The sequence below is a fragment of the Lithobates pipiens genome, unplaced genomic scaffold, assembly GCF_037356315.1.
Source record: "Lithobates pipiens isolate NorthernLeopardFrog02 unplaced genomic scaffold, aLitPip1_a1.2 Scaffold_1, whole genome shotgun sequence".
In the NCBI taxonomy this organism is placed as follows: Eukaryota; Metazoa; Chordata; class Amphibia; order Anura; family Ranidae; genus Lithobates; species Lithobates pipiens.
In genome coordinates this window covers 202,527,686-202,671,864 of record NW_027507685.1, presented here as the reverse complement: position 1 = coordinate 202,671,864, position 144,179 = coordinate 202,527,686, and the positions used below count along the sequence as shown (strand labels likewise).

Here is a 144,179-nt window from a genome sequence, read left to right as displayed (position 1 = left end):
TTAACAGGGGCGTTTAAGTACAATTTTTGATGCAATGCTTTGCAGCAGGGCTAATTCCTGCAATAAAACTAGAGTGTATGGCAGAGGTTGCAGTGTGATGGCACCAGTGCCTAAGGCCCAATTTTTCTGCCCCTGTTTAACAGGGGCGTTTAAGTACAATTTTTGATGCAATGCTTTGCAGCAGGGCTAATTCCTGCAATAAAACTAGAGTATATGGCAGAGGTTGCAGTGTGATGGCACCAGTGCCTAAGGCCCAATTTTTCTGCCCCTGTTTAACAGGGGCGTTTAAGTACAATTTTTGATGCAATGCTTTGCAGCAGGGCTAATTCCTGCAATAAAACTAGAGTGTATGGCAGAGGTTGCAGTGTGATGGCACCAGTGCCTAAGGCCCAATTTTTCTGCCCCTGTTTAACAGGGGCGTTTAAGTACAATTTTTGATGCAATGCTTTGCAGCAGGGCTAATTCCTGCAATAAAACTAGAGTGTATGGCAGAGGTTGCAGTGTGATGGCACCAGTGCCTAAGGCCCAATTTTTCTGCCCCTGTTTAACAGGGGCGTTTAAGTACAATTTTTGATGCAATGCTTTGCAGCAGGGCTAATTCCTGCAATAAAACTAGAGTATATGGCAGAGGTTGCAGTGTGATGGCACCAGTGCCTAAGGCCCAATTTTTCTGCCCCTGTTTAACAGGGGCGTTTAAGTACAATTTTTGATGCAATGCTTTGCAGCAGGGCTAATTCCTGCAATAAAACTAGAGTGTATGGCAGAGGTTGCAGTGTGATGGCACCAGTGCCTAAGGCCCAATTTTTCTGCCCCTGTTTAACAGGGGCGTTTAAGTACAATTTTTGATGCAATGCTTTGCAGCAGGGCTAATTCCTGCAATAAAACTAGAGTATATGGCAGAGGTTGCAGTGTGATGGCACCAGTGCCTAAGGCCCAATTTTTCTGCCCCTGTTTAACAGGGGCGTTTAAGTACAATTTTTGATGCAATGCTTTGCAGCAGGGCTAATTCCTGCAATAAAACTAGAGTGTATGGCAGAGGTTGCAGTGTGATGGCACCAGTGCCTAAGGCCCAATTTTTCTGCCCCTGTTTAACAGGGGCGTTTAAGTACAATTTTTGATGCAATGCTTTGCAGCAGGGCTAATTCCTGCAATAAAACTAGAGTGTATGGCAGAGGTTGCAGTGTGATGGCACCAGTGCCTAAGGCCCAATTTTTCTGCCCCTGTTTAACAGGGGCGTTTAAGTACAATTTTTGATGCAATGCTTTGCAGCAGGGCTAATTCCTGCAATAAAACTAGAGTATATGGCAGAGGTTGCAGTGTGATGGCACCAGTGCCTAAGGCCCAATTTTTCTGCCCCTGTTTAACAGGGGCGTTTAAGTACAATTTTTGATGCAATGCTTTGCAGCAGGGCTAATTCCTGCAATAAAACTAGAGTGTATGGCAGAGGTTGCAGTGTGATGGCACCAGTGCCTAAGGCCCAATTTTTCTGCCCCTGTTTAACAGGAGCGTTTAAGTACAATTTTTGATGCAATGCTTTGCAGCAGGGCTAATTCCTGCAATAAAACTAGAGTGTATGGCAGAGGTTGCAGTGTGATGGCACCAGTGCCTAAGGCCCAATTTTTCTGCCCCTGTTTAACAGGGGCGTTTAAGTACAATTTTTGATGCAATGCTTTGCAGCAGGGCTAATTCCTGCAATAAAACTAGAGTATATGGCAGAGGTTGCAGTGTGATGGCACCAGTGCCTAAGGCCCAATTTTTCTGCCCCTGTTTAACAGGGGCGTTTAAGTACAATTTTTGATGCAATGCTTTGCAGCAGGGCTAATTCCTGCAATAAAACTAGAGTGTATGGCAGAGGTTGCAGTGTGATGGCACCAGTGCCTAAGGCCCAATTTTTCTGCCCCTGTATAACAGGGGCGTTTAAGTACAATTTTTGATGCAATGCTTTGCAGCAGGGCTAATTCCTGCAATAAAACTAGAGTGTATGGCAGAGGTTGCAGTGTGATGGCACCAGTGCCTAAGGCCCAATTTTTCTGCCCCTGTTTAACAGGGACATGTAATTACAATTCTTGATATAATATTTCACAGGAGGGCCCCTTCCTGTGCCCACCCAGAGTAACTGTGAGGACTTATAGTGTTGTGGCACCAGCACCACAACCACCAAAGGTCAATTTTTCTACCACTGTTCAACAATGGCATGTAATTACAATTCTTGATATAATCGTTCACAGCAGGGCGCTCCAGCGCCCACCAAGAGTCACTTTGAGGGCTTACAATGTTGTTGCAAAACCAACACCTTGTTCTGCCATTTCTGCAGAGCATATAGGGCAGGCCCCTACTTTCAAACATCCAATTTACAAACATCTCCTACTTGCAAACGGAAGGAGACAACAGCAAGTGAGATGAAAAAAGATGGACGACAAAACAAATTATACAGGGGTGATAACCCTTCCCTATGTTTTCCAAAAAGCTTAAAAATATTTTTTTTGACTGGAGCTACACTTTAAAAATGTACCAGTTGAAAATTACAAACAGATTCAACTTAACACAACAAACCTACACAGTCCCTGTCTTGTTTGCACCGCCTGTATACTTCTGTTCTGAGTATATAGGGCCTGGGGGCCACACGCATTTCCTTTTTTTAATATGGGTACAGGGTTCCCCTTAATATGCGTACAAGACCCAAATAGGCTGGTAATGGGCAGGGAGGGCTACCCATGCCATTTTTCTGAATGATTTTCAACCATATTGCAGGAACCAGATATAACATTAAAACCGCAAGCAGTTTTAAATGGTGTTATTTCCGCTTAATGTCATTTTGTGCAGGGACTGTTCTAAACACGGGAAACACATGGCACTTCACAGGCATACTACAGACACCCACCAGGCACCATATTTAAAGGAATATTTCACTTTTTTTTTTCACTTTAATCGTCATTAAAATCAGTGCTCCCACCAAAACGGTAGTTTTTAAAACTTTTTTTTGCAGTGACCCATGTCCCCTGAGGCAGGAGGCAGGTCGCCAAACCCTTTTTAGGACACTATCTTGCATATTAGCCGTTAAAATTAGCACTTTCCAATTCGAACGTTCGAGTCCCATAGACTTCAATGGGGTTCTAACGTTCGTACCGAACGCGGGGGTCGTTCGCAAGTTCTGGTGCGAACCGAACCGGGGGGTGTTCGGCTCATCCCTACTGGTAAGGGTGTCTTTAATATAAGTTTCCAGACTTTGACTAATGATGAGAAAGCCATTTTGGATAAAGCTTTGAAATTTGCTCCACCTAAGGGTCTGGATAAGTGCCAGACTTTTATAGATAGTCATAAATATATTAGAAAAGTGAACATCAAGAGATACTTTTTTATCCAATCCAATTAAAGAAGGAAGATTGATATCATTGGATATCCAAACTTCTCATCTGTCTAATGCTTCCTTATTCAACCCTCCAGGTGGGATAGCATCTTCATTGAGAGTATTTAGATATGTTTTACTTCGAGACCTGGATAGGGTCCAAGTGAAACATGTCAAAATGCAGGCTAACCTTGATCAGGGATTAAAACAATTGAGGGGGAATTGTTGTGCTGGATAAAAGTGCTTATCTGACAGAAATTAGAAAAATCTTAAGTGATCAGGACACCGAAGTGCCTTTGGGAAGGGACCCTGGGGGTTCGTACAAAAATGAATTAGAAAAATTGGTTTCTAGAGCTCACACCCAGGGAATTGTAAATAAAAAAAAGTATTTTTTTCTTGTTCCTGCTGTTCCAAGGATACCAATTATGTATTACTTACCTAAAGTTCATAAGGATCCAATTTGCCCCCCTGGATGTCCCATCAGTGGCATTGATTCTGTGATGTCCCGGGTGGGCAAATATATTGATACCTATCTTCAACCACTAGTTAAGAAAATCCCCTCATGCATTAAGGACACCACAGCAGTTATCAATCTTATCAAGGATAGCCCTTTTCAGGAAGGATGTTGACAGAGGATGTCGCTTCACTATACACCAATTCCCCATGATTTGGGTATAGCCGAAGTGTCATATTCTTTGGACAAAGATTCTGAATTGGTCTCCATTCACAAGGGGTTCATTTTAGAGCTTCTTAAATTTGCAGCATCCCATAATTATTTTTGGTTGGGGGTGAGTTCTTACTCCAGAATAAGGGTGTTGCAATGGGAGCCAAGCATGCCCCAAGTGTGGCTAATTTATTTATGGCCAAGCGGGAGGAGGATGTCATCTATGCCCAAAAAGAGACCAATTTGGCCCTCTGGGCAAGGTATATAGATGACATCCTCCTCCTATGGAATGGAGACTCCTCCTCCCTTGTTGAATTTTTAAGTACTTTTAATCAGAACAATAGAGGCATTCAACTTATCTATGAGATGAGTCAGAAAGAGATCCATTTTTTAGATCTCCCGGTTAAAGTGGAGGAGGGTCGGCTGACCACCTTTACTTTTTTCAAATTTACGGATCGTAAGGCGTATATATCGAGGGACAGTTGCCACCACAGGCCATGGCTCAAAGGGATTCCTAAGGGACAATACCTTTGTATCAAACACAATTGTACTTCCCTTAACCACTTCCCGACCAGCGCACGACGATGTACGTCAACAGAATGGCACGGGCAGGCATATTGGCGTACAGATATGTCCAATACTCAATGCCGCCCTGCCATCGGGAGCGCGCCGCCAGCGGCGCGCTCCCGCGCTGGTCGGGACCCCCGTGCGTCCGGTTGCGGGACCCGCGGACTCGATCGCCGCGGGCATCCCCGCGATCATCTCACGGAGCGGCCGAATGGAGGAAATGCCAAGTAAACAGCATTTCTCCATTCTGCCTAGCAACTAGTGACGCTGATCTCTGCTCTATGTGATTGGAGCAGAGATCAGTGTTCACTAAATGAAAGCCCAACCCCCCCACAGTTAGTAACACACCCCTAGGAACACTTAACCCCTACACTGCCACCCACTGGTTAACCCCTTCACTGCCAGTGTCATTTACACAGGAATCACTGCATTTATATAGCAGTGATTACTGTATAAATGACAATGGTCCCAAAAATGTGTCAAAAATGTCCGAAGGGTCCCCCACAATGTCGCAGTCACAATAAAAATCGCTGATCGCCGCCATTACTAGTAAAAAAAAAAAAAAAAAATATTAATAAAAATGCTATAAAACTATCCCTATTTTGTAAACGCTATAACTTTTGCGTAAACCAATCAATAATCGCTTATTGCGATTTTTTTTACCAAAAATATGTAGAAGAATACGTATCGGCCTAAACTGAGGGAAAAAAATGTTTTTTTATATATTTTTGGGGGATATTTATTATAACAAAAAGTAAAAAATAATGCGTTTTTTTCAAAATTGTTGCTCTATTTTTGTTTATAGCGCAAAAAATAAAAACCGCAGGGGTGATCAAATACCACCAAAAGAAAGCTCTATTTGTGGGAAAAAAAGGACGTCAATTTTGTTTGGGACCCACGTTGCACGACCGCGCAATTGTCAGTTAAAGCGACGCAGTGCCGAATCGCAAAAAGTGGTCTGGTCTTTGACCAGCAAATTGGTCCGGTCTGAAAGTGGTTAAGGATTTTGAACATCAGGCAGGAATTTTGACACAAAGATTTTTAAAAAAAGATTACGTCCGTGTTTCTTTGGAAACTACCTTAAACCAAGTTAGAAACATTGATAGAGATGCATTGCTTATAGACAGGACCAATGAACCCGGGTGAAAGTGGATATTTAACCAATTTCTCTTTAATTACCTTCCTTTTTTTAACATATATGCTGAACTTGCCTTATTTATTGTGTCCATTGTGATCATTCTCTTAAGGACACTGTATATGCAGAACTGTGGAGATTCTCCATGTACTGAGTTGCAGTCAAAGTGGCTACCCCAGTTAGTCCCCAACCTCTTTAGGATCCCAGTTCCTTCTTGGAGAATACACCTAAACCATTCCTCATATTGTGCAGCCACTCCTAGAGTCCCAGACTCCTAGGCCTGGTACACACTAATACAATCCCTGGCAAAAAGTATGGAATTATCTTGGTAAAACAAATATCTGCATCAGATTACATCCTGAAAAATGCTGTCATCACCAAACATCCTTTCAATTGATGGAATAAGAAAAGTGTCCAAAATCTCAATATAAACTTGTACATTTATTGAAGATTTAATGACTGTCATCTCCACTGTGCCTTTAACTGACATGCAACCCCATATCATCAATGGTTGTGGAAATGTGCATGTTTTCTTTAGGCAGTCGTCTTCATACATTTCATTGTAACGGCACCAAAAAAATGTTACAGCATCATCACTCTGCCTAATGCAGATTGGTGATCCATCATTGAATATCACTTTCATCTACTCATCCACAGTCCATGATTTTCTTTAGCCCACTGTAACCTTGTTTTTTTCTGTTTAGGTGTTAATGAGGATATTAAAGGGGTTGTAAATCTTCGTATTTTTTCACCTTAATGCATCCTATGCATTAAGGTGAAAAAAAAACACCTGGCAGTGACCGGGTTCTGACAGGGGAACTGGACCTACCACAATCACTCCACTCATAAGTGTACCATGCATTCACAATACAATCAACAATACATATGAACAAATAAAGACACAGAAAATGCTAAAGAACAAGTAGGTTCAACAGTGGAGCACGTATTATCCATCAGCTCAACTCACAGACTGATAAGGAAGGTAAAATTTTACATAAGCAAGAAAAGGTTGCTTACCTGCTGGTAGTTTTTATTCTGCATTTCTAAAAAGTGCCTGAACATGTTCAGATGCTCGGGAAAATCCTTCGTCCACTCCTGTCAGGCTTGCCAAGCTGTTGTAGGTGTTTTAAAGTCCTGATGTTCTTAGCGAAAGAAGCCCCTGAATGCAATTGCATGAGAAATATTTTACACCGACATCAACTATCAGTGAATAAAATATTTCTGGTTTTATAACAAGTGTGGCTGGTGTTTTATTCTTTATCAATAGATCACCCATTCATCTAAATAACAGATAAGGTCATGGAAGTATCTACAGTAGCACTTGCCTGGTAAACAACATTCAGTTTTGATTACTGTATTTCTTAAACAAATTACTTTTTTTAATCAAAGTACTGTTTGCAAGAGACCCCATGCAGACAATATTTCAAGTGTAAAGTATTAGCTAGATCAGCAGTCCCCAACCAAAACTCATCCATGAACCGAGGGTGGAATGGGTGGGGGGGGGGGGGGCTGGAGTGGTGTATGTGTTGCTTGTCCCCCTGCGGGAGGGGCTGGGGTGGTGTGTGTGCTGCCTGTCACCTCCCTTTTGTGAGTGACGCATGTCAACTAACGGGGGGCTGGGGGGTTTAGGGGGCTTGGGTGGTGTGTATTGCCTGTCACCTCCCTTGTGTGAGAGCTACCTGTCACCTCATGAGGGGGCTGGGGTGTATGTGTGTGCTGCCTGTCACCTCATGAGGGGGGCTGGGGTGTATGTGTGTGCTGCCTGTCACCTCCGGGGGGGTTTAGGGGGCTTGGGTTGTGTGTGTACTGCCTGTCACCTCCCTTGTGTGAAATCTGCCTGTTACTGGGGGGGGGGGGGGGGGGTGATGGTGTTGGTGCAGACTGTGCACCTCTTTTGTATGTGTGCCACCCCTGTCACCTGGGGGGGGGGGGTGTAGCCACAACCTGACACCTCTGGGAGTGGGGGCATATGCAGCCTGTCACCTCTGGGCCAGCATGGCTTCTTCTGCCTTTTCCTTTCCATAAAGTGACCACAGAGAGGGTAGGGAGTATTGGTGCTGGGAGAAAGGGAATGGGTGCCCTCTGGTGGTGGGCCTCCAACAAGCCACAGACCGGAGCTGGACCACAGCCTACATATGCCAATAACTTACACTACATACCGTATATTAATAGTTATATTATGTTATGTTAGTAAGAAAACATTAGATAAAACATTGATAGAAGTCTGATCTTGCTTCCAGACAAGAGCACATAGGGACTGAAATAGCAAATAACAGTACAGAAACTATGTTCTGAAATCAGTGCATTGCCGCAGATGCGGCGTTGCACCGATTAAGATGGCACCATTGACGCCAATTGCTGCCAATTTGACATGCGATTTGTCAAATCACATGCCAAATGCTCCAGTGTTAACCAGTGCTAAGAGAGGAGACATTTTTTTCAGTTGGTACACTTGTTCCTGTGAATACAGTGGGGATTTACCGCACTTTGGAGATACTACCTCTCACTTCCCTGTGTCTTCAATGCAAGAAGAAAAAAGAATATCTCCAAAGGAACAAAGATAACAAAAAAATAAATAAATATAAAGCTAGACAGGCAATTTAACCATTGTCTACTGACTCTACTCTATTTGAAACCGGAAAAAGTTTTGGCTTTATACAGTATGTACAGGTGCATCTCAAAAAAATTGAATATCATCAAAAAGATAGATTCAGTCATTTTATTCAAAAAGTGAAACTCATATTATATAGATGCGTACAGAGTGATATATTTCAAGCATTTTTTTCTTTTAATTTTGATGATTATGGCTTACAGTTAGTGAAAACCCAAAATTCAGTATCTCAGGAAATTAGAATAGTGTGAAAAAGTTCAATATTATAGACTCATGGTGTCACACTATAATCATCTTATTAACGGTTTCCTGGGCCTTTATATGGTCCGGTTCAGTAGGCTACACAATCATGGGGGGAGGGGGGGGGGGGAGACTGCTGACTTAAAAGTTGTCCAGAAGACAGTCATTGACACCTTCCACAAGAAGAGTGAGGCCGCGTACACACGCGCGGACTGTTTGCCCAACCTTGTTCGTCAAACAGTTTCGGCAAACAGTCCGCTCAAAATTTGCATGAGCGGACTTGCCCACACACGAGCGGACTGTTTCAGCGAACTGTTTGCCAAACAGTTCGCTCAACTTTTGAAATGAACGGACTCGCCCACGTAAGGAGGCAAATCCGCCCATTTCGAGCGCGTGTACAGGTAGGCGGGGCCCGCGAAGGAGACGTCGCGGGCTCCGCCGCCTGGAATGGGCTTAAAGGGGAACCCCAACGCCGAAAAAAATCGGCGTGGGGGTTCCCCCAAAGTCCACACCAGACCCTTGTCCGAGCACGCTACCCGGCCGGCCAGGAAAGGGGGGCGAGCGCGCCCCCCCTCCTGAGCCGTACCAGGCCGCGTGCCCTCAACATGGGGGGTGCCTTGGGGAAGGGGGGGCCGCGCGGCCCCCCCACCCCAAAGCACCTTGTCCCCATGTTGATGAGGACAAGGGCCTCTTCCCGACAACCCTGGCCGTTGGTTGTCGGGGTCTGCGGGCGGGGGGCTTATCGGAATCCAGGAGCCCCCTTTAAGAAGGGGGCCCTCGGATACCGGCCCCCCACCCTATGTGAATGAGTATGGGGTACAATGTACCCCTACCCATTCACCTGTGAAATAAAGTACAAAAAAAACACAACACAGGGAAAAAATATTTTATTGCACAGCTCCGGGGGTCTTCCGTCTTCGGGGGTCTTCTCGCCGGACTCCTCCGCTATCTGTGTGTAGCTCTTTTGCTAGCGGAGGAGTCCGGCTTTCTTCCTCCCCGCCGCCGGCCTCTTCTCCCGACTTCGGGGGTCTTGTCCCCCTCTTCGGTTCTTCTGCCGGGCCACCGCGCCTTCTTGTAGCTCTTTTGCAGGCGGTGGCCCGGTCTTCTGTCGCCGCTGCCTTCCGTTCTTCTGTCGCCGCCTTCGGTTCTTCTGCCGGGCCACCGCGCCTTCTTGTAGCTCTTTTACAGGCGGTGGCCCGGTCTTCTGTCGCCGCTGTCGTCGCCGCCTTCCGTTCTTGTTCTTCTTCTTCTTCTCCTGGAGATGTTGACTCGACGAGCTCTCCGGCCGGAATGCCAGGGACACGCTCCGCTGCCACTTATATAGTGACAATGGGGCGGTGTCACATGGTATATGTCACATGGGTTGGTCACATGGGTTGATGTCACATGGGGACTATGACATCGTAAGGGGGCGGGGTCACCATGTGACCAACCCATGTGACATATACCATGTGACACCGCCCCATTGTCACTATATAAGTGGCAGCGGAGCGTGTCCCTGGCATTCCGGCCGGAGAGCTCGTCGAGTCAACATCTCCAGGAGAAGAAGAAGAAGAACAAGAAGAAGAACAAGAACGGAAGGCGGCGGCGGCGGCGACGACAGCGGCGACAGAAGACCGGGCCACCGCCTGTAAAAGAGCTACAAGAAGGCGCGGTGGCCCGGCAGAAGAACCGAAGGCGGCGACAGAAGAACGGAAGGCAGCGGCGACAGAAGACCAGGCCACCGCCTGCAAAAGAGCTACAAGAAGGCGCGGTGGCCCGGCAGAAGAACCGAAGAGGGGGACAAGACCCCCGAAGTCGGGAGAAGAGGCCGGCGGCGGGGAGGAAGAAAGCCGGACTCCTCCGCTAGCAAAAGAGCTACACACAGATAGCGGAGGAGTCCGGCGAGAAGACCCCCGAAGACGGAAGACCCCCGGAGCTGTGCAATAAAATATTTTTTCCCTGTGTTGTGTTTTTTTTTGTACTTTATTTCACAGGTGAATGGGTAGGGGTACATTGTACCCCATACTCATTCACATAGGGTGGGGGGGCCGGTATCCGAGGGCCCCCTTCTTAAAGGGGGCTCCCGGATTCCGATAAGCCCCCCGCCCGCAGACCCCGACAACCAACGGCCAGGGTTGTCGGGAAGAGGCCCTTGTCCTCATCAACATGGGGACAAGGTGCTTTGGGGTGGGGGGGCCGCGCGGCCCCCCCTTCCCCAAGGCACCCCCCATGTTGAGGGCACGCGGCCTGGTACGGCTCAGGAGGGGGGGCGCGCTCGCTCGCCCCCCTTTCCTGGCCGGCCGGGTAGCGTGCTCGGACAAGGGTCTGGTGTGGACTTTGGGGGAACCCCCACGCCGATTTTTTTCGGCGTAGGGGTTCCCCTTTAAGCCCATTCCAGGCGGCGGAGCCCGCGACGTCTCCTTCGCGGGCCCCGCCTACCTGTACACGCGCTCGAAATGGGCGGACTTTCCGAGCGGGAACAGTTTGCTCATTTCGAAAGTAGCCTACACACGGGCGGACTGTTCGCTCAAACACAGTTTCAGCGGACAGTTTTTCGGAATTTCCGAAAGACTTTGTCCGTCCAACTGTCCGCTGAAACTGTCCGCTGAAAGCCCACACACGGGCGGACTGTCCGCCCAAACACTGTTCAGCGGACAAGGTTGGGCGAACAGTCCGCCCGTGTGTACGCGGCCTGAGTCACAAAAGGTCATTGCTAAGGAGCTGGCTGTTCACAGAGTGCTGTATCCAAACATATTAATGTGTGGTAGAAAAAGGTGCACAAGCAACAGGAATAACCGCAGACTTGAGAGGATTGTTAAGCAAAGGCCTTTCAAGAATTTGGGGGAGATTCACAAGGAGTTGACTACGGCTGGTGTCAGTGTTTGAAGAGTCACCACACACAGACGTATCCAGGACATGGGCTACAACTGTCGCATTCCTTGTGTCAAGCCACTCCTGAACCAGAGACAATGTCAGAAGCATATTACCTGGGCTACAGAGAAAAAGGAATGGACTGTTGCTCGGTGGTCCAAAGTCCTCTTTTTGGATTAAAGTAATTTTGCATTTCATTTGGAAATCAAGGTCCCAGAGTCTGGAGTAAGAGCGGAGGTCCAGTATGAAGTTTCCACAGTCAGTGATGGTTTGGGGAGCCATGTCATCTGCTGGTGTTGGTCCACTGTGTTTTATCAAGTCCTAATGTGGTAGCAGCCCAAGATGGCTGCTCTGACAAGATGCCGTAACAAAATGGTTGTTTCTGATTAAAAAATGTTTTTTACTTGCAAAGATTCAATAGATATTTGACATCTAAGAGTTTTAACTAACACCTGCATCTGCATGGTCAATGATGAGGAGTCCTAGATCAGAGGAGAGACTGTGGGGAGTTGTGTCAAAACATGGCCTGAGGGTACAGGATTTGCAAGCAGGGCTAGCTGGCAACAGTAGTCCACCATTCAGTATGTGCTTTTAAACTACTAGGCTTCCGGTGAGAGGTACTGCAGGCCTCTGGCCTAGTAGCAGCGAGCAACTAGAGTCTGCATGAGGAACTATTCAGAGTGGGTCCTTTTTGCTTAAAGAAGAAGAAGTGATAACACACTAATAACTACAGTATAAGTTTGTGCAGGAGGAGGAAAGGATTTCTGGGAACATCACCCTTACACGGTCAAGAGTGATGTCCTCAACCTTACATGAGTGAGGATGTTCTGGAAGCAATAGTCTGTGGGAGTTAAGCAGAGGAGGAGCAATAGTCTGCATGGTGATGCAGGGAAATGACTGTAGCTGTTAAACATGCACATCATTCCGTCAGAATCAAACTATCTGCTAATTTGTAAAATCTACAAATATGATGGCAAAATGAACTATTCAATGGGCATCCCATATACCCCTTTCCCCAACCAAATTGTACCCCCCAATAAACAAAAAACAAAACCAGGAAAGGACTGTTCATTGTCTCTGCAAGTGATATATGGGAGTCTGGCAGCGGGGTGATATGGTGGGTGTTTGTTACTAGTGGCAACTACATTGCTACATGTGTATCTCTGTGATTGGTTAAATAAACCAGGAGTCTTCTCCTTAGAGGGAATATGTATTTGTGATGCAATTGTTGATATATATATGCTGTAAACACCCATAAGAGAGCACATAGCATCCAGATGTGAGCCGATGCTGGTTCCTTTAGCTAGCAAAATAAAAGGTTTGTTTTACTGGAGTCTGTGTGCGGAGTCCATTACTGGTTTCCCAGAACTCATAGAGTGGTTTGCTGCTGCACCAAGTCAGCGCAGTCCTCTACCAAGAAATTCTAGAGCACTTCATGCTTCCCTCTGCTGACCAACTTTATGGAGATGCTGATTTCATTTTTCAGCAGGACTTGGCACCTGCCCACACTGCCAAAAGTACCAATACCTGGTTTAATGATAATGGTATCACTGTTGTGCGATTGGCCAGCAAACTTGCCTAACCTAAACTCCATAGAGAATATGTGGGGTATTGTCAAGAGGAAGATGGTGGGACACCAAACCCAATAATGCAGACGAGCTGAAAGCTATTATCTAAGCAACCTGGGCTTCCATAACACCTCAGCAGTGCCACAGGCTGATTGCCTCCATGCCACACCGCATGAAATAGATCACTCTGTGTATAATGACTCTATATAATATAGGATTTTCACTTTTTTAATTGAGTTACTGAAATAAAATTACATTTTTGATGATATTCAAATTTTTTGAGATGCACCTGTATGTTAAGCCCCTATCCTGCATACTCATCTCATTCTGAGCGGAGAGCCCCTCTAAGAGGAGAGCCTCTGTGCAGAAAGCACACAGCACCAACATTCCAGCGCAAAAAAAAAAAAAAAATCTGTAATAATTTTGTTTTATTTCGCCACCTCCCTTTATAATCCACAAGGATTTGGACACAATTTAATCTTATTAGAGTATTTCATATGAGGGCCTGGGAAGTTCCTAAAGAGTGTTGTAGACACTCTTTAGAATTCCGTCACTCCTTCACAAGACCAATGTTAATGAAGGTGAGGCGATTCATGCACCTGTTGGGACCAGTTACATGAATCTGTTGCATGGATGGGGCAGCACTGAGGCTGGAGTGTCCACACTGCAGTCACCCCATCCTCAGTGCCTATTCCTGTCCAGCCATTCTGTGCAGCTGGGGCTGTGTCCTCAATCTCCTTTCTCTGTCTCAAAGGTGAAACATTAGAGGTCTGTTTAGATCCCTGATATCTCACCAAAGGCACCATACGGGGCTCCTTAAAAATTTCAAAAAATATTAAAACAAAAAATGTTAAAAATAAATACATGGTAGAAAAATAAAATAAAAATAAAAAACCACTGACACCAGTGGCAAAACTGACAGGGTCACAAACGGCACACTTGTGACAAGGCCCTGCCATTCCACCACCAGGCTCGGAGGGAAGGGCCCCGGCGGGGGGTTAGGGGGGCCCTTCATGGTTTCTTGCACCGGACCCTGAAGGTTCTAGTTACACCACTGTGTCACATCATTGATAGCTTCCCAGCACATATGCCTAACTACTGGGCACTGGCCTCTTTGTACATCAACTCGGCCCACAGTAAAAATACGTTGTCGTCTCAGCAGGTACGGCACAGAGGGGGATGATCTCGGATATTTATAAAATAATTAACGCCTTTCCTATGGGTCTTAACGGCAAACATGCATATATGCTTAAATGGGAGGATGCTCTGGGTGAAGTGTTCACGGAGGAGCAATGGCGGGTGATTTGGTCACAGGCATCCAAGAGCTCCATGTGTACGCTCTACCGGGAGAATGCATACAAAATATTGTTCTTCTGGTACATGACCCCGGATGTCCTGCACGCTATTTATCCTTCTACAACAGACCGGTGCTGGCGCTGTGTGGGGCATAAGGGCACCCTCTTGCATATATACTGGCAATGCCCTCGTATAGTCCCTTTCTGGACAGAAGTCCGTACGCTCTTGGCCAGTGTCCTGGACCAACCCCTGGACTTGAACCCAAAGCACTTTTTACTGGGAGTCCCTTTCCCCAAAATGTCCAAATCCCTACAGAAATTATCCCGCCATATCTTGACCGCAGCGAGGTGTCTTGTTGCACTCCATTGGAAAAAAACGCACCCCCCTACCCCGGACGCATTATACGCTCGCATTAGAGACGTGGAGCTTATGGAGAGGATGACCGCCAGGATACAGGACCGGCTGGAAGCGCATGACGTAGTCTGGAATCCCTGGAATCTTAAGGGCGATCGACCCTGACAGGCAAGCGGAAGTTTTCGGATGACTACCCACCCCTACTCCCTCCTTTTCCTCTCTACCTTTCTTTCTACCCTTTGGTATCCCTTTCTTCTCTTTTTTTCTCTTTTTCCCTTCTTCCTTTCTCTTATTCCTATCTTTCTTCCAAACCCCCCCGAGGGGGGGGGGTGTTTGATTGGGTTAATGTGTACTACAAGTATCTTACACTATTAGTCGACACCTGTATCCTCGGATTGCCACTCTTGACTGGCTGTTGAGTTTTGAGGACTGGTTTATTATTGGTTGGACTTTATCCCTGACTTACATGTGTTGCAGAACATGCTGTCTGTGAATAGCTCTACCTGGCCTGGCTTGTACCTGCTCCAGGTGGCTATATTATGTAGGCCAATATGCTCTTATGGTATGTTCTCCCCTGTAATTTTTCTGTTCTCTTTCTTTCGCTCCCCCAATGCTGTACTGAAGTGTCTGACGTGTAATGTTTCACTTTATACTAATAAAAAGTTATTTGACAAAAAAAAAAAATACGTTGTCACTTTGACATTAAATAGCAGTGTTATGGCAGCAGTTAGCTGCCATAACCCCAGTATTGTTTTTTACTATGGCCGATTCTCTGTAGGATAAAAGTTGTTCTGCAAGCAGATTCACCACAGGATCACTTTTAGAAGCAGAAGCAATTCAATGTGGCAGTTAGTTGGGCATGGAGAAAAGTGAGGCCAAAGTTAAAAAAAAAAATGTTTTTCTTTTGTTTTTAGTAGGTAAATGTCCTCCTTATTTCTATTAGAAGGGATGTTTACATTCCTTGTAATTGGAATAAAAAAAGAAATAAAATAAAAAGAAAAAAAAAGAAAAAATGAAGGCACAGTGTAAAAATAAAGAGTGAAATAAAAAAATTAAAAAATTTAAAGAGCCCCATCCCTCAGTGCTTGCACGCAGAAGCAAATGCATACGCAAGTCGCGCAAGAATATGTAAACAGTGTTCAAACCACATGTGAGTTGGGTGATTTGTTGGGGCAATGGCAGGTGTTAGCGCTTCAATCATCAGCACAACATGGTTGATATGGTGTTAGGATGATTGAAGTGCATTATTTATATTATTACATTGTACTATAAAATAGCTCCTCACAATGCAAAATCTGTGGGATCCCTGAGCGTCACACTTGCCACCGTTGCCTGTCACCAGATGCAGCACGTCACTTAGCAACCGTCGCCTGATGCAGTGTGTCTCTTGCCACCTGTTGCCTGTCACCAGATGCAGCTTCCCAGTATCATGCCACCAGAGGTAGAATGTCACTGCAGCCTGCCACCAAAAATACAAATTTAAGGCCAATTTTTAAGTTTTTTTTTCTGCAGTGAAAAAGAACTTACTCACTCATACCCTCTTCTTGCAACCTTGCAGCCTCTCCGCAGTTCTACAACGTCTAACAGAGCGGGGAACCCGACACATGCGCAGTTGCTACTGTGTTCCATCCTAACTTAGAGTGAGAGTGCGGAAAAGCAGTGATGCGGAGTGGGAGGTGAGAGAAAATGTAATCTCTCTGCTCAACCACTGCACTGTGATCAGAGTAGCCTTCGCGGCACGGCTGCAAGTAGAGCATGGACTGGCAGTGGTCCGCGGATCAGGGGTTGGGGACCCCCCTTCTAGTGGTTACAGATTCCTTATCTGTGATGAACTAGAGGTAATAGTTTTTTAATCTGTCTGAATCACAAGAGATTCTAAAAGTGGCAGCAGTAAGGCCCCTTTCACACAAGAAGTTTGATCAGGTCTGGCTATTCGTTTTTTCCACCGGACGTGATGAAACCCTCCATTCTCCTCTATGGGTAGTCGGAAACCTGACTACCTCCAATCTGATTCAGCAAAAGCAAACGGACACAGAATCCATTCCCTCCATCTTGCTGGATCAGATCGGGGGCATTTGGGTGTAAATGGACAGCAGGTCCGTTTACACCTGACTACCCACAGAGCAGAGCGGGCTGTATCCGTGTCTGCTCTGCATAAGTGGAGAGAACATGGACCTGTCATCCACCCATTCTGCTCAGCAGAGGATCAGAAGACAGATCCCCTGCAGAGAAAAATTGGATCTGGCCCATGTGAAAAGGGCCCTAAGAACTATCTGAATCTGGTGCAGGTATCGGTACTGGTACAACTGGCGCAAAGTTTTCATAAATTAGGCGCAGGCAGGACCATTTTTAAGGCAGGGCAAAAGGGGCAGCTGCCCTGGGCCCTATCATGGGGCCCAAAGCAGCTGCCTAATACTTGCCAACTATCCCAGTTTAAATTCCCTTATCCCTTGAAGTTTTAGTCCCATGCTGTGTCCCGATATCTCAGTGTAAACTTCTGCTGCTGCTGCTGCTGCTGCCCAGCTCTGCCCTATTGCCATGTACAGATGACTCACCTGCAGACCCTGTGTTTACATGTAAATAACCTGCATTGATATGTAAATAGTGGCTGCATTAATATGTAAATAGTCATGGACCATGGCATTGATATTTAAATAGAGGCGGTATTCATATGTATATGATGTCCTCCTGAGGTCACATCCACCATCACTTCTGCTGAATGCTGCCCACTGGGGAGGTAAAGGGGCATGCTTGAAAGTCCTGCCTACAATTGTGGTAATTAAGCTTAACATCATGTTTTGCAAAAGTAAGCAAATTGGAGGTGTATTCTTCAAAGTAACATGGTGCCACAGCACCCTGAATTTTGGTGCATGTGAATATGCAGCCAGGTAGTGAGGAGATGATGTGCTGTAACCTTTAGCAACCAATCAGCGAGCAATAATGCTATGCACCAACCTCTTGCAACAAATTAGTGAGAAGTAATAATGTGCAGTAACCTCTAACAACCAATTAGTGAGTGGTATAGATGTTCAGTAACCTCTAGCATTCAATCAGTGAGCAGTATTGATGTACAGTAATCTCTAGCAACCAATCAACAAGAAGTCATGTGCTGCAACCTCTAGAAAATAACAGTGAGCCTTAATGTGTGCTGTAATCTCTAGCAGCCAGTCAGTGAGTGGTAATGATACACTGTAACCTCTGGCAACCAATTGCTTTCGCTGCCTGATCTGACTCAGTAAACCGATTTTGAGTCTAGCTGTTATTTATTGTATGTCTCAACGCATGCGGAGAGAGAAATTGCATGGAAGAGGGGGCCCAAGAAAATGTTTGCCCCGGGTCCAGTCAATATTAAAGGCGGCCCTGGGCGCAGGCCATGTTAAAGAGGCCATACTGAGAAAAGTGTTGTTATTGTTTTATAGAATTCCCCTCTGTGTACATAATGACATCTAGTCCAAACTCCTAGTTAGATAAAGAAAAATGCAGTCTAAACACCCGGCAGAACAGTAAAAATTGCTGGTTGAGATATGACACTAATCTTACCTCCAAGATAAAAATGATAAGCATAGACAGCCGTACCTGCCTGCTTCTCTCTCGGATCCTTGACTGCAAAGGGTAAAAAAAAAAAAAAAAAAAAAGTACATTTTATGGAGTGCTGTTTTATTGGGTGATAACAGTCGTATGACAATGATTACCAACCTGCAGTTCAATTTTATTAGTCTGAAGATTGGTAGAAAGAATACTGCGATCATAATCAAAGATCCAGTTGTCTGCAAGAAAATATTTTTTTTCTTCTGCCTTCCAGCCCATTACCTTTGACCATAGCCATTAGTAGCAACATTGTCAGAGCATATACACAGCATACTACAGTATATGGCCAAACGTTTGATTTGAAACATTGCTTCCAAGAACGTATAGGCAGCTAGAAAAAAAATTGGACTGAACAGAATATATCAAAAAAAGTTCTTGGGCTTTTCTGTAAACAATAGCATTTAGTGTTAAGAAACTCTTTTTTGCTATTTGCAATATTGACATCTCATGTTTGGATACCATGCATACCAGAGCTCATGCAGTTTTTAATTCATTTGTTTTTTTCATATATTTGTACATAATAAAGAACTTTTTTTCTATATTCTATTCAGTCCATTTTTTTTCTAGCTGCCTATAGGCCCTTGGGAGCATTTTTTCAAATGAATCATATTTTGAGTTAGCAGTGGACACTTGACCATCCCAACCATATGATATTGTTGGGCATCCCATTCCAAAACCAGATGAGTAAATTCAAGCTCAAAGCTATAAAAAGCTCCAATGAAAAATATTCTAGACTACTATGTGCTTCCAACCTTACTGCAACAGTTCAGGGAAGGCCCTTAGGGCTCATACACACAGATTCCATCACTTCCTGTAAGTCATCTCCCAGAAGCCTTCACTTCCTTGTTGCATCACAGAAGAGAGTGTGATGGGGTGTGTTCAACACTCTGAACCACACCAATCTGATTGTACAATCTCCTTGAGATCTCCCATAAGCTTTGTAGTACAAGGGTCTGCCTGATTGGATACACATTGAATGGATTGTTCAGGTGGGTCCACCTATTCCATAGTTGTGGTAAATGAGATTGTACAATCAGATTGCATAGTGTATGGCCATCTTTATACAAGTACATAGGAAGGAGTGGACAAAGACACTCAGTTGTCAGGCCTCGGTCACATCTCCACGTAGAAAAACTCAAATTCCTACATGCATTTTTGGGGTGTTTTGGAGCCTTTTTAATCGTCACACATAGGGCAACTCATTTACATAAATGGGCTGCCCTATGTACAACAATCCCTCCAGGGGCATGGTGTGTTACTGCAGGTTTTGGTGCATTTGCTGCACTTGGGGAGCCTTTAACATGTACAGTGCCTTGCAAAAATATTTTACCTATTTTGTTACATTACAGCCTTTAGTTCAATGTTTTTTTTAATCTGAATTATATGTGATGGAGCAGAACACAATAGTCTAAGTTGGTGAAGTAAAATTAGAAAAATATATACATAAAAATTTTTTTCAGAAATAAAAACCGATAATTGCCATGTGCGTATGTATTCACCCCCTTTGTTATGAAGCCCATAAAAAGCTCTGATGCAACTAATTACCTTCAGAAGTCACATAATTAGTGAAATGATGACCACCTGTGTGCAATCTAAGTGTCACATGATCTGTCATTACATATACACACCTTTCTGAAAGGCCCCAGAGGCTGCAACACCTAAGCAAGAGGCACCACTAACCAAACACTGCCATGAAGACCAAGAAACTCTTCAAACAAGTAACGGACAATGTTGTTGAGAAGTAAAAGTCTGGGTTAGGTTATAAAAAAATATCCAAATCTTTGATGATCCCTAGGAGCACCATCCAATTTATCATAACCAAATGGAAATAACATGGGACCACAGCAAACCTGCCAAGAGACGGCCGCACAACAAAACTCACGGACTGGGTAAGGGGGGCATTAATTCAGGGAGGCAGCACCGAGACCTAAGGTAACCCTGGAAGAGCTGCAGAGTTCCACAGCAGAGATTGGAGCGGGGGGATCGGCGTATAACACGCACCCATGATTTTCCTCAGATTTTAAGGGGAAAAAAGTGTGTGTTATATGCCGATAAATACGGTATATAAAATTCACTTTTTATCTATCAAAAAGTGTTTTCCAGTGCTAAACCTTTCATCTGATTTCTAAATTGCTGCATTTGCAAATAGGAATAGTAGTGGTAAAAAAAGCACTTGTGGGTTTAACCAATCTTATTTTTTATTTTTGTACAATTCTCCTTAAAGGGGGCATGGCAAGGGGTGTGCCTGCATACTTTTGCTGATAGGTGTCTCTCATTTCCATCTCAAAAAGTTGGGATGTATGGTGTCCTATTATATCGTTTTGATAACGCTCAAAGGTAGATTGTACAATCAGATTGTATAGTGTATGGCCACATTTATACACCTAAAATTGCGCTTTTCGTGTCATGAATTGTAATGGCACATCAAACACAGAAGCAAACACACAGTTTGCCACATGAAAAACATGCAGTAAAAAACCTGCAACTCGCACCACATCAAAATGTCCCATGAGCTACTTTTTGATGTGTAGATCAACTTTGAAATCAATGGGCTTCTCTATGTTTATCACTGGAAAAACGAGCAAAAAATATGGATTCCCACTACTCCTAGGTGTGAATGGGGTCTGAAAGTGAAATTAGTGGTTTACACAAGAACAATGAGGCTCCATTCACATCTGGGTGTTTCAAAATGCATGGCAAACCACAAAGAAAATGCACACTTTGCCATTTATCCATTTATTTCAGAAATGTGTTTGTGTTGTCATTACAGTGCCTTGCAAAAGTATTCTCCCCCATTGCCGTTTTTTGTGTCTTGTTACCACATAACCTGGAATTAACATGGATTGTTTGAGGATTTGTATAATTTAATTTACAGAACATGTGCACAACTTTGAAGATTTTTTTTTTTTGTGTGAAACAGAACAACAAATAGGACAAAATAACAGATGCATAACTATTCACCCCCCTAAAGTCAATACTTTGTAGAGCCACCTTTTGCTGCTATCACAGCTCCAAGTCGCTTTGAATAAGTCTCTATGAGCTGCCACATCTTACCACTGGGATTTTTGCCCATTTCTTATTGCAAGACTGCTCCAGCTTCTTCAAGTTGGATGGTTTGTGCTTGTGAACAGCAATCTTTAAGTCTGACCACAGATTTTCTATTGGATTGAGGTCTGGGCTGTGACTAGGCCATTCCAACACATTTACATGTTTCCCCTTAAACCACTCAAGTGTTGCTTTAGCAGTGTGTTTGGGGTCATTGTCCTGCTGGAAGGTGAACCTCCGTCCTAGCCTCAAATCACACACAGAGTGGTACAGGTTTTGCTCTAGAATATCCCTGTATTTAGCACCATCCATCTTTCCCTCAACTCTGACCAGTTCCCCAGTCCCGACTGCTGAAAATCATCCCCATAGCATGATGCTGCCACCACCATGTTTCATGGGGATGGTGTTCTTTGGGTGGTGTGATGTGTTGGGTTTGCACCAGACATAGCGTTTTCTTTGATGGCCAAAAAGTTCAATTTTAGTCTCATCAGACCAGAGCACCTTCCTCCATACATTTTGGGAGTCTCCCACATGCCTTTTCGCAAACTCAAAACATGCCATTCTGTTTTTTGCTGAAAGTAATGGCTTTCTTCTGGCCACTCTTCCATAAAACCCAACTCTATGGAGAATACTGCTTATTGTCATCTTATGTACAGATCTGCGCTCTGTGGAGCGCTGCCGACATTTACCGAGCTGAGCCGAGTGTACGGTGTACTCAGCTCCACTCTCAGTCACACCCAGTCCTGCCTCCTAGCCTTTACGTCCCGCCATTGGCCCGGTGTTGTGTCCATCACAGGAGCCAGGACAAGGGGCGTTACTGCGAGCAGAGCCGAGTAGCCGAGTACCCTCGGCTCGGTCTATGTCGGCGGCAGGAGGAGCCGAAGATCTCGACTGTGGCGGTGGGAGGAGCCGAAGATCTCGGCGGCGGTGGCGGGAGGAGCCGAAGATCTCGACGGCGGCGGGAGGAGCCGAAGATCGTGGCGGGAGGAGCCGAAGATGGCGGCGGCGGTAAATTTAAAACTAACCATACTGCAATTTTGTGGAAGGCTGCAGGGGGACAGTGTAGGGCTGCAGGGGGACAGTGTAGGGCTGCAGGGGGACAGTGTAGGGCTGCAGGAGAACAGTGTAGGGCTGCAGGAGAACAGTGTAGGGCTGCAGGAGAACAGTGTAGGGCTGCAGGGGGACAGTGTAGGGCTGCAGGGGGACAGTGTAGGGCTGCAGGGGGACAGTGGAAGGCTGCAGGAGAACAGTGTATGGCTGCAGGGGGACAGTGTAGGGCTGCAGGGGGACAGTGGAAGGCTACATTGATGGGCATTTAAAATGTAAGGTTTTTTCCTTAAACTTGCCTCCTAAAAGTTTTTTTCCTTAAACTTCCCTCCTAAACTTTGGGTGCGTGTTATACGTCGGCGCGTGTTATACGCCGATAAATACGGTACATCTATATAGATCAGACCAAAATGAGGGACAAATGAAGGATAGAGGGACATTGCTCCAAATCAGGGACAGTTCCTCAAAATCAGGGGACAGTTGGGAGCTATGGGACACACCATCTATCCAATCACCCTGTATTTAATCAGGTAGGCCTTTGCACTACATCAGGGGTATCCTGTGGGCTGCATGTGGCATTACGATAAAAAAACCTTCTGTATGCAGCAGCCCCCCTCATACTTACCTCAGCCCATCTGGATCCAGCGATGTTGCATAAGAGACTCAGCTGTCTGGGACTCTCCTTCCTCATTGGCTGAGACAGCAGAGAAGTGCCATTGGCTCCTGCTGCTGTCAATCAAGTCAGTGCGCCAATGAGGAGAGAGATGCTCCATGTCTGAATGGACAGAGGAAGCTGCGGCTCTGCTCGTGTGCCCCCATAGCATAGCTTCAACTGCCAATTGCGCTGTCGTTTGACATTATATCCAAACAAAATTTATGTCCTTTTTTCCCCACAAATCGAGCTTTCTTTTGGTGGTATTTGTTTTTATTTTTTGCGCTATAAACAAAAAAAAGAGCCCCAATTTTGAAAAAAAGCTATATTAATTGGTTTGCACAAAAGTGTGTTTACGTGTACAGATCCCCGTTCTGGCTCTCTGTGGAGCGATCGCAGGTGGCCAACATACATCGCGGCTGCCGGTCACGTGCATCGGCCCCGGTGCCGCGCACCCACTGTATTTATTGTACGAACCGATGTACAGCTATGGCGAATGACAGCGGCTGGTCAGCATGTGGTTTACAAAAAAAATAATAGACTTTAGTATCACTTTAAAATGGTTCTAAAGGCTGAAGGTTTTTTCCCTTCATGCATTCTGTGCATGAAGGTAAATAACCTTCTTGGTTCAGCAGCCCCCCGCTAATACTTACTGAGCCCGATCTTCCTCCAACGCTGTGCACGAGAACCTCGGCTCTCCGGGGGAATTTCCCTCCTCATTGGCTGAGACAGAAGCAGGAGCCATTGGCTCTCACTGCTGTCAATCACCACCGGTGAGTCAATGAGCAAAAAGAGGGGCAGGGCTGAGCTGCGATTCTGTGTGTGAATAGACATACAGTGCAGCGGCTCGGGAATGAGCCTGCCTGGGTGCCCACATAGCAAGCTGCTTGTTGTGTAGGCACTTGGTAGGAAGGAAGGGCCAGGAGCAACAGCGAGAGGACCCTAGAAGAAGAGGATTGGGGCTGCTCTGTGCAAAACCATTGCAGAGCACGTAAGTATAACATGGTTGTTATTTTAAGGCATAAAACAAATCCAAAGCTTTAATATCACTTTAAATATCAGTTCTGATAAATGACCTGCTCTCTTTGTTGACCATCGGATGACAGAGTCAATAATTACACTTTGGAAATTACTTAAAGTTTTTCTAATATGACTCAGACATGGCTGGACAATCAACACGTCATCTCTAACAGTAAGATGTATGGTGTGTAATCGAAGGAGACAAGAGATAAGGAGCAGTTCCCTTTGACCACAGAGTTATTAAATCTACTTAGGTGTGTTCCATAGGGCAGGGCTGATATACAAGTTAAAATTAACCAGTCTTATCAGCAGGGAGAGGCCAGAAAATCCCAGCAATAAATGGTCCCAGTATTGAGCTACAGCAGGAAAAAATTAATGAATGACATTTACGGTGTGACAACAGAACTTTACCACAATGTACCATCTTCATAGTGAACTTGATGACTACACGCTAGCTGTCACCTTCCAGTGGAGTTTTCTATTTGCCATGTCACACTTGAGATCCCGTCACTGGTGACAACTGAAGAAAAAAATAAAACGCGCAACCAGCGCATTTAGTAAAGGAGCTTTTGGGCAGAGAAAAAAAAAAACACGTGATGCACGCAAATGTGTCTTAACACTAATGCCGCGTACACACGGTCGGACCTTCCAACGGGAAATGTTCGTTGTGAGCTTGTTTTCGGAAAGTCCGACCGCGTGTATGCTCCATCGAACATTTGCTGTCGGAATTTCCGACCACAAATGTTTGAGAGCAGGTTCTTTCTTTTCTTACATCAGGGGACACAGAGCCAAAGTAATAACTATATGGGATGTCCCATAGCAATGGCAAATGAAGGGGGGAAGACAGAACAAAAAACAGGAGGCCAGAGGACTCATACTGCAGCCTGCAGTATATGCTGTGCCCAAAGGCAATATCCTCCTGACTTTTAATATCAATTTGATAAAATCGTATAAACGTATGAACCGAAGACCAAGTCGCGGCCTTACAGATCTGAGCCATGGAGTCCTGATGATGCACCACCCAAGAGGCACTAATCGCCTTGGATGAGTGTGCTCTTAATATGGGAAGGAAGAATTTTCTTCTTTAACCACTTACAGACGGACCATTTTGCTGGTCAAAGACCAGACCACTTTTTGCGATTCGGCACTGCGTCACTTTACCTGACAATTGTGCGGTCGTGCGACATAGCTCCCAAACAAAATTGATGTTCTTTTTTCCCACAAATAGAGCTTTCTTTTGGTGGTGTTTGATCACCTCTGCGTTTTTTCTTTTTTGCGCTATAAACAAAAAAAGACCGACAATTTTGAAAAAAACGCATTATTTTTTACTTTTTGTTAGAATAAATATCCCCCAAAAATATATAAAAAAACATTTTTTTCCCCTCAGTTTAGGCCGATACGTATTCTTCTACATATTTTTGGTAAAAAAAAATCGCAATAAGCGATTATTGATTGGTTTGCGCAAAAGTTATAGCGTTTACAAAATAGGGATAGTTGTATGGCATTTTTATTATAAATTTTTTATTATTTTTTTTTTACTAGTAATGGCGACGATCAGCGATTTTTATTGTGACTGCGGCATTGTGGCGGACACATCGGACATTTTTGACACATTTTTGGGACCATTGTCATTTATACAGTAATCACTGCTATATAAATGCAGTGATTCCTGTGTAAATGACACTGGCAGTGAAGGGGTTAACCAGTGGGTGGCACTGTAGGGGTTAAGTGTTCCTAGGGGTGTGTTACTAACTGTGGGGGGTTGGGCTTTCATTTAGTGAACACTGATCTCTGCTCCAATCACATGGAGCAGAGATCAGCGTCACTAGTTGCTAGACAGAATGGAGAAATGCTGTTTACACGGCATTTCCTCCATTCAGCCGTCCCGTGAGACGATCGTGGGTATGCCCGCGGCGATCGAGTCCGCGGGACCTGCGACCGGACTCACGGGGGTCCGGCGGCGTGCTTGCGATGGCAGGGCGGCATTGAAGATTGGACGTACCTGTACGCCAATATGCCTGCCCGTGCCATTCTGCCAACGTACATCGGCGTGCGCTGGTCAGGAACCAGTTAAGCTGAAGCTTGAACAATCACTTTGACAAATCCATTTGGAAAATAGTGGATCTTGACGCTGCTTGTCCACATCTTGGACCCTCTGGCAGTACAAATAAAACCTGTGTTTTGCAAACCTGAGCGGTCACCTTTAAATAGACTCTGTTCGCTCTTACTACATCAAGAGAATGTAGTGTTTTCTCTTCCCCAGATTAAGGTTCTGGGAGAAAAGAATAATATCTTTGTTTAAATGAAAACCTGTTACCACTTTTGGTAAGAATTTAGGATGAGGACATAAAACCACCTCATCCTTATGCATGATGAAATATGGCTCTTACAAGACAGAGCCGTTATTTCCGATACTCTTCTAGCAGAAGAAATGGTAAGCAGAAAAGATTACCGTATTTTTCGGACTATAAGGCGCACCGGATTATAAGGCGCACTAGCAACGACCGGCTGATAAAATGGATATTTCCATATATAAGGCGCATCGGACTATAAGGCGCACCGGATTATAAGGCGCACTAGCAACGACCGGCTGATAAAATGGATATTTCCATATATATAAGGCGCATCGGACTATAAGGCGCACGGTCGATTTTGTGTGAAAATTTAGGCTTTTACGTGCGCCTTATAGTCCGAAGGTTAACGTCAAGAGACTTGATCTGTGACTCCATGCGCGCCCATCTGACAGATACTGTTAACAAAGAACTCCAGCGATGTCAACAGGTCATATATAAGGCGCACCGGATTATAAGGCGCACGGTCGTTTTTGGGAGAAAATTTAGGCTTTTACGTGCGCCTTATAGTCCGAAAAATACGGTATCTTTCCTGTCAAAGAACCAAGGGCACTTCTCGTAAGGTTCAAAAGGCTGATTCAGCAAAGCCGATAAGACCAATTTTAAATCCCAAGGATTTAGAGGTGCCTTGATAGGGGGAATAAACCATGTTACCCTCTGAATAAGCTACGCACCAAGAGTAGGAAGCAAGAGGCCATAGAAACAAACACTGACAAGGCCTGGATCTGGCTCTTTATAGAAGTCAAGGCCAGCTTAATTTCAGATCCCATATGCAGGAATGAGGAATCCTGCCTATTGATATACTTCCTGGGGTGCCAACCCCCGGATCCACACCAAGAAACATATGCCTTCCAGAGTCTAAAGTAAGTGACTCTGGAAGCCGGCTTCCTGGCATTAGTCAAAGTAGACACTAACGAAGGAGATCACCCACAATCTTTTATCGAGTGGGATTCAACAGTCAAACCTATTAAACTCTTTCTATGCCCTCCCCAAGGTGCATAAATCGCTCGAGGACCCTCCTGGTCGCCCGATTGTTTCGAGCTGTGAAAGCTTAACCAAAAATGCCAGCTGTCTCGTTGATAACTATTTAACCCCACATGTCCTTTCTCTGTTCTCCTATGTCAAGGACACAATCGATCTTCTAAAAATACTTGAAGGTATTTCGTTACCTCAACATTGTTGGCTGGTGACCATTGATGTGGAGTGCTTATATAATGCGATTCCACACCACAAAGGTCTACATACTGTGCGTACCTACTTGGAAGAAAGAGGTTCAGAGGCATCGGCCTACAATGCTTTTGTCCTTGAACTGTTGGACTATATTCTCAAACATAATGTCTTCCAGTTCAATCAATCCCACTACCTCCAGGTGCAGGGGGTTGCGATGGGGACCAAATGTGCCCCATCGTATGCCAACCTGTACCTGGGGGGGTGGGAGAAAGACATTTTTTCACACGAAGACCTTACTGCACTGTTGGACAATATTTTAACCTGGCACAGGTATATCGATGATGTTTTGTTTTTCTGGTCAGGCTCTGAACTCGAGTTAAAACATTTTTTTGATTTAATTTCCCAAAATTCCTTCAATCTCAAATTTAAACTTAAATATAGCCAAGAATCAATTGAATTTTTGGACTTAACTATTAAAATTGACTCGCAAGGTAATCTTCAATCTGCTCTGTATAGGAAACCTACTGCAGGCAATACTATATTGCACGCCACTAGCTTTCACCCTGAACCTCTATTAAAAAGTATCCCTTACAGTCAGTATCTAAGAATCAAACGTAATTGTAGTAATAATGAAGATTTCCGCGTGGCAGCTAAGGACCTTTACAGACGACTCAGGGCACATGGATACAGCCACGTTTCCCTGAAAAAAATCGTACAATAGAGTGAAAGACAATGATAGAGCCACGTTGCTTTTTTCCACCAAAAACCAAACTAAAACTGATACTGTTCGGCTCGTCACCAAATTTTCTAACCAACATAAACGGTTTAGGGCCATTCTTCAACAATACTGGCCTCTATTACAGGCAGATTCCATCGTGAATCAATACATACATGATTCACCCAAAAGTACCTTCAAAATAGCACAATCTTTAAAAGACTATCTTGTCAAAAGCCATTTTACTGACAACTTAGTACCTAATCCAGTGACACAACTTGGTACATACTCTTGCGGTCATTGCGAGATGTGTCCATACATTAATAATTTGTGTAAGGTTAAACTACCCAATGGGAGATGGTTTTTTCCTAAGTCCCGCGTAACTTGCGTCACACCAGGCGTTGTGTATTTGGCACAGTGCAGGTGTGGCGGTTTTTACGTAGGTAAGACCAAACGACTTTTTGCAATTCGTATTAAAGACCACATAAAACCTATATTAAATAAAAAAATTGTAACAGCTATTAGTAGGCATGTTGGTATTTATCATTCATTTAACCCTGATTGGATCCGTTTCCTAGCATTGGATCATATACCTCTTAATTCACAAGGAGGGTCTGTCGATAAATTATTATTGCAGACCGAAGCAAAATGGATTTACACTCTAAAGGCCACTCAATATCCTGGCTTTAATGAAAACATGAGTTTTAGGTCTTTCTTATAATATAATTTTTCATTTTTCTTTTTTCCTTACCCCTAATTTGTTTGAGGATACATTCCTTCTTTATAGCTTTCCCCCACTTCCCTTTGATGGCTCCCGTGAATAACATCCCCCCCCCCCTTTTTTTTTTTTCATTATTAATTAATAAAAAAAAAAATTTCTTTTTATACCCATATATTATATCATTATTGTCTGTAAATACACTATATGTACTTGTAATTTTTCTTCAATTTTGTACACTATATATGTATATTCCGCAGTGTGATCTTTGGGGGTGACTGATAATCCGTGTACACGGACCCTCCGCCACTCCTAATAATTTTTATCTACTTATGGCGCCCCACTTTTTGCCGGTATCCCTTTCTGCTCATTACAACTATCTTTAGGTTTCCCTGGCTGATGATCGCTATACCGCCTCGTCCACTGTTGGGGGGCATATGGGCACTCTGTGAGCCCTTAATAATCATCTGCGTGAGCAACTTTTTAATGGATAATTGCACCAGCTTTATTATTAAGTTTACCATTAATTAGTAAGTTCTTTTTGATTGATCATTCACTTTGGGCATAATGTACCTTAATTCCTCTACCAAGCTCCTTTTCCTCTCAATCCATTTTTTCTTTTTATTTTATTTTCCTTCATTACTACCATTTTTTAAATTTTTTCATTATCTCTGTTTTTTTTTTTTTGTTGTGTTTTTCTCTAATCATTGAGGCTGTTGCCCGCTCTCCTCAGAATACTGAGGTTGTCATATAATTATATTAGAATCCTTCCTTTTTTATCTCATTTATTCATTGTTTTGTTCTTATTTCTTGCTCTCATTACTTTTCTCCTTTACCTTAGCATTGCTCTTACCCCCATCTATGTCCTCCTTTAGGATGAGGCGGTTGGTGATGTGATTAGGTCAGGTGCATACCCTGCTTTACATCTATGTTGTCTTTCTGCGGCAGGCGGTTTTCTGGCGAACAGTGGGTAAGCGCCATTCCATTTAGATCACACCTTTTTGAAGTTTTTGTTACCTTATAGGGTTTTTTCTTTGTGGAGTTGCTCTTTGAAATTATCATTGATATGTTAATTATTTAGTGAATGTCATTTTCTGTTCAAATATTAATTATTATTATTGTTTATTGCTAGCTGCATAATTCCCCTGACGAAGCATTCTGCGAAACATATTGGGAATAAGTGCTGACAGCCTGTTAACCAGTATCCTTGGGCTCTCATCCGCTCAGTAAACATTGTGTATAGTGTTTTTATTAATTTCACACACTGTATGTGCTGATGTTATGCTTTTTTAATGTATACCAATAAATATTTTTCTATGAATTTTTATTATATCGTGATAGGATCCTTTGTTACATCTAGCACCGCATAAAAATCCCCAGTTCTTCCCTTCTTTTCCCTTGCCCTTTATGTGTATCATATAACTTCTTTTGGGGATGAGGTGCCTATTGTTGTAGGTGTCACTAGGTAGTTTGGACCATACCTTTATTATTAAACTCTTTGTCCGTAAGGTAGGATGAAATACCGGAACTTGTGCAAGAAGGGCTGGCTATAATGGCAGAGTCCAAAGGACTACTACTGCCCTCTTTATGATCTTCTGGGACCCGCTGGGGCCGCCAGAATCACCTCCTTTTGTTCCTGCTTGATCCTGCGGAGAAGGCACGGAAGTAGCAGAAATGGAGGAAATGCATAGATCAGAGAAAACTGATCCCCTGGGAAGACTAATGCGTCTGTTCCGCCTGCTAGTGGACCCCCTTTTCGACAAAGTTGTCGACCTTGTTAATGAATCTGGACACGAATAGGTCCATGTCCGGAATAACCCATCTTCTGACATATTGCTAGGAAGATGTCAGAGTGAAGAGATAATTTTCCCGGCAAGGAGTGTTATGTTCTGCCAAAACTAGAACATTATTCACCTCTTTTTGGGCTGCACGACTTCTCGTGCCTCCCCTGGTGATCGATGAAAGCCTCTACCGTGGCCCTGTCAGACTGAATCCTGTCAGGTCAGTCCTGTAGTCTGACCACCAAGATTGTAGGGCCAGATGTACTGCCTGAAACTTCCAAAAAAGTTTATAGGCAAGGTCCTCTAACCTGGACCATCTCCCCTGGACATAATCTTCTTCCTGGGCTGCTCCCCAGCCTAGAAGGATTGCATATGTTGTTAACACCTTCCAGGATAAAGCTTTTCCCTCTTGCTGAATAACAACCACCAATTTAGGCTCTGACCTATGTCGGGAGCCAAGCGTATTGGAAACAAACAAGGCCTGAATCAGTCCTTGAGTAAAACTGCGCGTAAGGATGGTCTTGAAGGAGGCCACCATTTCCCCTAAAAATCTCCTGGAGCCGAAAGAAGGAATTTTCCTTTGTCCTGATAAGTTGAATTAGTCCTACAATGGAACTGATTCTTGTCTGGGGTAAGAATACCTTCTTCTGTATGGTATCTATAACCAGCCCCCGAGTACCGTAATCTCCTTGATGGTTTTAAGGAGAATCTTCCTAGGTAGAGATTCCAGAGATTTCAGATATTTACGGCTGAGATCAGACTCTGGTTTTAGACCTGAGACTGAATGATCTATTAAAAGTAGATCTTCTAACAGGCTAGGACCACTATGCCTTGAGCACTTAACCTGGCTAAAGGAGGTCCCAGAATCTTTCAGAACACTCGTGGTGCTGTGGCTAAGCCGAATGGCAGGGCCACAACTGAAAGAATAATTTTATATTTCAAACCGCAGAAATTTCTGGTAAGCGGGAAACTTTGGCACATGGAGATATGCAACTCCCCTCCTTGCAGGATGGACACAGCCGATCGAATTATGAAAGGATCGGATGTTTAAGTGCCGATTCAGATCTCCAAGATCTAGAATGGGTCTTGCCTCTCTGTTTGGATTTGGCACCCTAAAAGATTTGAGCCAAAACCCCCTGTTAGGGAATCTCTGATATCCCCGACTGGGATAACAGCTGATCCAGAGGCCAGAACGAGAGACTTCTTTTTCTCTGGATCCTTAGGAACACTCTCTGAGGAGATGGAACTCGACTTGCATAAAGACTGCCACATCAGCAGCCCAAGGACTCCACAGGCAGCACCCAAACAGGGACCGAATCCCAGATCCTCAGATCAAAAGCCGACTGAGCCATCCGGGCTCTTGGAACTCTAGTCGTAACCTAGAGAAAAAATTGCAGAAATCCCTCTGCTCTTGACATTGTTCCTGTCAGATCTTGAGAATCGCAGGACCTTTCCCCTCACCCAAACGAGTGGGGGTGCTCCTTCCTAAGAAGTCTTTGAGTCCTTAAAAGGAAACCTTCAGGAACTGGGGGAACACTTAGGTTGAACCACAATCCTGGACCTGCGACAGCACCCTGTCAGTAAACTTTTATTGGCCTTACTACCAAAAAGTACTGAATCCCAGGGCCCAGCTTTCAAAGCATTTGCAAAGCAAAACCTTGTGTCTTTGGATTACGAGGCCCGGGTACCATTCATTTAGTCCATTACGGAGACATCCGAACAGATCCAGTCAGGATGGCTGACTCTCAGCAAGGATTGCTCAGTACATCCTTACTCGTGCTCAACACCTTAGACACTGGCGAAAAAACTGAGGACTCCTAGTAGTGGGAGGGGTTATATGGGGGATGTTCACGCCTTAAGGGGCGTGCCAGTGTCCAGCACCTGATACGCCGATATAACCCATATAGTTATTACTATGGCTCTGTGTCCCCTTATGTAAGAAAAGAAAGTTCACACATGCTTGGATCCAAGCAGAAGGAACCGCACTGGCTATTGAGCTTCCTTTTTCTCGGCCCGTCGTACATCTTGTACGTCACCGCGTAACATTATGTGTGACCGTGTGTATGCAAGACAAGTTTGAGTCAACAACCTTTGGAAAAAAAAATCCATGGTTTTGTTGGCGGAAAGTCCAATCATGTGTATGCAGCATTACACTTAACTTGAACATTCATTCCAATGGCCAGAATAAATTAAAGTGGAAGTTCAGGCAAGACCTAACACTGGGGCGTTGAAAAGCCCCTGTAAACTGTCTCTTCTGCAGCCCCAGTGTGAAAGCCCCCGTGCTTTCACACTGGGGTGGTGCGCTTGCAGGATAGGAAAAAAAAAAGTTGTGCAAGCAGCATCTTTGTGGTGCCCCCCCCGCCCATTGAAATAATTGGGCACCGCTGCTGAAGCGCCTGAATGTCCCACAACGTGCAGACTGCTGGATTCTGTAGAAATCTTCACTGCATGGCTGTCCTGTCCTCTTCCTGCTGCTGAAATTCCAGTGCTTTGGGCTGACATATTCAGGTGTTTGGGCTCAGCTGCAATAGAGATGATCTAACTGGGACACACCCTCTGCTGCTCTCTCCTCCAGTGAGAAAAGTTATTGTACTGATTACACTGCCTGTAAGGGCTCTTTCACACTCACTGTGGAGTGCAGCACTCTCACAAAAGTGATCTGCATTCAGAGAGTATTTGACAGGCGGTGAGGAGGGTTTATAATGCTATGATTTAATTCGGCACTATCGCCCAGCAATTGTCTGCATTGCAAATGGTTGTGGCTTGGCCTCATTAAAATCAATGGGTGAGTTTGACGGGCAGTACCACCTGTAAAACTTTGCACCCCAAGTGGCATCTGTACAGCCTTGTCCAGCTTTATTGGACCAGTTGGGGTGAGTAGTTGGGGAGCGGCAAAACTGTGGTTCAGCCAACTGTTTTTACCAACACTGGCTGCCTGTAGACATGTGCAGAATGAAAAAAATTGTTTAGTTATTTACATAAATTAGTTTACTTTGTTTTTGGAATTCATTTAGTTTATTTTGTATTCAAATCAATTCAAATTTTTCTAATTCCATTCAAAATCAAATTAATTCTATTAGAATTTTGGAAGATGGTTATTTTTTTCTATTCTATTTTTTTTTTCTATTTTGTTCTTTTCTATTCAAATTTGGAATTTATTCTATTCGAACTTCGAACAATGGTTATGTTGTTATATTCTATTTTATTCTATTATTTTCTATTATATTCAAATTTATTTTATTTGATATTGAAATATTCTATTTTTTTATTCTGTTCTTTTATTTATATTCTATTTTGTTCTGTTTTACTCTTTTTTTTATTTTGTATTCTGTCCCTTTTTTTTCTATTCTATTCTATTTTTTCTATTCTTTTATTTTGTTCTGTTTTACTCTATTATATTATTAGTATAAAGGTTTATTATAGCGCCAACTGTTTGTGCAGCGCTTTACAACATGAGGACAGTACAATTACAATACAATTCAATACAGGAGGAATCAGAGGGCCCTGCTCATTAGAGCTTACAATCTAGAAGGGAGGGTCAAGTGATACAAAAGGTAATAACTGTGGGGGATGAACTGATGGAGAAAATGAAAATGCAGTTGTTAGGTGTGGGTAGGATAGGATTCTCTGAAGAGGAGGGTTTTCAGGGAGCGTCTAAAAGCTAATAGAGTAGGAGATAAATCAGACAGGTTGGGGTAAGGAGTTCTATAGGATTGGAGAGGCTCTGGAGAAGTCCTGGAGGCGAGCAAAGCAGGAGGTGATGAGGGAGCTAGAGAGCAGTAGGTCTTGAAAGGAACAGAAAGAACGATTAGGTTGGTATTTTGAGACTAGGCTAGTGTTGTAGCTGGGGGCTAAATTGTGGATGGCTTGGTAAGTTGTTAGTATTTTGAATTTAATTTGTTGGGTAAGCGGAAGCCAGTAGAGGGATTGACAGAGGGGAGTCTATTCTATGCTTTTATTTTCTATTCTATTCCTTTATTTTATATTCTATTTCATTCTCTTTGGAAATTCAAATTTGATTAAAAAAATATTTGAATTTGATTTGAAAACTATTCTAATTCAAATTTTGAGCGAAATTTTGATTCGTTATTTCGGATATGTTTAAATTTGTTACTATTGTAATTCGGAAAGTCGGACACATTCAACTTTCCGAATAACGAAAAATTTGTCTGAATTTCAATACTGAATGAACCGAACCGCACCAGCTGCCTGTCTGAAAGAGCATCATCATGATCTGTGAATGGGGGAGAGAATCATGTGGCTGATCAGACTGCTCTCCATTCACAGTAACAGGCAGCATAATCATTGAAAGAATGTTTCTCGCAGACCCTTACATTATATAGTTGTTAAATCTAAAAGTGCTTGTGCAATCAGATTGTATAGTGTGTGTGATCAGCTTAAGATTATAAAGGCTTACTTATCAACAAAAGGGGGTTGTCACCAAAAGTTTGAGTGAAAGCGGTCAGGGTGGTTAAACACACATTGAGTGGCTCCCAGAGCTGTTGATCCATGATCGATTACAATGTTAATGTTTTACTTATACTTTGTTAACTCTCCTCACTATTGTACTGTATATCCAGGAGGACACTATTGCTAAGGTGAGAGAGGTGTCTGGTGATGTTGTACAATGTTCTAAATAGCATATTGAGGTTCAGAATTACATTTTTCTTTACTTTTTGGATATACAGTGCCTTTCGAAAGTAATCGGGCCCCTTGAACTTTTCAACCTTTTCACATTTCAGGCTTCAAACATAAAGATATAACATTTTTATTTTTTGTGAAGAATCACCAACAAGTGGGACACAATTGTGAAGTGGAACGAAATCTATTGGATTTTTGAAACTTTTTTAACTAATAAAAAAATGAAAAGTGGGGCGTGCAAAATTATTCGGCCCCCTTGCGTTAATACTTTGTAGAGCCACCTTTTGCTGCGATTACAGCTGCAAGTCGCTTGGGGTATGTCTCTATCAGTTTTGCACATCGAGAGACTGAAATTCTTGCCCATTCTTCCTTGCAAAACAGATCGAACTCAGTGAGGTTGGATGGAGAGCGTTTGTGAACAGCAGTTTTCAGCTCTTTCCACAGATTCTCGATTGGATTCAGGTCTGGACTTTGACTTGGCCATTCTAACACCCGGATACGTTTATTTGTGAATCATTCCTTTGTAGATTTTGCTGTATGTTTGGGATCATTGTCTTGTTGGAAGATAAATCTCCGTCCCAGTTTCAGGTCTTTTGCAGACTCCAACAGGTTTTCATCCAGAATGGTCCTGTATTTGGCTGCATCCATCTTCCCCTCAATTTTAATCATCTTCCCTGTCCCTGCTGAAGAAAAGCAGGCACAAACCATGATGCTGCCACCACCATGTTTGACAGTGGGGATGGTGTGTTGAGGGTGATGAGCTGTGTTGCTTTTACGCCAAACATATCGTTTTGCATTGTGGGCAAAAAGTTCGATTTTGGTTTCATCTGACCAGAGCACCTTCTTCCACATGTTTGGTGTGTCTCCCAGGTGGCTTGTGGCAAACTTTAGATGAGACTTTTTATGGATATCTTTGAGAAATGGCTTTCTTCTTGCCACTCTTCCATAAAGGCCAGATTTGTGCAGTGCACGACTGATTGTTGTCCTATGGACAGACTCTCCCACCTCAGCTGTAGTTCTCTGCAGTTCATCCAGAGTGATCATGGGCCTCTTGGCTGCATCTCTGATCAGTCTTCTCCTTGTCTGAGCTGAAAGTTTAGAGGGACGGCCAGGCCTTGGTAGATTTGCAGTGGTCTGATACTCCTTCCATTTCAAAATGATCGCTTGCACAGTGCTCCTTGGGATGTTTAAAGCTTGGGAAATCTTTTTGTATCCAAATCTGGCTTTAAACTTCTCCACAACAGTATTACGGACCTGCCTGGTGTGTTCCTTGGTCTTCATGATGCTCTCTACGCTTTCAACAGAACCCTGAGACTATCACAGAGCAGGTGCATTTATACAGAGACTTGATTACACACAGGTGGATTCTATTTATCACCATCAGTCATTTAGGACAACATTGGATCATTCAGAGATCCTCGCTGAACTTCAGGAGTGAATTTGCTGCACTGAAAGTAAAGGGGCCGAATAATTTTGCACTTTCAGTTTTTTATTTGCTAAAAAAGTTTAAATTATCCAATAGATTTCGTTCCACTTCACAATTGTGTCCCACTTGTTGGTGATTCTTCACAAAAAATTAAAAATTTATATCTTTATGTTTGAAGCCTTAAATGTGGCAAAAGGTTGAAAAGTTCAAGGGGGCCGAATACTTTCGCAAGGCACTGTACTGTACAGTCAGAGCTTTTAGCAGTGGCTGCCAGGGGAAATTTTTTTGGGGAGGGGGGGGCAGCAAACAGTATGCCACCCCCCCCCCCCCCGAGTTGGTCGGTAGCCCGTACCCCATCATTATCATTGGCAGTTTCCCCTGCTCGGTGGCCTCCTCCCGTTCTCTGGGCCATCACGGCGGCGGCAGCTTCCGTTTCCTCCCTCTTCCTCGGCGGCCAAACGAGAGTCTCTTTTTGGCCAGTCTGAAAACGGGTCTCATAACTGTTTCTGATTGGCCGGATTGAGGTTCAGTGTTTCAACAGCTAATATTCATTCCATTCGCTGTTATAACACACCTGGGTGGGATCGGAGCGCATCCTCTGAGACCTAAGCCCACCCTATTTTGAAGCCTATTAAAGCCTCTGGCTCTAATAAGGGGCTTCTAAAACAAACAAAAAAACCTTGCCACTGTAATTCGTGCACAGGGTGCCCTGAAAGGGGCTGGATGCATAAATAGGGGGTGGCCGTAGATAGATTCATGCTATGCATGAATCTATCCATAGCATATAGGGGGTGGAGTGGAGAGAGGAGGGTGGCGCCCAGGCACCCCTAATGGATGGGCCGCCACTGGCTTTTATGTGCTTAAAGGGTCAAAGAGTTGAAACTCAAGTACCACACTGAACAGTTCATCTTAATCAACATTACTATCAATAGTGGAAACAAAGTAATATTTTGTTTGTTTGCCCCCCCCCCCCCCATTTTTTTTCCCTGTCCCCCTTCTTCTGAATTTGTGTCTCCTTGATAAGCATATGTATCTGTGCTTGTCAAAAAGCATAGCATAAAAACTGCCCGATTATAGCAGAAATAGACTGTATCCGTGCCCCACAAACTGAAAACGCTATTTAAAGGGGTTGTAAAGCTTTGTTTTTTATTTTCTAACTAGGTTCCTTTAAGCTAGTGCATTGTTGGTTCACTTACCTTTTCCTTCGATTTCCCTTCTAAATGTTTTTCTTTGTCTGAATTTCTCACTTCCTGTTTCTCCTCAGTAAACTTCTCACCATCATCCGAGTGGTGTTTAGTCAGCCAGAACAGCTTACTGAACAGTTTACGGAGGAGGAACAGGAAGTGAGAAATTCAGACAAAGAAAAAAAAAACATTTAGAAGGGAAATCGAAGGAAAAGGTAAGTGAACCAACAATGCACTAGCTTAAAGGAACCTATTTAGAAAATAAAAAACGAACCTTTAAAGCGGAGTTCCACCTTCCCTTCAAAAAATTAAAAGTCCGCAGCTACACATACTGCAGATGATGTTTTCATCGGCTGCCAGGTGCTCCCGCTGCCATTGCCGGCAAGGGAACCTGGCCCTGAAGTCTTTCGGCTTCACAGCCGGGTCCCTATTGCGCATGCGTGAAGTGCGGCTGTGCTCTCCTATTGGCCCGACAGGAGGGGGAGGAGGGAGCCGGACTTCTGACGTACCTCGTCGTGGTGAGGTCCGGTGAAAGTGGGGCCAGGATACCTGTCAAAAACAGGGACCCAAATGTGGCACCAAAAGGGGGGGGGAGACAGATAAGTTCAACTTTTGGGTGAAACTCCGCTTGAATTCATTTTTAATATTCAAAGCAAATGCGCCCATCCAGCCATGTCTTCATGCTTTATTTTTGTGAGAATAACACCCCTAGCATGGAGATCGGCAATCCAGCGATTAGAATCTACCCATTGATCATGCTCCTTCCTTGCCGACTCCTGGGACCTGGGGGGGTGGGGGCGGGTAATTTCTGGAACCAATCAGTATTTTCTTCCTGCAGCAGGTAAAATCCTACTCCTCCTCTCCCGCTTTCCTGTAAATGCTGCCCTTCTGTCCAAGTCCCCCTTCTTTCTGCTGCCATAGTGAGTGGTCAGTACTGATCACGCACTGCATTCATTCATAACTGAAGTATAGTAAACTGTGTTTATTATACTTCGGTTTGTGGATGAACAGGGAGACTGTGCAGAGCTCTTTCTGTTCATTCATTCCATGTAGCTGAGGCAACAGAGATGGAAACTGAGAAAACCATCCTAAATCTCATTTCTCGGTCTCAAAAGTGAGACATAAGGGATCTTCTGTTTAGACCCCTGATAGTTCACCAAACCCACCAACAGGGCTGCTAAAAAACAAAACAAAACAAAAAACACACACTACTGACAACAACCTCTGCCCTACTGACACCGTCCACTGCCCTATTTCCACTGTCCACACACCATCTACTGCACTACTGACTGACTGTCCACTTTTAAGGTAGGCTAAGTTTATATTTTTACAGTGACATTTGTTTTATTTTTCCCAAGGTCTCCCTACTGTTTAGTTAGGATTTACTAGTTAAAAAAAGGGATGCCAAACCCCTCTAATCTTTGATCACTCACGTTGTTCAGCTAGACCTCCCACTCTGAAAGGTTGCCTACCCCTGCCCTTGCATTTCTGGCCATGGTCATCTTGAGTAAGGGCAGATGATTCATGAAGAATTTAGTTAATGGAATCCATCTGCCCTTAGCTCAGGCATGCAGGCAGGAGGGTGTGCTTAGCTGAGAAAACCCCCTCCTCCAGATTGTTACCTTGTGTTAGGGAATGCCTGAACGATAAATTATGTTGAGTTCCTTTTTAGCCAAGAAGAATTATTTGAAATAGCACAACAGATCAATGTGAATATTGACTGGAGATGAAAATAAATTATTTATTTAAAAAAAAAAAAAGATACTTTACAAACACCATTAACAGTTAGATTAATAAGCGGACACAGACACAGGAGGAGGATAGAAAAATAACGGTTTACCGTAAGGTAAATACTAGGGATGCGCATTTGCACGAGTATCGGTACTTGTGTAAATGCTCCAGATACTGATACTTTATGGTGCGATTTGCGCCAATACAAAACAAATGGGCGCAAATCGCACTGCAAAGAATCATATGTGATTTGAACAGGAATGTGGTGCGATTCCTGTCCAAATTGCATGCGATTTTCCCCACCGTGTGTGTGTGTGTGTGTGTAGAAAGGGAAAAGTGCCATCTAGTGGGCAGTTTATTAAATGTGTTAGAACTCACAGTACATATCTGGTCAAATGCTAAATCTGCATGTGTCCTGGTCCCGCAGATGATAGCAAATTATGGCCGCTGGAGGTGCTCACAGGACTGGAGGAGATGTAGAGGCAGTACGCGCCCAAGCGGACATCACTTCCGCACTATACCCACGGGGTCCCAGAACTTCCCCTCCAGCCCTGTGAGCACCCCAGCAGCCCTGATTTGCTATCATCGGTGGGACGGGACATGTCTGCATGTAGATTTCCACATACATAATTTTCCACACTATAACTTGAATACGGCAACTTATAACACGCACATAGATTCCTAACAATATTGAATACCATTAAACACGATGGTTAGAGATGGTCCAAACACCCCCCAGGTTCAGTTCATGCCAAAACTCAAGAACAACGCAAAAGTTCAGACCCAAATGCCGAACACCATTAAAGTCTATGGGACCGAATGTGAAAAATCTAAAGTCTCCATGTTAAAGGCTTATATATGAAAGTTATTGGCCATAAAAAGGGTATGGGGGCCTGGCTTCTGTATAAATAACTTTTAAAGAGACCTTTTTAAAGGAGCAGTGATTTTAATGATGCTTAACGTGAAACAATAAAAATGAAAAATTCCTGTAAAGTGGTGCTTCTCTACCTGCTGCAGCAAAACTGACATTTATAAATAAAATAAAATGTAATTGAAATTGCCAGTAATACAAAAATGTAAAAAAAAAAAGCGTGGATTATTATTATTTTTTTTTTACATTTTTGTATTTCTTCCAAATTCAATTAACCCCCCCCAATCCATACCAGGCTCTTTGATGGATCGAAATAAGTGGGCACTGTTTTTTTTTTTTAATAAAGGAAACGGTCAAAAACTGTATGTGTGTTTTTAGTTCTTTTTTTGGTGAATAGGCAGGGTTATTATGTACCTCATACTTATGCACATGAGGGGGAGGGGGGCAGGATCTGGGGGCCCTTGTTAAAAGGAGCTTCCAGATTCCGATAAGCCCCCTTCCCACAGACTCCCCACAACCACAGCCCAAGATTGTGGAGAAAAGGCCTTTGTCCCCATCAAAAGGGAGACAAGGTGCTTTAGGGAGTGCTTGGCATGTGGCCTGGTATGGTTCAGGAGGAGGGGGGATGCTCGCTCATCCCCCCTTTCCTGACCTGTTGGGCTGCATGGCCAGATAAAGGTTTGGTATGGATTTTGGGAGGGACCCCACGCCATTTTTTTTTCAAATTTTTCTATTGCTGGCATTTTTTTTTTTTTTTTCATAACGCCAAGCCCATTGGCAGCTGATGGCTCATTTGGTGTTAAGGATGCTGGGGCCAGCTTTTCAGCCCACTCTTTAACAACCAGCTATTCACTATGCTCTGACTGGACAAAGCTTTACCTAATCGGGGCTTAGAATGCACTGTGCATTGTGAGGCACTCGGCGGGTGAACATCTCATGGAGCGCCCTGCAAATTCGAGTGTATGCTGAATGGGAGATGTTACGGGCCAAACTTTTGCTAGGTCTGAACCGTTCAACCAACACTATTTTTTTTTAAATACGATTACGGTAACATAGATACATTGCAACATCAAGTTACCCTCTAAAGTCCTTTATTTATATATAGGTCCACAATTTGAGTATTTGGTCTGGTAAAGGAATTCATAAGCCATTGATATACAGTGCAATGTAGCTTGTAGCACAGCTGCTTAGCAAAAAGATGAGGACTATGCCTGGGCTTGGGGATCGAATTTAGAAAAGTATTCATCTCCCCAGGAGTCCAGGGCACATGGTGAACTATAATACCTGGTAATTCACTGTCACCATTATAAGCTCTCTGCTCTCTCACTGATAATACTCTTACTGTCCCCCCTTGTTTAGAAGTTATTACCTCTTCGTCACAGTCATCTGAGTCAGGGGGAAGAGGGGGGGTAAACTCTTCCCTGCTGCATACTCACCCTTTGTATTGGTGTCATCCCATCAGGTGTTCTTAGGAAACTTTTATCCTGCCAGCTTACCTCTGGCGAATCTCCTGTACTCATCAACCTGGACGGAGGCATGCTACTCCATCCTGGTGATTGATACCAATGTTTACCCTTAGGTGTGTCTGGTACATATCCTTGCATCATCTCCTCTCTCATTGGTGCAGATGCTTCTATAGCACCTGCTTAAGAGGGGTAGTTCATGTGACATATGGTGGTGGGGACCCACTACCAGACACCAGCTGGTCAGAGACAGGCCTACTCGGGTTTCTGATGAGTGTGTGTATATATATATATATATATATATATATATATATATATATATATATATATATAATCTCAGCATTGATCATAAATTATCCCTATACAACAGAAAATCTGTACGGTGAACTTACACTGGACTGCTTCCCCATACCCCTACATCCCACTGTACCCGAGGCCGGAGATCAAACACTAGGAGACATTGGTTCGCAGCTTCACCTGTCCGGGGATTTGAAAGCCCCATGGCTTAATTTCCTAAATATACCTTGTAAAGGTACATATAGGAGGCATTCTAATTGGTCGGTGCCACCCATGTTCGATCAGAAACCGCGTAACCCATCCTGTCAGTGGGGGAGAAGGAGAGAGAAAGCTGCAGGGATTTCAAATCCTCTGATTAGTGAAGCAGTGACTCGAGGTCTCCTTGCGGGTGATCGCCAGCCTCAGGTATAGCGGGACCCGGGGGGGATGGGGAGGGGGTCCAGTATTAGTACACCTTACAGATTTTCTGTAAAAGGTGAACTTGCACTTTAATCTTTTTTGGAATAAGACCGTAACATAACAAAATGTGGAAAAAGTGAAGCGCTGTGAAACTTTTCCGAATGCACTGTATATATGAACGCAGTGTTATGAAAGTCTTAACCAGTATGACTTGCAATATAAAGCTTATGAACGGACTTATATAACTATTTGAGTTAGTGCAATATTTATGACCAGTACATTTCTATGAGTGATGGCAACCAGGTGAGGAGTACAAAGACAAGTGTGTCTTGCCTACAGTCAAGCATGGTGGTGGAAGTGTCATGGTCTGGGGCTGCATGAGTGCTGCTGGCACTGGGGAGCTACAGTTCATTGAGGGAACAATGAATGCCAACATGTATTGTGATATACTGAAGCAGAGCATGATCCCCTCCCTTCGGAGACTGGGCCAGCAAACATACCTCCAAGATGACCACTGCCTTGCTAAAGAACCTAAGGGTAAAGGTGGTAGACTGGCTAAGTCTGTCTCCAGACCTAAACCCAATTGAGCATCTGTGGGGCATCTTCGAACAGAAGGTGGAGAAGTGCAAGATCTCTAACATCCACCAGCTCTGCAATGTCATCATGGAGAAGTGTAAGAGGACTCCAGTGGCAACCTGTGAAGCTCTGGTGAACTCCATGCCCAAGAAAGTTAAGGCAGTGCTGGAAAATAATGGTGGCGACACAAAGTATTGATACTTTGGGCCCAATTTAAACATTTTCACTTAGAGGTGTACTCACATTTGTTTCCAGTGATTTCGATGGCTGTCTGTTGAGTTATTTTGAGGGGACAGCAAATTTACACTGTTATACAAGCTGTACACTCACTACTTTACATTGTAGCAAAGTGTCATTTCTTCAGTGTTGTCACATGAAAAGATATAATAAAATATTTACAAAAATGTGAGGGGTGTACTCACTTTTGGGATACTCTATATTATACCTTCTTATCTATTTACTAATGCTAGCAGGATAAGGAACTAAAAATAGTTAATGCTGATCTCGAGAGCGTTAAAAAAAAAAAAATTAGATTACTGGAAATCTTTTAAGTCAACCCGTGCATGCCAATGAAATGCAGAACAGATTCATTGTAATTCAGGCCCTGGGAGCAACGTTTACCTATCCTTCATTCACACATTCATTCCACAACTCCATTCGCTGTCAGGAGTGAAGAGAAATATCTTGTATTTTTGAATATAGGGGAGCGTGCAACTCACTCCCCTTCAACAAATACGACAGCACTGGTGTTGGTTACTGGCTGATCAAACACACAGCACTTTTACATTGACTCGAGGTTCCCTGTGTAAGCTCTAATGTAGGATCAGCTTTGATCTTACACAGAGGATCCTCTCATCGCTCCTGACAGCAAATGCAGTGGTGAAGGTATGAAGAGAAGGTATGTATAAAGTGCTGCAGGCGTTGGTTTAAAAACAAAACCTTCCTACTTTACAGTGCACAGATAAAACACGGGTTCATTTAAGGTGTTACAGCTATAAGCCAGCTAAATCGCCCTTGTCTATAATCCCTAAACATACCAAGGTGTTGCCACAGTACAATGAAATACCGAGCTATGACAGCCAACAGCTTTGGTATTAAAAGTAAACCTATCAAGGTGGCGACACCAATGTCCATCTCCTAAAAATGCTAGTTGCCTGGCCACTGGAATCAATCGTTTTTGAGTCACTTACCTGGGACTCTCAAAGATCCTTGTCCTAATTATTGTTCTATTTTACTACCTTAAAGTACTGAAGTCAGTGGCCAGCCAAGCCAACTTATATTTTGAGCGGGAGAGGTCAGCCTTGGCTTCCTCTCTTTTCTTCCACGACTATTCAATATAAACTGCTAGTCCTGCAAAAATTCATAGTCAAGGAAGGAGCTAGCTATACAAATATATGGTATTGATGCACAAAGGTTAAACTTGATTCAATAAATTCTAAGTTTTGTTATTTGCCAAAAAACATTATTTTCAGCAAAGAGAGCTGAAAATAATGGTCACTTGGCTGGAAATAATGATTGTTATGCCAATCAACACGCTCAGTAATTTTATCCTATACATCAACCTCTCTCAACCAGTTTACCCCAGAGGGATCCGTGAAATCATTTTCAGGTCTAGTTGACCCCCTTCCCTAAAACCACTTAATTGAAGGTCGTGGGAAAAATACCCCTTACACTGGCGGTCAGAGGGAAGAATAACTCCCTTACATTGGTAGTCAGTGAGAAGAATGCTCCTTACATTGGTAGTCAGTGAGAAGAATGCTCCTTACATTGATGGTCAGTGGTAACAATGCCACTTATATTAGAGTAGTTACCCCTCCCCCCTTTTCTCTGGTTAGAGTACCTATAGGGGTGTTGTTTTGTAACCCCTGAGGGAGTTTTTTAAGGTATGATTTAACATACATGTGTACATTTTAGGTAGCGCCATGGACCCCAATTGTCATATAATAATCAATATTGAGTTGGCCCACCCTTTGAAGCTATAACACCTTCAAGGTGTTCTATCGGGTTGAGGTCAAGACTGTGTGCAGGACAGCCAAGTTCCTCCACCCTAAACTTGCTCAACCATGTCTTTATGGACCTTGCTTTATGCACTGGTGCGCAGACATGTTGGGGCCATCCCCAAACTGTTTCCACAAAGTTGGGAGCATGAAATTGTCCAAAATGTCTTAGTATGCTTATGCCTTAAGAGTTCCCTTAACTGGAACTAAGGGGCAAAGCCCAAACCCTGAAAAACAACCCCACACCATAACCCCCTCCATAAAATGACTTGGACCAGTGCACAAACAAAGACATGTCCATAAAAGACATGGATGATCAAGTTTGGGATGGAAGAACTTGACTGGCCTACACAGAGTCCTGACCTCAACCGATAGAACACCTCTGGGATGAATTGGAGTGGAGACTGCTAGCCAGGCCTTCTCGTCCAACATTAGTGCCTGAGCTCCCAAATGCGCTTCTGGAAGAATGGTCAATCATTCCCATAGACACCCTCCTAAACCTTGTCAGCAGCCTTCCCAAAAGAGTTGAAGCTGTTATAGCTGCAAAGGGTGGGCCATCTCAATATTGAACCCTACGGGATAATACTGGGATTTGATTCAAATTAATATGCGTTTAAAGACAGGTGCCCCAATACTTTTGACAATATAGTGTGTGTGTGTGTGTGTGTGTGTGTTTGTGTGTGTGTGTTTGTGTGTGTGTGTTTGTGTGTGTGTGTGTTTGTGTGTGTGTGTGTTTGTGTGTGTGTGTGTTTGTGTGTGTGTGTGTTTGTGTGTGTGTGTTTGTGTGTGTGTGTTTGTGTGTGTGTGTTTGTGTGTGTGTTTGTTTGTGTGTGTGTGTTTGTGTGTGTGTGTTTGTGTGTGTGTGTTTGTGTGTGTGTGTTTGTGTGTGTGTGTTTGTGTGTGTTTTTTTTACATGTTCAAATAATTTTTATATAGTTTTCCTTGTGTCACAAAGAATTTGAGTTTTTCAAGCAACTTACACGGGCATAAAAACAGATAAGGCCTCTAATCTGGAGAATTCACAAAAGTTTTTATATATATCTCTCCTTGACAAAGGACATTTAGTTCCTCATAGACAGGGCCAACAAATGTCACTGTATAAATTGTAGAAGGAAGTTTGCCAGCAGAAAACTCATTAGGGTGAGGTTGACAAGGTGGTGAAAGAAGGCAACAAAAGAGTGAGAAAAAGAGGAGGAAAATAGTGAACAAAAGAGAAGAAAATCTGTGGCAGTGCAGATATAAGGGAGGGAGAGGTAGGCGAGGGAGATCCTGTGAGGCCCAAACAATAACAGGCCGTCTAGCTTCATGTGGTCAATCACATCGAAAAGGAGGGAACAACCCAAATGTGGAATATGGGCGAGTGTTATAGTCCAACCTTGGACTTCAAACCTTCAACTATTTTGTATGGGTATTGGGGAGTATGAAGGTTAGCTTCACAAGTATTATTGTCCCCATGAGCCTCTGCTTGACCTTGGCAAAGTTTATTAATGGTTGTCTCCAGAAATCCTAGCAGCTTTCTCTGATGTTAACCAAGGTGCAGTACAAGCCTATGTAATAAGGTTTCACATGGGTCATGGGTGAGGTTAGTATGTAAAACCAGCTGAAGTATATTATAAACTTCTATCCAAAAGTAGGAAGCCTTGAGGCAGGACCACCAGGTTTGCAGTGTCACAGTGGTCATTACAACCCTGAAATCAGATCGGGGAGGCATTAGGGACAAATCTGGATATGTGGACAGGGATCATGTACCAAAGTGAAATTTATAAGCATTTTCTTGGACTAGAATTATTGAACGTGCATTTGGAGACAGTCAGCCATATGTCATTCCATTTCGTATGGTCAAGAGTGGTGCCCAGATCCTTTTCCACTTGTCCATATAAGGGAGTCTACTGGTGCCAAAAGAGACCAAAATTGATGTACATTATAAAAAAGTGACACCAAACAAACAACCTTTTTTCCATTTAACCTCCTTTCTTGTATTAGACAGTGGACTTGTTCAATCCAAGTAATTTGAGTAAAAAAAAAAAAAAAAATCATCAGAATTTGAATCAAAGTTTTCAAGAGACCTTTGAAAATTACGCATTATCTGAGACATATCAAATCTGAATAAGAGTTCTGTTATTCATAACAAGAAAATTAATTCAGTCTATTATACAACATTGAACCTCAGGTAAAAAGATGTCTGTCTAAATGGTCAATTGTTTGTTTCTTTACCAACAGAGCCTTCCATATAATGCAACAGAAACAGATGGTTGATCACTGAATTACTACATTCAGTTTTGAATAGAAAAGGCAGAAGAGACATTTTTGAAGGCCAAAGAACGTGTCTGGGTTGCACACATAAATCACTCATATTACTTCTCATTCACTCACCTGCACTACATGAAAATTGATTACTTAGCTCATGTTTTTTTAATTATCTGTCCATCCAGGTGCTTTTTGAAAGGACTTTATATTTAAACTTAGGCAGGCCATACATGGGTTGAATTTCGAAAGAATTTTCTTTAGAAAATGTTATCTAAGAATTTTCCCTCATATTTCACACCATTAGTGGGCTGCAGCAACAGTTGATTTTCATGCGGTCATCGGATGTAGCAACATGATGTGAAATTGAAGGCTTGGTTGATCGAATTTCAAACTCAATGGTGGCACCATCGGATCACAAAATGCACAAATTTTCTGATTTTCAAAAGAAAATTCTTTCGAAATTCGTCCATGTATGGCCAGCCTTAGGCTTTTCACGTGCTTTTTATGTGCAGATACACTTAATCATTATCATGACTGTTGTTCTAATAATGCGGGTCTATCAGACGATTATTACAATTTTAGTCGGCAGTACAGGGCTACTATTACAGTTTGGAAAAAGTAACGTCTTTTGGGCTCTTCTTTTGTAAGACAGCCTGCGCAGACTTCATGATGTCCTCCGTCTGCAGCATGCTCATGTTCCAGGTAGCCTATGATGGAGAGAAAAAAGTAACTTTGGTGGTCTGATAAAAGAATCTTTCCAGGGATTTTTATCCTGAGATTGGTACTCACCATGTAATCCAAACCCTCCTGCACTGAGTGATCTCGGGAATATATAAGGTTGATTTTGGTTCCCTGAACAGCTACGGGGCTCCTGCTGGCAATCTCAGAGGCCAGGTCAAAGGAAGCAAGCATGAGGGAAGATTTATCGGGAAACACACGGCTTGAGAAGAGGGAAAGAGAAAAGCAAAATTAGTTTCAACTTGTGGACTACGGGCTAAATGCAGCTCCTATAGAGCTTTACTGGCTGCCCTCAAAATGTAACACATTTTTGGGATAAAGTAAGGGAGAGTTATAACCCATGTCAGTTTTTTTTGCCATCTGTGTCCCATAGGAGAAATTTGAGAAAGTGAGAGAATCCTGGGATGTCACCAGGATCACCATATCTAGTGTCCCCATTGGAAAATTTCCCCTCTATTACTGTTGCTGATGTCAACTCAAAATATGGGATTTTCTTTTACTTTCAATTTCAATGATATGGTAAACAGGACAATTATAGAGCTTGAATCTCCCAAATGAGGGATGATGGCAATAAAAACTGACAGGGGTTGTAATCCTCCGCTCTCCAACTAAACTCCAACTAAAATATTGAAAATTCGTTCCTCCAGTGACTGCAATTTATGGCAGTGTTAAAAAGACCTGCGCTGAAAGAGGATTGGAAGTAGTCATTCCTGAGTTCTGAGAATTCTAGCTGGTTGTCTATAATCTTGATACTTTCTCAGCCACTGACCTGCTCTACACAGATTTTCCCAGTTACCGACTCAGGGAGTAATAGAAGGCCTGCTGAACTTACATATTCTAAAGATAAATCAGAAAAATCACAATTGTGCTTTTTAGGACTTTGAAGGCAACTTCTAACCAAAAAATAAGATTAAAGTGATGACATTTATTTTCTTGATTTAAAAGGCTTGAACCACATATCATACAGTGGATATAAAAAGTCTACACACCCCTGTTAAAATGTCAAAATGAGACAAAGATTAATCATTTGCGAACACAGACATCGCATGTGATTCACACACACCGCACTGCGGGGCCGATCATATGCAATGTCTGTGCAATGCGAGTTCAGCCACACAGTTGCATCTCTGAACTTGCATTGAATTCACACAAAACAGGTGCAGGGACTTTTTCCCCCACACTGAAATCGGATCGCATGGGTGTTCTCACCTATGTTATCCGATTCCTGAGCGAGTTCACAGTTCGCTCTAAAAATAAAAAATACTAAAATAATGTGGTTGCATAAGTGTGCACAACCTCTTATAAACTGGAGATGTAGCGGTGTTCAGAATTAAGCAATCACATTCAAACTCATGCTAAATAGCAGTCAGTACACACAAGCCATAATTTAAAGTTGCCTCTGATTAACTCCAAATAAAGTTCAGCTGTTCTAGTAGGTCTTTCCTGACATTTTCTTTTCGCATCCTACAGCAAAAGCCATGGTCTGCAGAGAGCTTCCAAAGCATCAGAGGGATCTCATTGTTAAAAGGTAGTCAGGAGAAGGGTGCAAAAGAATTTCCAAGGCATTAGCTATACCATGGAACACACAGTGAAGACATTCATCATCAAGTGGAGAAAATATGGCTCAACAGTGAAATTACCAAGAACTGGACATCCCTCCAAAATTGATGAAAAGACAAGAAGAAATCTGGTCAGGGAGGCCTACAGCAACATTAAAGGAGCTGCAAGAATATCTGGCAAGTACTGGTTGTGCAGTGCATATGACAACAATCTCCCGTATTCGTCATATGTCTTGGCTATTGGGTAGAGTGGCAAGGCCTTTTCTTATAAAGAAAAACATTCAAGCCCAGCTAAATTTTGCAAAAATACATCTGAAGTCTCCCAAATGCATGTGGGAAAATGTGTTACGGTCTGATGAAACCAAGGATGATTTTTTTGGCCATAATTCCAAAAGAGATGTTTGGCGCAAAAACAATACTGCACATCACCAAAAGAACACCATACCCACAGTGAAGCATGGTGGTGGCAAGCATCATGCTTTGGGGCCGTTTTTCTTCAGCTGGAAATACCAGTCAATATTGGCACAAAGCCTTCAGGCTTCTGCTAGAAAGCTGAACATGAAAAAGAACTTAATCTTTGAGCACGACAACAACCCAAAGCATACATTCAAATCAACAAAGGAATTGCTTCCCCAGAAGAAGATTAAAGTTTTGGAATGGCCCAGCCAGAATCCAAACCTGATTTAAATTGAAAATCTGTGGGGTGATCTGAAGAGGGCTATGCACAGGAGATGCCCTAGCAATCTGACACATTGGGAGTGTTTTGGTCAAATATTGGCAAGTCAAGATGTGCCGTGCTGATAGACTCATACCCCAAAAAGACTGAGTGCTGTAATAAAATTAAAAGGTGCTTGAACAAAGTATTAATTTAACCAATTAAGGACTGAGCCTCTCATTTTTTTTGCTAGAAAATTACTTAGAACCCCCAAACATTATAAATTTTTTTTCTAACAACCTAGAGAATAAAATGGTGGTCATTGCAATACTTTCTGTCACACCGTATTTGCGCAGTGGTCTTACAAGCGCACTTTTTTTGGAAAAAATCATTTTTTGAATAAAAAAAAAATATAAGACAACAGTAAAGTTAGCTCAATTTTTTTTATATTGTGAAAGATAATGTTACGCCAAGTAAATTGATAACCAACATGTCACGCTTCAAAAGTGCGCCCACTCGTGGAATGGCAACAAACTTTAACCCTTAAAAATCTCCATAGGCGACATTTAAAAAAATTCTACAGGTTGGATGTTTTGAGTTACAGAGGAGGTCTAGGGCTAGAATTATTGCTCTGGCTCTACCAATCGTGGCGATACCTCACATGTGTGGTTTGAACACTGTTTTTATATGTGGGCGCTACTCACGTATGCATTTGCTTCTGCAAGCGAGCTTGGAGGGACAGGGCATGTTTAAAAAAAAAAAATTTTCTTATTTATTTTACCTTTTATTTTTACACTGTTCTTAAAAAAATAATAATAATGTCCTTTTATTCCTATTACAAGTGGGGGGCCCATCTCCCACCGCCAATAAAAGTGATCTCACAGCGAATCCGTCGCAGAGACCACTATTACCGGAAACCGGACTGCCTGCTGAAAAGGTTACCAGGGTTATGGCAGCTAGCTGCTGCCATAATAAAGATATCCCTCTTCAAAGTTAGAACGTATATCGCGTGCGTTGCTATGGAAGTGGTAAAGGGTGTGCACACTTATGCAACCATCGTTTTTTTATTTTTACTTCATTTCACCTAAAAAATTTCAGTTTGTTGTTAAACTAAGTTGTATAGTTTATAGGTCACATTAAAAGGTGGAAAAAGTTCTGAAATTCTCTTTGTCTCATCACAGAAACCTGACATTTTAAAAGGGGTGTGTAGACTTTTTATATCCACTGTATATGACATAGTATAACATATTGAACAAAACTGGGTTAAAACATCAAGAAGTGTGATCCAAATGGTATCCCCCACAGCTGATGATTTAGCCACTCATATTGCAGGCTGTTAAGCCATATACAACAATAATAAATTAACAGCTTTTGGCACCAGTTCTCAAAAAGGATATCGGGGAACTGGAGAAAGTGCAGAGAATGGCAACCAAACTGATAAGAGGCATGGAGGAGCTCAGCTATGAGGAAAGATTAGAGCAGGGCTCGACAAACCCCGGGCGCCTGGTCGCATTTGCGCCTAGAATTCATGTCCTGGCGACTGGGGCAACGTTGCTGGGGTATCCCGTCTCCATTTGGACCCCGAACTCCGCAGCGCAATTGCATCGGGCCGCGCCGGCCAGTAATTGAGGCCGCGGCTTTGCGGCCTTCTAAAATCTTTCGGTAGTCTGGCGCCATCTTGTGGTGGATGTAGAAATTACACCCTATTCCAATAATGCTAATTCCTAATGGAGTGAAGCTCCCCTGCCTGTTTTTCACTGCCCGCCCATTTCCTTCCCAAAGTGAAGAGAAGGAAGTGATTGCGGGCGTCATCTGGCGCCTTTTGCCCAACGGTGAGTGTGGTGGCTGGTAAATGGCTTCTCATATATATATATATATATATATATATATATATATATATATAATTTTTTTTTTTTTTTGTAAAAAGTAAAAAAAAAAAAATTGTTTTAATTAAGGAAAAAAAAAGGGGGGGGGCTGCGGCGCTATCTTCCCCTCACTCGTCTCCATGTCAGGCCAGGGACAGGTCCGGATCGCCGTTACCGACCTGGCTCCTAACTTTTTAAGCTGGCTCCTAGATTACAAGCAAATTTGTCAAGCCCTGGATTAGAGGAAATAAATTCATTCACTCTTGATAAGAGGAGATTAAGGGGGGATATGATCAACATGTACAAATATATAAGGGGTCCATATAGTGAACTTGGTGTTGAGTTATTCACTTTACAGCCAACAAAGAGGACAAGGGGGCACTCTTTATGTCTAGAGGAAAAGAGATTTCATCTCCAAATACGGAAAGGTTTCTTCACAGTAAGAGCTTTGAAAATGTGGAATAGACTCCCTGCAGAGGTGGTTCTGGGCAGCTCAGTAGATTGCTTTAAGAAAGCCCTGGATTATTTCCTAAGTGTATATAATATAACTGGGTACAGGTAAAGTTGATACAGGGAAAATCAGATTGCCTCTCAGGGGATCAGGAAGGGATTTTTCCCCCTGCTTTAGCAATTGTGGTTTTTCAGATATAATTAATGAGGATGGTGGCAACTACACCCAGAGTGTCACACAATAATTGTAATAACATTTTCTAAAGAAAATGCTGTACAAGGATTCCACCTATGCCAGGCAATTGAAACCTAGGCATTGTGATGTTTGCTGAAGGGTAGAATGTGTCATTCTGAACTCTGACCAATGAATCTAGTGTTTGTGCCATGTGAAGGAACGAAGGAAGCCTGAAAAAAAAAAAAAAAATTAATAAAAATAAAAAAAGCTTTTCACCAGGGGTGGACTGACAACTCATGGGGCCCCCAAGCAGTAGAATATCATGGAGAACACGCACACACACAGGGGGACACTGGAGGGAGAGCGCACACACACAGGGGGGACACACATACACACACAGGGACACTGTAGGGTGGAGGGACCCGGGGCCCATACATCTGTAATCCCCCATCACGGACACACACACACACACTGTGGGGTGGGGGGACCCGGGGTCCATACAACTGTAACCCCCCCCCCATCACTTGTGGCGGCCCTGGTATCTCAGCTTCACTCACTGAGTCACCGGATGCCGATAATAATACTTCTAACGGCACGTTGCTCCCCGCTGGCCCATCCACTCTTCCCATCCACCCCAGGTGATGTCACGACGCATACAGTACAAGCACCTAGGACAGATGGGAGGGAAGGAGGGGCCGGCGGGGAGCAGTACGCCATTAGCAGTATTATTATTGGCATCCCGGCATGTGATACAGCCGCTTCAGTCCGGGCCCCTACTGGTCAGTCCGCCCCCTGCTTTTCACCTCTTATCACTGCTTAGTATCTATCCCATAAGACTCTTAACATTTGTTTGCAATCTAGTATCAGTCTACTATAAGAAAGTCCATTATAACTGCTGTGTTTAACAACTCACTGCCTAAAATAGGACTTTTCTTGGGAGTTCACTGAGGAACACAAGACTTTCACCTGCCACATACAGAAAAGATTGGACACTGGCAAACGAAAAAAACTGTAGGCCATCCCTGGATAACCCTTCCTACTACCAGCTTGCCTCAGTTTTGTAGCAGGCAGTATCAAGAGAATGATCATAAACACAGAGGGTCGGGGACTTGTGTCCCTCAATGGACTCCAAAAAACAGGATTTTATGGCAAATACAAAAATCCAGTTTTCTTTATAGTCTTTGACAGGTACAGGAAGGCTTTTTACCCATAGGATGTCTAGAAACAGTCCAACTGAGAGGTTGGCAACACAGGCCCAATAAAGACAACAAAGAACAAAAGGACTGCCTACAGCTCAAAGAGGCTTACGTCTGAAGCTGGCATCAGATAAGGCTGCAATTTCCACCTGGTAGAACTTGGAGAACAAAGGAACAAAAAATTGGATTTTTGGTACTCACCGTAAAATCCTTTTCTCTGTAATTCACCGACCGACAGAGCTCCTCTCCGTAACTAAATGGGTTGTTAGCCCTATCACTGGAGATTACTAGGCAAAGTTGTAATACAACACTTCAGAACTTTAGTTCCGCCCAGGGGGGTGGTCCCTTAGGCTACAATCCCCACACTCTGCCCTAGCAGCCTCAGTACGTCAACAAGTAGTATAACGTAAAGAGAAAAAAGGAGGGGCGGTTGCTGGGTCGGTCGGTGAATTACAGAGAAAAGGATTTTACGGTGAGTACAAAAAAATCCTATTTTCTCTTATATTCACCGACCGACACAGCTCCTCTCTGTAACAAAATGGGACCTCCCCAAGCAGTGCCAAACGAGGGGTGGGAAAAACAGCATAAAAACGTCATCCACCATGGCAAGTGGGAACTAGTGAAACTAAACCCACAAAAAAACAGCAGTGCGTGGAAAACCACCACAAAACAACAGGGTATCCTCAACAGGAGTGATCCCCAAGGCCGCAGCCAACTGCGGAATTAATGCAACAGTGCATTAACATAACAGTACTGCGTTTTTTCGAAAAACCAGGGAAAAATAAATATCGGTTGCATATTCAATTGCAACTACACGACCGCCTGCAAAACTTTGCGGCCAAAACAGGCAGCCGCCGATGCACTGATATCTACCTTGTAAAACTTGGTAAACGTATGGACTGACGACCAGGTCGCCACCTTACACACCTGAGCGATCGACGCTTGGTGTCTGAAGGCCCAAGACGTTCCGATTGCCCTTGTGGCCGTGTGGAGGCACCTGCCCCTTCAAGGCGTAGGCTTGTACTACAACCTGTCTGATCCACCTGGAAATGGTGGCCGACGAGACCGCCATGCCTTTCTTGGGACCAGCTACCGAAACAAACAATGAGTCTGACTTCCGAAAGGGAGCTGTGGCAGACAAATACACCTTCAAAGCCCTAAACACGTCCAAAGCGTGAATGGTCACCTCTTTAGGGTGCTTCGGCTTAGGACACAGCGATGGTAATACAATGTCATCATTGATATGAAAAGCCGAGACCACCTTTGGTAGAAAAGACGGTTGCAGACGCAACACCACCTTATCCCTGTGGATAACCAGATAGGGCGACTTGTAGGACAAGGCCCGCCAACTCTGAAACCCTCCTGGCCGAGGTGATGGCCACTAGAAAGACCACTTTCTGGGAGAGAGTCAAAAGGGGAATCTCCCTGATATTCTCAAACAGCGGTTTTTGAAGCGCTGACAACACCAGGTTAAAATCCCATGGGGGTAACGGTGGACGCACCGGAGGGACTACGTGTTGTACCCCCTGAACGAAGGTACTCACTAAGAAGTGCGATGCCAGGGGTCATTGAAAAAAAGACAGCTAATGCGGAGATTTGCCCTTTGATGGTGCTTAATGCCAATTTCTGGTCAACTCCTTGATGGAGAAACAGCAGGATTCTGAAAATGGAAAAGGAGAGCAGATGCCATCCTTTCTCCTCACACATGAAAATGTAGGCCTTCCAGGTACGATGGTATATCTTCCGAGAAGAAGATTTCCGTGCCTGCAACATAGTTGGAATCACTGAGTCCGACAGACCCCGGTACCTCAACACCTGGCTCTCAATAGCCATGCCGTTAAAGCCAGAGATGGTAAAGCAGGATGGAGAATTGGACCTCGAGATAGGATGTCCTCTCGCAACGGCAGTCGGCAGGGAGCGTCTGCCACTAGACGCACCAGGTCTGCGTACAAAGGACGCTGAGGCCAATCCGGGGCAACCAGTATTACTGGGATCCCCTCGGCTTCCACTCTGCGAAGCAGACGTGGCAACAGTTTCAGTGGAGGAAAGGGGTAGATCAGCTGGTACTGATCCCACAGGGCCACCAGCGCGTCTAGCGCATCTTCCCACGGATCTCTTGTCCTGGACACGAATCTTGGCACCTTCCGATTGAGACGGGAGGCCAGTAGATCCAAATCTGATGTGCCCCACCACTTCAGGCACAGCAGCCTGAATGCCTCCGGATGCAATGCCCATTCTCCTGGGTCCAGCATCTGGCGGCTTAGTCCACCTGCCAGTTCTCCACTCCCGGGATGCAAATGGCGGACAGGGGCCGGTACGTGTCACTGTGCCCACCGAAGTATGTGAGCGAACCTTACGTGCAGCAGCTGAGCTTCTAGTTCCCCCTTGGTGATTTACGTATGCCACAGCCGTGGCGTTGTCCGACTGTGTCCTGATCGGACGCCCTTGAAGACTCCTTGACCATGTGTGGAGACACAGCCTGATCGCTCTCAATTCAAGCAGATTGATCGGCAACTCGGATTCTTCCGTCGACCAGAGGCCCTGAGCCGACTGAACCCCCATCACTCCACCCCTGACGGATAGACTGGCATCCGTAGTGATCACCATTCATTTCAGAGGAAGGAAAGATTTTCCCGACTGAATCACCGGGGACCTCAACCACCAGATAAGCGAGTCCCTGACTGGCTGGCTCACCTGGATCTGCCGAGCTAGGGACAGCAGAGATTTGTCCCATTTTTACAAGATCTCCTTCTACAGAACTCTGGTGTGGAACTGGGTGTAAGGTACTGCCTCGAGGGAGGCTACCATGAGTCCCAGTACTCGCATGCAAAACCGGAGTGACGACCACTTACGGTTCATCAGTAGTTTGACCGCAGATCTGAGAGTCTGAAATTTTTCTGAAGGGAGAAAAACTATCGCTTCCCTGGAGTCAAACAGCAAACCTAGGTACTCCAGACGCTGGGTCGGCACAATCACTGACTTCTTTAGGTTCAAATTCCTTCAGGGTCTGCATGGTGATCGCCACATCCTCCTCTAAATCTGAGGCGGAAGATGCTCTCAGGAGGAGATCGTCTAGGTAGCCCACGATCGCAATCCCATGTTGTCGCAGCAACGCCAATACTGGAGCCAGTACCTTGGTAAAGACTCGGGGGGCTGATGCCAGGCCAAATTGAAGAGCCACAAATTTGTAATGGTCATCCCCGACTGCAAAACGCAGAAACTTTTGATGCCTAAGGCATATGGGTATGTGCAGGTACGCATCCTGGATGTCTAAGGACGCCAGGGAGTCCCCTTGATGGAGCGCAGTCACTACTGAGCAAACTGATTCCATTCTGAACCTCTGCACTTTCACAAAGTGATTGAGGGCTTTTAAGTCCAATATTGGACATACCCCTTCCTTCTTGGGAACCACAGATTTGAATAGAATCCCTGGAAGCGTTCCGAGTCCGGAACTGGTAGAACCACCCCGCGATTCAGCAAGTCCCTTACTGCCCCCAAGAGGGCCCCCCGGCAAGCTGGGGATACGGGTATGATGGAGGGGAAGAATCTGTTTGGTGGCCAAGAGAGAAACTCTATCTTGTAGCCTGTGGAAATCAGATCGCAGACCCATTTTGGTCGGATAACCGGGAGGACCACCGGGCTACAAACTCCCGAAGGCGACCCCCCACCCGAGACAAGGGTGGGGGCAAACCTTCATGCGGTAGCACCTTTATTCGCAGGCTTGTTGGGCTTGCAATTCCAGGGACCTTTCTGACCGTCCATGGGTGTCCTGTCGGGCTGGGGACGTTTAGTCGAAGCTCCGGGCGGATGAAAAGCCGCTTATGAGCGGAAAAAGAGGTCCCTTGCCTACGGCGTGGCTCCTTAGCTTTCCTGGCCTGTGGAAGTAGTGTACTCTTACCACCAGTGGCATTTTTAATAATGTCATCTAACGAGGCTCCAAAGAGCCGGTCGCCAAGGAAAGGAAGATCCAGCTGGGCTTTTTTGGATGCCTGGTCAGCAGACCAGCATTTTAGCCAAATTAGGCACCTCAGCACCACAGCTGACACTGAAGCTCTAGATAACAGAGTATCCAGGGCCGCGTCACAGACGTACTTAAGGCCTTGCACTAGTTGGTCTGCTACTTCCACGCAGACAGGGGAAGCCTGTTGCTCTGCCAATTCGCGGTGCAAAAGTTTTGCCCAGTCAGTGTCTGCGCTACACGTGCGGATGCCAGTACAACCGTAAACAAGGAACAAGCCACCGCCTCGGTCTTCCTGTCCGTGGGATCCTTTGAATGCAAGAGTCCCCTCAACCCAGATTGTGGATGCTTTATTTAACCTGGATACTGGGGGGTTCACGACCGGAGGAGCCGACCATTTCTTGAGAAGGCTTTCCTCATAGGGGTAACGCACCGCCATGTATATGGGGACTGAAAAGGTCCGTTGCGGGCGTCCCCATTCCTTGTAAATGAACTTGTCAAAATAAGTCAGATACGGGAACACCTTGGGTGAACATGCTGGCTTGCGGGACCCAAAAGGGACCGGTACATCAGCAGAGGGATCCGCTGGCTCCTGAATCTTCAGGGTATCACGCACAGCTGATACCCTGCTCCAGCAAGCGCTTTGTCAGGCACGGACCCGGATGGGGACTTATCCTCACTGTCTGAACGGTCCTGGTCAGCGTCATCTGACAAGACAGAGCAGGGGTCACCGGCCTCAGCAGGACCCGAGTCTGCGTCAGAGCTCTCTCCAGAGGACGGAGGGGGCAGGGGCCACTTTTTAGCATCTTTCTTCCCACGCACCGCCTCTATCTTGGCAACGAACGAATTGAGGAGCAGTCTGCAGGTGACCCGGTTGCAATTGCCTGGATTTCAGGGAAAAAAATAAGGGGTCTTAGTACAGCGACAGTTCCACCCTCCTTGCTGCCGCTGACTGAAGGGTTCTAACCCGCCGGACTCACCGCCCTGAGGAGTTCCGCACTGTATACAGCAGTGCCTGTAGCCCCCTCACACTCCCAGATGCAGAGGGACCAAAGCTGTGTCGGTCGCACGCAGCCCATCAGAACGGTCGGAGAACGATTGCTGAGCGATCTGAAAAACATGTCCAGATTACATAGAAAGCCTGCCAACGCTCTGATGACAAAACAGGAAGCTGAGGGCACAGGAATCTGCTGCTAGAGCACAAAAAACATGGTCGGCTTCAAGAAAATGGCCGCCAGTGTTCTGAATAGGGAATCACTGGAAAAATGGCCGCTTGAAGCCCAGAAGCATGCTGTCCCTTGCCCACACTGAAAATGGGCACCAGCCAGCACCATGAGAGGCAGAGAGAAACATGTAGCAGACACAGCGTTGCACCGACACAGGGGCAATCCTCACAGACACCTCCCGGGATTAAGCACTCAGGACCCAGGCACCCCAGTACAGCCAGAACCCAGGTGAGGGCCCAGGGGCACACACACACACCGCTCAGCATCCATGCACAGACCCTCCCGGGGGGGGGGGGGGGGAGTTAGGGACAGGGGAGAGAAGAGAGGGAGGTGAGGGGGCCCCCCGAATCGACCTCCCAGGAAATGCCCAGCTGCTCAACCCTGCCGTGACAGGGAGAGCTGTACTTACCAGTCTTGAAGAGCTTGTAGCCAACTCCTGATCAGTACAAGGAAGGTTACTGGGCCGGTCACATGTATGCCCTGGAGCATAAAAGCTCACGACCACCTCTGGAGCTGAGGTATGTCGTGGCCTGCCGAGCCGTAGCTGCGACCTGCACACGCTCGATGGCCGGATTGGGGAGACTACAAGGATAAGTGAATCAGCCTGTCACCCAGCCGGCTATTGATAGAAGATCACAGGATCATTCATCTTGCGCAAAAAGCCAAGCTTCTGCATCAAAAAAAATAATAATAATAAAAAACACGGACCTATGGGCCCGCAGGGTTCCTAGGTCTATCTCCTCACTAGGAGAAATAAAACTGAGGCTGCTAGGGCAGAGTGTGGGGATTGTAGCCTAAGGGACCGCCCCCTGGGCGGAACTAAAGTTCTGAAGTGTTGTATTACAACTTTGCCTAGTAATCTCCAGTGATAGGGCTAACAACCCATTTTGTTACAGAGAGGAGCTGTGTCGGTCGGTGAATATAAGAGAAAAACAGGTGGCAGCCTTGCAAATCTGGGAAAGTGTTGTTGGAGGCCAAAAAGCTGAAAAAGCACACACAGATCTAATAGAATGCTCATTGACAGGAAAGGTTAGTATCCGATCCTTGATGGTCTGTCTGTGTCACATAGAGATAGTAGATTGAGAAGCCAGTGTGTCCTTACGGGGAACATCCAGGAAGACAAAATATAAAATTAGCATTTCTGAAGGAAGGATTGGCTAAGAGATTGATCTCACAGCTTGCACTACATCCAGGCAATAGAGGGAAATTTCCTTTAGATGAACCTAACCACTTGCTGCCCACCATATAGCAGAATGACGTCGGCAAAGTGGTTTTAATACCCTGACTGGGCGTCATATGACCTCCTCAGGATATTAAGTCGCTGTGCTCCCCGGGAGGGTGTGCATTGCGCCGATCGCTGTTGCGGTGTGTCAGTCTGACACCCCGCAACACTGATCTAGATAAAGAGTCTCTGACAAAGACTCTTTACCATGTGATCAGCCGTGTCCAATCACGGCTGATCACAATGTAAATAAGAAGAGCTGACGATCGGCTTTTCCTCACTCGCGTCTGACAGACGTGAGTAGAGGAGAGTCGATTGGCGGCTCTCCTGACGGGGAGGGGTCTGTGCTGATTGTTTATCAGCGCAGCGCCCCCTCGAATCCCACCCAGGACCAGCAGGTATGGACCACCAGGTATGCCCCCCCCCAGACCCCCAGGGAAATGCACATCTGTGCCCAGGCAGCTGCCAATCAATGCCCAGGCAGCTGCCAGTGTCAACTGACAATGCCTACCACTGCTAGTGCCACCAGGGATGCTCATCAGTGCCACCTATCAGTGCCACCCATAAGTACCCATCTTTTCAGCCTTTCATTGCCCAGTGTCGCCTATCAGTGCCCACCAGTGCCACCCATGAGTGCCCACCAGTGCTGCCTATCAATGCCCATCAGTGCTGCATATCAGTGCCACCCATCAGTGCCGCCTACCAGTGCCCATTGCTCGTGTCAGTGCCCGCTCATTGGTGCCACCTTATCAGTGCCCGTCAGTGCAGCCTTATCAGTGCCCATCAGCGAAAGAGAAAATGTACTTATTTACAAAGTTTTATAACAGAAGCAAAAGCAAAACTTATTTTCTTCAAAAAATTTCGGTCTTTTTTGATTTGTTTAGCAAACAATTAAAACCGCAGAGGTGATCAAATACCACCTAGAAGAGTAATAGCAGTAGACTCCGACCCTTCAGGGGAAAACTGGAGCAACCCAGAATCAGATGGAATCTCAGTGGTTGAGGGCTCAGAAGCTGTCAAGGCCACGGGTAGATAAGCTACAAAAATCCTTGAGTGTTGCCATCCTCACATACAACTGGGAACAGAGGGGCGCCAGAAGGTTAAATTAGATGAGTTCAGTTTGTGGGGAAAATCCAGAGAATGCTGGGAACCAGGAGGCAGGAAACGAGAAGCACCTGGTTGTGACTTCACAGGAACAGGAAATGTGATTATTCACAGTGGCAAGGAATGGTAATGCATTTCGAAGCTACAGCTTCTTCATCAGAACATTTCCTGTTCCTGTTTTATGTATACCTATATTCCAGTTGCTATATAATTGTATGTTATCACCATATCTAGCGCCGCTGTTCACCCCTATCCTTACATACAACGCCTACATAACTAAATTTTGATAAACACTAAGAACACAGCTTGGGTCAGGATTTTACAGGCATTGCAACTATGCGATTATTAAAAAAAAAAAAAAAGATATACATTTTATAAACCACATACTGTATCCTAGAAGACATTCAAAATAGTATGAAAAACTCTGTGAACATATAGTAATCATAATATGATTTGGATGCGCATTTCTCATATTCCATTGTGCTTCAAGATATTCTCTTCAAGGAAATTGAGAAAGTACAGAAAACGTAAAATAGACAAAGAACATCATCACAACTAATCCTAAAGCCTAGTACACATGGGTCGAATGTTGTGTGGCATCGGCAAGTTCAATAAAAACTGTCTGACATTCAGCCAATTGTATTGCAGCCTGTCGCAGGGGCATGACCAATCGGCTCCCAATCAGCACTCTCAGCCAATGACTGAGAGTGCTGACCGGAATGTTCTGGCGGGGGCTTTCCCCCTGTCAGAATACAATAAAAATACAATAGAAAAGCAGGGGAGATCGCTGTACAAAAATCAGAGCGTTAGTACAGCGGCTTCCGACCTGAGCTGCCAGCTTTTATTTTCGCTCAGCCTGCTGGGTTGAACGGAAATAAAAAAAATAAAAAAAAAACTAGTAGCGTGTACGAGGCTTTATGTATAAAACACATCTAATCATTATATCAGCTACACTGTACACTTACAACCCAGTAGATCACATAACAGACAGCTGATAAAAACATATCACACTAGGGGGATGTATCACTGTCGGGCAGTAGTAAGCCAGAGATTTTTTTTTTGCTCCATTACAATTGTTGTGGTGGAGCTTTGTACCTAATATACATATTTATTATGTTTTACTTTTATAATTATCTCTGAGCGTGTTGCACACCCCTCTCACCCTACCCGAGTTCACATCTGATTTGTGTTGGCGTCATTTTTGAAAAATCCTATTTTTTGGCCAGGTTTATGCTGCCATAATAGAGTATATAATCTATGTAGATTATTACTGTCTACTTTAGATTATTGTGCAGCTCTTGTATTGCTTCTTTTTTTGTTATTTTTGTCCTCAAGTGGTGTCTGTGGATTCTGTTAAGTGAGATGACCTCTGGCTTACTACTGGATGACAATGGCACATCCCGCTAGTGTGATATGTTTTTATTAGCTGTCTGCTATGTGATCTACTGGGTTGTAAGTGTACAATGTAGCTGGTATAATGATTACATGTGTTTTATATATGAGGATTAGTTGTGATGATACTCTTTGCCTATTTTATAGTTTCTGTTCTGTACTTTCTCTGTTTCCTTGAAGAAAAAAAATATATATCTGTAAACGCTTGGAATACCAGAAATGTGCATCCAAACCATATTATGATCAATACATGTTTACACAATTTTTCAAACTATTTTGAATGTCTTATATGATGTGATAAATAAAATTATTATTATGCATTATATATATTTTTTTACATAATCACATAGTTGCAATGCCTGTAAAGTCCCGATCAGCAAATACTTAGCTGATCTAGGCCATAAAGTCTTGCAAGGCTGTAATAAAAAGAGCAGAGGAAGCGCCCACGCTCAACAGGAGGACTCAGATGACAAGAATTACTCTAGGAGCAGAGGGCAATGAGATTCCAGAATGCAGATGTCAGCACCATCAGGAGGCATGTTGCATCAACCCTGGAACTGTTTGTAGTGTGAACTGTGGGCACCAGTGGGACTGTCCAGCTCAGAGTCTAAATTCAGGCATGTGGCAACCTTAGGGCACAGGGTACAAAGAAAGGCCTCAGATACTAACAAAATCTACACAGCTGGTAGCAGTGACTGTAGGTGGGCAGCAGGAATGGATCGAAGATCTAGGTTCTACAAGCTTCTTTGCAAGCAACAAGAACAACGGGAAGATGCTTCTTTGATGCAGAATGAGAGAGCGACACTCCACCCAGCGGATGATGTCAGCACTAATTCGCACACTGAATACGCCCTCAGCTGTGGAAAATGGCAGGAAACAGTGAATTTTTAAAAGGCAATCAGCTTCCTATATTCCTGAGGTAGCTGCCAATGCTCAGCACAACTTGCTTTACAAAGTTAGTCTTTACAGACAGGGCAAACGCTGAGGCAATGCCAGTGGCTCTGGACTTGAAAAATGTTCCACAGTTAACTTTTTAATAGAAAGTAGTCTGGAAAGTGCCCTATACGGAACCTCGTGCCTGAAGTTCACTTCCAGGCTATCCCTGCAAAGTCCAGTTCAGCTGGGTCCTGACACAGCACTCCAAAAAAAAAAAAAAAAAACAGGCTGAAGACGGCAGCACCAGAAATCTGCGATGGAAGAGATAAAGCTCTAGCAGTGACTAATGCTTAGTGCACACGATGAGAAAATTGACGCAAAAATATCTGAAAGGACAAGCATGAACATTTTTCACATACGATAACAGACCGAAAGATTTTTGTTTAATTGGTATAGTATGTGTACGAAAAAAATTGTGTGACCAAGACCACGTATGCTCAGAAACGAAAGAATACAATACAAAACATCACTTCCGAAGTTGTATTCTGTTGTATGAGAATTTTTGTAACTTTAGTAACCTATTGGTTTTCAATATGAGACTAGCATGTAAAATAAAAATGGGCGATCATTCGACCGATATTCTTATCGTGTGTACTAGGCATTAGAAGAGAGTATTAATTGAAGAAGAAAATTCTGGAACAATAAAAAAGAAGAAGAAGAGTTAACCACTTAAAGCGGGAGTATGCGGTGCATACTAGCTCATTATGAACGAGGTGCCGGCATCTCACTCGGTCCATGCCAAGGGAGCTGACCTGTTCCCTTGGCGTGTTTTCCGGGTATCACGGCTCCGGCGCTGTGAGTGGGCGGAGCTGCAATGTCGTCATGCGCGCGTGAGTTTTTTTCCCGGCAGGGTCTGGCGTCTGCCAGACTTTCAGCCGAGAATCCCTGGTGCGCATGTGCCGCTGAAGTCAGTGGCTCGTTGGGAGGGGAATATCTCCTAAACCGTATGGTATTATTTTTACCTACAGGTAAGCTTTATTATAGGCTTACCTGTAGGTCAAAGTTAAAAAGTTAACTACTGTATTTATCGGCGTATAACACGCGCCGGCGTATAACATGCCTCCCAAGTTTAGGAGGGAAATTTAAGGGAAAAAAAAATGTAATTTAAATGCCCATCAATGCAGCCTTGTCAGTGTCCATCTGAAGCCTTGTGCGTCTGTCCGTCGTTGCAGCCTTGTGCGTCTGTCCGTCGTTGCAGCCTTGTGCGTCGTTGTCCCCTCAGCTTTTGTTTTTAAAAATGGCGCCGCCGAGATGTCCTTCGTATATATATATATATATATATATATATATATATATATATATATATATATCTTTTTTTTCAGACACCCTAGACAATAAAATTCAATATTTGCAATTCATTGCAATACTTTATGTCACACCATATTTGCGCAACAGTCTTACAAGCAACATTTTTGGGGAAAAAATACAACTTTTTCAGTTAAAAAAAAAATAAGACAACAGTAAAAGGTAGCCCATTTGTTTTATATATTGTGAAAGATAATGTTACGCCAAGTAAATTGATACCCAACATATCATGCTTCAAAACTGCTCCCGCTCATGGAATGGCAACAAAATTTGGCACTTAAAAATCTCTATTAGCGATGTTTAAAAAATTCTACAGGTTACCCGTTTTGGAGTTACAGAGGAGGTCTAAAGATAGAATTATTGCTCTCACTCAATTGTGTCGATACCTCACATGTGGTTTGAACACCGTTTTCATATGCGGGCTCGACTTACGTATGCGTTCGCTTCTGCACGCTTTTCATATTTATTTTACCTTTTATTTTTACACTGTCCTTTTAAAAAAAAAAAAAAAAATTTGGGCCCATTTTTTTACTATTACAAGGAATGTAAACATCCCTTGTAACAGAAACAAAAGAATGACAGGACCTCTTAAATGTGAGATCTGGGGTCAAAAAGACCTCAGATCTCAAATTTACACTAAAATGCAATAATAAAAAAAAAAAAAAAATGTATATTTTTTTAATGACATTTCATTTCCCCTTTAAGAGCATTAGGCAGAAGTGAAGTTTGATGTCGCTTCTGCCCCCCAATGCTATGGAGCCGAGCAGGCCCATCTTACCCTCACTCGGCATCCAGGCAGTGAGGGAAGCGAACGCGGTAGTCTCCGGGATGGCTCTGGGAAGTTGCGGAGACGACCGGAGCGCGGCAGGAGGCGCACTCTCCCACCACCAATAAAAGTGATCTTGCGGTGAATCTGTTGCAGAGACCACTTTTATCTCAAATAGAAACGCAAGCTGTTCCTGAAAATACCTGGGTAATGGCTGCTAGCTGCTGCCATAACAATGATATTTGGCTTCAAAGTACTGACATACAAGTATGGCGATTTTGCATGAAGCGGTTAAAGAGAAAACATCCATCCTCTTAGGACGTTAGCTAAAAACAGAGCCATGCTAGTAGTGGGAGTGGTTATTCTTCGCTGTGATACAGTTCTATTGTTTGCCAGTGTCAAACTGTCCTGTAGGTAGCAATATAAATCAGAAAGTGTTACTAAACCCAGGACCCTGCATTCACTATATCTGGTCTCCCACAGAACATGGAAATGCAATCATTTTAGTAAATATAAACTGATAAATGCCTTTTCTCATCATCAGTTTGGTTACTTATATGAGTGTCTGGTTAAAACTTGTTGAGGAGTTTTCATTCTCCCACGATTGTCCTATGAGAATGCAGGACCCCCGACCCTCTGTCCGGACAGTGCTGACTGACCCTGTGCTGATCGCATGCACTCTCTCAAGATAAAAAAACGCTCCAGCTATACACACCAAACTGAGCATGTGCAGCCTGTCCCCTGGCTCTGTAAATATCAGGGTTTTTTTTTTTTGGAGACAGTGGAAGAAGGAGAGGATCAGATAAGACAGGATCAAACAGCCTTTTTACACAATGCAGAGGATTAACCCCTTAGGTTCCACAGTGAGTATATCAAGCATGCTTTACTGCATATATGGACTGATTTTACTATTGGGGTTTAGGAACACTTTAAAGACTTCTTCTGTCCCTCAACGGACAATTAAGATCACAATATTCAGCAGTTGTAGATCACTGGAATCATACTTTATTTTAGCATATTGAATAAAAATACATACCTGACTAAGCCGCTGCTCAAGGCTTCATCTGACATCATTTTCCTAGCGGTTAAGGCCAGTTCACTGACCAGGCTGCAAGGAAAGCAGAAAATTACGTGTTTTCCTCTGTTATCAGTTCATGTGCAGACATCAGTTAGCCTCTCATTAATCTGCATGCATTCAGTTCATAAAAAAACAAATCCCCTGCTCTCTGAAATACTAAGCAGTGCTTGTAGAACAAGCAGGGAGCAACCCTTTTTCCAAGTTAAGGATACTGCCTCCATGTTTATTTAAAGCCTAAGCTCCCAGCACAAAAAAAAACAACAAAAAAACAGTATTACAGAAAATATACATTTCCCTGGCAGAAAAAGGACCCCCCCTTTACATGCAAGTGGGAACAGAAGTGGTATTTCCTCCCTATGTGTAAAAGAACAGATTGACAGCTGTAGAATAAGGCTAGCATGGCAGGCGGGGCGGGGGGTATTTTTTTCTGCTACTGGAATATATGTATAACAGGCAGCCAGCAGTGTCCTCACCAGGGGCGATTCTTGGCTACGGGAAACCAGTGTTCTGCCGAAAAACTCCAACTGGTCAACATCTCCAACCACATCACCTCCGGTGACTCTCCAGCATCAGTAATTGGAGATTTGGACAAGTTGGCTGTTTTCACAGAACACTGGCAGCGAATACCAAACGGTACACGATGAGTAGACATTGTTAGTTAGTCAGCCCACTAATAACCAACAACATGGCTAGTAACCAAGGCAGTGACAACTTTTTTCCTCCTGTTCTGTCAAATCAGCCAAACTCATCCTGTACCATAGTATATACACTGCCGGTGTTCTGTCAAAACAGCCAACTCGTACAAATCTCCAATTATTGTTGCTGGAGTGTCACCGGAAGCAACGTGGTTGGAGATTTTGGCGAGTTGGAGTTTTCGTCAGAACACCGATACTGAAGCCACGCGGCTTCCAGCAGGTTTTGTTATCCTAATGGGCCAGCTGCAAAGGGGGGGGGGGGACGAGGAGGAAGGGGCCGAACCAGGTCAAAACCAGGTACCAGCTCCTCCCCAAAAGGGTTTAAATGTGGCAGCGGAGGGGGGGAGGGGGGGGGGCGACAGACAAGCAGAACTTCCCCTTTTGGATGGAGCTCCACTTTAAGTTACGCTTTTTTTGTAGCACCAAAAAAATCTGCAGCACTTTACAGAGCACACAACCATTTACAGGTCCACACCTCTGTAAGAATTACAGTTCCACATTGTTACTACAGTAATGTGAACACTGTAAAGTCAGTTCAGGTAGCAACTAATGAAGCTTTCACTATTTTTCCAGACTAGGTACGGAAACCACAGAGTTAGAAAATACAAAATCCATACACAAGTCCTTGGTGGGAACCAAACCCACAATGAATATAGACCAACCATTGTATGTGTTATACTTCCCTATTCAGTCTGTATGTAAAGCAGGCAGAAACCTAATCTAGACCTGGGTTTCAGCTGAACTGTACTGCAACTTGATCCACGGCTCAATTCATATAACACGTGTCTGATATCAGCTATGCACTACAAATTCCCAAAATGTGCCAAGCCCACTGCAGGAGCTGGGAGTTGAATTACACAAGTGAAAGCAGGAAGTGGTGGTAATAGACAGAAAGATTCTTGGGTTCTATAATACACCAGAGATCAGCTAGGTCTCCTGTAAGATCTTGGTTTAAAAAAGTCATAAACTAAAACTACTGCCCACAAAAAATGGAATGAAGAAATAAACGTGAATGATTAACTAAATACAGGAACAGACATCATAAAATAAGATAGACAAGCCAAATACTAGTAAGAGGAACTCTGTAATATAACAGCCTAGGATGGAAACCTGGAAAGGAGGGGATAGGTACAGTGTCTAAAGTTCAGAGCTAATCTACAGAGCTGCCATCTGGGCAGCCTCTAATGTAGCTGGGTGTAATTATAGGTCTCGATCTACAAAACATCGATTAATAGGATCTGCTCACACCCATGACATTCAATCATAATTTAAATGCAAAAATGTATCAGATTTATTGCTTTGGGCAACTTCACTGTGCATGCTGTTTGTGCTACAAATTTCACAAAGCGACATGTGAAAGAAAAACTCCCTGGGTGTTATTTACAAAAGGCAAATCCACTTTGCACTGAAAGTACACTTGGAAGTGCAGTCGCTCTAAATCTAAGGGGTAGATCTGAAATGAGTGGAAGCTCTGCTGATTTTATCATCCAATCATGTGCAAGCTAAACTGCTGTTTTTTTTTTTTTTTTTCCTTGCATGTCTTTCTCGGATCTACAGCAACCGCACTTCCACTTTGCACTGCAAGTGCACTTGGATTTTCCTTTAGTAAACACAGCAAACTGACTTTTCCTTTCATTTTTAAATCTGGTCAACGTGATTTTTTTTTTCCCGACATTTAGCCTGGGTTCACACTTGTACTACAAATGCTCCAACACTGGGAGTACAAGTCGCATGACGTATATAAATGAATCGTTCCCTATGAGAGTTGTCTTAACTGGTCCGACACAAGTAGCTCCGACTTTGAAAAAGGTTCCCGCACTACTTTGGGCCAACTTTGATCCTACTTCAGCAAATTGAATATCATTGAAGTCAGATCGTGGTATTAACCGATCTGACTTTGGCATGCAAATTGTGCCCTGAGGCATAGGGGTCCCCCCCACCAAAATCCATACCAGATCCTTATCCGAGCAAGCAGCCCGGCAGGTCAGGAAAGGGGGTGGAAACGAGCGTCCCACCCCCCCTACTGAGAACCATACCAGGCCACATGCCCTCAACATGGGGGGTGCTTTGGGGCAAGGGGAGCCCTGCACCACCCTACCCAAAGCACCTTTTCCCATGTTGACGAGGACAAGGGCCTCTCCCAACAACCTTGGCCGGTGGTTGTTGGGGTCTGCAGGCGGGGGGCTTATAGGAATCTGGAAGCCTCCTTTAAAAATATCCCAGATCTGGCCCCCCACCCTATGTGAATGAGTATGGGGTACATTGTACCTCTACCCATTCATTTATAAAAAAAATTGTCAAAAGTAAAAACAATACACAGTACACAGGCCCCATCCCCTATGATGTCACTGCCTGTCAGTTCCCGGGTGGTGATGCCATAAGGGGTGGGGCCTCCAGATGACATCACCTGGTGGCCACGCCCCATGTTTATACAAGTTATGGCACGCAGCGGTGGACCCATCACATAGGGTGGGGGGGCTGGGATCTGGGGGCCCCTTGTCAAAGGGGGCTTCCAGATTCAGATAAGCCCCCTGTCTGCAGACCCTGACAACCAGCGGCCAGGGTTGTCAGGAAGAGGCCCTTGCTCCCATCAACATGGGGACAAGGTGCTCTGGGTAGGGGAGGCTCAGTGCCCCACCCCCTTTCCTGACCTGCCGGGCTGCATGCTTGGATAAGGGTCTGGTATGGATTTTGGGGGGAACCCACGCCGTTTTTTTTTCTTTCTTTATTTGGCGTGGGGTTCCCCTTCAAGATCCTCAGAGCACAAGTAGCATGCCAAAGTCGGATCAGTTAAGATCAGTTAAGACTCAGTTACATAGTAGGTGAGGTCGAAAAAAAGACCATCAAGTCCAACCAATGTTTGTGATTTTATGTCAGTATTGGATTGTATATCCCTGTATGTTGTAGTCGTTCAGGTGCTTATCTAATAGTTTTTTTTAATTATTGATGCTACCCACTGAAACCACTGCCCGTGGAAGAGAACTCCACATCCTAACTGCTCTTACAGTAAAGAACCCTCTACACAGTTTAAGGTTAAACCGCTTTTCTTCTCATTTTAGTGAATGTCCACGTGTCTTATTAAATTCCCTTTCATGGAAAAGCTTTATCCCTAGTGGGAGGTCACCAGTATGGTATTTGTACACTGAAATCATATCCCATCTCAAGAATCTCTTCTCCAGCGAGAATAAGTTCAGTGCTCGGAAGCTTTACTCTAAACTAAGGTCCTCCAGTCCCTTTATTAGTTTTGTTGCCCTTCTCTGTACTCTCTCCAGTTCCAACACATCCTTCCTGAGGACTGGTGCCCAGAACTGGACAGGATACTCCAGGTGCGGCTGGACCAGAGTTTTTTAGAGTGGGAGAATTATTGTTTTATGTCTGGAGTTAATCCCCTTTTTAATGCATGACAATATTTTGTTTGCTTTGCTTGCAGCAGCTTGGCATTGCATGCCATTGCTGAGCCTGTCATCTACTAGGACCCTCAGGCCCTTTTCCATCCTAGATTACCCCCAGAGGTTCTCCCCCTAGTGAGTAGATTGCATTCATATTTTTGCCACCCAAATGCATTAATTTACATTTTTCTACATTAAACCTAATTTGCCATGTAGTTGTCCACCCCATTAAATTGTTCAGACCTTTTTGCAAAGTTTCTACATCCTGCGGTGAAGTCATTGCCATGTTTAGCTTAGTGTTGTCCGCAAATACAGAGATTGAGCTGTTTATCCCATCCTCCAGGTCATTTATGAATAAATTAAATAGGATTGGTCCCAGTATAGAACCCTGGGGGACCCCAATTTCCACCCCGGACCATTCCAAGTACTCCCCACTTATCACTACCCTCTGAACTTGCCCCTGTTGGCAGTTTTCAATCCATGTACTCACCCTATGGTCCATGCCAACGGACCTTACTTTGTACAGTAAATGTTTATGGGGAACTGTATCAAATGCTTTTGCAAAATACAGATACACCACGTCTACTGGCCTTCCTTTATCTAGATTGTAGCTCACCTCCCCATAGAAGATTAATAGATTGGTTTGGCAGGAACAATTCTTCATGAATCTATGCCAAATACTGCTAATGATACCATTTCATTACTAAAATCTTGTATATAGTCCCTTATCGCTCCCTCCAAGAGCTTGCATACAATTGATGCTAGGCTAACTGGTCTGTAATTCACAGCAATCTATCTTGGCCCTTTTTTAAATATTGGTGCTAAATTGTCTTTTCTTGAATCAGCTGGTACAATTCCAGTCAGTAGACTGTTCGTAAAAATTAGGAATAATGGTCTGGCAATTACTTGACTGAGTTCCTTGAGGACCCTCGGGTGCAAGCCATCCGGTCCCAGTAACTTATTAATGTTAAGTTCTATTTCTAATCCTGTCCTCTGTTAGCCACGAGTGTGCTTCCTGTGACCTGTCATGAGGATAAACATTGCAGTTTTGGTTACTAACTCCCCCCCCGCCGATTCCCTTGCGATGACCGAGAAGAATAAATGTAATACCATAGCCATCTCTACATCCTTAGTAACCAGATTCCCTTCATCATTCTTTATGGGACCAATATGATCTGACCTCCCTTTCTTACTATTTATGCACTAAAATTATTATTTTTTTTTATTCTCCTCCACTATGTGCCTTTCCTGTTCTATCTTAGCCACCCAGATTGCACCATTATATTTCCTGTTGGATTCTTTGTAAAGTTGGAATGCTGATGATGATCCCTCAGCTTTGTATTTTTTGAAGGCCTCCTCCTTTGCTTTTATATGCATTTTTAGTTAAACCACCCAGGACTTTTATTCACTATTTTATATTTATTTTCCATTGGGATGCACTGGCTAATGCCCTTATTTAATATGCTCTTAAAGCACACCCATTTTTCCTCCGTGTTCTTTGATCCTAAGATTTTATCCCAATTATTATCTTCTAGCAAGGATCGTAGTTTAGGGAAGTTGGCGCTTTTGAAATTCAGTGTCTTTGTATTTCCCTTATGTTTCCCATTTGGTGTGATTTACACTAAAACTAATTGGCCTGTGATTTTCCTAAATTGCCCCATATTTCCACATCCATGATCAAGTCTGTATTGTTGGTAATCAGTAGATCTAGTAACGCTTTGTTTCTAGTTGGTGAATTTACCATCTGACCCATGAAATTGTTCTGGAAGCCATTTAGGAACTGGTGAGCCTTCGATGAATGCGCAGTTCCTTCCACCCAGTCTGTGTCTGGATATTTAAAACCCCCCATTATAATGACACTTCCCATTCTTTCCGCTAATCCTAATTGTAATAGGAGATCCACCTCTGTCTCCTCCCTATGGTTAGGGGGCCTATAGCATACTCCCAGTATTACTTTCCCCTTAGTTTGCTCTCTTTGCAGCTCTACCCAAAAGGATTCCACCTCCTCCCTTGCTCCCTTAGTGATGTCATCTCTCACATTCACTTGTACACCATTTTTGATATACAGGCATACCCCTCCCCTTTTATACCCTCTCTATCCCTGCAACATAGGGAATACTCTTGAATAGTTAGCCAATCATGACAGCTGTTGAACTAAGTCTCTGTAATTCCTACAAAATCTAAATCCTCCTCATACAACAGTAGCTCTAGTTCTCCCATCTTGACGACCAGACTCCTGGCATTGGTGAACATGCCACATAGTTTAGACCGGTCGCATACTATCTCCTTATTGGGTGCTCTGGTGTTGCAAATAGGACTTGTTACTATACTTACCTCAGGTTTAGGTGCTTTACTCAACCTACCACTAATGCTACCCTCTGGAATATGTTCAATGCTGACTGACTATCTCTACCTCTGGACCCACCCCCATCACCTAATTTAAAAGCCCCTCTAACTTTTCAGCCATCTTCACTCCCAGTAAATCTGCACCTTCCCCGTTTAGGTGCAGTCTATCCCTTTTATACAGCTGGTAAACGACTGTGAAGTTGCCCAAGTTCTCCAGGAACCCAAACACCTCCTTTCTCCACCAGCGCCTCAGCCATTTGTTTAATTCCCTAATCTCCCACTGCCTTTCCGGTGTTGCTCAAGGTACCGATAGTATTTCTGAGAATGCTACCTTGGAGGTCATTTTCCTTAATTTAGCTCCTAAGTCCCTAAAATAGTTTTTTAGGACACTCCATCTTCCTCTGACTTTGTCATTGGTGCCAGCGAGCACCACGACAGCCGAGTCTTCCCCAGCCCCTCCCAGTAATCTGTCCACCAGATCCATGATGTGCCAAACCTGAGCGCCCAGTAGACAACATATAGTTTGGCGTTTCAGGTCTTTGTGACAGATTGCCCTCTCTGTCCTTCTGAGAATTGAGTCCCCTACCACCAGAAGAAGAAGATGATCCGACTTTGATTCGACTTCAATGATATTCAATAGGCTGAAGTAAGATCAAAGTCAAAGATCAAAAACTAAAAATAGAGCAGGCTACAATACATCAAATTCATGTTTTTTTTTTTTTTTTAAAGCATGCTATACATGTTTTATTAGTTTGCAATGTTAATTAGCAAAATAACATACAGTAAAGGGACAGAAACCTATATCTAAAAAACTGTCTCAGAACTAAAAATGTGTTTACCAATTTCTAGCATATCGGAATACTAGAATCAGAATACTAGATCTTCTACTACTCAATCATTGCTGTTTCAAGTGCCAGAACTTTGAAATACTTAGGACATAATAAATGAAATAAAAGCTCAACAACAGCATTAGGATTTTGGTGTATAGATCGTTCTTACATTAAAGCACAGAAACTGCTAGGGTTTAAAGTGTATGGTATAGCATCAAGTCTCCCCCTAGTGGTGGCAACTGGAAATGTCCTCACTAGATGTAGAGAGATAAAATAGTCGCAGTAGGGTTGAGTTACTAAAACGAGCAATCAGCTTCCAGGTTATTTTGTCAAAGCTTAATTGAACTGAAGCTAGAAGCTGATCGGCCACTGTGCATATCTGCACCAGATTTTGCACTCTGCAGTTTTAGTAAATCAACCCCATTATACCTTCCATGTTGCAAGATAATACCACAGATTAGCAACCCTTTACATCCAGTGGCTTCTCAGCTAAAAGATATAGAATGTAATTTCAGAAATTATTTTAATATCTTCAAAAATGCAGCTGTCATTAAAAAAATACCTACCTGATCCATGAAAAGATAGCAATATTAACTGACAGGACCCATACATTTGAGAAGATATGGTCTCCCTGGGGGGACTATCACCTCCCGAAAGACCCAGACAGGTCCCTGCAGATTCTGTAACAGAGTTTCTTGTAAAACTCACCCAAGATCTCCCCCCCCCCCACCCCCTTTCTTTTCTTTCCATTTCTCCTTTGATACTCTGATATTACCTGCTTCTAGCCATTTCCTAAGTTAGTCATACAGGCTTCTCTTTCCTGCCTCACCATATTCCTTAACTGACACCACTTAAACTTGTGTTGACCTTCCATCATGACCAATCACATGGTACCCAGCCTCTAGGCTTAACTTGGTACAGTGTGGTACCATGTCATCTATTGATGGGTCACTACACAGACTACCGGTGCTGATTGGCCATCTTACTTCTACTTACCCAGTGTCGTTTATAAATGCCACTGGGTAAAATATGGGCCACCGATCTGCAGTTTAACCGTTTGCCGCCCGTCCACCGTCAAATGACGGTGGGGCGGTACAGCTCTTGCTTTGGGCCACCGTCGTAAGATGGCGGCACAGAACAGCCACTCTCGCATGCCCGCAGCACGGAGATCGCGGCCGTACCGTGTTGCTAGGACATGGTGCGACCCCGATCCACGGCTCTTTAACCATGTGATCGGCTGTGTCCAATCACAGCCAGTCACATGTAAACACGGAGATGACGGTAATCGGCTTTCACTGACAGAGTGTGAGGAGAGCCGATCAGTGGCATCTCCTCACAGGGGGACAGCTAAGGAAGTAATCAGGGCACTGATTACAATATATAAAGTGTAAAAATACCATGCCCACCAATGCCAGCATACAGTGCCCACCAATGCCAGTGATCAGAGCTCACCAGTGGCAGCAATCAGTGCTCACACGTGCCACAAATCAGTGCCCATTAGCCATGACAGTCAGTGCTGGCAATTAGTGCTGCCTATTAGTGTTGTCCATCAATGCCCATCCGTGTCGCCCATCAGTGCCCATCTGTACCGCCTATCCATTCCAACTATCCGTGCCTGCCACTGCTGCCTATCAGTGCCCGCAACTGCCACCTAACAGTGCCCACCAGTGCCACCTAACAGTGCCCACTAGTGCCACCTAACAGTGCCCACTAGTGCCACCTAACAGTGCGGGATATTAGTGCCACCTCATCAATGCCCATCAGTTCAGCCTATCAGTGCCCATCAGTGCCACCTCATCAGCGCACACCAGTGAAGGCGAAAAATTACTTTGTTACAAAATTTACTGACAGAACAAAAGAAAAAAAAAAAACAATTTTTTTCTTTTTTGGTCTTTTTTTTCCTGTAAAAAAATTAAAAACCCAGCAGTGATTACATACCAGAAAAAGAAAGCTCCATTTCTGTGAAGAAAATTATAAAAAAATGTGTTTGGGTACAGTGTAGTATGACCACGCAATTTTCATTCAACGTGCGACAGCGCTGAACGCTGAAAAATGGCTTAGGCAGGAAGGGGGTGTTCGTGCCTGGTAGGTAAGTGGTTAAAGACATACCTTGGTAGAAAAGGGGTTAAAAAAAAAAAGTTTAGTTCTCTTTCATATATTGAGAATACAGAATTGATCACAGTCTGATATAGGGAAGATATGTATAGGAGTTGCGAAAACGGACGTACATGGACTAGGAATTCTCTATTGACTGGTGGGGTTTAACCAGTTGCCGACCGCCGCACGCCGATGTACGTCGGCAGAATGGCACGGGCAGGCATAAGGGCTTACATGTACGTCCCTTGCCTCCCGCGGGTCGGGGGCCCGATCGGGCCCCCGCCCGGTGCCTGCGGCGGTCGGTTTTCGTCCGGGAGCGATCCGGGACGAGGGGGCGGCCATTCATTCATGGCCACCCCCTCGCGATCGCTCCCGACGAATAGAAATCCCCCGTGACATCACTTCCTCTCCTGTAATGTAAACACAGGAGAGGAAGTGATGTATTCTCTCCTCCGTGTCGGTATTTTTCGTTCCGACACGGAGGAGAGCGGATCGGTGAGTTGCACCAACACTCTACACACACAGTAGAACATGCCAGGCACACTCACACCCCCCCTTTACCCCCCGATCACCCCCCCAATTACCCCTGCCCCCCAGTCACAGTGACACCAATGTCATTTTTTTTTTTTTTTTTTTTTGCATTGGTGTCATTTGTGACTGTAATAACTGTTAGGGCAGTTAGAGTTAGCCCCCTTTAGTTCTAATGTACCCCCCTAACCCCCCCAATAAAGGTTTAACCCCGTGATCACCCCCCGTCGCCAGTGTCACTAAGGCTGGGTTCACATTGCAGCGGTTTATGAGAACGAATGTGATTCGCACTGCAGTGCAAATCACATCCGATCTCTGTGCGATTCGAGTTCAGCCATTCGCCGCACCCGCCGCACCCGCCACACCCGCCGCACCCGCCGCAAATTCGCACGGGACCCTTTTTTTGGCCCGCAGCAGAATCGGATCGCATGGGTGTTCACACCATGCGATCCGAGTTTGCAGATCGCACTGCGATATGCGAACTGATCTGGGGGTGTCAGTAACATTTCACTGACACTCCCAGCAGTTCGCATAGGGCAGTGTGAACTGCCGCCGGGAGGCATGCGATGCGGGAACCCGCCGCGGATTCGTGGCGTTTCCGCATCGCTCCAGTGTGAACCCAGCCTAATAAGCGATCATTTTTCTGATCGCCGTATTAGTGTCACAGGTGACGCTAGTTAGGCAGGTAGGTATTTAGGTTCGCCGCAGCTTTTTATAGCGCCAGGGACCCCCATATACTACCGCATAAAGCCCCCTGATTGCCCCCTAGTTAACCCTTTCACCAGTGATCACCATATAACTGTTACAGGTGACGCTGGTTGGTTAGTTATTTTTTTATAGTTTCAGGGCACCCGCCATTTATTACCTAATAAAGGTTTAACCCCCTGATCACCCGGCGGGTGTCATTTGTGACTAATAACTGTTAGGGCAGTTAGGGTTAGCCCCCTTTAGTTCTAAAGGTACCCCCCTAACCCCCCCAATAAAGGTTTAACCCCGTGATCACCCCCCGTCGCCAGTGTCACTAAGGCTGGGTTCACATTGCAGCGGTTTATGAGAACGGATGTGATTCGCACCGCACTGCAGTGCAAATCACATCCGATCTCTGTGCGATTCGAGTTCAGCTACTCGCCGCACCCGCCACACCCGCCGCAAATTCGCACGGGACCCTTTTTTTGGCCCGCAGCAGAATCGGATCGCATGGGTGTTCACACCATGCGATCCGAGTTTGCAGATCGCACTGCGATATGCGAACTGATCTGGGGGTGTCAGTAACATTTCACTGACACTCCCAGCAGTTCGCATAGGGCAGTGTGAACTGCCGCCGGGAGGCATGCGATGCGGGAACCCGCCGCGCATTCGTGGCGTTCCCGCATCGCTCCAGTGTGAACCCAGCCTAATAAGCGATCGTTTTTCTGATCGCTGTATTAGTGTCACAGGTGACGCTAGTTAGGCAGGTATTTAGGTTCGCTGCAGCTTTTTATAGCGCCAGGGACCCCCATATACTACCGCATAAAGCCCCCCCGATTGCCCCCTAGTTAACCCTTTCACCAGTGATCACCATATAACTGTTACAGGTGACGCTGGTTGGTTAGTTATTTTTTTATAGTTTCAGGGCACCCGCCATTTATTACCTAGTCTCACTAGTGTACCCCTAAATTTAGGGGTGTCTACTTTCCAAAATGGGGTCATTTGGGGGGGGTTTGTGCCATCTTGGCATTTTATGGCCTTCAAAACTGTAACGCCCTTAGAAAGCCTGAAGGCGGTGCTTGGTTTTCGGGGCCCCGTACACGGCTAGGCTCCCAAAAAGTCCCACATATGTGGTATCCCCGTACTCAGGAGAAGCAGCAGAATTTATTTTGGGGTGTCATTTCACATATGCCCATGGCATGCGTGAGCAATATATCATTTAGTGACAACTTTGTGAAAAAAAAAATAAAAATAAAAAAAAAGTTTGTAATTTTCCCGCAACTTGTGGCAAAATATAAAATATTCCATGAACTCAACATGCCTCTCAGCAAATAGCTTGGGGTGTCTACTTTCTAAAATGGGGTCATTTGTGGGGGTTTTGTGCCATCTTGGCATTTTATGGCCTTCAAAACTGTAATAGGTAGTGAGAAGTGAACTCAAAAATTTACGCCCTTAGAAAGCCTGAAGGCGGTGCTTGGTTTTCGGGGCCCCGTACGCGGCTAGGCTCCCAAAAAGTCCCACATATGTGGTATGCCCGTACTCAGGAGAAGCAGCAGAATTTATTTTGGGGTGTCATTTCACATACGCCCATAGCATGTGTGAGCAATATATCATTTAGTGACAACTTTGTGTAAAAAAAAAAAAAAAAATTTTTTTTTTTTGTCATTATTCAATCGCTTGAGGCAAAAAAATTAAATATTCAATGGGCTCAACATGCCTCTTATCAATTTCCTTAGGGGGTCTACTTTCCAAAATGGGGTCATTTGGGGGGGTTTTGTACTGCCCTGCCATTTTAGCACCTCAAGAAATGAGATAGGCAGTCGTAAACTAAAAGCTGCGTAAATTCCAGAAAACGTACCTTAGTTTGTAGATGTGACAACTTTTGCGCAAACCAATAAATATACAATTATTGACTTTTTTTTTACCAAAGACATGTGGCTGAATACATTTTGGCCTAAATGTATGACTAAAATTGAGTTTATTGGATTTTTCTAATAACAAAAAGTAGAAAATATCATTTTTTTTTCAAAATTTGCGGTCTTTTTACGTTTATATCGCAAAAAATAAAAATCGCAGAGGCAATCAAATACCATCAAAAGAAAGCTCTATTTGTGGGAAGAAAAGGACGCAAATTTTGTTTGGGTACAACATTGCATGACCGCGCAATTACCAGTTAAAGCAGCGCAGTGCCAAAGTGTAAAAAGACCTCTGGTCATTTACCAGCAAAATGGTCCGGTCTGAAAGTGGTTAAAAAGTGTGCGGTGATTGTATAACAAAGATAAAGAATTGTTAAAACAGTTTCCCACTATACTAGATTTAAGGCTAGTGTTACATGTCATGTACTGTAGCAGTCACATCATTATGGTCATGCGAAGAATTTGGATACTGGGAGGTGAATCGCCTTATACCCACAGCGCCTCTAATATGTTGCATATTAAAATTTGATAAAGCTATTAGATGTAAGCCCTTTTGGTGCCAGAAATTCATGTAAACCTTCTCATTAAAAGGCTTCAGAATATACCAGTGCTATTCAATGCTTAAAGAGGAGGGCCGGTTTTGGAAAAAAAATTTTTTTTAAAAAGTCAGCAGCTGCAAACACTGTAGTTGCTGACTTTTAATAAGCACACTTACCTGTCCAGGGCGCCCGCGATGTCGGCCGCCCGAGGCTGACCCGTCCCTCGGTCTCGGGTCCTGGCGCCGCAATTTTGGGTAAGGGAAGCAGGCAGTGGAGCCTTGCGGCTTCACTGCCCGTTTCCTACTGCGCATGCGCAAGTCGCGCAGCGCTTTGTGAATGGGAGGCGCTGTGTTCTGGGACACACAGTTCCCAGAACACAGCGCGACCCATTACCCAGAAGACACCGCACAGAGGAGAGAAGAAAGAAGATCTCCGCGGAGGAGGAAGAGGCAGATTAGGATGATGTGCCTAGCAACCGGCATTTCTGGTAAGTAAAAAAAAATTATTATTTTTTCTTTTTTTTTTTATGATTTTATTCTAATTTTTAATGTATTTTCTTTTTTCAGGGTGGCCCTCCACTTTAAAGGTGAATAAAATAAACTTGTTGAGGCTCTGAAGAAGGTGATTTGTCCTTCTAAATACGTCAGCCAGACGGGACCTGGGTTTAAATTCCCCTACCCCGGTTTGGAGTTGCATACATTCTGTGAGAGACCAGCCACGCATGTGACCTGTAGAGCTAATTGTAAATTTACGTTTGTGAGTAGACATTTTTAAACCATGTTATTGGTTATGTTGGATAATGCACTAGGCCAGTGCGCCCTCTTTTTTCTAATAAAATAAACTTGTCTGCCAATATTTGATGAATAAAAAGAATGTAAACAAAAACCTCAGGCCCGGTCCATTCCAGACAGAAGAACTAATATGCAGGGATAGTTCATAAATGATTTCAATATACCTTCTGCTCCCAATGACGCTTGGCAAACGTTGGAGGGCTCCTACATCAGCCGCTAGACCCACGTCCACTTCCTGTGAGAAACCGGGGAGATATTATAATGCAGCCCACTATACAATATACCAAAAAAAAAAAAAAAAAAAAAAAAACCTAGAACAGTAGGTAGGTTACTTGGCTCCTGTCTACACAAGCCCTAATATGTGTATGTATAAATAAGAGTTAGGGATGGATTCTAAGCACCGTGAGGGCGATTATATATACACACACACACACACACACACACACACACATACATATACACACACACACACACACACACACACACACACTGCTGTGTAAATTGCCGGCGCTAAATAAATACCTGTAATAAATAAATGAATCAGTGCATTTCTACTATCTGTATATTGTTCACATGGTGCACAGAACTTTACAGAGTACATACAGTAGATTTACCTCGGTCCTTGTCCCTAGAAGGACCTCACAATCTACTCCCCCAATCAGATTCATTATGTACGCTGAGTGCATTTAAGGCCCTTTTCACACTGCCGTGACTTAACCACTTGCTTACTGGGCACCTAAACCCCCCTCCCACCCAGACCAGTGTTCAGGAGGGGTCATGTGAAGGCCAGTAGAGGACACTGCTAGAGGGGGTGGCCCTTCCCAAAGCAGTGTCCTCTGCCCTTCACATCACCCCCCCCCCCCCCCCACACACACACACACACACACACACACAGTAGTGTCCTCTGCCGCCCCCCCCCCCCTTTCCCCTATAGCAGTGACCTCTTGCTTCCCTCCCATAGCACTGTCCTACCCGTGTATGTACACAGTGACTCCTCCACATGGTCAGGCTTTAGCACCCGAGTCCCTGCACAGGCAGCCGCTCTCCTATTGGCTCTCAAAGTTCAGGAAGGGAGGAGTCTCTTTTCCCAAACTCAGTTTCCAGAGGCATTGCGGCACAGCGGCAGACACTCTGTGAAAGTCCTAGATTTACATACATCAGCTGCCCCGCTGCCCAATCGCACTGATGCAAGGAAGAGAGCCGGCTCCTTTGTGCCTGCACCCCCCCCATCCTGGTGGCGCTGGCTCCGTAAGCTTCGTGGCAGACGGCTTGTAGTTCTCAATGAACTGCATGGGCGCTGATGAGCGCTCTTGTAGTTCATCGATCTTCCTGCTCTTTATTAACTGTCTGCCCACATGGGAGTTATGAGCAGACAGCTTTAATTAAGAGTTTACAGGAGCGGCATTGCACCTACTATCTGCTGATCTTAGGTGCAATGCTCTGCAGGTTCCTAAGAAAAGAAAAATGCTAATTTTTTGACCTGCAAAAAAATGTGCATTTATATTTTTTAATGAACGTATCCTTTAACAGCAGTAAATTGTGAGGCTTGATCTGGGTTGTGGATGTGGCTATCAGGAAATAAGGATCAGAGTCCAAGGGCTGCCCCCTCTGACTGCATGTACAGTATGCCACTGCATTGCAGCTGGGACGGAATTTCCCTCTGTCCTGTGTGCCAACGATGAAATCAGGTATAATTACAAGTGAAGGTGAAATAAAATTACACAATCTAATCACTTTACCTGTTCCGCACTAGGGCACACATACACTGCCATAAAATATGAAAGTAGAACTAAAGTCATAACTTTTTTTTTTTTTTTTTCATTTTGAATAGTCAGTGAAGCTCTATAACTCCTGTCAGCATTTTTTAACATCTGAAGGGATATTCCCCTTCACTTTCTGTCCCTCAGCCAAAACAAGAAATCCTTCCAAGTGAGGGAATCTCTGGTTGTCACCATAATGACTATATTCCTATTCTGGTCACATCTCAAAGTATAGGATCTTCATTGACTTTCTGTTTTGGTGATAATGGTCACTAGGACAAATAGAGAGGGTAAATCCACTAGGGGACGGTAATTTAAAAAAAAAAAAAAAAAAAAAAAAAAAAAAGTTTTGCCTTTAGTTATAATTTTAGGGGAAATATTTTAAAACACTAAAACTATAAACAAAAAAAGTGGATTTTTCTGTCATACTTACCTGTAAAATCGTTTCTTGGAGTACATCATGGGACACAGAGCAACCATAATAATGACTATATGAGTTATAAGCCACATACTGGTGGATGGACACTCTGGCAGACAGTCAAACACGAAGTCCACCCCTATATAGCCACTCCTACACAGGAAGGACCTCAGTTTTGTAGCAAAGCAATAAATATACCAAAAAAGATGGGAGTGACCTCTGTGTCCTTTCATGTACTCCAAGAAAAGGATTTTACAGGCAAGTATGACAGAAAAATCCTCATTTCTTTATCATACATCACGGGACACAGAGCAACCATAATAATGACTATATGGGATGTCCTAAAGCAATGCCATTGAGGGGAGGGAGACGCAATCACAGAAACTGCCACCTGAGAAGGACTCCTTCTGCCGCCCAAAACATACTGTGGCCAAAGCAGTATCCTCCGTGGCTTTGACATCTATCTGGTAAAATTCTGTGAATGTATGAACAAAAGACCATGTAATGGCCTTAAATCCTGAGCCACTGACACCCGATGGCCCAAGATGCCCCCACACACCTGGTAGCGAGCGCTTTTACCAAAAAAAGGAGGAGGTGGGGGACCTTACCCTTTCAACCCATAGCCTTGAATAATTACCTTGCAAAACCAAAGAAAATAGTTAACTTGGATGCCTCCTGCCCATCCCGGGCTCTACTGGCAGGAAAAAAACAGTATTCCTGACCTGTACCAACAAATCAAGTAATTCTGACCACCAGAACTACCACCAGAGTATGCAGTGATCCAACTCCTGCCAACTGAAGATCAGAAAAGAAGGCAAGACATTGTCTTGATTCAAGTGAAAACCAGACACCATACTAGGCAAAAAATGGATGAGGACGCAACATCACCTTAATATGATGCAAGACCAAAAACGGCTCCTTGCATGAAAGAGCCGCCAACTCTAACACTCCACTTAGTGAAGTGATAGCAACCAAAGAAGCCACCTTCCGAGATAAAGGACTAACAGAATCCCTCAATTGGTTCAAAAAGTGGCCTCTGCAAGAACAGTCAAGATCAAATTCAAGTCCCAAAGACACAAGAATGGCCTGACAGGCGACACTGTCTATGTTACAGGCTGTAGGAAGTATGAATCAAGGAGTGAGAAACAGCCCCTGGAAGAAAAAAAAATGTATAGGGACGAAACCTGACCCTTAACGGTACTTAAGGCCAATCTCCTTTCCCATACGGATTGGAGAAAGAAAAAGAAAATTTCCCACTCACATATTTCTGTGGGTGCCACTTCCTCACTGCACCCCAGGCAAAAAAATATTTCCGAGTCCTGTAATTGAAGTTTCCCAAAGCTGGCTTCCAGGGGCTCAACAGTGTGGAGATACAGGACTCACGACCATAAGGTCCCACTGAACTGGGAGTGTCCCAGGAGCGACCCCTGCAAAAAACTCGCCATGTCAGTGTACCAAGCCACCTGCAGAGTTCCTTTTGTCACTATTTTATACCTGGAATATGCACGGATGATAAAGAGAGTCCTTGTGCTGTCCCAGACAGAATGTGGTTCACCTTCCTGAGAAGCATGACTCCTGGTGCCGCCCTGGTGGTTGATATATATGCCCCTGCAGAGGCTTTCCCGAATAGAACCTACAACTGGTTTGTAGCATAATCCAGAGCAAGGCGTACTGGCCAAAAGCTCCAAGATATTTAAGTCCACTGAACTGTAACCACCCTCAAACCAGATGGAGAAACTGGCATCAGTGGTTATTATCTTATAATACCTGAAAGGAAGAATTCAACCTTCCTAGATTCCGAACCATCAACCACCAATCTTTAGCTGTGCAACACCCTGGGAATAGAGCCCTCAGGCAATCCAATGCCTGGATCTTAAAGTTCCAGACAGAGAGAATGATCCTCTCCAAGACCTGGAATAGAACTGTACATGTAGGAATGTGCTTCGACCTAGACAGATTTATTTAATTTTTTTTACTGCAAAATGTATCGAAGGAAAATCTGGACCAAGTGCTTCCTGAGCAAAGGTTATTGAAGTATACTGAGATTGACACCTCCCTTGCATTTTTACCAAGTCGGGCACCGGAGCTAGGAACTTTGTGAACCTCAGAAGCTGTGGCCAGCCTGAAGGATGGTCACAAAAAAGAAGAGAGGACTTTCCACCACAATTACAGAAATATTTGATGAGGCTGGAAACAACCCGCAACATGAAGCTGTGCGTTTCCTGATGGTCTGAGAGACTCTCAAACACAGCAACCTCAGATGCCTCCCTCACTTAGGAGGGAAACGTGGGCAGTCTCCCATCCAAGTACTAACCAGGCTTGATCCAAGATCAGGCACCACAGTGGCTCAGATCACCCTGATGCCATTGGTCCAAAAGGAGACATGAACATTGCCAGACCAAGGAACCTGAGGGCGGTGACACCCTTCTAGGTCACTTAGCTAGTCTAATGCCACGTACACACAACTGTTTTTTCCAACGGAGTCCCGATGGAGTTCTGCTGAAACGGACTTGCCTACACACGATCACACCAAAGTCCGATTGTTTAGAACGCGGTGACGTAAAGCACGTACAACGGGACTAGAAAGGTTCAATAGCCAGTAGCTGCCCTTGCGTCGTTTTTGGTCCATCGGAACAGCATACAAACAGTTTTCCAAACAGACACTGATTCCGTTGGAAAGAGTTAAAACATTCTATTTCTAGGTCCGTCAGAATTTTCGAAAAAAAAAAAAAAAAAAGTCTGCTGAAGTCCACACATGATCGGACTATCTGATGAAATGATTCCGTCTGCCTTTTTCTGCCGGAAAGTTTGACCGTCTGAAATTCTGGAGACCCAACACTTTAAAATGCACTGCTAGTGGTATATTGACTTACAGTTGTACGGGCCCCCCGAATTAATGAATGAATGAAATACTTATATAGCGCACAATGCGAACTGAATCGCCTCTAGGCGCTGTGGCGAGCTTTGATCATCTGCTAAAAGAGGAAGGTCTTGAGTTTTTTCCTAAAAGCCAGGTGATTTTCTTCCAGGCGGATGTTGATTGGTAGAGCATTCCATAGCAGAGGCCCTTGGACAGCGAATCTCCGATCACCCTTGGATTTATACCGGGCTTTGGGCACGAGGAGGAGGTTTTTATTGGCTGATCGAAGACTGCGGTTTGGTGTGTAATGATTTATTTTCTCCATTAGGTATTGCGGAGCTTCTCTATGCACGCATTTGTGGGTGAGGCAAAGGGTCTTGAACGTGATCCGATTTTTTACGGTTAGCCAATGTAAGCTCCTCAGTGAAGGAGAAATGGATTCCCAGGGTTTTTTTTCCTGTTATCAGCCTTGCCGCCGTGTTTTGGATCAGTTGTAATCGCGCAAGTTGATATTGTGGTAATCCTATGTAAAGCGAGTTTGCGTAGTCCAGTCCTGAATTAATGATTGTTCCAACTACCACTGCTTTGTCATTCTTTGGGATAAAAGGGATGAGTCTGCGAAGCATGCGCAGTAGATGGTGAGATCGACTGACTACAGATCCTATTTGTGCATCCATTGACATTTGTGCGTCTAAAATAACCCCGAGACTCTTCGCTTTGGTCTTTGGGGAGATAGTCTGCCCAAAGACGGTTGTTGGAGACCAGGAGGTTTTGGTTGCGGGCTTATGATTTGGGTGTAAGATAAGAAGCTCTGTCTTTGATTGGTTCAGCTGGAGGGAGTTGGTGGTCATCCAGTCCTCTATTGATTTGAGGCAGTTTTCAAGTTGTTGTTGGTGATCTTTTTTTCCATTGATCCGGAGATAAAGTTGCATGTCGTCAGCGTAAGAGTGGAAGCAGAGATCTGATGATTTGAAGGAGTGGGCGAATGTAAATGTTGAAGAGAACGGGTGACAATGGAGAGCCATTAAGCAGTAAGTATGCAGTGTGTATATATATATATATATATATATATATATATATATATATATATATATATATATATATATATATATATATATATATATTTTTTTTTTTTCTTTTTTTTTTTTTAAAGATAACATGCAAAAATGCAGATTTACCATTCCTGCTGCAGGACTCTGAACATAACAGAAGTCCAATCTTCACCCGGTAAGACTTGCCATAAAAGACCTTCAGGTACTGCTGCCCCCTTAATGTGGGGTCCACTCCCCTGGATCTGTATAGCACCCTGCGGGAAAGCACCTTGGTCAGAACAAACACTGCACAGGGTTCCATTATGCAGGGTCCAGCACCATAAGGACGCATTACAGGCAAACCTTGATGAATCTTCTCTCCTTCCAATGAGGCTCGGTATAATCCATTTTGGCTGATAGCTTTTTCAGATCCGAATGAAGTCCATGATTCTAAATAGAACCATCCAGACCTCCAAGAGCACATGTATCACATCAATGACCATTTCACCTTAGAGACCCTGTCGGAAAAAAACAGGAGGTCCTTCCTGTGTAGGAGGTGTTATATAGGGGTGAACGTCTTGTTTGTCTATCTCTCAGAGTCCATCCACCAGTAGGTGGCGTATAATCCATATAGTCATTATTATGGTTGCTCTGTGTTCCGTGATGTATGATAAAGAAAAGGTTATATATCTATTCAGCAAAAAAAGTTTGCTTCAACATACCTGCTTATCAATTTTACAAAAAATAAAATAAAAATTAATAGTATATGCCCCATATACAGTCAAACATAACTGCTTGGCTCTCGCTCAGTCTCACTCCTTTAGCCCCTGCAATATGATCATCTCACTTTGAGGCTGCTGTAAAAATGAAAAACAGTCTACCCAAAATGTATGTTTCAGTTTTTAGTTAATGCTGAAAAAACAAAAACAAAAAAAACCTGCAAAAGAAGAGAGTTATAATACTCTGTTGAAGAGCTATGTTGGCAATCTCTGGCATCCGACAATTCTGTGTTTGATCCTGACTTTCACCACCACTGCGCACTGAGATTTCACTCACCGGTCATTATGTTACTACAGCACTACAAAGACACAGTATTGCAGGGGTGTCAAACTCAATTTCATTGCAGACATTGCAGCATTATTGTTTTATCTGTAAAACAAGATGTCCAGAGCACCCCACCCTCGCGTACAATAGATGTCAAGAGCTTTCCACCCTCCCTTACATCACAGCAGGGCCATCTTCATAGCATCATGAGCTCCTGGGCAAAGTATTGCACTGGGGCCGCTACTAGGGAGATGGATTCCTGCAGCACGCTACACACGTCACAGCAATAAGTCAGTGTGGCTAAATTATGCTACGTATTGGGCATGGCTTTTTGTCCAATTAGAAACAAAAACACAACTAGAGAATTGCCCAAAGTTATATTCACAACCTGTACACACTGTACTGCTCTCTCTACACACTGCTCCTCTCTTTTTTTACTCTATCTCCCTCCCTAGCTGTGTCTCCTATCTCTGCACTGTACAAAGCCTGAATACAGGCATTAAGATCTCTTGTACCCCACCCAGTACACACTGGAGCTGAAATCTGATTCCCTTACATATACCAGTAGCCACTATCTGCATAGAGTGTATAGCTGGCTACTGTATTTAGTTCTGACCTGTACAGTTCCATGGTCAGAACAGCTCAGTTACAGTAGCCTGCTCTACACTGTGCACATCATAGCTGTGTGTAATGGAATCTGATGGGGGAAGAGGAGTTCTTAATATTACACTCAAACTGTGTACTGTGCAGTGTCGGCCCATCCATTAGGGGCGCAAAATAAAATTTCCTCCCTGCCAATCGGGAGGTGGGTTTGTGAGACCCAATTACCGATTGGCCAAAACGTCAGGCGATCCTATTGCATGCCTAGCACTTAGTAGGAAGAGAGTGAAGACGCATGGCGGAAGCCACTGGAGGAGCCTAGATGGGCTCCACCCGCCGTGCTGGAGGACCCCGGAGCCGCTGCCCACAGCCTGCCATCTAGATGTGGTAAGTTTCAGACCACCATGCCACCGGTGGGTGTTTGTTTGCTGCCCCCCCCTCAAAAAAAACAACACCGGCCGCCACTGCATCCCACCCCAGCAGCCCGCTGGATCCGGCCACAATCTTACCACTGCTGCTGCTTGTGTGGGTGGGATGTGTACTGCTACGATCCCCGATGTCCTCCTCTCTTGTTCCTCCCATGTGATTGGAGAAGTACACATCCCGCCCACACAAGAAGCTAATGCTCCGTTATGGGTTGTTTTTCCTTAACGCCTACAAAGTTTCAGGGGAGCGCTGGAGAGATTTCCAGGGGGAATTGAGGGGGACTGCAAGGCCCCCCCCCCCCCCATGTACCTGGTTGGCCCATGAGTTAAGACTGTCCAGCATTACAGTGAACCTTTCTTACCTAGTGCTGCTGCCAGGAAGAAGCTGGGGGCAGAGCTGGAAAGCAGAAAGTGCAGGGTCTGGAGGAAGACCAGTGGAGGGCTGGAGTCAGCTGCTGGAATCTTCTGAATGCTGAGACCAGAGGAGGCGGAAACAAGGGGGTGCTGCTGCTGCACAGAGAGAAGGAGGATTTGAGGTTCTGCCTCTGTGCGACTTTACAGAGAAGGGAATGATCTGGCAGAGGAGTCCAGTCCTCTCTGTGGACGACTGCTGAGACAAGGTGGGGGCTGAGACGAGAGGGGTGCAGCAGCTGCAATAGAGGTGCGAGGGCCACATGAAATGATCTGGCAGGCCAGATTGAAACAAGTGCAGTACTGAGCCAACAGCCAGTGGATGGAATCACAGAGCATAGGTGTTTAACGAACATGAAAGTGTGTCAAATGCTGAAGTTTCTTTGGTCAGTCTAATGTAGCTCTTCAACTTTTTATCTTTTATTTTTTGGTCAACAGCGTTCCTTTAAACTGCCTAAAGCCTAGTACACACAGGCCGAATGTCAGCCGGCGGTTTCTATTGACCGACTCCTGATCAGCACTCTCAGCCAATGGCTGAGGGCGCTGACTGGAGTGTTCTATGGCGGGGGGCCGCTCCCCTGTCAAAACACAATAGCACAGCACAATAGCACAGCATGGGAGACCGCTGTACTAATATCGGATTGTTAGTATAGTGTCTCTGACCTGAGCTGTCAGTTTTGCAGGTTGAACGAAAAAGAAACTGGTGGTGGGTACCAGGCTTAAAAAGAGAAGGGCCGTGTAAAAAAAAAAAAAAAAAAAAAAAAAAAAAAATTAAAAAAGTGTTTGCAGCTGCTGACTTAATAAGCACACTTACCTGTCCAGGGCGCCCGCGATGTCGGCCGCCCGAGGCCGACCCGTCCCTCGGGTCCCAGCGCCGCCATTCCTTCTAAGGGAAACAGGCAGTGGAGCCTTACGGCTTCACTGCCCGTTTCCTACTGCGCATGCGCGAGTCACGCAGCGCTTTGTGAATGGGACGCTCTGTGTTCTGAGACACACAGTTCCCAGAACACAGCGCGACCCATTACCCAGAAGACAACGCGACGAAGGAAGAGGAAGAGGAAGATTAGGATTATGTGCCTAGCAACAGGCATTTCTGGTAAGTAAAAAAAATAAAATAAAAAAAAATAAAAAATAAATTCTCTTTTTTTTTTTGATTTTTTTAAAATTTTTAATATTTATTTATTTATTTTTTTCGGGGTGGCCCTCCACTTTAAAGCGGTTCTTCACCCTAAAGGGGAAGTTCCGCTAGTATTATCCCTCCCCCCCTCCGGTGCCACAATCGGCACCTTTCGGGGGGGAGGGGGTGCAGTTACCTGGATAATCCAGGTAACTGCACCCACTTCCGGCCAGACCGCCGCAGACCCCCGCATCGCTCCGCCCCCCCCGTTGTGTTCTGGGAAACACACAGTTCCCAGAGACACAGCAGGGAACCAGCGCAGCGCGACTCGCGCATGCGCCGTAGGGGACCGGGCAGTGAAGCCCTCATGCTTCACTTCCCGATTCCCTGACATAGGATGGCGGCGGTGGCTGCAGCGAGACGAGCGATCGCTCGTCATCTGCCGCCGACATCGCTGGAACCTGGGACAGGTAAGTGTGATATTATTAAAAGTCAGCAGCTGCAATATTAGTAGCTGCTGGCTTTTAATATTTTTTTTTTTTTTTTTTTTTTTTTTTAGGTGCAGCTCCTCTTTAAGTTTCTTTTATCTTTTGGGGACTTTCTTAGTGAGATCTCCATGCTGAAATCCCAGGTCTGCAAACCTGCTGTGGTTATTACTAGGGCTTCCCACTCTCATTGTTAAAGCTTTATCATTTTACATTCTGCAGAATGCAGTACAAAGTGCTAAAACACCTAACACTCAGGGGGACAAAAACAGAGTTTAGGAATTATAGCAGGGAAACCTCGCTATAAGAACATGTAGTGACCTATAAAACATTACTCTGCATGGACGAACCATCCTGCATTGAGCAAATTGGGTCATATGCATGAATACAGAACCTTTACAATTGTGCATGATAAAAAAAAAAAAAAAAAAAAAAATACTTTGCAGGTAACTCGGTACAACATGGTGTTTCCCAGCTTCATATATATTTAGGAAAAGAAAGTTTGACTGAATGAATATACTAGCTCAGACTTTGAATATTGCCATTTCTTACAATGTGCTCTAGGTTTACAAATTCTCAAATTGTTCTATAGAAAATGTATAGGTGGTTATAACTTGCAAAGGATTAAAACAATTCAGCATAAAATTGCAAAGGTTTACTAAATTTCAAAGTAAAGTTCAGTTTGCAGTCCATACCACGGAAGTCATTCCTTCTATGTCTTTACCTTAACTTGAAACCAGGCATCCTGCGAGCAGTAACGGATGTCACAGGCAGTGATGAGATTCATCCCTGATGGAAGACAAAGTATTAATCATCAAGACACAAATCTCATCTAGTCAAATGGCAATGTGCACTGTCTCACCTCCTCCAATGCACCCATTGTGGATTGCAGCAATCACCGGCTTAGTACACTGCAATTTAAAACATACAGGTAATAAAATTAAGCACTATGTACAGTACAAACAACCATTAGGAATGCCTCTTTCAAATGTCAGAGCTCAGGAATTAAGCAGTTTTCTATGAGCTATTATGGTAAAATAGTTTAACAATGTAACATTTGGCTTTTCTCATTGTTACAAAGTTATACTTCATATTTTATGTACAGCACTGTATATGCCATGAATATCATAGTTAATATCAAGAGGTATTTAATACAGCTGCTGGATCAAGTTAGAGATTGATTGGCATGGACATATATTATATATTGATGCACTCCATATTTATGTGAACAACTTGAAGTATTAAAAGGAGTCATGGGTTCTATCGCTTTACTGACTGTAGATACAAAACTCTCAAGAAAAAAAAAAAAAAAAATCTATACTAATGCTTGCTACCACACTTCATCTACCCAGACCAAGGGGTATTTATGTGCACTCGAGAAGCCAGAGATAATACCACTCAGAAGCTCAATGCTGTCCAATTGGCCCTGCCGAGGGCCACCCCTTGTATTTTGTTTTCCACTGATTCAGAGAAAGGGGCTGACTGCTCTTGCTTACCGTATATACTCGAGTATAAGCCGAGATTTTCAGCCTCTTTTTTGAGGCTGAAAGTGCCCCCTCGGCTTATACTCGAGTCACCGCTGTCTGACTGCTCGATCAGCGTATCGAGCAGACAGACGGCGGACATTAAAATTCAAAAGCCGCGCCTCCTTCTCCACCTCCGCCTGTGATAGGCGGAACACTGAATTTCCCAGCAGTCAGTGTTCCGCCTATCACGGACATCCGCTCATTCTCATACTACGGACGACGATGAGAGGATGTCCGTGATAGGCGGAACACAGGCTGCTGGGAAATTGAGTGTTCCGCCTATCACAGGCGGAGGCGGAGGCGCGGCTTTTGAATTGTAGAATGGCCGCCGAGAAGAGCGGCGATCCATCGGCACGACACGGGACGGAGGAGGCACGGGACGGAGGAGGCACGGGACGGAGGAGGCTCGGGACACAGGTAGGCTGGACACACACACACACAAGGCTGCACGGACACACACACAGGGATGGATGTATTTTTAAATGCAACCAATGTGCAAGTACATGCATTGGTCATGATATTGGTATTTTGTGGTCCCCAGCACTGCAGACTGATACAGGAAAGGGTAGAACTAAGAGCCAATGAGTTGTGAGCAGTACATGTGCTGAAAAGAAATATGATGAGGAGAAAACAGGAGGAACCGTGAACTATTACAGCTTTTTGTACAATCCTTTTACAGGCTAAGGGCAGGAAGTTGACCTATCTGTATTTCTTAACTACAACACATATATGTCAGGTCACCAGTCTGTCTGCGCTATATGGTAAAACCGTGTAAAATCTCAGGAGTGGATGGACACACACACACACACACACACACAGGGATGGATGGATGGATGGACACACACACAGGGATGGATGGACGGACACACACACAGGGATGGATGGATGGATGGACACACATACAGGGATGGATGGACGGACACACACACAGGGATGGATGGACGGACACACACACAGGGATGGACAGCCATGTCTCACCCTCGGCTTATACACGAGTCAATAAGTTTTCCAGTTTTTTGGGGGTAAATTGGGGGCCTCGGCTTATATTCGGGTCGGCCTATATTCGAGTATATACGGTACACTTTATTCAGGAGTCCAAACTTGGGTCTTCACACTCTCTCATAGATACAGTCACTACGCTCATTCTCCTCTGCAAAGTGCAGATAAATGGAACCACCTTCTGTGGCGTTCTCCAAAGCTAAATTGTACACGCCAGGGCTGCCCCCTATCCCCAATTTTAATACTAACACAGGAACTATTTCACTGCATGATAGGGGCCAGCTATGATATTTCTGGTGTCCATATGCCCCCCCACCAACATAAAGTCATTGCTTATGCAGATAACCTTCTATTCTTACTAACCTTTCCAGGCGGGTTCATTCCTCACCAACTTTCAGCATGCAAGAAATACAGGGCTCTGTCGAATCTTTACATTAACCACCAGATGTTAGAAGCCTTGTACTTCTCCCAAAGATCACATTGGCCAGGGTTCTACACAACTTTCCCTTCAAGTGAGCCAATCAATCTAACTGGGAATCCACCTCCCCAAGGATATCACACCCAAGCCCTTATCCTTAACTTCCCCTTTCTCTCCTATTTTGTTACATTACAGCTTTTAGTTCAATGTTTTTTTTTTATCTGAATTATATATGATGGATCAGAACACAATAGTCTAAGTTCATGAAGTAAAATTTGAAAAATATATACATAAAACTATTTTTCAGAAAAAAAAAAAAAAAAAAAATTATAAATTGGCATGTGCGTATGTATTCACCCCCCTAGTTATGAAGCCCATAAAAAGCTCTGGTGCGATACGTCTGGAACAGGCCCAGACGCAGGTGCCACTACGGGGAGCTGCCTGGTGTTATAAGCATCTCCCAGCCCATATGAAGAGGCATCCCCTGATGGGGACGACCCTCCGGGTGGGATCACAGCTATACTCAAAAGAGTCACTGTCCACACCTACTTCTCCGCTATATCCTATTATAGGGAACCCGCAATTCTCTCCAGGGCTAGACACCCAACTTTTGCAGGCCATGTCCAGTAGACAGTGCACACAAGCACGACACTTCCGGGCGCATGGGGACTGGCCGTCCATAGAGACGCTCTGTAACACATCGGGACCCTATAAACTAGCCTTTTGGACCGCGGTCCAACTTAGACACTTTCTTAGGGCTCTCCAGAACCCCCTGCGATTTGACGAATCGTTGACCGACTTTGAGGAATACTGCTCTGGTACCGGGGTGCTTCCGCGAACACTGTCCACAATGTACAACCTTCTTATCACACCCATGGACGACGCCCATTTGACCTTCCTGACAAAATGGGAGGGGGAACTGAACTGTAAATTTACTCCGAGCCAGACTCAAAGTATTCTAACATTGGCCCTAAAGTCTACCATCTGCACGAACATACAGGAAAACTAACTATAAACTCCTAACGAGATGGTACTTAACCCCTCAGGCTCTACACTCCTTCTATCCGAGCGTCTCTGCGCTTTGTTGGAGATGTGGACAAGAGCAGGGCACGTTGTTACATATATTTTGGTCATGTTCGAAGTTGTCTCATTTTTGGTCCACGGTCAGGACCGTGATTCAAAAGTTTACGGAATACAATGTCCCCAATGACCCGGCTTTCTTCCTACTGCATGTAAATACCATGTCCGCTAAAAGATACAAAAAATCCATCCTATGTCACCTAGTAAATGCTGCTAGAGCATGTATACCACTCCAATGGAAAAGCCAGACCCCTCCATCGGTGGCGTCCTGGATTCGTAGGGTGGAGGACGTTAGTAAATTGGAAGACCTGGTGCTTACGGGGAGGCAACAGCAGGAAAAATTTAGGAAAACATGGGCACTCTGGCACCAGTTCATATTCTCATCCGAAGGAGTATCCTTAAGGACCGTGTAATATGGTCAGCGTTATAGACTACGTATGGGTCGGGGCAGTCCTGATTCAACCAGAATTCCCCCCCCCCCTCTCCCCCCCTTTTTTTTTTTCTCTTCCCCCCCCTCCCTCCCTTTCCCTCATCATCTCCCCTTCCATGTCCCTTTCCCCCATTCCCGATGGCCTCTCCCCTCTGGCACTGGGTTTTTGCCGGGGTACTGAGATTCTGACGAGGGCAAGAGATGAGGGAACTGAACGGACTTAGGCTCTTGGATACACTTCTGGCTTCTTAATGGAGATTTTATGCTTGGATAAGCGGTAATCACCAGATGGCAGATTGAATTCGGTCTTCCATAGAGCTATGATTAGTATGCCATGTAAGTGTGTACTGTATACCTACCTTCCTCTTGCTTTCGGTAATATATTTAATATGTATTTCCCTTTCCCTCCCTTCCCCTTTGTGTATCCCACTTCTATGTTATATGTTATGTCCATGCCCATGTTGGGCATTGTTTGAAAATTAATAAAAATTAATATTTGAAAAAAAAAAAAAAAGCTCTGGTGCAACCCATTACCTTCAGAAGTCAACAAATCAAATCAATCAACAAAAAGGTTATTGATGAGAACCTAAGGGCACTACAAGGTATAATTGCGCAGGTATACAATCAATGCACAACAGTATTTGGTACAGTCTAAGCAATCTATAGTTATCTGAAAATGCATAACCATCTTCCCAATTCCATATCATAGAAATCATTGTATGATACCCAGCGCTCTCTCAGCGAAGTCACATAATTAGTGAAATGATGTCCACCTGTGTGCAATCTAAGTGTCACATGATCTGTCATTACATATACACACCCTTTTGAAAGGCCCCAGAGGCTGCAACACCTAAGCAAGAGACACCACTAACCAAACACTGCCATGAAGACCAAGGGACTCTCCAAACAAGGGGCAATGTTGTTGAGAAATACAAGTCAGGGTTAGGTTATAAAAAAAAAAAATCCAAATCTTTGATGATCCTTATGAGCACCATCAAATATATCATAACCAAAAGGAAAGAACATGGCACAGCAAACATGCCAAGAGACGGCTGCACACCAAAATTCAAGGACCGGGCAAGGAGGGCATTAATCAGAGAGGCAGCACAGAGACCTAAAAGGTAACCCTGGAGGAGCTTCAGAGTTCCACAGCAGAGACTGGAGTATCTGTACATAGGACGACAATAAGCCGTACGCTCCATATGTTGGGCTTCATGGCAAAGTGGCCAGAAGAAAGACATTACTTTTAGCAAAAAACAAAATGGCACGTTTTGAGTTTCTGAAAAGGCATGTGGGAGACTCCCAAAATGTATGGAGGAAGGTGCTCTGGTCTGATGAGACTAAAATGTAACTTTTTGGCCAAAGAAAACACTATGTCTGGGGCAAACACATCACACAAAGAACACCATCCCCACAGTGAAACATGGTGGTGGCAGCATTGTGCTGTGGGGATTTTTTTCAGCAGTCAGGACTGGGAAAGAGGTCGGAGTTGAGGGAAAGATAGATGGTGCTAAATACAGGGATATTCTTGAGCAAAACCTATACCACTCTGTGTGACATTTGAGGCTAGGACGGAGGTTCACCTTCCAGCAGGACAATGACCCCAAACACACTGCTAAAGCAACACTTGAGTGGTTTAAGGAGAAAACATGTAAATGTGTTGGAATGGCCTATTTAAAGCCCAGACCTCATCCAATACAAAATATGTGGTCAAATTTAAAGATTGCTGTCCACAAGTGCAAACCATCCAACTTGAAGGACCTGGAGCAGTTTTGCATGGCGGAATGGGCAAAAATCCCAGTGGTAAGATGTGGCAAGCTCATAGAGACCTATCCAAAGTGACTTGGAGCTGTGATAGCCACAAAAAGGTGGCTCTACAAAGTATTGACTTTAGGGGGGTGAATAGTTATGCACATTGACTTTTTCTGTTATTTTGTCCTATTTGTTGTTCGTTTCACAATAAAAAAATTAAAATAAAAAAATCTTCAAAGTTGTGTGTATGTTCTGTAAATTAAATGATGCAAATCCTCAAACAATCCATGTTAATTCCAGGTTGTGAGGCAACAAAACACAAATGCCAATAGGGGTGAATACTTTTGCAGGGCACTGTAAAATTAATTTGAGCCAATAAACTGGTAAGGGTGTAACACAATATATTATGTCTCGCCAAATAGGAAGGAGGCATGTCCCTCTTGGACATTGATCTCTTTCATCTTACCATGATAAGGAACGATGTAGGGATGAAAAAAAAACCTCCTACGTTTCTATGGAATAAAATCTTCTCCTTTGCCCCACTCACTGTACTTCTTTGGTGAGAAACACTGTCTTCTCCCACCATCAAATGTCACTCAGAAATTTGGCCTACATGGACCATAGTTCAAATTACTTTTAGCAGATGAGGAGTGTCACTACACCCCTCACTAATCACCCCAAACTAATGGAAATAATCTCTCCTTTGGCCATTCGGGATTAAGTATTTGTAAGCAAATACAGGACTCTAAACTTCACGAAATGCACAGGCTGACCCCTGTATGCCAATCTATCCATGGACCCAGATCTGGCTCACTTGGGACAATGGTGGTTGAGACAACTTGCATATTTTATGCATTTGCTCCACATAGCCTCTGCCTTTGACTGACCAACTTTCTAACAGGAATGCATACAATCTGGCCCGGCTAAACACACTGCTTCATTCAGCTATAAACTCCTCTAAGCCGACAGGGACCTTCCTCTCCCTTTAATAATAAATAGTGACAAGACCCATGTATATAGTTTACTCTGGAGGGGCAATCTAAATTCCTCACATTATCTTTTAAGTCATCCATAAATTATAGATATCAGGATTCAGAAAATAACTCATGAACAGTCGGTACAGCACACCTCTAGTACTGCATTCCGCGTTTCCCAATTTTCCCGAGGAATGTTGGCACTGTGGCTTCTCTCCAGGACACCTCCTGCATATCTTCTGGTCCTGTCCCAAATTAAGTCACGTCTGGGATCAGATACATACTACCACCCAGAAATGTACAGACTTTCTAATATCCAAACAGACATTTTTGTGCTTTACCATAATGCCATTCCCTTAAAATCTTATCAAATTTCAGTCATAGTCCATATAGTTAATGCTGCCTGTACTTGTATACTAGCTATTTGGAAAGAACCCCTCACCCTGTCCCTCCATCCCCACCATACCCAAGTGTTAAAATACTGGCTGGATAGGGCGAAAATAAAACCATGGAAGAACTTTCTAGCTCCCTTACCAAGAGCATGAACATGAAAATCCAGCTTAGTTGATTAGAGTTCTCCTCCTCCCCAGAGTTCAGATTATTCTGAAACTCTGACAATACAGGGCCTTCCCCCATAGCTCTGAGCCCAACACCAACTCTTTTATTTTTGCCCCTACCTCCATTTCTTTCTACTCCCATCAAGGCCCCCTGTAACCCCCACTCTGGAGCCTCCTTTGTCAACCCCACCCACCCACCCTACCCCCTGGTACTTTATATATTCCCCTCCGCCTGCTACTGACACCCACTATCTCCTGCTGTTACCTCAGACGTTGGTGAGCCCAAATGGGCCTACTTCCGGCCTTCATATTTTTTTGTCATTTTATACAATCTCCTCTTCCCTTTTACCCATTCTGCTCACTGTTTGCTTCCTGCAAACCATTTCCCTCTACAAGTGCCCAAAAAATAAAAAATAAAAATAAAAAATAAAAATCAGCTTTTTTGGGAATACAGGTCCTTCTCAAAAAATTAGCATATTGTGATAAAGTTCATTATTTTCTGTAATGTACTGATAAACATTAGACTTTCATATATTTTAGATTCATTACACACAACTGAAGTAGTTCAAGCCTTTTCTTGTTTTAATATTGATGATTTTGGCATACAGCTCCTGAAAACCCAAAAATCCTATCTCAAAAAATTAGCATATTTCATCCGACCAATAAAAGAAAAGTGTTTTTAATACAAAAAAAGTCAACCTTCAAATAATTATGTTCAGATATGCACTCAATACTTGGTCGGGAATCCTTTTGCAGAAATGACTGCTTCAATGCGGCGTGGCATGGAGGCAACCAGCCTGTGGCACTGCTGAGGTGTTATGGAGGCCCAGGATGCTTCGATAGCGGCCTTAAGCTCATCCAGAGTGTTGGGCCTTGCGTCTCTCAACTTTCTCTTCCCAATATCCCACAGATTCTCTATGGGGTTCAGGTCAGGAGAGTTGGCAGGCCAATTGAGCACAGTAATACCATGGTCAGTAAACCATTTACCAGTGGTTTTGGCACTGTGAGCAGGTGCCAGGTCATGCTGAAAAATGAAATCTTCATCTCCATAAAGCTTTTCAGCAGATGGAAGCATGAAGTGCTCCAAAATCTCCTGATAGCTAGCTGCATTGACCCTGCCCTTGATAAAACACAGAGGACCAACACCAGCAGCTGACATGGCACCCCAGACCATCACTGACTGTGGGTACTTGACACTGGACCTCAGGCATTTTGGCATTTCCCTCTCCCCAGTCTTCCTCCAGACTCTGGCACCTTGATTTCCGAATGACATGCAAAATTTGCTTTCATCCGAAAAAAGTACTTTGGACCACTGAGCAACAGTCCAGTGCTGCTTCTCTGTAGCCCAGGTCAGGTGCTTCTGCTGCTGTTTCTGGTTCAAAAGTGGCTTGACCTGGGGAATGCGGCACCTGTAGCCCATTTTCTGCACACGCCTGTTCACGGTGGCTCTGGATGTTTCTACTCCAGACTCAGTCCACTGCTTCCGCAGGTCCTCCAAGGTCTGGAATCGGTCCTTCTCCACAATCTTCTTTAGGGTCCAGTCACCTCTTCTCGTTGTGCAGCGTTTTCTGCCACACTTTTTCCTTCCCACAGGCTTCCCACTGAGGTGCCTTGATACAGCACTCTGGGAACAGCCTATTCGTTCAGAAATTTCTTTCTGTGTCTTACCCTCTTGCTTGAGGGTGTCAATGATGGCCTTCTGGACAGCAGTCAGGTCGGCAGTCTTACCCATGATTGCGGTTTTGAGTAATGAACCAGGCTGGGAGTTTTTAAAAGCCTCAGGAATCTTTTGCAGGTGTTTAGAGTTAATTAGTTGATTCAGATGATTAGGTTAATAGCTTGTTTAGAGAACCTTTTCATTATATGCTAATTTTTTGAGATAGGAATTTTGGGTTTTCATGAGCTGTATGCCAAAATCATCAATATTAAAACAAGAAAAGGCTTGAACTACTTCAGTTGTGTGTAATGAATCTAAAATATATGAAAGTCTAATGTTTATCAGTACATTACAGAAAATAATGAACTTTATCACAATATGCTAATTTTTTGAGAAGGACCTGTATATACTCCAAAGCATTTAGGGCACTGTTTCCCATCTGAACACTAACCCCAGTTATAAAGTTTTGCAGTCTTAAGTTTGACTACCTCTGTTAAATAAGCAGCTGTACCTGCTGTGTACTCCATACTGTGTATCTTTAGCTGTCTGAGTGTACTTCTACTGTGCTTATCAGGCTGTATTTCAGTAGTCTTCAAACTGCAGCACTTTGCATGTCTTTATCCGTATCTGGTCCCCGAAACACTTTTCCTCCCACTGACGCAAGGCACTATTCCTCCCATATGACACCAACGAAGGGGCGATATTCCTCCCACTGACACCAACGAAGGGGCGATATTCCTCCCACTGACACCAACGAAGGGGCGATATTCCTCCCACTGACACCAACGAAGGGGCGATATTCCTCCCACTGACACCAACGAAGGGGCGATATTCCTCCCACTGACACCAACGAAGGGGCGATATTCCTCCCACTGACACCAACGAAGGGGCGATATTCCTCCCACTGAGACCAACGAAGGGGCGATATTCCTCCCACTGAGACCAACGAAGGGGCGATATTCCTCCCACTGACACCAACGAAGGGGCGATATTCCTCCCACTGACACCAACGAAGGGGCGATATTCCTCCCACTGACACCAACGAAGGGGCGATATTCCTCCCACTGACACCAACGAAGGGGCGATATTCCTCCCATTGACACCAACGAAGGGGCACTATTCCTCCCATTGACACCAACGAAGGGGCACTATTCCACCCATTGACACCAACGAAGGGGCACTATTTCTTCCACCTGACACCAACCATGGAACACTATTGCTCCCAATGACACCAAAGATGGGACGCTATTCCTCCCACTGACACCACGATGGGGCGCTATGCCTCCCACTGACACCAACGAAGGGGCGATATTCCTCCCACTGACACAAAGAACAGGGCATCATTTACTCCCATTGAAGCAAGAATATTGTCTACTCCCATTGGCCCTCTAAAGTCTGAGGAAAAGTAAATTGGCGCTTTGTTTAGAAAGTTTGGAAACCTCTGCTGTATTTGAAGCATTTTGGATACACTGTGCTTTTTTAAATCTGTATCACCATGTAGTGCTTCTATAAAAACCTTCAATAAAGAATGAATAAATATAAGTTCACAGACAGAGGCTGTATTATAAAGCTCATCATATGTCATCTTTACCGAGAAGATACAATCTGTTGAGTTAACATTCAACTGAAGACCCCCTTTCAATAAAGAATGCATTGTTCTTTTTCTAGAAAATGTCTGCGTGGAATTGGTCTATAGTGATATTACACTTCAAGCCTTCAATAAAGGCTGACAAGAATCGGTAAAGACTGGAATTATGCACTAATCTGAAAATGTAGTGTTATATTTACACAATCTTATTAATTAAAAATGTACATTTGCCTGGTAACTTAGCTTTATTTACCTTGCCTGTGCCAAAAGTCATCTGAAGTCTGAAGGTTGCCGTCTTACCTGACCCCAAACATATTTTCCCAAAACAATCTGCGATTTCTGGTTCTTTTCTGATCGCTTGACCACAATCTGCTCCCATTTTCATCTACTTCTGCTAAAATCTCTTTTAAACCTTCCCGCCTACAATCTAGTACTGCACATTGAATTCTCCATGTAGCCACTGCTTCTCATCCACAATTTAGTCCAGTTGATGCTCTCTCCATTACAAAGGCCCCATTCTCCACCACTCTTCATCTAATATGTCCCAATTTCATTCTCTAAACTCTCCACAAGGCAAACCCAGCTGTCCTCTGCTCTTCAGTCCCATCCCCTGCACATATCTTCATCCAAACTCCCATTAAAATCCACTCTTTGTACATCTTCCATTCACGGTTTCATCCCAGCCCTGATTACATGTACCCACTGTGTTGTATTGCCTCAAGAAGAAGTCTTTATGCATTCTTTGCTTATCTCAACCCCTTCACCATCAGTTCCCATCTTCTCCTCTATCATCAGCCAACGTACTACCCCGTTCCACATTACCACCATGAACTCCTACTTCCTCCCCCTGAATGAGTTGTATATACTACCATCCGTATGTATACCTTCTCAATAGCACTAAAGGATTCCTGATAATCTTTTATCTTCTTGCGCACGTTCCAGGCAATTCTTGCAGTGTCACTTTCCTCTTGTTGTAAAAAATCACTGGCAAGGTCTGAAAGGTCAATACCTATGTAAAGAATAAACATAGAAAATGTAACTTACAACTTACCAATAATTATATACTAAATTTAAAGTATATTTCTGCATTTAAAAAAGCTTACAGTATGCCTAGCACTGAAACACACACCATGTGGGGCCCTGGTGCGCATCCTACAGCCTCAATGCACCTTGGGTCCATCAATCAGCAGTCAGTGTTTTTTCTGACTAGGTGCTGACTCAAAAAATATGAATGGAAGGATCCAGCAGGGCTAAAAAGTATACAGACAATAACAAAACAAATAATCTAATGGTTTTTATAACACAATATTAGGGGTCTATTGTAAATGTTTTCACAAAAGAGTTATATAACTTACACCCAGAATTCACACATTGTTCAATAGAATTTTTTTTTTTTTTTTAATGTGACTCTTCGCAAAAGATTTGTGAATCTTGTGAAAAAAAAACAAAAAAAAAAAAAAAAAAACACCTTTTATAGATCGATCCAGAAATAATAGGAACAATATTTCTCACATTATGCATGGCAGTATAGCAATCTCCACCACACCGCGTATGCCCCGGGCAGTCTCCACCACATAGCACGTGCACCATGCCGCGTTATCAGGGGACCAGCTGCAAGAACCAGAAAGACAGCCAGGCACCTGATGACATAAGAAAATTAGATGGCAGCGCAGGACCCAGCATGTGACAAAGGAGCTCTAGATTTGAGGAATGTGTGAGTATGTTTTTTTGAGGACATCCCAGTGCACAAGGCACAAGGGGGAAGGTAAAATGTACAGAGGTAGTGAAGTTCCTCTAACCTTTAACTACCCTACTTATCCAAACCCCAAAACAAAACTGTGTCTAAACCATAAAAATACCAGTTGCTGCCATAATGGCAATGACTGCACATAAGTACCCTGAAAATATAGGTTCACTGTTCAAAATACTTTCCTCTCGAGAATCTGCATACGGATGTTACAGTGCCATGACTCCCTCTTGGTTTCCTTTGAGAGCCAGAGGTGCGTGACACATATAAATTAGCACCCACTCTCTCTCTAGATTGTGCCTGTACTTCTACTCTACCTCTGATTCCTCCTAAGCAAAGCACCTCCTGTGGGAGATATGACCTGCCACATTTGTCAGTGAACTTGCATGTTGGCCCATTGTAAGAAAACATGGCCAGTAAATACACAGTGGAGTTGCTTTACTAAAACTGGAGTGTGAAAAAAAAAATCTGGTGCAGCTGTGCATGGTAGCCAATCAGCTTCTAACTTCAGCTTGTTCGAGTAAGCTTTGACAATAAGCCCTTGTTCACGCCGGTGTGACTTGCACCCCTATTTGAAACTGGAACTGGAGTGTGAACAAATCTGGTGCACCTGTGCATGGTAGCCAATCAGCTTCTAACTTCAGCTTGTTCAAGTAAGCTTTGACAATAAGCCCTTGTTCACGCCGGTGTGACTTGCGCCCCCATTTGAAACTGTACATATCGCTGCGATTCATGTCACAGCGATTATGAAAAAGGTTCCTGTACTATTTTTTACCAATTTCATTGCAACTTGATTAGACTTCTGTTAAATGAAGTTGCAAACCACAATGAAATCAGTGCTGAAGTAGCGCGACTTCAAAGCTGCACCAGTGTGAACCAGTGCTAAAACCTGGAAGCTGGTTAGTTTCTATGCAGAGCTTCACCAGATTTTGCACTCTCCAGTTTAAGTACATCAACCTCAGTATGTTTTGTAACAAGTAACATTCACTTCCCATGGCCCACTAAGGAAATTGAAGGACATTATAAGAAAGCCGAGATGAGAAGGCTGCAGCATCACAGAAGGTAGGGGGAGTGAATAAGGTTAGCAGGTCACTCAGAGAGAGAGATGGTAATGCAGTTTGCTCCAAATGTGAAATTCCAGACTGAAAGGCTGCTCAGTGCCTGGTTTGGGAACAAGGAGAAAATGTTTTAAGTAGTATTTATTTAGATGTATTTAGTTTGATGTTCATGGCTTGTTTTGTTTTTAACCTAACCACCTAAGGCTATTCTCCCTGCTGAGCAGGCGGATGACAGGTCCGTGTCCACTTTGCTAGGCAGAGCAGACACAGACACAGCACGCTATTCTCTATAGGGCTTTCAGATAGAAACGGACCACCTGTCCGTTTCCATTCGCCTGTCATACGATCTGATCCACTGTTTTTGGTAGACGGGATCGGATCAGATGCCAGTAGGCAACAGCAGACACGTCTGCTGACACACGCCACTCCATAGGGAGCTATGGATGATCTGATGAGGTCCGCCTTGAAAACTGACAGGGGGACCTGATGTTTGGACAACCCGTGTAAAAAAAGCCTAACCTGTGATAATTTTTCCCCAGAATCCAGGACCCTTACCTGTGCCAGATAACCTCTTATGGTTTTGGTAAGAGAGTCAGAAAGGGGTTGATTTACCAAAACTGGAGAGTGCAATCTCTGGTGCAGCTCTGCATAGAAACCAATCAGCTTCCAGGTTGTTGTTGTTGCTGAAATTAGAAGCTGATTGGCTACTATGCAGAGCTGCACCAGATTTTGTGTTCTCTGGTTTTAGTAAATCAACCCCTTACTGTTATATAAATGATTGACTTACCTGACGTGAACATTTTACCAGCACCAGAAATAACGACTGCTCTACAATTAGTGTCGTCTGATAAGGCACGGAAGCAGAGGACCATCTCCCTGTGAGAAGAAAGAAAAGCACATATCCCTTAGAGATTATCTGGCATTTCAGGAATTATAATATTCATTGATCCGTTTCATCAGAGTTAGACCATTTTCTATTGTGCTACATTTGCCATAGCTTAAAAGTGACCGCAGACTTATTGAGTCCGCTTCACAACAAACCAGGGAATAAATGAAAGTAAATGTCTGGCTACCATGCTGACCCTATGATATTGCGTCACAAACCCAGAACCACTATGCATATAAGGGCTTCTGGCCTATACCAATTACAACCTTAACCGATTACCTTACCAACCACTACATCTGACATTCCTCTCTGCCAATCCCTCCACTGGCTTCCAATTGACCAACAAATAAAATCAAACATACTAGCAACTTACAAAGCCATCCACAGCTCTGCGCCCAGCTATATCACTAGACTCCTCTCAAAATATCAACCAAACTGTACTCCCAAGAACTGCTCCCTTCCCATCCCACGTATGTCTCCAGGATTTCTCCAGAGCCTCTCATATCCTCTGAAACTCCTTACCCCAATCTGTCTGGTTATCTCCTACTATGCTTTTTTAGGTGACCCCTGAAAACACATCTCTTCAGGAAATCCTATCCCACCTTCTAGCTAACAACTGAATTTTACTTTCTTGAACAACTTCTCCCGACATAGTTACAACTTTTTGTACCACTTCCCCTTCTTTAGGTTGTAAGCTCTCATAAGCAGAGGCTTTCTAACCCCCTTGTCTGATACTGAAACTGCCTTTATTTTGTAAAGCACTGTGCATACTGTTGGCACGATATAAATACTGTAGAATAATAATACAACGTTTATTCCATTTTCTGCAGGAGCTGATCAAGCAGAATCTGGACTTGATTTACTAAAACTGGAGTGCGCAAAATCTGATGCAGCTGTGCATGGTAGCCAATGAGCTACTAACTTCAGCTTGTTCAATTAAGCTCTGACAAAAAAGCTGGAAGCGGAGTGGTTTTTATGCAGAGCTACGCTAGATTTTGCACTCTCCAGTTTTAGTAAATCAATCCCATTGTTTTGTAAAATACAGAAAGCCAAGGAAGACAGAAGCATTAAATAGTTTGGAATGAAAACATGTCTTTATATGGTTATTGTAGCACAGACTCTCAGGTGAGAGTCAGACCTATTGTTTAAATGGAAAGAGGTATATCTGACAATAGACTGAAAAGTCAAAAAGGCTTCAGGGTACACCTGTTTTGAGAAAACAAAAATACGAGCCGCAATTACTGATCTCCTTTTAAAAATGCTAATTACCTGTCTCTGGCTTGACTCTAAACTAGAACTGATGTGCATACCTGTTTTGTCAAAGATGGGGGGGGGGGGTTAGGAAAGATGAAAATTTCTCCTAAAACAAGAACAATCCGCACAAGAGAAAAATAATCCCCTGAGAGAGTATAAAGCAAACAGTGTGACCAGGCCGTGGGAAAAAAACAAAAGAATTCTAGGATTCATCTCTAGAGGGATCACCAGCAGGAGAAAGGAGGTTCCGATTCCTCTATATAGATCTCTAGTGATACCCCATTTAGAATACTGTGTCTGTTTCTGTATACCTCACTTACAAAAAGATATTGATAAGCTAGAACAAGTCCAGAGATGGGTAACAAAAACGATGAAAGATGTGGGGAGCTTAATATGTTCAGTCTGGAGGAAAGAAGGGAAAGGGGAGACATGCTTGAAACCTTTAAATACATCCAGGGGGTGAATAAGGTTCAGGAAGGCAGTCTTTTCAATATGAAACCAAAATCAAGAACATAACCTCAAACTAACTGGAGGAAAGTTCAAAACTGATCTTAGAAAGTATTATTTTACTGAAACAGTGGTTGATGGTTAGAATAAACTACCAACAGAGGTAGTGAGACAGTCAACAATAAACTGCCTCAAACATGCTTGGGATAAACATAAATCTATAGTCAGACATGAAAAAAGGAGAAAAAAAAAAAAAAAAAAAAAAAAAAAACGGGCAGACTCAACGGTATACTCAGTTTTTTTTTTGTCCTCACTTTTCTATGTTTCTATCAGGTGAGGCCTGTCCATTAAGGGCGCCGAACCCCCCCCCCCATGCATGTGTCCGGCTCCTTTCAGGCCACCGGCGCACGGATTCCAATGTGGAGGAGCTGTTTTTTTGAAGCACCGATTAGAGCCAGACGCTCCAATAGACTTCCATATAGGGTGGGCTTGGGTCGCAGAGAGTGCGCCCCGAGCCCACCCAGGTGTGTTACAACAGCAAATCAATATTCGCTGTTGTAACACTGATCCTCTTCCCAGCCAATCAGGAAGTGGGTTTTGAGACCGGTCACCCGATTGGCTGAAAGGACAGGCGATCCAATTGGATGCATACGAGGAGGAGGGGAGGAGCTGGAAGCTGTCATGGAGGAGAGGACTCGCTGCCAACTACAGTGGGGTAAGTGTGCCGGACTGACTGGCAAACAGCGGGGGGGGGGGGGGGGGGGAGTGGCTGGTTGTTTGCCACTTGCCCCCCCCCCCCCCCCCCAAAAAAAAACACACCAGCCGCCACTGGTTTCGATCATGCTAACTGTAAGTTACGTCCCCTGTGCTGATCTGATTTTCCTTCTTTTTTTTTTTTTACTTTGGCTAAACTTAGGCTTAGGGGCAATGCTGATATTCTTCTCTTGGAAACCAAAATTTGAAATTCATCATCTTAGAACAAACAGCAAATCAAAAGAGGATTTCTGATTGGTTGTTATTGGTTGCAAATGCTCTTCTGCCATAAATAAACTTGTAGAAGTCTAAAAACAATGTATTGCAATGAGGCTTATCCTGGTTTTCTAGGGGTGCTACCAAGCAACCAGATCATATAATTTTGTAAGCGGTCCTTGCTTATTTATTTTCATGGCTACAGTAATCCTGCTAAAATAGCACAGCCTGCAGTGTGGCCTTGCTGAAGAGGATGTGTATATTATCTTGCCTCCAGAAAGCTTTGTTCATGGCATTTCTTTTCTCAGGACGGTTTAATTCCACGTGAAAGATGTTCTCTTTTGGTGTTGTGACTTTCAGTGTCTCATAGTCGTAGGATGCCAGTCCCGCCTCAGACGACATGTTCCGCAGTCCCAGAACCACCTTGTGCAAATCTGAGAATCCAAAACGGAACAATTTTTAGATCACATGAAAACTAACCCATCCCATGCATATTACAGTCCAACTGTATACCAAGGGCTACATAGTGCGATGGCCTACCTAGACACTCCATTTAATTTGTATCCAATTATGAAGATAGTCACACTACATAGTTGTGGACAAATCTAAAAGATTGTACAATCAGACTGTAATATGTCTGGTCAGCTTAATACCCCTTAGAAAGCAAGATTACCCCATATCGTAAAATCTGAGAATCCTTTCCATTGTCAGCCTGCCCCTTCCTATAAAACAACACTCCCCAAATTATGGCTGGTGAGCTGCTTAGGGCCAGCTGGTTGCTGTAAACCTGGCCCCTGCAATGAGAGCCCGTCTGCAGGATTTTCTCATTGCAAACTGGAGGGCAGGGAGCTACCGATTGCAGAGTGGGCAGCAGGTGTTGGAACATGCCAAGTGCTGGAATGCAATCTACCACAGGCACTATTGTGTGGAGCGATTGTCTGCCTTATAGCAACTGCACACTCTCAGCTGTGATGTCATCACAATGACATGGAGTCTGCACAATGGTAAGTGCATCTAAACACCAACGATGGTGCACTAGTCCTTCAACTGTACACCAATAATGTGGAACTATATTCTGCTGTATAAACACTGAACACAAGAGATGGGGAACTATATTCCTTCCACTGACCACTACTGATTGGACACCATTCCACCCATTGAACGCCAATGATGGGACAATATATTACTTCCACTGACCACCAATGATGGGACACCATAACACCTACCGATTACCAATACTGGCATACTACATTTCTCCCACTGACACCAATGATGGGGCACAAATCCTCCCACTGACATGATGGCATTTATAACTCCAACCAACCACTGACATCTGGGAATTTTTCACTACCACTGACCCTTGTGGCTGTAACATGTTTTACTTCCATTGACCTCCTACAGCTGGGGTATTTTTATTTATTTTTTTCCCCTACTGGTCACAGTCCAGCCTCTAACCAGCGTAACAGGCAAAAGCATTCCATGCTATGCCGCCTGGGACCATTTCTATTACAGGTACTTGTATAGCGTTGACAATTTACACAGAGCTTTACATATTTATTTATACATTCAAAATCGGTCCCACTCTCAAGGATCTTACAATCTAAGGTCCCTAACTCAAATTCATACATACACATACTAGGGCCAATTTAGACAGGAGCCAATTAACCTACCGGCATATCTTTAGAGTGTGGGAGCAAACCAGAATACCCGGAGGAAACCCACACAGGCAAAGGGAGAACATGCAAACTCTGTGCAGGTAGTGTCGTGGTTGGGATTCCAAACCAACAACCCTAGTGCTGCCAGGAGAAAGCGCTAACCACTAAGCCACTGTACTGCCCACATTTACATGCCAATATATCCTCTAAAGACCATTTTACATACTTTACAGTGACAATATACCGTATATACTCGAGTATAGGCCGACCCGAATATAAGCCGAGGCCCCCAATTTACCCCCAAAAAAACTGGCAAACTTATTGACTCGTGTATAAGCCGAGGGTGAGACATGCCTGTCCATCCCTGTGTGTGTGTCCGTCCATCCCTGTGTGTCCGTCCATCCCTGTGTGTCCGTCCATCCATCCATCCCTGTGTGTGTGTGTCTCCATCCATCCACCCATCCCTGTGTGTGTCTCCATCCATCCACCCATCCCTGTGTGTGTCTCCATCCATCCACCCATCCGTGTGTGTGTCTCCATCCATCCACCCATCCGTGTGTGTGTGTGTGTGTGTGTGTGTGTGTGTGTGTGTGTGTGTGTGTGTGTGTGTGTGTGTGTGTGTGTGTGTGTCCAGCCTACCTGTGTCCCGAGCCTTTGTCCCGAGCCTCCGTCCCGTGCCTTGCCTCCTTGCCTCCGTCCCGTGCCGTGCCGTGCCGTGCCGTGCCTTGCCTTGCCTCCGTCCCGTGCCCTCTTCGTCGGCGCCTCGGCGGCCATTGTAAAATTCAAAAGCCGCGCCTCCTCCTTCGCCTGTGATAGGCGGAACACTGAATTTCCCAGCAGCCTGTGTTCCGCCTATCACGGACATCGTATCATCCTCGTCCGTAGTACGAGGATGATACGATGTCCGTGATAGGCGGAACACAGGCTGCTGGGAAATTCAGTGTTCCGCCTATCACAGGCGAAGGCGGAGCCGGAGGCGCGGCTTTTGAATTATAGAATGGCCGCTGTCTGTCTGCTCGACACGCTGATCGAGCGGGCAGACAGCGATGACTCGAGTATAAGCCGAGGGGGGCACTTTCAGCCTCAAAAAAGAGGCTGAAAATCTCGGCTTATACTCGAGTATATACGGTAAGCCATAACATTGTTAGGGATGCTTAAAGCAGTTGTATACCCGCTGACACTTTTTTTTTTGTATATTATTACAATGATCTCCACTAGCTTCCGGGTCCTGTTCCAAGCAGGTGCTTGCAATCAAAGAAGGTTGCTTGCACAGAAGCAATTATTGTAAAGGGTTCTCTGATTGGACGAGGCAGAGAGGTAGGGTGATGATGTGACAATCTTCACCAAGGCCAATGAGACAACACTTTGCATTATCTGAGTAAATGCAAAGTGTTCTCTGTATGGTGCCTGTGACAGGCAAGTGACCCCCTTTGTTCAGCAAGCAACACAGGGCATCACTCAGCACGGGACATAGAAGCTAGAAGCAACCACTGTAGTAGCAGTGTTTACTACAGTCATTTACAGCTTCCATGGGGATCCTACAGGTATGGTAAATACAAACTTACATTGAAAGGTCCAATCTGAACCAATATAAAATATGTCAACCAAAAATGAAACACAATTTCTCCCCAATATCTTTAATGCAGCAGGAAAGAGATTCATTACACCAAAAGTTATTAAAAGTATTTTTATTGATCCAAAATATTGAAATTCGAAAACATTGTTTAAAATATGAGCTCTGGTGTATATATAACCCCAAATACAACCAATGATATCCATGAATAGTGGCAGGTGAAAACACTTTTTATGCAGGAATTTACATATGGAGTTTCCTGCCCAAAAAGCCCCCCTGCCACTATTCATGGATATCATTGGTTATATTTGGGGTTATATATACACCAGAGCTCATATTTTAAATAATGTTTTCGAATTTCAATATTTTGGATCAATAAAAATACTTTTAATAACTTTTGGTGTAATGTTCTATATCTCTTCCCTGCTGCATTAAAGAACTTGGGAGAAATTGTGTGTTAATTTCTGTGTATAATATTGGGGGGCGAGCAGAATCCCCTCATTTTGGCTAGCGGGTACTTGACGTAAATATGTAAAAAAACTGGCATACCTAAACTTCAGCAAAAAAAACAAGGAGCCTGACTGGTTCCTTTGGACAACATTTCCACCTTTACGCTGGATTGCGTATATACTGTAAATCACACATTTCAAAAATCTGTTATGTAACTTTATCAAATTTACAATACAAACACACACATTAATGGGTTCTTAGGACTAAAACAGAAAGGATCTAGGGTAGATCTATCTACAGGTGTAAGCATAACAGGATATAGTATTTCATATGATATACTGAGGTGCCTGCATGAAGAAAGAGGTTTACCGTTCTTCTTGTTAGTGGCTGCCGGATCAGACAAATGACGGTATTTGTACAGTCAATGAGCCAAGCGTTTCCCTCGACTAAAGTTCAGTGTAGGAAGCAAAGAAGGAGGTCAGAGTGCCAGGTTGCATATCTACAGCAATAATAAAATGTCTGACTGCTGAGTGTCAGTGAGAGACAGCCAATCACTAAAGACACCGACATCCAAGGGACCTTATATCACTATACAGTATATAATAATATATTTACACAAACCATTTTAAATATTTTTTCTTTTTTTTGGGGGGGGGGGGGGGGGGGGGTATGTTAGTTTGTATAATGTATTTGTAAGATGTTTTGGTGGTATGACAATACCATTAAAGTGGAGGGCCACCCAAAAAATAAAATGCATTAATAATCTTAAAATAAATAAAAACATTTTTTTACTTACCTGAAACCGCTGTTGCTAGGCAGTCCTCCTAATCTGCCTCTTTCTATTCCGCAGCGCTTCCTCTTCGATGAGCGCCCCCGTTGCCTTCTGGGACATGTGTGTGTCCCAAAAAAACAACGGGGCCATTCACAAAGCACTGCGCGAATCGGGCAGTGAAGCCGCAAGGCTCTACTGCCCGTTTCCCTTTGTTAAGATGGAGGCACCAGCAGCAGTTCCGATGGAAGGATCGGCTTTGGGGCGGTCGACATCGAGGGATCGCTGGACAGGTAAGTGTCCTTAAAATAAAAATTCTTGCCGGGGACTCCCCTTTAATGTATGTATATAAAAGTTATTTGTCTAATAACTTTTCAATAAAACTAAGATTGAATATATTAATGTTAGGGCTTTCTAGCTAAAATGACAATCACGATTTTTTTGCTTAGAATTAAGATCACGATGCATAGTAGTCCATTATGCTTTGCCTTTGCAGGGAATGAAAGAGGAAGTAAACTCATCAGGGTTTACTTCCTCTTTAACTTTTGGCTCATGCATGTGGACGCATTTGCCTGTACAGTGTAAAAAAACAGGTGCATTACAGTCACAGGTGGTGTGAATAACTTGCTGCCAGCAGCCGACAAAATTAGTGACAGGCTACAATACAGAGCAGCTGTACACACATTTAAGCAGTACTCATGTACCCAACTTATGCCCCGTACACACGAGCGGATTTTCCATCAGAAAAATCTTGGATGGTTTTTTCCAAAGGAATTCCGCTCAAGCTTGGCTTGCATACACACGGTCACACAAAAGTTCACTGAACTTTCGACCGTCAAGAACCCGGTGACGTACAACACTACGACAAGCCGAGAAAATTAAGTTCAATGCTTCCGAGCATGCGTCGAATTGTTTCCGAGCATGTATAGGAATTTTGCGTCTCGGAATGGGTAGAGACGATCGGAATTTCCGACCGAAATAAAATTGAGAACCTGTCTGATGGACAATACACACGGTCGCATTTTCCGACCAAAAGCTCACATGCGACTTTTGCTGGCCGAATTTCCGATCGTGTGTACGGGGCATTAGACTTTCTGTGTTGGGACCATATGCCCCTGTACGCGAGTACAGATTGGATGTGCGTTTGCATTGTGCCCCATTTGACTCTGCACACTCTGTAGAACAATGAGCTCCACTTAAAAAGGCCTCCCTGCCAGACAGAGGCACTAAGCCCCCTCAATTAAGTGCCTATCTGAGGCCTGGTCTGTTAATGATGAACGTTTTAACCACTTGACCTCTGGACGGGTTTACCCCCTTCAAGATAAGGGCATTTTTTGCTATTCAGCATCGCTTTAACTGGCAAATGCAACACTTTAGGGAAATTAAACTAGATTTTGTTTTCACATACACTGAGCTTTCTTTTGGTGGTGTTTAAAGAGAAGTTGAAGTCCGTAAAAAAAAAAAAAAAATAATAATTAAAAGAGACGTATGTTTTTTTTTTCCTCTATTATACTTACCTTACACTCCGATGCTGCAGCTTTCCCCGGCACCTCTGCACTGAGAACCGAGCAATCGAACATCGCCGATAGCTCAGTTCTCACAGCTCCCTGAGTGGAGAGCTGCTGCCTGTCAATCACTAGCTCTCTGCCGCCCCCCGCCGCACTCAGTGAGCTGTGAAGGAGCGGGGAGTGGCTGTCTCAGGCTCTCAGTGGCTTGTTGAGAGCCTGAGACGGGCATCAGTCCAGGCACCTGGCGAAACCAGACTGCCATTTTTAGGATGATGCGGTGCCTGGACTAATTTCTGTGACTTCAGTCCGCTCTCTGCTGAAAAACGGGTCACATAGGGTTGCTACATATCAATTACACAGATTCTGTGGCTGATTAAGGTGGTAATTAAACTCACTTAGTGCCTTATCTGCATTAAATTAACCTAAGAACCTGTGTAATTCATGTGTGTTCTGGTTTAATGGGATGAGGTGGCAACCCTAGGGTTAGAAGTGTCCAAAACAAATTGCACTCCTGTGACCCATAGGAGAAGCCCAGACAAACGAGCCCAGGCTGGACTTCTCCTTTAAAAGTCAGCAGCTCCAAATACTGGAGCTGCTGACTTTTAATATAAGGACATTTGTCCAGGGATCCCGCAATGTCAGCACCCCCAGCTAATTTATCAATCAGCTCCGGGTGCAGGCGCCTGCATCTGTAGTAAGTAAAGCAGGAAGTGAAGCCCTACGGCTTTACAGCCTGATTCCTACGGAACATGCGCGAGTCACACTGCGTTTTCTGAATGGTCCCGCTGTCTCCTGGGGCCTGTGTGTCTTCCAGAAGGCAGCAGGGGAGGAGGAGGAGGAGGGGCCGGAAATAAAGTAGACTGCCCTGCTGTCAAAATCCCGTACTACCAAACAATTGTCAAATGTGGCAGTTGGGGGTAGGGATGAGCTCCGGCGTGTTCGCACACTCCACGTGCAGAGCCCGCCAGGAAGACGGTGCAGCGCTGCGCTAATCACAGGCAGCGAGACATTTCCTGATCTCTGCAGCCACGCATTGGGGAAATGTCTCACTGCCTGTGATTAGCGCAGCGCTGCGCCGACTTCCTGGCAGGCTCTGCAAGTGGAGTATGCGAACATGCCGGAGCTCATCCTTAGTTGGGGGGTGCGAGCAAGCTGAACTTCCTCTTTTGGGTGGAGCTCTGCTTTAATCACTGAGTTTTTTAGTTTTTGCTATATAAATGAAAAAATACAGAAAATGTGAAAAAAAAAAAAATTTAGTTTTCTTGCAGTTACAAAATGTTAGCAGACAGGATATTATAGCAGAATAATAATTGCAATAAAATGCCCCTACCTGTCCGCTCACTATATTCTCCAGTAGGGATGAGCTCAGGCGTGTTCACATGGAACACGTGCAGAGCCCGCCAGGAAGCGAGCGCTGCGCTAATCACAGGCAGTGAGACATTGCCTCGATGCGCGGCTGCAGAGATTGGGCAATGTCTCACTGCCTATGATTAGCGCAGCGCTGCGCTCACTTCCTGGCGGGCTCTGCACGTGTTCCATGCGAACACGCCTGAGCTCATCCCTATTCTCCAGAACTGTAAACTGAGTGTCGGGATGACAACCTTCTGCCAATACGTAGGAGTGACATCACCCTGAGCCCACCAATGAAGAGGCCCAAAGACCGACACTCAGAGGAAGATGCTAGCGGGGGACCATAGTCAAGAATAAACCCTTCAGTTCCGCTTTAAAGCGAAACTAAAGGCAAAAATACTTAAGCTCTGTTCCAAAGCCCGCCAAGTCCCTCGCTGGCATTTTCTCTCTGGCTTCTTCCGGTCAAAGTCTTCGGCCATCTTGATTGGCTGGAATCACTCCCGCACATGCACAGGGGTGCAGTCAACCTGTCACAGTGCCAGAAAGGAAACTGAGCTGTGCATGCGCAGCTCAGTGTACATTCCCAAGAGGGTTTTCAAACATATTTTATTTTATTGCATGTCATTTCTGCAATAAAAACACTGCTTGTGCGCAGATTTTTATTTTGTAACTTTAGTTGCACTTTAAGCCTCAGATAGGTATTCTAACGAGGCAGCCTTTAATTCACAGCAAGCTGATCTGTCAGGCGGACTTCCTAGCCGACAGATACCCTTTCTGCTCCTTTTCTACAGCTGATAATGTAAACACTGACACACGAGGCGGCCACTCTCCCTTCTACAGCGGCAGTGCCCACCTTTCCAGGCAATAATAGGTGTAGACAGAAGTCCACAAGTTCTGCATACACCCTCCATCCTGACTGATAGTGACCCACCTCTACGAAGGAGACACCTGAGAGCAGCCATGACCGCTCGCTGCACCAGCCGAAAGCTCTTCCGGGTCAGTGGTACGGCGCCGCCATCTTGGGGTTGGCAGGTGGATCAGGTATTTCATCAGATTAGGCAACCCGTCAGAATGTGTAACGGAAGTGACGTTTCGTTGCCGCCATCTTCTTACACCCCGCACTCGTTCACAGTAAGGATACTCTGAGAAGAGGGCAAGCGGACATCTTGTTACACCCACCGAAGTTTTGCATTGTACACTTATTTTTAACAGTAAGCTGAGTTTATGTAGTGAAATACAGTACTCAGAACTCCGTCTGAATGTTTAGATGAATGCATGCTGATCTCACAGGTTTGCTAATCGGACAGAAGTTCGCTGCTTTTAAAATCCAACATCCAAACAGTCAAACGGAGTTCTGAGTACTGTATTTCACTATACAAACGCAGTTTATTGTTAAAAAAAAAACAAGTGTAAAATGCAAAACTACGGTGGGTGTAAAAAGATGTCCGCTTGCCGCTTCTCAGTGTATCCTTGCTGTGGAGGAGTACAAGGTGTAGCAAGATGGCGGCAACGAAACGTCACTTCCGTTAACCATTCTGACGGGTCGCCTAATCTGACTAAACACCGCCTCTCACTGTCTGACAGCCATACAGGGGGATTCCAAGGAGGATGTAGTCCATTGATGAGAGGGTGGGAGGATTGAGATTCAGACATTACACAATACTGATCTATTCATATCCCTGATCAACATTTCCTGTTACTAGGCGCATGCTGAACTTCAGTCATTTATTCATCTTTCCATCTATTAAATCTTCTACCCTTGTTGTTTTAACCACTTAAAGAGGAAGTAAACCCTGATGGGTTTACTTCCTCTTTTTTTCCCTGCAAAGGTAAAGCATAATGGACTACTATGCATCGCATAGTAGCTCATTATGTGTCACTTACCTGACACAGGAGCCAGCGAAGTCGCCGCTGTCCCCTGTAGTCCGCCGCATCCATGTTGCTGGTGGCGTCTCGCAGCTCCGACGAATCACAGCGGCGCAGCCGCGATGACGTCACTCCCGCGCATGCGCACGGGAGTCGCGTCTCGCAGCTCCGCTGCTGCCATACGGCGAAGCCGCGATGACGTCACTCCCGCGCATGCGCACGGGAGTCGACAAATTAGGCAAATCCATTCTTGGATTTGCCGCATTTAGTGCGCCTGCGCGCCGCTGTCTACGGCGCATGCGCCGTAGACAGCGGTGCCCATTTTCAGGCAAATATCTCCTAAACCATATAGGTTTAGGAGATATTGCTTGGACCTACAGGTAAGCCTTAATCTAGGCTTACCTATAGGTCCAAGTTGTTTGGAAGGGTTTACTTCCTCTTTAAGGACCGAGCCTCTTTCTGAGATTTGGTGTTTACAAGTTAAAAAATAATAATTTTTTGCTAGAAAATTAACGTAGAACCCCCAAACATTATCTATATATTTTTTTCTAACACCCTAGAGAATAAAATTGCGGCCATTACAATACTTTTTGTCACACTATTTGCGCAGCAGTCTTACAAATGCACTTTTTTTGGAAAAAAAATCACTTTTTTTAATTAAAAAAATAAGATAAGAGTAAAGTTAGCCCAATTTTTGTTTTTATATTGTGAAAGATAATGTTATGCTGAGTAAATTGATACCCAACATGTCACACTTCAAAGTTGCGCCCGCTCGTGTAATCGCAACAAACTTTTACCCCTTACCACTTCAATGCCAGGCACTTACCCAACTTCCTGCCCAAGCCAATTTTCAGCTTTCAGCGGTGTCGCTATTTAAATGACAATTGCGTGGTCATGCTACACTGTATCCAAAACAGAGTTTTTATCATTTTGTTCCCACAAATAGAGCTTTCTTTTGGTGGTATTTGATCACCTCTGCGGTTTTTATATTTTGCTTAACAAAAAAAGACCTAAAATGTTGAAAAAAAAAAGTTTTGCTTTTGTTTCTGTTATAACATTTTGTAAATAATTAATGTAGAGCTGGCTCCTGAAGAGCACGTGCTATATGTTTTGAAAGTTAATGTTACACCTGAATTGCAGCTTGGTTTGGGTATAATTGTTCCAAATTTGGACCTCAACATCAGTCTGACTGGACTATAGGGTGTTCAGCCTGGCCATAGGGGGCACTGTCTCTTCTGGTAGGCATGGAACCACAGTCTGATTGGGTGCTTTAAGGTTACTTTCTCGCAGAGCCTTCCCAGTGGGAGTGTCACTCTTGCTGTGCTTTCTGGGAGAGGGTACTTAAGATGCGGATGTCACGTGGTTCGGGGTTCCGGTCCAGAAGTATGTTCTGACTCCATGGTCCTGGTCCTCCTGACCAGCCCCCAGGAAGGCTATGGCCTGGGGTGTGGAACCACCTAACTTTATGTCTCTGGGCTGGCTAGCCCGAGGCATGGAAACTAAAGAAAGGATTCCGAGGTGGTTCGCTGCCGTCTCCAGTGGTGGAGAGGAACAGCAACTTCGTAGCTATCCAGGGGAGGACTCTTCAGAAGAAGGCCATGTACGGGTTGGCTTCTTAGCAAGAGCCTGGTGGGGCTGAAGTACCTAAATTAATCGAATCTCGTGGGTATCGCCAAACCAGCTGAAAGATCCAGGTATCACACGAGTGTTCTACAAGTTCTAGTTTCCTACATGTTCTACAACAACGTGTGTGGCAGAGACTTGTTAATAAGAACTCACGCCGCTCGTCGGCGCATATACAAAAAATCCTCTGCACACTCTGCAATAATACTGCCTCCATTCTCATCATGACTTATCCCACCCACAGTACGCACTCCCTGTTGCTCTCTACCCACCGCCCAATCTCCCGGTACCACCCCCTTGCCCCCCCTTCCCTTCTCCTCCTTCCTCCCCACCATTCAGTACTTAAAGGGGCCTCTACCAACACGGCCACTGTCAAAGTTATTTCCAAAGGCTGATGAAGGAGCATGCATGCTCAGAAGCGCCACCTACCTCAGCCCGTCGCCTGATGACACAGACTCTCTGAAAGATACTACCCAGGGCACTACAGTGACCAGCACCTCTCCGGTCATCCTGAAAACCATCTACAGGAATGGACTAAGCCACTGACCATCGGCTGAAAGAAAAACGCTGTGAACCCTGTACTGCAGCCCCATGAGTCGTGCCTATGGACGGATGAAACATTGTATCTATGATGTGCCTTTACACCACTAACCCAATGTGAGTGTTTTTAAACCGTTTTAATAAATTTTAATCATTTCTTACTGCACTTAGAGGGTGCCGTCTCTCTCCTTATTTATTGTCTCCTAGAGCTACTTCTTGCTTTAAGACTGGCAGCCCACCTGAGTACAGTTTAGGCTGGGTTCACACCGCTGTGGGTGAGAGATCCGGATGTGATTCGCACCGCACTGCAGTGCAAATCACATCCGATCTCTCTGTGCGATGCGAGTTCAGCCATACAGATAGTATGGCTGAATTCGCATTGCACCCGCCGCAAACTCGCACAGGACCCTTTTTTTGGTCCGCAGCAGAATCGGATCGCATGGGTGTTCACACCATTCAATCCGATTCCTGTCCGAGTTTGCAGATCGCACTGCGATATGCGGACTGGTCTGGGGGTGTCATTAAGATTTCATTGACACTCCCAGCAGTCCGCATAGGGCAGTGTGAACTGCCGGCGGGAGGCATGCGATGCGGGAAAACGCAGCGGATTCGCGGCGTTCCCGCATCGCTATGGTGTGAACCTAGCCTTAATCACGGACCTTCCCCATGGACTACCTTTATAATTTTGATATCTCATGAACCCTCTATTGTTGATACTGGACGTGTAATCTACACAAATAAATGTATATATGTACGCTATAGATACAACTCATTTTTATATATACAGGACATATATATATATATATATATATATATATATATATATATATATATATATATATATATATATATATATATATATTATACATATATTGTAGTTGTTTGTTTGTTTTTTCAAAATCCCAGGGAGCGCCATATTACCCCATCCTTTGAAGTGTGAGAAAGCAGTCTGGTTAGGCGTATTGAGTGTCATTCTTTCTCGGAACCAACCCATTGGGAGTGTCATCCTGCTGTGTATTCTGGGAAGGGGTATTTAAGGTACTGACATCACGTGCTTCGGGGGTTACGGTAATTCTCTGGATTTCTATAGTGAGAGACTTCCTATCTTTTGCAGTTCCAAAAGTACCTGAACTTCCTGCCTAACCCTTTACTCTTCATGGAGAGACTGTTTTGTATACTTTTTCTCTAATAAATATCCCAAAAGTGGATCCAGTGTCAGTTTCTGAAATTCTTTGGGCCATCTACCTCAGGAAACCCCTAGACGCACATGAGGTCAAGAAGGTAACGGTAAGCCCAACAAAGCCAGCAGCTCCTTCGGGGGTCAGTGCTACATGTGGGGGCTCGTAGTCCAGAATTTGCCGTTACCTCTCGCACCGAGGAAAAAGGAAAAAAAAGAGAACTGTACACGTGGTAACTACATGGTAGAGGGTTCATTTTATTTTTTGGACTGCGCCATTTCTGTGAGGAAATGATTGACATCCACTGTTGGCACGTAAACTGTGGGTGGAACTGGAAGGGGCCCGCGAGTTGCGTGACCAGAGGAGCCAGTGGGAGGAGTTTTGCCTGTTTTCCCTACACGAGGCACCGCGTGAGAGTGTCGTAGGAGAGAGAGGAAGGAGGTTGTGTTTTATTGCGGAAGCAAAAGAAGTGGATGTTTCGAGTTCCAGGAACGTTGTCCACCATGGGACCCAGGATGCCTTCTGTGGGAACCCCCACGAGTGTGAGACTCTCTGGGACTGTGTTAACTTATACGAGAATTCGTCTGGCACCTCAGGGGTGTTTTATCCTGTATACGTCGGGAGACATGGAGGCCCTTGGGATGCTTTGTGGAAAGTGTGAAGGACTGGTCACAAGTCCTCGGCCATTTGTTTGCTGTTTCCAGTGTGGAGAGTATCTATTCAAGGTGGAGCAACCCATCGTGCCACAAGGGCCTACCACATGGACTGGGCCACGGGCGTTGCCACGGAGGAGTCCATTGTCTATACTCCTGTGGTGAGGCCTGCAACCACTACGTTGTCTGCTATTGCCAGCATCCCGGAGGAAGATGCTACTACTACTGTTGCCGGAGGAACTACTCCGGATGTCATGGACACCGCTTCGTCCACCATCACCACAACCACCATGCCTGCTCTAGAGAGGGTGGGCCATATCAAGGTCTCCTATGGCAGCAGTTGAGGACCATCTCGGAGTTCACCTGATTTAGATCGGAGGAGGGAGATCGTTCCGGGGACGTCTGCCAACACTACAGGTGAGAAATCTGGGGCCATTGTGTTGGGCGGGACTGTGTTTTAATTATCTACCGGCAGAAGAGTTGGGAGATTCAGAGCTACATTTTCACTCCGACACAGGAGATGATGATCTTTTTGAGACAATATCACAGGAGATGTTATGGGCCAACGCGGATGATGTGGCCGCAACTTGCATTATCTCCGGCTGGCTGGCTCTTAATTCGGGGATTGTATCGTTTCGGGCGGGAACCCTGACCACCATAGACTTGATTTTAGCAAAACCTGTAAATTTGCCTGAGCCAAAGAAAACCTCTTTTGCCCTGGTACGCAAGTCTCCAAACTCCTGTGTGCCTCCCGGGGATGGAAGTGCTAGAGCTCTGCCTAGGCTTGCATGGTCCCAGCGGCTGCTTAACAAGCGGGTGGCAACAGAGTATGGACTGTAGTTTCCTTATGTGCCCAAGGAGATTATGGAGGTGATTGAAAAAAATCGTGAAGACTGGTATGCTAGTGATGTTTGGGACTACCTTAAAGGTCCAAAACCCTTTCGGAAGAAAGTATGTGCCCCTAACATGTATGAGAGATTTACCGGTTGTCTCCAACATTGGAGCTTTGGGAGGCACATTTACGCGGACAATGTTGTGATTTGCCGACCAGGAAGAGGCAATGTGGTCTACTTTATAACCACAGTAGACACGCAGCGGAAAGCATTGACTTTGCCGGATCCAAGGTTCTACTGGTGAAAGAACTACCGGGACTGTTTCTTTTGCCTCAAGAGTTTTTTTTCTTTTTTTTTGAATTCAAGGACTGTGGGGTAGTTATTTAGATGTTTAGGTTTTTAAAGAAGCTCTGTGTCAAGATCTTCCACGGGCCACATCCTTTATTCTAAGGAAAGGACTTGCACTTAATGACTCTCACCACTAGGTGGTGTGGGTTTGCACAAAACGTCTAGTCTTCTTGCTCGCTAGCTGTTAAACTTTTAGGCCCCTTTCACACTGGGGCGGTGCGGCGGTCTGCAGCCGCTAGCGGAGCGGTTTTAACCCCCCGGCTAGCGGCCGAACAAGGGTTAAAACCACCCGCAAATTCAATTCAAGTCTGTGGCAGAGACTTTGTTCTACTTAAACACTCTGTCTGCTGCTAGGCCTAGTGAGAGGAGGTCTATCAGGTAGCTGTAAGAATCCAGCTGTGAACGGAAATTCTCTGGATTTCTATAGTGAGAGACTTCCTATCTTTTGCAGTTCCAAAAGTACCTGAACTTCCTACCTAACCCTTTACCCTTCATGGAGAGACTGTTTTGTCTATTTTTTCTCAAATAAATATCCCAAAAGTGGATCCAGTGTCAGTTTCTGCAGTTCTTTGGGCCATCTACCTCGGGAAACCCCTAGACGCACATGAGGTCAAGAAGGTAACGGTAAGCCCAACAAAACAATCAGCACCTTCGGGGGGGTCAGTGCTACACAGTATATATAAAATAATATACAAAGTTGTTGGAGGGAAGCTTCAGAATGGCAAAGATGTTTTTATGACAAATTATGTGAGCAGACTGCAGCACTTTTAACCACTTGCCATCCAGGAAAGTTTTTCTCTCATACGTGTAAAAATCTTTTTTTTTTGTTACTATTGTCTGAGTGACAGAGTGCACTTGATCAGTGGTTGCAGCAGTTTGTCACATATTTATATTTCACACAATATATTTAGCAGCACACGAGTATATTATTCCTAATTCATACTGAGGGAATCCCTTTGCTTCAGGAATAATTTAAAGTATTAGGAATGATGTGCGGAATATTTTCCTGCCATAAGAACCCTTTGACACTGGGGTCGTCCGTGCGTTAGCGGTAAAGTGCTGCTCATTATAGCAGCGCTTTACCGCTGTTTAAGCAGCGCTTTTCAGGCCGCTAGCGGGGCACTTTTAACCCCAAAGAAGGGGTTAAAAATGCCTGTGTTGCAGTGCTTCCGAAGTGCTTTTCAGGCGCTGCCCATTCGTTGCAATGTCCAGGGGCATTTCAGTGCCACAGCCTGCCCATCAGATCCACCTATCATTGCCCATAAGTGCCACGTATCAGTAGCAGCCATAAGTTCTGAAAAGAGAAAAAAGACGGCGCCCTCTAAATGCAGCGGTTAAATTAAAAATTTATTTATTCTGTGGATTAAAAACACTCACATGTAGACAGTGATGTACAGGCACATCAGTATTAAAAGATTCATCCGTGTATCCCTGTAGAGCACAGATCATGGGAGCTGCGGTACAAAATCATCGGCATCCGTCCTCTGGCCAGTAGCCGGAAGTGTAGTATATTCCCTGGCACTTCAGGATGGTCGGAGCGCGTCTGGTTGGTGTAATACCCCTGCTCTGTCGTGTACTTGATACTGCAACTTCCGGGAACGGGCTGGACTGGGCGGCGCTTCGGAGCATGCATGCTCCTTCTTCAGGCTCTAGCAGTCATAAGTTCCACCTATCAATGCCAGCCAACGTTAGATCTCACATAATGTTAGAGATATGTACCACCTAATATCTCTATTTTGATGTGGAATATCTCAGAAATTATGTGAGATCTAACATTAAAACCACTTGATCTTACCAAATCTAAAAAATATCTATGAGCCTGAATGATTTTTGGTCAGAAAATTGCATGTCGGGGGGAGCTAACCCGTCCTTATGTACCACCTAATATCTCTATTTTGATGTGGAATATCTCTGAAATTATGTGAGATCTAATGTTAAAACCACTTGATCTAACCAGATCTAATGAATATCTATTAGCCTGAATGATTTTTGGCCAGAAAATTTGATAAGCCCCCCCCCCCCTCATTAATCACTTAATAAGTCTCTAATTATGTGAGATCTATCGTTAAAACCACTTGATCTTACCGGATCTAACAGCTTCCAAAATAGCTGTTTGGTCATTTTTTTGATAAGGGGGGCTGATGATGGGCTAGCCCCCCTCAGCAAATAACGTTAATAATGTAATGTTAATATTAAAAATGGGGGGAGGGGGAAAAGGGAAGAGGGTGGGACTTTAGATGAAGCACACAGCAAGTTAAAAAGTTGGTCAAGGGACTAGAAAATTACATTTATTCATATTTCATAATCCATAATCCACCATAAAACCTTTTGGGCATCAAGCCTCTGACAAACATTTTAGGCATCAAACCTCTATAAGGTGGATCTTAAATAGACATACAATGTATAAAAAAAATGTATCACAATCCGATAGATCTTAACATTTGAAAAAAGCAGAAATGACAATTAATGCATATAGTACACAGAGTGATAATAAATTATATTGAATACATATAAAATCAAATGATGTCTTATTGTTCCATGATTAATGTAGAAATAAAAAATTATAAAGGCTCAACGCGTTTCACGGCACGACAACCGCTCATCAGGAGCAAAATCATGGAGTAAATCTAAAAAAAATAAAATAAAAAATGAACAAAAGATAAAAAAATTAAATAACAAAGATTGAATAAGAAATATAAAAGGAAGAGAAGTATAATTTTATAATTAATGAGAGCTATGCATCCAACTCACGTCTGCACCCACACACCAGCAGATTAGCATCGAGGATCGCCACAACATCGCAGAGCAAATCTCCCGGTCACCACAAAGGCCAGCATGGGCAATAACACCCACCACAGGCACCTCCAAAGTGAAAATGTGCATGTGTGAAGTGTGAATGAAAATCCAAAAGGGGAGTCTAAGTGAAAATAATTGAAAAATAAAATTATATTAATAATGTGTATATGTTAGTGTATATAATGTTAGTGTAATGTGTATATGTTTTTTTTTCACTTTGTTGATACACTAATATATACACATTATTAATATAATTTTATTTTTCAATTATTTTCACTTAGGCTCCCCTTTGGGATTTTCATTCACACTTCACACATGCACATTTTCACTTTGGAGGTGCCTGTGGTGGGTGTTATCGCCCATGCTGGCCTTTGTGGTGACCGGGAGATTTGCTCTGCGATGTTGTGGGGATCCTCGATGCTAATCTGCTGGTGTGTGGGTGCAGACGTGAGTTGGATGCATAGCTCTCATTAATTATAAAATTATACTTCTCTTCCTTTTATATTTCTTATTCAATCTTTGTTATTTTATTTTTTTATCTTTTGTTCATTTTTTATTTTATTTTTTTAGATTTACTCCATGATTTTGCTCCTGATGAGCGGTTGTCATGCCGTGAAACGTGTCGAGCCTTTATCATTTTTTATTTCTACATTAATCATGGAACAATAAGACATCATTTGATTTTATGTGTATTCAATATAATTTATCACTCTGTGTACTATATGCATTAATTGTCATTGCTGCTTTTTTCAAATGTTAGGATCTATCGGATTGTGATACATTTTTTTTATACATTGTATGTCTATTAAAGATTCACCTTATAGAGGCTTGATGCCCAAAATGTTTTATGGTGGATTATTGATTATGAAATATGAATAAATGTCATTTTCTAGTCGCTTGACCAACTTTTTTTACTTGCTGTGTGCTTCATCTAAAGTTCCACCCTCTTCCCTTTTCCCCCCTCCCCTTATTTTTAATATTTTGATAGGGATGGAGGCGGGCACCTCTTTGATGCTCGCTTCATTTAAAGTACCAAAATTGTGCTCTGCTTATTTAATGTAATGTTAATATTGCTTCTTCTACGTGAGATCCAACACAAACAACGGTTGATCTAACCTGATCTAACAAAGATCTAACAAGCTGCATAAGATTTTTTCTAAAATTTTGATATGGGGGGGGGGGGGGGGGGGCTAACCGGACAGAGGTTATACTTAAGTATCACAGGCTCCTCCCATGCACATAAGTATCACAGCCTTTGCTATAACACTTAACACTGAGTTCATTTGCATCCTGTTAGTTAGGGAGGTGACCAAGAACCCGATGGGTGAGCAGAAATGCCTCAGTCTTTGTAGACACCCAGGTCCCACGTCTCCCCCACGCTTTAACCACTTAAGGACCGCCTGTCTGTACATTTACGTCGGCACAAGGGCATGGACAGGCACATCATCGTACCTGTACGTGTCTGCCTTCCAGTGGGTGGGGGGATCCAATCGGACACCCCCCCCCCCCCCCCGAGGGCGGAGGTCCGTTTCGCTTCAGGAGCGTTCTGTGATGAGGGGGTGGCCACCCAATCGCGATCGCTTCTGGCGAATGAGAAGCTTCCTCTGCCTGTGAACTGTAAACACAGGCAGGAGGACGTGATGTCGCTCTCCTCGTGGCGGACTTTTTGACCGGACGGTGAGGAGAAAAAACATCCAAGTAAGTGCAGGAACACTACACTGACATCAGGTACACATAGGCACACTTTCCACCCCCCAGATCACCCCCTGCACCTCCAGTCACAGTGACACTGATTGCAGTGGTCATTTATTTACTGATCACTGCATTTAGTGTCATTTGTGACTGTATAATGTGTCAGGGCAGTTAACTTTAGGCCCCTTTAGGTCCAGAGTAGACCCCTACCTCCCCCTAATAAAGGTTTAACCCCCTTTTGCCAGTGTCACTAAGCTATCGTTTTTCTGCTGCATTAGTGTCGCTGGTGCCGCTAGGTAGCCAGTTATTATTTTAGGTTCACCGCCAGGTTTTTATAGGGCCAGGTACCCCCATTTACAACCTAATAAAGGTTTTAACCCCCTGATTGCCCCTAGAGTAAACTCTTTCACCAGCGATCACCGCATAAGTGTCACTGGTGACGCTGGTTAGCCAGTCAGTTATTTAGGTTCCCCGTCAGGTTTTTATATAGTGTCAGGTACCCCCATATATTACCTAATAAAGGTTTTAACCCCCTGATTGCCCCTAGTTAACCCTTTCACCAGTGATCACCGTATAAGTGTTATGGGTGGCACTGGTTAGTTAGATTGTTTTTTATAGTGACAGGGCACCCGCCATTTATTACCCAATAAAGGTTTAACCCCCTGTTTACCCGGCGGGTGATATCAATTAGGTTTTAGGGTCAGATAGGGTCTGCGTTGCCCCAGGCAGCGGCAGGTTAGTGCCAATACCCCTAACACCCACGCGGAAAGCACACACCTCCCTTAGCGTTATAGTATCTGAACTGATCAATATCTGATCAGATCTATACTAGCGTCCCCAGCAGTTTAGGGTTACAAAAATGCATTGTTAGCGGGATCAGCCCAGATACCTGCTAGCACCTACGTTTTGCCCCTCCGCCCAGCCCACCCAAGTGCAGTATCGATCGATCACTGTCACTTACAAAACACAACACACATAACTGCAGCATTCGCAGAGTCAGGCCTGATCCCTGTGATCGCTAACAGTTTTTTTTTTGTAGCGTTTTATACAGTTGCTGACAGCCTAGGTGCTTTTTTACCTGTGAATCTCACTAGTTGTACCAGTAAATTTAGAGCCCAAAATGGCAAATCGAAGGTACACTAGTGAAGAGGCTTACACGTTTCTGAGCATGACAGATAGTGAACAGGAGGTCACTCTCTGTCAGATTCAGGCTCAGAATACGATCCTGTAGAGGACATCGGCTCCATGACAGCTCTGGCGACGAAGGTGAGGTCCCTGCTAAGGTCAGGCGTACCCGATCCAAAACTTCTGATGTTGTTGAGGTGCAAGAACCGCAGGTCCCTCGTATGGAGCAGAGAGCCAGTACTAGCGCCGCTATTCCTTCTGGTGAACTGGCAAGCACCAGCGACCTAGTACACCCTGGACATACATCCAGCACTGCAGTAACACTTGGTAACGTGGCGAGTCCCATAAGTGCAGTTCAAGCTGGCGAGGTGGCAAGCATAAGTAGTGTCCCGCTGCCACCAAAAAGAAGACAAAGGCAGGCCTGTCATGCCCATAGTGTCCTTTCTGCAGAATTCGCCAATCCTGATTGGGTGCCCGCCATTTCTGCAGAACCCGTAGTTATCCCATTCACTGGCCAACCCGGTATTCAGGTGGAAACATCTGATTTTACGCCACTTGATTTTTATTCGCTGTTTTTCAAGGAAGATCTCTATAGATCTATTGTGGACCAAACTAATTTATATGCTGGTCAACACATCGCCGCTAATCCCCAGTTGCCTTCCCTTGCCAGAGATTTCAAAACCAATTACGGTTTCCGAATTTAAGACCTTTCTGGGCCTTTCCCTCAAAATGGGCATACATACATAAATTCACGATGTTGCGGACGTATTGGTCCACGCTCCCAATTGACCATATGCCTTTGTTCTCTGCCTCCATGTCCAGAAAACGATACGAGCAGATCTTGCGGTTCATGTACTTCAACGACAATGAACTTTATCGTCCTCGTGGAGACCCTGAATACGACCGGCTCTACAAAGTTCGGCCCCTCATAAACCACTTCAACCAATGTTTTGCAGCCTTGTTTACTCCCGATCAAGTTGTTTGCATTGATGAATCCCTGATTAAATTTTCTGGGCTCTTGTCTTTCAAACAGTACCTTCCCAGCAAGCGTGCCAGATGCGGGGTCAAGCTCTATAAGTTCTGTGACAGGGCAACCGACTATACATGGAGCTTTACAGTTTATGAGGGAAAAGTTACATAGAGCTGGAGAACTGCCCAGATTACATAGTGAGTGCTGGCAAGATAGTGTGGAACTTGGTGTCACCCTTATTCAGAAAGGGGTACCACTTATACGTGGACAATTATTACACGAGCGTGCCACTGTTTAGTCATTTGTTTGATCAGCAAATTGGAGCATGTGGCACCGTGCAATCTAATCGCCGGGGCTTTCTCCAGTGGCTTGTAGATTCCCGTCTTAGGCTGGGGGAGAGAGCCTGCTTGCAGTGTAATAACTTGCTCGCTATAAAGTGGAGGGATAATAAGAATGTTTTCGTTCTTACCTCCCTTCATGCAGACACGACAGTCCAAATTACTATGGAGACTGGTGTTGTAGAGAAACCCCTCTGTGTCCACGAATATAACCAAAATACGGGAGGGATGGACCTCAACAACCATTACGGGAGGGGTGGACCTCAACGAGCATAACTTTTTTGCGGGAGGATGCCCCCATGCTTCGGCATTTATATATTCTAGTTTTTTTTGTTGGTATTTGCTTTGCAGGTCTTACTGTTATACTGTAATGTTACTTTGTTTTAATGTTAACCATAATTTGCTTAGCAGGTACACCATTCAGTTACAGCACAGATTTATTTATCTTGACAGCAACAGCGTTTGCTCCCACGATACATAAAGCCCTGACTCCAACGCTGTAGGAGGTGATTTAACCACCACAGTTAAAAAAAAAAAAGCATATATGTAAAAGCATGGGGGCAGCAGGGGTGGAGGAGCGATTTGCTCCTAATGCCGCGTACATACGGTCGAAATTCTGACGGACTCTTGCCCGTGGAAAAGTCAGACCGTGTGTACGCGGCATTACTTTTGCGGGAGGATGCCCCCATGCTTCGGCATATATAAATGGTGTATGTATAACCATCATTAGAAGTGGGTGGATGAAGGGAGGTATTCTAATGGTGGGCATACCCACCAATCAATCTCTTTTTTTTCGTTCAGCCAACAGGCTGCATGAAAAAAAGATTACAATATTTGTCCAACAAGGACCAGCAACGTACTGGTATGTTGCTGGACTTTGAATGGTTATACCAGAATGATGCCTGTGGGTTTAGGTATCATTCTTTTCAGCCAGTGAACGGCTTTCATGTAAAAGCAATCCTAGTGGCTAATTAGCCTCTAGACTGCTTTTACAAGCAGTTGGAAGAAATGTCCCCCCCCCCCCCAGATACAAACAGCGCCATTGGGAAAGCATTTTATCACACCGAACTTGGTGTGGTCAGATGCTTTGAGGGCAGAGGAAAGATCTAGGGTCTAATACCTATTGCTATCATAGGGGATATTTACATTCCCTGTAAATCTAATGTGGTAACCTGTAAAGGCTTTTAAAAATGTATGTAGTTTGTCGCCACTGCGCGTTTGTGCGCAATTATAAAGCATGTTGTGTTTGGTATCCATGTACTTGGCCTAAGATCATCTTTTTTATTTCATCAAAAATTTGGACAATGTTTTAGTGTATTAAAATAAAAAATAAAAGTCCCAAAAAAATGCGTTTGAAAAATCGCTGTGCAAATACCGTGTGGTAAGAAAAAATGCAACACCCTCCATTTTAATCTGTAAGGCTTTTGCTTTAAAAAAATATATAATGTTTGGGGGTTCAGTGTAATTTTCTTGCAAAAAATAAATATGTTTTCATGTAAACAAAAAGTGTCAGAAAGGGCTTTGTCTTCAAGTGGTTAGAAGAGTGGGTGATGTGTGACATAAGCTTCTAAATGTTGTGCATAAAATGCCAGGACAGTTCAAAACCCCCCCCAAATGACCCCATTTTGGAAAGTAGACACCCCAAGCTATTTGCTGAGAGGCATGTCGAGTCCATGGAATATTTTATATTTTGACACAAGTTGCGGGAAAAATATATATATTTTTATTTTTTTTGCACAAAGTTGTCACTAAATGATATATTTATGATATATTGCTAAAACATGCCATGGGCATATGCAGAATTACACCCCAAAATACATTATGTTGCTTCACCAGAGTATGGGTATACCACATGTGTGAGACTTTTTGGGAGCCCAAAAACCAAGCACCGCCTTCGGGCTTTCTAACGTTGTAAATTTTTTATTTCACTCCTCACTGCCAATCACAGTTTCGGAGGCCATGGAATGCCCAGAGGGCACAACCCCCCCCCCCCCAAATGACCCAATTTTGGAAAGTAGACACCCCAAGCTATTTGCTGAGAGGTATAGTGAGCATTTTGCAGATCTAGCTTCTTGTCACAAAGTTTTGAAAAAAGAAACAAAAATGTTTTTTTCTTTACTTTCTTCATTTTCAAAAACAAACGAGAGCTGTAAAATACTCACCATGACTCTGAGCAAATAGGTTAGGTTGTCTACTTTCCAAAATGGGGTAATTTGGGGGAGTTTTGTGCTATCTTGGCATTTTATGACCTTCGAAAACTGTGATAGGTAGTGAGAAGTGAAATCAAAAATGTATGCCCTTAGAAAACTTGAAGGCGGTGCTTGGTTTTCGGGGTCCCGTACGCAGCTAGCCTCCCAAAAAGCCCCACATATGTGGTATACCCGTACTCAGAAGCAGCAGAATGTATTTTGGGGTGTAATTTCCCATATGCCCATGGCATGTGTAAGCAATACATAATTTAGTGACAACTTGTTGCAGGAATATTACAATTTTTTTTTTTTTGCACATTGTGGCAAAATATAAAATATTCCATGGACTCAACATGCCTCTCAGCAAATAGCTTGGGGTGTCTACTTTCCAAAATGGGGTCATTTGGGGGGGGGGTTGTGCTATTTTGGCATTTTATGGCCTTCAAAACTGTGATAGGTAGTGAGGAGTGAAATCAAGTTTGCACCCTTAGAAATCCTGAAGGAGGTGATTGGTTTTCGGGGTGCCATACGTGGCTAGGCTCCCAAAAAGTCCCACACATGTGGTATCCCCATACTCAGGAGAAGCAGAAAAAATTATTTTGGGGTGAAATGACACATATAACCATGGCATGTGTGAGCAATATATCATTTAGTGACAACTTTTTGTAAAAAAATTTTTTTTGTCATTATTCAATCACTTGGGACAAAAAAAAATATTCAATGGGCTCAACGTGCCTCTCAGCAATTTTCTTGGGGTGTCTACTTTCCAAAATGGGGTCATTTGGGGGAGTTTTGTACTGCCCTGCCATTTTAGCACCTCAGGAAATGAGAGTCATATATTTAAAAGCTGTGTAAATTCCAGAAAATGTACTCTAGTTTGTAGACGATATAACTTTTGCGCAAACCAATAAATATACGCTTATTGAAATTATTTTTTTTTTTAGTAAAGACATTTGGCTGAATACATTTTGGCCTAAATGTATGACTAAAATTGAGTTTATTGGATTTTTCTTATAACAAAAAGTAGAAAATATCTTTTTTTTTTCTAAATTGACGGTCTTTTTCCGTTTATATCGCAAAAAGTAAAAATCGCAGAGGCAATCAAATACCATCAATAGGAAGCTCTATTTGTGGGGAAAAAAGGACACAAATTTTGTTTGGGTACAGCATTGCATGACCGCGCAATTACCAGTTACAGCAGTGCAGTGCGAAATTGTAAAAAGACCTCTGGTTCTTAGGCTGACAATTGGTCCGGGGCTTAAGTGGTTAAACAGACTTCCTGGGTCGCGTTGAGCTTACTCCACCCTTTTCCTGCTGTGACAGGAAGTTTTAGCCTGAGAGTGAGGCTTGGAGCACACCGAGTCCTCCCCTTGATGCTTAAATTGTTTGGACTCTGGCAAAATGGTGCCCGCTGCACCAGGGGTAGACCAGGAGATCCGAGCTGCTGAGCAGTGTGCAATGGCGGGGGACTGAAACACACAGTTTTGGGGGTGACCTGTGAGAATCTCTGAGGCAGCAGGTTAGTGCAGCCCTCGCCTGCATTCCATTTGACTATTTTTAGTCAAAGAAAAAAAACAAACGTTTCGCTGTGGGAGAAACGCAATCGATACTGTGGGACAACGGACAAGGTGAGGTGAGAAAATTTCTTACTTCCCGGTGCCCAAGCTAGCCACCACCACCTTTTGTGGAATCCCCTACTGCTAGGCAAAATTTCTATCCCACTAGCCACTGCACTACACATTCCCAGGGAGTGCTCCTACTGGGGGGGTGTTAAGAAAGAAAGGCCTCCTGATAAAGATTTGATCGATGAGGTGTTTCCTGTGGGAGGAGGGGCCATGATCTCTCGGGTGCTGTCCTGGAAGATGTTTTGGGAAAAGGTGTTTTTAGCCAAGTTAAAGATACAAAAAATTCAAAAGGCAATGAAGATGTTACAGAACAGTCAACCATGATCAATAAGAGGGGCAATGTCCATACTGGAACTACTGACCTCTGCAATCCCAGCAATCCAATCGGCGGATTACATTTTCGGCCTCTACAGATTTTGTATTCTGAAGACCATCAAGGGGATCATGGGCAAGACTCGCTAGACACACAAGTGCATATACCAACACAAGTGAAGGTCTTTATGGTGGTGGAGAAGATCGGAGAACTTAATCGAGGAACAGATGTGGATCCTACCAATAACCCAAATAGTGATCACTAGCAGCATAGGGTGGGGAGCGCATCTAGGCCCCCGGATAATGGGAGTGTGTAAAAACTAAGATCACTGAATTGGAAGGAATTGAGGGCAGTTCCTCTATCACTCAGGTACTTCTAGAAACAACAGGGGTCACCACGTACAGATCAGGTCTGACAACTCGTCAGTAGTTGCCTACGTGAACAAACAAGGGGGAACAAGGAGCAGAACCTTGTGGTCCCTGGCAGAAAAAATCCTAAACTGGGCAGAACATCCTCTCCCTGTCAGTGGTACATCTAAAAGGAGACCTGAACCAAGTCTCTGATTACCTCAGCAGGAAGAAACTAAAGGAAATTGACTGGTTGTTAAATCAAGGGGTGTTCAGAATGATCACACAAAAATGGGGAACATTTGAACATTTGAAAATAAGTGAACCTATTTGCCTCAAAAGAAAACACAAAAGAGGACGGAATGCTCGGGGTGCACACCCAGGCACAGAAACGGGGGTTCACCAAGTATATGTAAGGGCTCCTGCGCTGTATATGGAAATGGGAAGTATTAATCTAACTAGCTGGGTGCTGCGAACACTTTATGAGTTACACTCTCATATAAATGTAAAATTGGTGATAAAATCCTACGCGTTACGTCACTGTGACTCATCCCAGTTGAAGTCACGGGAAGTGACATAACGTGTAGGATAGCGGAAGTGACGCCTACACCCGAGCACCGCGCTCGTAGTTTGTTTACTGTGCGACTTATCCGTGTTGGTTTGTGAGTAGTTTTAATCCTTTTAATAAAATTGCACATTTTTTAAGCCTACTACACTATAGCGGGTTTTAGATTTATTCTTTGAGCACCTATGCTGGCCTCATCTATGGAGTATGTATATGGACGGTGGTGATGTTATAGGAGTTTGAAGTCCTCTCCTTGATTCCCAGTGTTTTCCCTTAAAGCGGGAGTCCACCGGGACTCCGCGTTTTTTTTTTTAAAGCCAGCAGCTACAAATACTGCAGCTGCTGACTTTTAAATAGTGACACTTACCTGTCCAGCGCGCCCGCGATGTCGGCACCCGAAGCCGATCGCTCGCTCGGCTGCCGGGTCCCGCCGCCATCTTGGGTATGGGAATCAGGAAATGGAGCCTTTCGGCTTCATTTCCCGGTTCCCTACTGCGCATGCGCGAGCTGCGCGGCGCAATCCGGACGGTCCCCGCTGCCTCTGGGAGCTGTGTGTTTCCCAGCAGGCAGCGGGGCACTTGCTGAAGGGGGCGGGCGCTTGCGGAACGGGGGCGTAACGTACGCCCCGTTCCGCAGAGAGCTAGCCCGGAAGTGGGTGCAGTTACCTGGATTATCCAGGTAACTGCACCCCCCTCCCCCCTGAAAGGTGCCGATTGTGGCGCCGGAGGGGGGGGGGGATTCCGATGAGCAGAGGTCCATTTTAGGGTGGACCTCCGCTTTAAAGGGCTATATAGACGCTGTATACCTTACAGCAGTGAGGTAATTGCTTGGTGTGCCTAGGGAACACGTGGACATCACCGAAGTGGAGATTGTTTTTTTGCACTGTGAATGCACAACTTCACTTACCCACCATTGGACTAATTTATCTATTTTCTAAATTAATATTTTTGCTATTAGCAATACTACATGCACCTCAGCACTTTAGTTTGTTTGATCACTGGCTTTACATCACAGCACGAGTGATATTTTGTTGTTTACACATCAATCATTTTGTGGTTTATTGTGCTACCTATATATGATATTTCTATTTATTTAAGACAGATCTACCATGTACCTGAGCACTTTATTTGAAACTTTGTGATAAGATTTCTTTCTTCACACTATCTAAATAAGGTTCACAATTTTGTGGGATATATTTTTTCTCCCCATATTTTCTTTATTGTATTTAGGGGTTTACCAAGTGTTATACCTTCCCCCGAACCAATGCCTCTAGCAGCAATGCTATGAAAATTCGGAACATTGAATACCTCACTGATTCTTATTGCACCACACTGGCCCAGGAGAACACGGTTCTCTATTCAAAAAGAACTTGCTGTAGAACCCCCATGGATTCTACCAATTCGAGGATCTCCTATCCCAGGGTCCAGTGTAGAGAGGTGAAACCTCGCTCCTTGACTTCAGAGGAGCAGTTGCTGAAAGTTAGGCGCTTCTCAAACCGCTTGATCAATACACTTCTGAAAAGCAGAAAGATAGAAGCTTGTACCATTTATAGAAAAGTGTGGAAACAGTTCAAGACTTTGTATACAGAAAGTGCCTTTGAGGAGCAGAGCTCAGTGGCAGTTCTAGTTCTGCAGCACGGAGCAGGCAAGGGCTTAAAAAGCCAAGTATCAGCACTTTCAGTGTATCAGGAAAAGAAACTAGCTTCCAACCCATGAATAGTTTGTTTTTTTAAGGCTCTGAGCAGCCAGCGACCAGTGCAAAAAACACCTTTTCCTAAATGGGACCTGTCTCTGGTACTACATACCCTAACAAGGGACCCATTTGAACCACAAGAAAATTGTTCAATCAAATTACTGTCACTTAAAGCAGTTTTTTTTTGGTGGCTGTCACTACAGCCAGGAGGATTTGTGAGAAAGAGCTTCTATCAATCAGACCTTTTTTTTCAGGTTTTCCCAGATCTTATAGTGTTTAAAATAGATCCAGCTTTTTTACCCAAGGTAGCCTCAAAATTGCATAGAGGCCAAGATATTTTGCCGTCCTTTTGTACAAATCCTTCCAAAGAATAGGAAGTAAAGTTTCACATCTTAGCCCCCGTACACACGGTCGGAGAATCCGTCGGAATGTGTCCTATCGGACCGTGTTGTCGGATAATCCGACTGTGTGTGGTATGCATCAGACTGATTCCGTCTGAATATCCGTCGAACCAAATTTTCCAACATGTTGGAAATATTTTCCAACAAACTGGTCCGATCGGACATACTCCTATCATGTGTAGCCTACTCCGACGGACAAGGTGCCACGCATGCTCACATTCAAATTCCGACACGGAAGCGCTCGTTCAGGTAAAACTACTGCTCGAAAGCGATATAGCACATTCGTCACGCTGCAATGTTAAAAATTCTTTCATCAAGTGCATTCTCTTGTTCTTTACAATGCTACAAGAACGAACTTCTTTTGATGCTCATAGTCACACACACTTCTCCCGAACGTTTTTCATTACTCTTTTTTAACCATTTCAGCAATACAATTTTAGTTTGCGTCACATCTACACAATTTTAGATTTGGTTTATTCTTTTTTGGATGTTTTTTTTTTGGATTCCCTAAAAATCTCCTTTAAAGACAGTTTGCTCATTTCTCCTTTTTTTTTTTTTTGGTGTGTAAACTTACCACAACAACATTATTTTATTTTTGATATTTTGTTTTTCTTTTTTAATCTACAGGAGGTTGTTTAGTGTTGTTACCCCTTGTTATTTATTTCACTTTGTTTTTTTTAAATGTACCTGCCTGCTCACAAATAAACTGGCCTTTTGGAAGGAAAACACATACACAAGTATTTCTTCAAACAAAAAAATACCTTTATTTCGGTGTCAGTAACAGATAAAGAGGGAGGCAGCAATGTTGAAACTGGGGAGATTCGTGAAGCCTTTGGCCCCCAGGGCACACATCAGCTATTTAAACGCAAAAATTGGTGGCCTGAGGAATACATGTCTGAGGGAGAGAAGTCTGGTCCTGAAGTCCATGAAACCCGGAACAGCAGCAGATCACATCTATGTTCCCAGGCTGTGGTACTACAACAGGCTGCATCTTCTGGCAGACCAGACTGAACCCAGGTCATCACACTCTGGTCTTGCTTCCACGCTTCCTTCCAGGCTGTGGCTGTGGTGCTGGAGGTGTGGCAGAAGGAGGAGGAGGAGCAGGGGCATGGGCCAAACCACACAAGTGTGTTTCTGGTGTCATTTGGCCCAAAAGACCCTTGTTGAGGGTGTGGAGAATAACCTCCTCACACAAGATCTGTTGCCCCTGCTCCATTTTATCAAGCTTGCACGCAACCATGGCGGCAAAGGACTCTTGGTAGGTGGGTTTTGCTTGGAGTGCCGCAGAAGCCTCACCAATCAGCCTCAGGGTCGACTCCTCAACATTCTCCCCCTTTCTTGCCCTTTTGCGTGGAAGGCGGAGGGGAGGGACCTGGCATTCAGTGAGGCTCCTTTGGCTGCCCACCGCCTGGCTGCCGCTTACTCCGCCTCCTCCTGGCTGCCACTTTCCACAGCCACCTCCTGGCTGCTGCATTCCACACCCTCCTGGTCCTGGCTGAGTTCTTCCTGTGTATGAAAAAGGGACATAGTTTGATTTTTTGGTTCATCAAACACACACAATTTTCACATCAACACTGTTGCAAATTGTTAACCAATAGAAAAGACTGTCATTCTGAGCCCAGCATTTTTCTTTCTTGTCCCAAAGGTTTTGGCCACTACTGTCTATTGATATGTGAAACACTTTCTAAAATCAGCAATTAGTGAGCAAAAATCAAGTTAACATCATTCATTTTGACTCCACAAATATGTACAACAATACTATACCTGGCTCAAGCTGGGCTCCCACAGTTCTTCCTGAGTGGAAGGCCCAGGTTGGGCGTCGGAAGACTCATCGGGTGTGGAATGGAGCATAGGATAAGAGTAGAGAGGGATTCCCTGACATCAGCCTGGTCTGCCAGAAAATGCATCCTGTCATAATACCACAGGGTGGGGACATAAACGTCATCTGCTGAAGCTCCAGATTGCACGGACTTCAGCACCTTGGTCCTCTCCCTCATATATGTACTCCTGAGGCTACCAATTTTCTTTTTTAAATATTTGACGTCTGCCCTGGGGACCACCGGTATCACAAACTTAACCAGTTTCTCCATTGCTGCCTGCCTCTTTTGTCTGTTACTATATAGTGGGTGTGTTGCTTGCCACAGGATGGGCATGTCTCTGTATTTATCGATGAACAGAGGAAGGAAGCTATGGTCATTGAAGCCGTCCATAATGTCTGCAAGACACAACACAAGACAAACCCTAATGTCAGTCTAAACTCCACTAATGCAGGCCTCAATCTAGAAGCAGTGTAGCCTAGTGATGTACCAAGTTCAAAATTTTACCTTTGTTTGCACGTTCGTCGCGTCAGCTTCTCCCTCTGTTCACCGATCGTATGGACGACACACGCATGTTGCGTTTTATATACAATGCGCATGCGTGAAACTCCGCCCGCTCCTGATGTTCTTTCCTATTATTGTTTACCCCCATCCCCCCCCCTCCCTCCTCCTCTCCCTTTCCTCTATCCCCTCACCCCCCCACAAGAGACAAGTACTTCCCAGCCCCCATAGGGGGGTTCAAACGCATTCAAGTACGTGCGGACTCACTCCTCTGCTATGTTCCCCATAAGATTCTTCCCTTCCTCAGAATTCATAAAAGAGTTCCAAGATCTCCAAGTTTCATCATATTGATCCTTTCTATCTTGGGCAGAGAGAATTAAGTCCTCTATGGCACCTACGTTTCTTACTCTATTTAGCCACATTGCAATTGAAGGTGGTCTGGGGTCTTTCCATCTGAGTGCAATGCCTACCTTAGCTGCATTAACTAGATGGCATATCACCGATTTCCTATATGTTTGTAAAGGTATTTCTGTACAGTGAAGCAAAAAAAAGGCCGGATCTTTCATTTCATATTGTTAATTTTGCCCTCTGTGTGCTAATTCTTTATTTTTTTCCATTCTCATAGGGGAGAGAAGACTCTGCAAGTATGAGGACACCAGGGACCACACCCCTCCCAAAGAAGGCCAACTTCCAAAAGCAGAAACAGAGGAGCAGGAGGAGGAAGGAGAGATCGTGGAGGTTGGGCAAACTGTCACCACAACAGGTGAGTGTCGGAGAACACAGCTTCCGGTAAGCTCATCAATGTATGTCACCATATTTTTATTAAATGGTGTGTTTTTTTTTTTGCTTTGTTTTGTAGGTGATGTGGAAGAAGATTCACGTTTTACCAGTGAAAGTGCCCAGATCCAGATTGGGGAGATAATGGGGTGCAATCGGGATTTGGAAAATATCCTGCAAAACATCAATGATGTTAAAAATAAAATGAAGAACATCATTGATGTTTTGGGGAGAGTGTGAAACACCAAAAACTAGATAGGGTTTTATTTTTGCTATTTTAAAAACAAAATGTATTTCTCGAAATTACAAATTTGGAAGATGCACAGAGTGTGTAAACATGCGTTATCTCCCTTCATGGGGGATCAATGTACGTGTTTTGTGTAAAGTGTCTGAGATGAAGGGGTTGCAGCCCCAAAGCATGTACATTGATCCCCCATGATGGGAGATAGCACATGTTGACACACTGTGTTCATCTTCCAAATTTGTTTTTTTCAGGGGTGACACCCCATGTGATGAAGGCAATATCAGCCCAGTTTGTACATACTCATATCTGATATTGTCTTCACTTTTCAAACTTGAACTTTGTAAGTTCCTGTGTTCTGTATTTTACAGTTTGATACATGCCTGTTTACCCAAAAACACCAAGTAAACCAAATTTTGATTAAACTCTGTTTTTGAAACACACAATTTCTTGGTTTGTTGTAAAAACCTTTTCAAAACGCACACGTGAATGTGCTTGGATTAAAAAGTTGAATTATCAGCAATGTGTGGATTCCTTTTTCATTGCACCAAAAATGTATTTGGAGTAAAATTTAAGTTTATGCTGAGAAGGAGTGTGATTTACTAAAGGGAACTCCACTTTGCACTCCAAGTGCAGTTTCATGTGTACTTTTGCAGTGCACTTGTAGTGCATAGTGGATGTGCCTTTAGTAAAAAATACCCACAGTGAGGTGTAAATGTTGACAATCATGCCATTTTCCTGCCATGGTGCAGAAAATGAGCACGATTTTGGTCAGTAATGCACTACATACATTAGTTACAAAAACAAGGTGTGTGTGTAGCAGACCCACAACATAATAACATTATCTGAAGAAGAGACTGTCCCCTCATCTCGCTCTGAACTTGGGTTTGCACTGTTGGTGAAAAAGGCACAACTTGAAAAAACCTAATTATACCTAGGAGACACCTAAAACCAAGCCAAGCAGTAAATGAAGGAGTTTCAGATAAAAATGTATTCTTAAAATGCCGCTCAGACATTGTCTGGCATATCAATGCCCCCCCCACCCACAAAGTAGTCCATGTATTGTGTTCTAACCTCACGGGCGCTTTGGGGGGGCAAGCCAGGATGAGCATGTTCAAGGCCCGTGAGGTTATCTTCATTTTCCAGCAAGTCTGCTTCTTGTTGGCCAACTGAGACTAGAGGTCGACCGATATGGGTTTTTCTCTGGCCGATGCCGATATTTAGAAATCATGGTGGCCGATAGCCGATATATAATGCCGATTTTTTTGGGCCGATATGTTAGGCCGATTTTATTTTATTTATTTATTTTTAATCCCCCTTGATCTAACACACCTTTCCCACTGGGGCGTTTTTTAAGGCGCTTTTGGGCTAAAAATAGCGCCTGTAAAGTGCCTGCAAAATGGCTCCCCTGCAGTCTGTGTGAAAGACAGAGTGCTTTCACACTGAGGCGATGCGCTGGCAGGATCTTAAAAAAAAAAGTCCTCCAAGCAGCACGTTTGGAGTGTTGTATACCGCTCCGCCACTCCTGCCCATTGATATGAATGGGCACCACTGCCGAAGCGGTGCTTCATGGGCGCATTTAACCTCTTCCTTGGCCGCTAGCTGGGTTATATGTGCCCCACTAGCAGCCAAATAGCACCGCTAAAATAATGGTAAAGCGCCGCTAAAACTTGCGTTTTACCATCAACGCCTGCCCGCTCCAGTGTGAAAGCAGCCTTCATTAGTGATACAGAAAATTTCTTACACTTAAACATTTATTAAACAAAACAAACCTCCAATCAGTTTACTTGTATGTATGATCTAGATTAAAAAAAAAAAAAAAACTATATATTAAATAAAAACGGGTAGTCAAAACTTTTGGACAAAAAAAAAAAATGGGCTAACTTTACTGTTTTTATTTTATTTTTATTTTTTAAATGGTGTATTTTTTTCCCAAAAAAATGCATTTGAAAGACCTCTGTGCAAATGCCGTGTGACATAAAATATTGCAACAACCGCTATTTTATTCCCTAGGATCTCTGCTAAAAAAAAATATATATAATTTTTGGGGGTCTAAGTGATTTTCTGGCAGAAAATACAGGATTTTTACTTGTAAGCAACAAGTGTAAGAAAAGTATTTAAATGGTTAAACTGAGAACTTCTACACAGAGATGACTTCATTCATTGAAGTGTAAACATTGTAACATTTAGTTCTTTTCTTGGCAGTCTGCCCAGAGAGGAGGAAAGTGTTTCTATGACAACTCAGCAACTCACACTGACTTCTTACAGAAGTCATTTCAAAGTCCCGCTGTAGAATCGGCTTTTTATCAGCAGAATCGGCCGATGCCGATTATTTAAAAAACGGCAAATATCGGCCGATATATCGGTCGACCTCTAACTGAGACCGCATAGTTCACAGAAACTTTTTTCATAAAATTGTGCAGAACACAGCACGCCAGCACTATGTGATTCATTTTGTATTCCGCCATGTGAATAGGCGTAAGAAAAAGGCGGAACGGGCTGGCCAGTATACCAAAAGTGTTCTCCACCACTCTTCGGGCTCTGGACAGGCGGAAATTAAAAATCCTCTGCTCTGGGGTGAGGGTCCTCATCGGGATAGGCCGCATCAGATGGTTTGCCAGGGCAAACGCCTCATCTGCGACAAAGACGAACGGGAGTCCTTCCTGATTCTCCTCTGGGGGTGGCAAGCCCAGACTGCCACTCTGGAGACGCCAGTAGAACTCCGTCCGTGAGAACACTCCACCATCCAACATCCGTCCATTTTGCCCCACGTCCACATACAAAAAGTCATATGTCGCAGACACCACTGCCAACATCACGATACTATGAAACCCCTTATAATTATAATAGTACGACCCCGAGTTGGGTGGTGGGACGATGCGGACGTGCTTCCCACCTATTGCTCCTCCACAATTGGGAAAGTCCCAACGACTGGCAAAGTGGGAGGCCACAGTCTGCCATTCCTGTGACGTTGAAGGACACTGTGGAGTGAAACAAGAACAAAAATTAGTAATTTGACAAATCAACATTGCAAGCAGATTAGACACCAACATTTTTGGTCAAAATTAGTCAAACATTTTGGGAACTGAGTATTTAAAGCCTAAAGTCTAGAGTCATCAACCCCCCATCCCTCCCCACCCCCCATATCCCCCATCTGATAGGCCATTGCTAAAAAATGAGGGGGGGGGGGGTGTTTAGGACAGGTAACCCTCTCCACTTGATTGAGAGCTGAATGGCTAAATAATGTGTGCTACTTTGGGAAGCCCCTCCTTAGTTACACTATTGGCAGCCCACCGGACAGGTAAGAAGTGTCATAATACCAAAAAGAAAACAAAATGGAAGCACTTTTCGACATTCTGCTATTACATATCCAGATAATTAATAGGTTAAAAAATCAAATAATAGCATTTGAAAGTATTGAGGCAGGCCCTTGCACTACATGCTTAGGTGAATTCATCCATAAATGTGAGCATCAAAAAGGTAGGTATAGTGTGTATTGGGTTTGGTAAAGTCAGAAGATAGAGGATTGCTATCAGCTGAGCTAGCAGTTGGGGGGAGGGGGTTCCTAATGAGTTTGGCACAACCACAAAAAAAAAAAAATTTCACTCTGCATGAATTGAAGCATACACATCACATTTGTAGACATTTTAGGGGGTGTTTAGGCGAAAGCAATACTATGGAGCTGACAAAAGACATTGGTAAGTGACTAGACTATAGTTTTATGGGCCAAGAAGAGCATGGTGGGGAAGTTAGTGAGGCAAATATGCATGAGGACAAAGGGGCAGAGCATATGAATTAGAGCATATTGCAATGATGGTAATTAGGGAATGAGGAAAGAAATGTAAGACATTAGCGAGCATGAAATACATAGAATGTGATCTTAAAGGATAAAACTTACCTTCATATAGTCCTTCTGCAGGACCTGAATGATGGCAGAACAGGTCTCTGGAATAAT

At 44.1% G+C, this 144,179-nt stretch overlaps 1 protein-coding gene and 1 long non-coding RNA gene across 4 annotated transcripts; one reads left to right on the top strand and one right to left on the bottom strand.

The window, feature by feature from the left end:
• Positions 1-47,404: 47,404 nt before the first annotated feature.
• On the bottom strand, positions 47,405-116,889 carry ECH1 (enoyl-CoA hydratase 1). 3 transcript variants are annotated; one of them, XM_077480344.1, is made up of 10 exons: positions 116,726-116,889; positions 108,761-108,923; positions 105,721-105,809; positions 103,013-103,137; positions 92,010-92,058; positions 91,872-91,936; positions 81,161-81,231; positions 67,137-67,208; positions 48,343-48,493; positions 47,405-48,260 (listed from the first exon to the last, which is right to left on the bottom strand). In XM_077480344.1, the coding sequence occupies exons 1-10, from the start codon at positions 116,754-116,756 to the stop codon at positions 48,156-48,158; spliced, it is 921 nt and encodes a 306-aa protein (XP_077336470.1). In that variant the 5' UTR covers positions 116,757-116,889; the 3' UTR covers positions 47,405-48,155. The 3 variants fall into 3 exon arrangements, with proteins under 3 accessions (XP_077336470.1, XP_077336461.1, XP_077336479.1); XM_077480335.1 differs by lacking the exon at positions 116,726-116,889 and adding an exon at positions 116,648-116,720; XM_077480353.1 differs by lacking the exon at positions 116,726-116,889 and adding an exon at positions 112,537-112,675.
• A 16,454-nt stretch (positions 116,890-133,343) lies between these two features.
• Positions 133,344-140,701, top strand: LOC143988803 (uncharacterized). The gene is made up of 3 exons (XR_013276917.1): positions 133,344-133,464; positions 139,832-139,969; positions 140,066-140,701. It is a non-coding gene; the product is annotated as an uncharacterized LOC143988803 (long non-coding RNA).
• The last annotated feature ends 3,478 nt before the right edge of the window (positions 140,702-144,179 follow it).

Bases quoted from the DNA above. Each gene is read 5' to 3' on its own strand.
- ECH1 (XM_077480335.1), bottom strand. From the start codon at position 116,705: ATGGAGGGTGTATGCAGAACTTGTGGACTTCTGTCTACACCTATTATT. The intron at 81,232-91,871 runs GTAAAGACATAG...GGTTTCTCACAG, and splicing joins ATGCCTGGTTTCAAGTTAAG to GAAGTGGACGTGGGTCTAGC. The intron at 48,261-48,342 runs GTGAGTACCAAT...TCTCCATCATAG, and splicing joins AGGAGGGTTTGGATTACATG to GCTACCTGGAACATGAGCAT.